We start from the raw sequence: 144,179 nt of genomic DNA, 5'->3' as shown, positions 1-144,179 counted from the left end.
CATGTCGTATAGCCTTGGCACACAATAAGAGGGTACATCAAATCAAATGTTATTTATTACATCCGCCAAATACAACAGATGTAGACCTTACAGTGAAATGCTTTCATACAAGCCCTTAACCAACAATGCTGTTCAGAAAATTTGTGTTTAGAAAGTCTTTACTAAAATACAATGAAGTAAAAGAAAAATAAATTACAAAAATAACAAATAATTAAAGAGCAACGATAAAATAATGGTAGCGAGGCTATATAAAGGGGGGTACTGAGTCAATGTGCGGGGAAACCGGCTAGTTGAGGTAATGAGGTAATATGTACATGTAGGTAGAGGTAAAGTAACTAAGCATAGACAATAAACAGAGAGTAGCAGCAGCATAAAAATGGGGGGGGGGGGGTCGACAATGCAAATAGCCATTTGATTAGCTGTTCAGGAGTCTTATGGCTTGGGGGTAGAAGCTGTTAAGACGCCTTTTGGACCTAGACTTGGAGCTCCGGTACTGCTTGCCGTGTGGTAGCAGAGAGAACAGTCTATGACTTCGGTGTCTGGAGAACATTTTTAGGGCCTTCCTCTGACACCGCCTGGTATAGAGGCCCAGGATTTTTATTTGACCCTGCTGGTCATCTATGAACATTTGAACATCTTGGCCATGTTCTGTTATAATCTCCACCCAGCACAGCCAGAAGAGGAGTGGCCACTGCTCATAGCCTGGTTCCTCTCTTGGTTTCTTCCTAGGTTCAGGCCTTTCTAGGGAGTTTTTCCTAGCCACCATGCTTCTCCACCTGCATTTGCTTGCTGTTTGGGGTTTTAGGCTGGGTTTCTGTTACAGCACTTTGTGACATCAGCTGATGTAAGAAGGGCTTTATAAATACATTTGATTAATTGATTGATTGGATGGCAGCAAGCTTGGTCCCAGTAATATACTGGGCCGTATGCACTACCTTCTGTAGTGTCTTGCGGTCAGAGGTAGAGCAGTTGCCTTACCAGGCGGTGATGCAACCAGTCAGGTTGCATGCTCTCGAAGGTGCAGCTATACATGTCGTATAGCCTCGGCACCGATATACAGATCAGCAGCAGGAGGACACATTGTTTTATTATTTTCAACTATTAGCATAATAATAGACATGGGATTCTTCCAAAATGGTCTCCTTTACAGCCACCTCAGATCGGGTTGGTTTTAGGTGGTTAGGGGTGTTTATCAATGTCAAAAGACAAGCAGAGGAGCGTGTGGTGAGACACTTTCAATTGTAGGTAGGCAGCTTCCCTATTGGCCTGTGTTCACAAATATGTTGTATGTTATTATGGAATCATCTGATGTATAATGAGTAAGAAATGATCTATCATATATAATAACCAACACCAGCTGAAAGCTTTATGTACTGGAAATGAAAGAACATGAACACAATTTAACACACTGTATAATTGATATTATCGGCCTACATATAAACATGCTATAACATTTGAGAAAACTTTAGTAATGGGCCATTCATGGTTATGAGTGTATAAGCAGTTTTCTGCTTGCCAACCAACAATTATTATTTCTGTACTTTGGCATTATATTGTGTTCAATCATGAAAAAAAAAACGAAAAAAGTTAATTCACAGCCTTCCTTGTAATCACATTTTTCATTTCGATAGAAAGGTCAGCAAACATAAAAATACAATATGGGAGACATTTCACTTTACCCTGTAGAACTAGGCAGTGGGAAAGTAAATGCTGTTGCTCGCTGGATTGTCTAATAATACACAGTCTCAGCCAGTTCAAGCTGGAATAGGCAACACAAAGCAATACGTGGGCTACTTTCTCCCCAGCAATGCGTTAGAAAATTACAGACAGAGAGCTGCAAAGTGCTTATGTCTACTCCAGCAAATGGAGAGAATGGGAGGCTCAATTTGAGTGCTCCGCTCAGACCCTCAAATCGCTGCCAAGATATACCACCGACTTCTCAAGCTGCTCTTACTTTCACCAGCCCACTGTTGCAGAGCGGAGAGGGGTGAATGGGTAGTTTTTTTTTTTTTTGTGCCCGTGTATTGCTACGTAAGATACAAATCCTTTGTTTCAGACCCCCCCCCCCCGATTTTAACACTCTGTTTTTTTTTTTTATGGACCCATATTACGTTCATTCATACATTTGAGGAAAGTCATAACCGCCATGGTAGAGATTGCACCTACACTACACCATCTAAAGAAGATGTAAAAATATTTTTTTTTAAATAGATGTATTGAACAGAAGCATAACACCGACTTCTCCAATCTTCCTGGCCAGGTCAAACCTTGAGTGCCAGTTACAGTGATTTCCTCAGACTATATCCATTTGGAGATTTTGGATAGAATATATGACAAATAATTTCCCCTTTACTACTGCAAGTTGACTTGTTGGTTTGTACATTTAAAGAAATGGTGATAATGGAATTATGGCTCTATGTGAGGAAATAACAAATAATTTTACGGAAGAGTGCTTAGAACACTGTAGTGTCAGTCAAAGTCTTCACTTTTTAATGAGAAGTGTGGCACTCTGTATTTTGATTGTGAAGAGTGTTGTCTCCTATAACTATGCAGTCAGTTGCCTGCCTGTCTGGCTGCCTGCCTGTGTGTGCGTGCATGTGTGTTCCACAATTCACTTCCCCAGTCTGTGAAGCAGGGGATAATTAGCTGTCTTATCAGCCTGGGACACGGGCAGACCCCTCTCCAGTGACAGGTCATGGAGCCCGGACCAGCAGGAGATAGGAGGGGGGGATGAGAAGACGACAGGGAGAAAGAGATGTGGAGCCAAAGGAGTAGATAAAGATAGAGGGGAAGAGAGATGGAAGAGGGAGGGAGGAGGACAGTTAGGGCCGGTAAGGACAAACCAGCTGCTCTGGCCTATCAGCTCCTCGACGAGACCTTGCTCCTCATTAGCACACATTCGAATGACAAATGTGACCAGCTTAGGCAGAGACTAATTAATTCACGAAGGGGGGGGGGGGGGGAATCACTGGAGTAAGACTCCAAATCCTTCACTGCCTCGTGGATGAACAAGTGTTAAGGAGGAGGTGTAGAGCTAGCTATACCTCTGATGCCGTGCTTCCATTACACTTTCTCAGCACTTGCTTTTTGGTCCGTTTGATTGGTCTGTGTGCGTTATTCTGTGTTGGTGACCTATTAGGCCAAGTCTGCCTGTGTCCGAGAAAGAGGATATGGTACTGCTGTTGGTGTTTTATACGTCACATGAACAGTGTGAGTGTGACTGGAATGGTATAGCTTTTGCTTGTGTGCAACAACTTTTCTTTTTATACAACTGCATCTGGGCACATGTTTTCGTTGTTGAGATATTCGATCGATTGGTGGATTGTGCTCAATGTGTCTCCACACACCGTACTTTATGATCTGATGGAACAATAGCGAGTCAGACTGCTCTGCTCCTCTGCTGTGGACTCGGTGTGTCTGTCTGTCTCTCTCCGAGCCCACAAACACAGTGGGAAAGAATAAGTGCGCCACCTTGTGTTCACTGGATCAGCAATAATAGGGAGCAGAGGAAATGCTTTGGCTCCTCTCATATTTTGGACCGTTGATATCACAAAGGTTGAAATGATTTAACGTAATACCCCAGAAATGCAATTGTTTAAAAAGAAAATGTAAGTCAGTGAAGTCACTCATATTGAGATTAAAGGCATTCTATCCACTATGATATTTCATTTAGAGCCACCAGGTGTTTACCCAACCAAGGGTGCTTGTTTTATTGAAAGTAAGAAAAATACCAACACACACAGAGTTGTCGTGGATAACAACATACAACCTTGCCTCTGGGGGCTCATGCATCTGAGCTCAGAATCTCTGCAGGGCAGGAGAGGGAGAATCCATCACACTCATATTTCTGCCCTTCAAGTACTGCCGGATCAGAACAGAAGTGTCTCCCCGTGCCTCCTTGGTTTGGAATAGAACTAGCCAATGTATGTATCAGCACTGTTAAGGATACTGCTACAGTATGTCAAGCAGGGAGATGAATGTGTTTTTTGGACCGACCAGATGTAATCTGTAGTCCCCTGTCACTACAGGTAGTGCTCTTGTCTTCCCTGTGCCAAGGAAAAAAGCACTCATCCTTTAATACATTGAAACAAGGATGGCTTAATGTCCAATGTTCTTAATTTGTAAGCAGTGCTGTTGATAGTGCTCATTCAACTGGCTTCACTCTTAGACAGTTCACATGCTTAGCCTCTTGCGCATGACAGCCCCAAAAGAAGTCGCCTGTATTGCTCGTGTCAGAGTAAATCCAGCCTTTTGGCAAGTGCCACATGTATGGGGGAGCCTAAATGATCCGTTTGAATAGAATTACCGATACTGTCTGGCTTGTGCCCCAGCTTGTGTTTCCCATCAGCCTCCTTGTTTTTCCATTTAGAACAGGCTTAACTGGCCTGAACATCTGGCCCTCATCAAGTCCAGGTGTTCCCTCACTATACAACACACACTACCATGCTGTCTGCTCTGCGTCCTCTCTCTCTCTGGTGCAAGTGTTCTTACCAAATCCCTCGTAAAAGTATATTCAGCACTTGTTCAAGTGCTCTCTCAACCAAGCTGTTCCTGCACAGCAATTATGCCAAAACAGTTCATGTTGTCCAATGTGATGTATTTATATCGAACACTCAGTTTTCTGTATTTCAGTTCCAAGTAACATCCTACTCAGAGCACCAAGCCATGAGTGAGAGCAGTGTTCTCCAGGTGGCACCCACAGAACGCTACCCACCGACCATTACCTAATACCTCAAGACTACACCTGTGAAACACATTAACTTGGCCCAACACTGAAACTAGGTGGTATTCTTTTTTGTCTTTGTTATTGCTGACAGTGGAGGGACAGCTAAAGCGATTTGAAAACGCTATAACCAGGGAGTTAAAAAGGGATCATTCAAGAAAAGCCACAACTATTATGGACCTACTATTCATATCTTCACACGAAGTCATCAGAATTTCCATACTGTACATGATTCCTCTCCGTTTTAAAAGCTACAGAATAAGGCATTGTTGGGGAGATCTCATATTCTTGCAATGTTCCAGTCTAGACTCAGTCATTTATATTTTTTATTTAATATCATTGCTACCATGATAGCAATGATATTTAATCATGCTAGCACTCTGTCGTTTACCATTTTGATCTCTGCCCCTAACCTGCAGCATCAGAAAATGTGTCTTCAACCAAATAAATGACACCATCGAGGAGACAATTTTATGTGCATTAAGCCTAGTTGTCAATCTGAAAACATCCGGTGCATGGCATCGGTTCCTCCTATTCAATTCCAACGTGCTGCGGTATGTAGATGATGATGGTAAAATAGTAGCCCCGTTGGGGCCATTGGCTGAGCTGATTAATCTAACAGACAGTGTAGTGGGTTAGGAGCCAGGCATGGGGTAGAACAACAGAAGCGAGACCAGCACAAACAGGCCTTGCCAGAGGGGAGCTGCTCAGTGTCTGAGAGAGAAGCCATCTTAGCAGCACTGTACATTGTCACTCTGTGACTCACCATCACACTGAACTATGGCGGCTGGCTTCGCCTTGTGACAAGGAACAATTCACCAAGCTCTTGTGACTCCAGGAGCTTTTATTCCATAAAATGTAGGTTTGACGTGAACGTAGACAGACTGAGGATAAGACTGCATTGATTGATGGTGAATAATAAGATACCCAAGTGAGTGCCAAAGACTTCAATGGATATAGATTCTAAAGCTTTCTGTACTTGAATCCCTGGCCTTTGGCAAAGAGAGGACAAAGCGTTTCCACAGAGGTGAATATTTATAGCAAAATATTGTCTAAGTGTCTACATTTCCATAGTGCATATTAATGTGTTTCATATTGAATATGTTGTTGCGTTATGAGTCGATATTGATCCATTCCACTTTGTCAAAAATAAAGAAGCATCTTAATATCCATAAGACAGAACTTAGTGTAGCTGTAGTCTCCTCTTTGATATAGAGGAGAAAACCTGCCGGGTGTAGATACACTCAACACAGTGCTGCCATGCCCACACACATCGTATCCTTTTGTTGCCCGCGTGACCACCATTGCTGATAGGCTAACCACACACAGGACATCCATATCTCAGATAAAGCTGTAACGTCAAAGAGAGAGAGGGAGAGAAAGAGGCAGGCAGAGGGAGAGAAAGAGAGGGGTATGGTGGGGGGAACGGGTTTCATGGCTGGTCTGACTGTTTGAATGAACGTATCTGAAATGGGCATCGTCTGCTAACGCTCTGACATGGTGTTGCTCTGGCCCCCAGCGTACCCCTTGCGATCCCTCCCCCCACCCCTCCCCCTGTACCATGGCACCCATGATACTCAGGCTATGTACTGTCACACTGATTGAGGGCGGCGAGACTGACATCTGACAATGTGACAGAACCAAGTATGTCACGCTCACATCAAACAAAGAAGCTAAAGAAAGTGATCTACTGTAGCGAGGGAGGTGGATTAAATGTTTTTACTGGCCGAAGTAGGTATGAGTTATTTACTCAACAGAGGCTCATGGGAAGGGCTTGAAAAGTAGAATGCGTGATGAAAATATAAACGCCACAGAGGGTAGTTACAATTGTTTGACCCCGTAAGTCATAAGTGTGTCTGTAGCATCTTGTGTTTTGACTGTAGTTGTGGAATGAGCACTATCCTGCTGAGCCTCGGTTTCTGTCAAGCTATCATTGGGCAGTGGCTCAGCTCTCAGTCTAACCCTGGCCCAGCCTGTCCAGGCCTCTGGACCACACATCAGCCCCTTTACTGTTCCTTCCACTGGGGTAATGGAAACTGCAACGCGGTGTGGAGAGGGAGGGGGGGGGGGGCATGGGCCATGGGCCCCATCGTGGTTGGCATCCTCCCTCCACCGCTACACTGAGAGGGCTGGGCAGGCAAAGCCGCACTGAAAGAATTACAGTGAAAACACTGCAGCGCCCCTGCATCCCTTCAAATGGAAGGAAATCCTGGACATGTAGAGCACACTAGAAAAATACTTTGAGGTTTTAGAGAAGTTGGGATCACCTCGGCTCGGGGTAATGCGATGCTGTTCATTAAAAAATGAAGCTTGGTCCATATGGAAACCATTGCAGACCTCATGCATAAACCAATCAAAGGAGCTGCTCTCCCTGCTAATGAGGGTGACCATGACATTTTTATAATGTTATCCTACTGTGCGGCTTGGTGCTGACTGAATGGCAGGGATATTTTATCCGTGAAAGCGCAGGGGGGGGGGGGGGTCCTGCTGGTATTGTTCCATTTTTAGCCTTTGAATTAATCGGCCCAAGTCGTGGCAGGTACTTTTTATTAGTTGGTTAGCAAACTTGTTCAAAACTCCACTGCAAGCTTGTTTTATGAAGACAAGAATCAGTCATTTTGTCTATTTGGGAACCACACTGTATTTTAACCGAAAACCTAAGACAAGGTTCAATTCAGGCAAACATTTATTTATTTATAAATACAGTATGTTAGGTGCATTTCGAATCGCTGGAATTTTTTATTTGCGCATGAGCACTGACTGACGTTACATATCCATTGTGTATTGTGTGTTTTGAACTGTGTGCTGTGGCCCCAGATTCCACATCCTTGGCTCAATTGCCTTTCGCCAGCTCTACCACGCTCATAAAAAGCTCTGTAGCACTGATAATCACACCTCTATGTCCTATAGCAGGCGATTCCATGCCAACGTAGGCCGGAAATATTTTAGGCAAATCTCACTTAAAAACTTAATTGGGAGGAAGGATGTTTGACATGCTTTTTACATTTGTATCAAACCATTTTTTAGAAAATCATGACCTATCCATGCCTCACATAAGACCGTATAATCCATGAACCGTACATGATACAGACAACATCTTGGTGTCTTTATACTCCTTATAGTGTGCCCTAACATACGGAGCATGTCTAGTCTCTGAAATACACATTGAGAAATTAAATGTATTCAAAATAACAAATATTCATATTTCAAAATTATTGATTTTGTTCATTTTAAGACAATGTTTGGAACAATGAACTCTACTCAATTTTATGAGCACCAACAACACAGTGAATGGGAAATGGATTCAAAGTGACCTCCCTCTGCTGGTGATTTGTTGAATGTGCAATCCTAAAGAAGGGCTGTGATTGGTTAATGACCTATAACATTGCTGTGCATGTAAAAAAAAATGTCATATCATTAAAATGACCAGAGAACCCACTCTGGAAATGTGATGTGTTTGAAGAGAATATTGTTCCAAACAATGTGTAAAAAAAAAAGCTAAATCCAAAAGAGCACTTTGAGCTATTCATATTTATGTTGTAATAAATTAATGAACATTTTATTTCAGAATCTAGATATATTTGAGAGCACACTATAAGGAGTGTAATGACACCGAGACGTCGATATCATGTGTGGTTCATGGATAATAGGGTCCGGGGGGGGGGACAGGGACAGGGACAGGTTGTCTTGCTGTTATCTGTGTGGGTGTGGGTGCTATCGGTCTTGGTCGATATGAAGGTTGGCTCCCTGTGTTTCTGCTGCTTCCCTGTGTAATCAGGGTATTATCTTCTATCATCCCCTCCCACCAAGCCCAAAGCTGCTGTCAAAGTCCGGGTTGGCCTGTCTGTGTGTCTAAACTACAATACATCACCTCACCATGGCTACTATCACTGAACAGTGGTGGAGACAAAAACAGGAAATCCATTCAAAACCTCAGGTGCAACCTATAGAACAGAATTCCTGAAAAAAACGAATTATAAAATAAATGTCATGGGGACACATTTTGGCCCTAATAATGTGGTCAACAACATCTAACAAATATGTGAAATAGTGAGATGTCTTACGGTGAGTCTTATTTCACCCCTGTATAGTCATGACATGTAAAAAACATTTGTCACCAAAGGCCCAGCCTAAGACCGTGTGAGAACACATCGCACATTATCATGACTGGTGTCCCATGGTCCACAATGGCATCAGGCACTGGGTTCTGATGTTTATCCCTCTCAGAGACACTGCCATAGGCATCCCCCCATCAAAGCCTCTTGTGAAATGTGTCTGGCAGGAATATTGCTGCCAAAGGACTCAAGGGTCCTCACCACAGCCGCCCTAAGGGTCTGCGATATCAACTCTGACACACCCCAGGACCTCAAAACAGTTTGCTTGCTAACAATGACCTCAGAGACTGTGGCACTGGCCTGCATGCTTTTCTATGGATAACTGAGGGTTCTATGATAATATGAATGAGATGTATCACATTGGGATTCACTTAGCGGATCACCGACGCCTAGAAGAACCAATCTCACAACATCTGTTGAGACAGACAGGTCGAGTGAGGTGAGCTCCTTTCCTCGTTATAAGTTGCCACATTAGTCATTCTCAATCATGCCTCTTCCTTGCGCTGTGGCGAGCAGCAAAATGCGGTGTGACATCTCACTCATACTATCATACGACCGTGGTTACGTCAGTAACCCTAAGTTCTACGTGGGAAACTTGTTTCGATGTCTCACAATGAGATATGGCCAATTCCCCTACGGCAGACATGCTCTCCGAAGCCATGATAGTCCCAACAGCATCGGCCCTCAGAGGCCTGACACTGAGGACCGTATGCACCATTGAAGGTGCAGTGACATTCAGTCTGTAAAACCTCTTATGTATAAAGGGTGGCCCAACATGCCCCCTCGCAAATAGCTTGTAAAGAAAGAGACGCATTTGAACAGTGCCCAAGAAGTAGCCATACCTCTGGTGGAACGGGCCCTCAGGTTCTCATTCTCAGCCTGAGGTTTCGGCGTGCTGTGCTATGTTAATAAAAAAAATAACTGCATGTCTTCCCAGATTTTAACTAAAATCAAAGTTTATTTGTCACGTGCGCCGAATACAACAGGTGTAATAGACCTTACAGTGAAATGCTTACTTACAGGCTCTATCCAATGGTGCGAGAAAAAAAATGTGTGTGTAGGTAAGTAAAGAAATAAAACAATAGTAAAAAGACATTTGAAAAAAGAGTAGCGAGGCTATATACAGACACCTGTTAGTCAGGCTTATTGAGGTAGTATGTACATGTAGGTATCGTTAAAGTGACTATGCATATGTGATGAAAAGAGCGCAGCAGAAGCGTAAAAAGAGGGGTTGGCGGGTGGTGGGACACAATGCAGATAGCCCGCTTAGCCAATCTGCGGGAGAACTGGTTGGTTGGGCCAATTTAGGTAGTATGTACATGAATGTATAGTTAAAGGGACTATGTATATAAGATAAACAGAGAGTAGCAGCAGCGTAAAGGAGGGGTTTGGGGGGAGACACACAATGCAAATAGTCCTGGTAACCAATTGGTTACCTGTTCAGGAGTCTTATGGCTTGGGGGTAAAAACTGTTGAGGAGCCTTTTTGTCCTAGACTTGGCACTCCGGTACCACTTGCCATGCGGTAGTAGAGAGAACAGTCTATGACTGGGGTGGCTGGGGTCTTTGACAATTTTTAGGGCCTTCCTCTGACACCGCCTGGTGTAGAGTTCCTGGATGGCAGGTAGCTTTGCCCCAGTGATGTATTGGGCCGTACGCACTACCCTCTGAAGTGCCTTGAGGTCGGAGGCCGAGCAATTGCCGTACCAGGCAGTGATGCTACCGGTCTGGATGCTCTCGATGTTGCAGCTGTTGAACCTTTTGAGGATCTCAGGACCCATGCCAAATCTTTTTAGTTTCCCAAGGGGGAATAGGCTTTGTCGTGCCCTCTTCACGACTGTCTTGGTGTGTTTGGACCAATCTAGTTTGTTGTTGATGTGGACACTAAGGAATTTGAAGCTCTCAACCTGCTCCAATACAGCCCCGTCGATGAGAATGGGGACGTGCTTGGTGCTCCTTTTCCTGTAGTCCACAATCATCTCTTTAGTCTTGGTTACGTTGAGGGATAGGTTGTCATTCTGGCACCACCCGGCCAGGTCTCTGACCTCCTCCCTATAGGCTGTATCGCCGTTGTCGGTGATCAGGCCTAGCACTGTTGTGTCATCAGCAAACTTAATGATGGTGTTGGAGTCGTGCCTGGAAATGCAGTCATGGGTGAACAGAGAGTACGGGAGGGAACTGAGCACGCACCCCTGGGGAGCTCCAGTGTTGAGGATCAGCATGGCAGATGTATTGCTACCTACCCTCACCACCTGGGGGCGGCCTGTCAGGAAGTCCAGGATCCAGTTGCAGAGGGAGGTATTTAGTCCCAGGTTCCTTAGCTTGGTGATGAGCGTGCTATGGTGTTGAACACTGAGCTGTAGTCAATGAACAGCATTCTCACATACAGTGCCTTGCGAAAGTATTCGGCCCCTTTGAACTTTGCGACCTTTTGCCACATTTCAGGCTTCAAACATAAAGATATAAAACTGTATTTTTTTGTGAAGAATCAACAACAAGTGGGACACAATCATGAAGTGGAACGACATTTATTGGATATTTCAAACTTTTTTAACAAATCAAAAACTGAAAAATTGGGCGTGCAAAATTATTCAGCGCCACCTTTTGCTGCGATTACAGCTGTAAGTCGCTTGGGGTATGTCTCTATCAGTTTTGCACATCGAGAGACTGACATTTTTTCCCATTCCTCCTTGCAAAACAGCTCGAGCTCAGTGAGGTTGGATGGAGAGCATTTGTGAACAGCAGTTTTCAGTTCTTTCCACAGATTCTCGATTGGATTCAGGTCTGGACTTTGACTTGGCCATTCTAACACCTGGATATGTTTATTTTTGAACCATTCCATTGTAGATTTTGCTTTATGTTTTGGATCATTGTCTTGTTGGAAGACAAATCTCCGTCCCAGTCTCAGGTCTTTTGCAGACTCCATCAGGTTTTCTTCCAGAATGGTCTTGTATTTGGCTCCATCCATCTTCCCATCAATTTTAACCATCTTCCCTGTCCCTGCTGAAGAAAAGCAGGCCCAAACCATGATGCTGCCACCACCATGTTTGACAGTGGGGATGTTGTGTTCAGGGTGATGAGCTGTGTTGCTTTTACGCCAAACATAACGTTTTGCATTGTTGCCAAAAAGTTCAATTTTGGTTTCATCTGACCAGAGCACCTTCTTCCACATGTTTGATGTGTCTCCCAGGTGGCTTGTGGCAAACTTTAAACAACACTTTTTATGGATATCTTTAAGAAATGGCTTTCTTCTTGCCACTCTTCCATAAAGGCCAGATTTGTGCAATATACAACTGATTGTTGTCCTATGGACAGAGTCTCCCACCTCAGCTGTAGATCTCTGCAGTTCATCCAGAGTGATCATGGGCCTCTTGGCTGCATCCCTGATCAGTCTTCTCCTTGTATGAGCTGAAAGTTTAGAGGGACGACCAGGTCTTGGTATATTTGCAGTGGTCTGATACTCCTTCCATTTCAATATTATCGCTTGCACAGTGCTCCTTGGGATGTTTAAAGCTTGGGAAATCTTTTTGTATCCAAATCCGGCTTTAAACTTCTTCACAACAGTATCTCGGACCTGCCTGGTGTGTTCCTTGTTCTTCATGATGCTCTCTGCGCTTTTAACGGACCTCTGAGACTATCACAGTGCAGGTGCATTTATACGGAGACTTGATTACACACAGGTGGATTGTATTTATCATCATTAGTCATTTAGGTCAACATTGGATCATTCAGAGATCCTCACTGAACTTCTGGAGAGAGTTTGCTGCACTGAAAGTAAAGGGGCTGAATAATTTTGCACGCCCAATTTTTCAGTTTTTGATTTGTTAAAAAGGTTAGAAATATCCAATAAATGTCGTTCCACTTCATGATTGTGTCCCACTTGTTGTTGATTCTTCACAAAAAAATACAGTTTTATATCTTTATGTTTGAATCCTGAAATGTGGCAAAAGGTCGCAAAGTTCAAGGGGGCCGAATACTTTCGCAAGGCACTGTAGGTGTTCCTTTTGTCCAGGTGGGAAAGGGCAGTGTGGAGTGCAATAGAGATTGCATCATCTGTGGATCTTCATGGCTATGGACGTGAGTGCTACGGGTCCGTAGTCATTTAGGCAGGTTGTCTTTGTGTTTTTGGGCACAGGGACTTGTGGTCTGCTTGAAGCATGTTGGTATTACAGACTCAATCAGGGACATGTCAAAAATGTCAGTAAAGACACCTGCCAGTTGGTCAGCACATGCCCGGAGCACACGTCCTGGTAATCCGTCTGGCCCCGCAGCCTTGTGTATGTGGTTTCTCTTTCCTTGTGTGTGTGGTTTCACTTTCCTGATAACGTTAAGGGAACATTGAGGGAGTTTGATGAGCAAATGTCTTTAGCCACCAATGGATCACTATCAATGTGTCCATATGGAAAAGGCTGCTGCTTGAGCATTAGTTTAATTTGAACTTTTTAACATTTTAATTCCAATTTTTTTATGATTAACCACATGGAAATCATTTAGAGAAACAAAAACCTTAGAATTAAAATTAAACTGTTCCACGGTTCCACAAAAAGGCGCATATAAAAACAATCATTACTGGCACGAAGATAGGTAGAAATGGTAGGATAAATTGTCAGCTTCCCCAAACTCGAAACTCCTATAATCTTTATTAGCCTGTAACACCAGGAGGTCCCATGAAAAAAAAGGCCCGCCTATAGAAATCAAATGCCCGTCCAACTGATTCATTCTCACGCCGGCCCTGCTCATATGATGTGTAATGACATGAATGAATGATTGATTATTTTTGAAGTAAGTTACGAGGAAGACAGAAAACAGGACACGCTCTCGCAGCTCAGTGGTGGAAAGATTATATCAGGGTACTATGTGAGTCAGAAGCAAAGTAATACACCTGATGTAGGATACATTGCATGCTAAATGTTTCTGACCATTGAAAGATGAACAAATGAATAAATTTGTGAACACCTACACTTAGTTGCCCAGCCAAAGATCAATTAACTACAGACGGAGATTCAGTTAAACAAAATCACATTGATTGATTGATTATCAGACAAGTCACAGGCTTTTGGTAGGGGGTAGGACAGGCTACTCTGCAATTGAATAGCAAAATCCAATTGTTTAAGCTACATAACATTCAGCCCCTTTGAGTTTTGCCACATTTTGTTACATTACATCCTTATTAGAAAATGTATTAAATAAAAACAACCCTCAGCAATCTACACACAATACCCCATAATGTCAAGGAGAAAACATTTTTGCAAATCTATTAAAAAAACAAACAGAAATACCTTATTGACATACTTTAGTTATTCAGACCCTCTGCTTTGAGACTCCAAATTTTGATCAGGTGCATCCTGTTTCCATTGATCATCATTGGAGTCCACCTGTGGTAAATTCAATTATTGGAAATGATTTGGAAAGGCATACCTGTCTATATTAGGTCCCACAGTTGACAGTCAAAGGACTTGTCCGTTGAGCTCCGAGACAGTAGGTGTCGAGGCACAGATCTGGGGAAGGGTACCAAAACATTTATGCCGCATTGAAGGTCCCCAAGAACACAGTGGCCTCCATCATTCTTAAATGTTTGGGACCACCAAGACTCTTCCTAGAGCAGGCCGCCCTGCAAAACTGAGCAATTGGTGGAGAAGGGCCTTGATCAGGGAGGTCACCAAGAACCTGATGGTCACTGACTGAGTGACGAGCGGTCACGACCAGGCATACGAAATTTCCAAATAGTATCCACAAGTTCGAAAAACATGTCAAACGTTTTTTATAATCAATCCTCAGGTTGTTTTTACAAAATATAATCGATAATACTTCAACCGGGACTGTAGCTTCTTCAATAGGAGAGAGAGAGAAAATGTCTGCTCCAAGCTGTTGCGCATGCAAAACGCTGCTGGCACCCAGCCATACAATGACGCAATGTGATCTTTCTCGCTCATTTTTCAAAATAAAAGCCTGAAACTATGTCTAAAGACTGTTCACACCATGGGGAAGGAATATGGTTGATATCCCTTTAAATGGAGTGAAGGCAGGCAATGGAACAGAGAGCTTTCAGGAAAAACAGCACTTCCGGGTATGATTTTCCTCAGGTTTTCACCTGCAATATCAGTTCTGTTATACTCACAGACAATATTTTGACAGTTTTGGAAACTGTGTTTTCTATCCTAATCTGGAATAATACACTATGGACTTTCTCTTGCATTTCAAAGATAATAAAAAATTATGTTTTTTCTTTGTATTATCTTTTACCAGATCTAATGTGTTATATTCTTCTACATACATTTCACATTTCCACAAACTTCAAAGTGTTTCCTTTCAAATGGTATCAAGAATATGCATATCCTTGCTTCAGGTTCTGGGCTACAGGCAGTTAGATTTGGGTTTGTCATTTTATGCAAATATTGAAAAACAAAAGGCAGATCCTAAGAAACCTATTTGACTTTGGTCAACTAAATATGACTGAAAATGTTTACCTGGAATAGATGTCAAAGTCAGGAATGTTGTTTGAGAGGACGACTAAAAACATTTGCTCTCATTATAGTATGCTCTGTAGTTCTATAACCCTAAACATAACCTTACAGAGGTTATACCTAAATTTAACCCTAAAGGTTCTTGCTTCCTAGAAGCAATAGTTTTGTCAAGTTAATTTCATAATTTTGACGAGTGAATGACGGCACTGGCATTGCAGCAGTTTGCAAAGATTTTAATGCATTTCAATATATAAAAAATGCTGACAGATCATGTTGACAGGACGTTTTTGGCCATTTTCAAATTAGTTTGCATTTTGTCTCATCCCTCATCCGCAGTCAATCTGCCGGTCTCTTCAGACAGGGTTGGGCTACGATGACTCTTCGATGTATGAGGAACAATAGGGAGCCCCTGACTAATGTGCCAGTCTTTGTCAAGTTTCCTCAGTCCTCCCAGCTGTATTCCCCCCTCAGAGCCTCCTCACGAATGGAAAAATACTAGCCCAGGGTACGGAGATGAATCCCCGGCTCTCTGTGACATCCAGCCCTCCTAGCATTATTTACTAATTGACAGGCCCTATCAGTCGGCTGCTGGCCACAGCTGACAAGTGTGTGAAAGCTGGTGGTGGGGAAATGACACGCATTGCAGGATTATCAGCACAAAGGCCAACGACATAGCAGTAATCTGATCTGGCTGCAGCTAGTTTGTGGGCCTTGTCTCGGTTTCTGGTGCAGCAGATCACACGCACACACACACGCACACACTCTATACATATGCACGTTGTTTCTTCTCTCACTTTCTCCCTTTTCCTTTGTTTGATCATATCATACTCCACAATGACTTTTAATGATTAATTAGGTGTGCCAGATAGGTGTGAGAATGGCTGAAGACAGATACCGCCCCTTATTGCTCCCCTCCCCCATTTCTTAGTTCCCCAAGGTACTCCACAGCTCTACACAAACACAAGTACACACGTGCATAATTTTTGTATTATGCTAATTAGATTTTTACGGGGCAAGGACATGGACTTTAGGGGTTAAGAAGTTATGTTCAAAACCACAGAAAAACATAACGCCTGAGAGTCAGCAGCCTGGTGTTTCAGACAAGATTTTAATGTCAATGTAGAAACAAGGCCATTAACAACATTGTTCTGCAGAGATGCTTTTCCATGGTCTGTAACCCAATCAGCATTTCTTAACAGCCTGATCACCTTTGAAAAATATTTGGGGGTGGGGGTGCTGCAAATGTTATGTCCAAGGGTGGAGAAAAAACAAACATTCCTCCAGTAAAGGCCCAGTGCAATTCTTTTGTGATTTTCCTTTTTACTGTGCTGCAGAGAGTTACAGTGCCTTGCGAAAGTATTCGGCCCCCTTGAACTTTGCGACCTTTTGCCACATTTCAGGCTTCAAACATAAAGATATAAAACTGTATTTTTTGTGAAGAATCAACAACAAGTGGGACACAATCATGAAGTGGAACGACATTTATTGGATATGTCAAACTTTTTTAACAAATCAAAAACTGAAAAATTGGGCGTGCAAAATTATTCAGCCCCTTTACTTTCAGTGCAGCAAACTCTCTCCAGAAGTTCAGTGAGGATCTCTGAATGATCCAATGTTGACCTAAATGACTAATGATGATAAATACAATCCACCTGTGTGTAATCAAGTCTCCGTATAAATGCACCTGCACTGTGATAGTCTCAGAGGTCCGTTAAAAGCGCAGAGAGCATCATGAAGAACAAGGAACACACCAGGCAGGTCCGAGATACTGTTGTGAAGAAGTTTAAAGCCGGATTTGGATACAAAAAGATTTCCCAATCTTTAAACATCCCAAGGAGCACTGTGCAAGCGATAATATTGAAATGGAAGGAGTATCAGACCACTGTAAATCTACCAAGACCTGGCCGTCCCTCTAAACTTTCAGCTCATACAAGGAGAAGACTGATCAGAGATGCAGCCAAGAGGCCCATGATCACTCTGGATGAACTGCAGAGATCTACAGCTGAGGTGGGAGACTCTGTCCATAGGACAACAATCAGTTGTATATTGCACAAATCTGGCCTTTATGGAAGAATGGCAAGAAGAAAGCCATTTCTTAAAGATATCCATAAAAAGTGTCATTTAAAGTTTGCCACAAGCCACCTGGGAGACACACCAAACATGTGGAAGAAGGTGCTCTGGTCAGATGAAACCAAAATTGAACTTTTTGGCAACAATGCAAAACGTTATGTTTGGCATAAAAGCAACACAGCTCATCACCCTGAACACAACATCCCCACTGTCAAACATGGTGGTGGCAGCATCATGGTTTGGGCCTGCTTTTCTTCAGCAGGGACAGGGAAGATGGTTAAAATTGATGGGAAGATGGATGGAGCCAAATACAGGACCATTCTGGAAGAAAACCTGATGGAGTCTGCAAAAGACCTGAGACTGGGACGGAGATTTGTCTTCCAACAAGACAATGATCCAAAACATAAAGTAAAATCTACAATGGAATGGTTAAAAAACTAAACATATCCAGGTGTTAGAATGGCCAAGTCAAAGTCCAGACCTGAATCCAATCGAATCCACTCTCTCGCGAGGCGCCGACAGAGATGGCCGCCTCGCTTCGCGTTCCTAGGAAACTATGCAGTTTTTTGTTTTTTTACGTGTTATTTCTTACATTAGTACCCCAGGTCATCTTAGGTTTCATTACATACAGTCGAGAAGAACTACTGAATATAAGATCAGCGTCAACTCACCATCAGTACAACCAAGAATATGTTTTTCGCGACGCGGATCCTGTGTTCTGCCTTACAAACAGGACAACGGAGTGGATCCTATGCAGCGACCCAAAAAAACGACTCCGAAAGAGAGGGAAACGAGGCGGTCTTCTGGTTAGACTCCGGAGACGGGCACACCGTGCACCACTCCCTAGCATTCTTCTTGCAAATGTCCAGTCTCTTGACAACAAGGTTGATGAAATCCGAGCAAGGGTAGCATTCCAGAGGGACATCAGAGACTGTAACGTTCTTTGCTTCACGGACAAACATGGCTCACCGGAGAGACGCTATCCGAAGCGGTGCAGCCAACGGGTTTCTCCATGCATCGCGCCGACAGAAACAAACATCTTTCTGGTAAGAAGAGGGGCGGGGGCGTATGCCTTATGGCCAACGTGACATGGTGTGATGAAAGAAACATACAGGAACTCAAATCCTTCTGTTCACCTGATTTAGAATTCCTCACAATCAAATGTAGACCGCATTATCTACCAAGAGAATTCTCTTCGATTATAATCACAGCCGTATATATCCCCCCCCAAGCAGACACATCGATGGCTCTGAACGAACTTTATTTAACTCTGCAAACTGGAAACGATTTATCCGGAGGCTGCATTCATTGTAGCTGGGGATTTTAACAAGGCTAATCTGAAAACAAGACTCCCTAAATTTTATCAGCATATCGATTGCGCAACCAGGGGTGGAAAGACTTTGGATCATTGTTACTCTAACTTCCGCGACGCATATAAGGCCCTGCCCCGCCCCCCTTTCGGAAAAGCTGACCACGACTCCATTTTGTTGATCCCTGCCTACAGACAGAAACTAAAACAAGAGGCTCCCACGCTGAGGTCTGTCCAGCGCTGGTCCGACCAAGCTGACTCCACACTCCAAGACTGCTTCCATCACGTGGACTGGGAGATGTTTCGTATTGCGTCAGATAACAACATTGACGAATATGCTGATTCGGTGTGCGAGTTCATTAGAACGTGCGTTGAAGATGTCGTTCCCACAGCAACGATTAAAACATTCAATAACCAGAAACCGTGGATTGATGGCAGCATTCGTGTGAAACTGAAAGCGCGAACCACTGCTTTTAATCAGGGCAAGGTGTCTGGTAACATGACCGAATACAAACATTGGAGCTATTCCCTCCGCAAGGCTATCAAACAAGCTAAGCGCCAGTACAGAGACAAAGTAGAATCTCAATTCAATGGCTCAGACACAAGAGGCATGTGGCAGGGTCTACAGTCAATCACGGACTACAGGAAGAAATCCAGCCCAGTCACGGACCAGGATGTCTTGCTCCCAGGCAGACTAAATAACTTTTTTGCCCGCTTTGAGGACAATACAGTGCCACTGACACGGCCTGCAACGAAAACATGCGGTCTCTCCTTCACTGCAGCCGAGGTGAGTAAGACATTTAAACGTGTTAACCCTCGCAAGGCTGCAGGCCCAGACGGCATCCCCAGCCGCGCCCTCAGAGCATGCGCAGACCAGCTGGCCGGTGTGTTTACGGACATATTCAATCAATCCCTATACCAGTCTGCTGTTCCCACATGCTTCAAGAGGGCCACCATTGTTCCTGTTCCCAAGAAAGCTAAGGTAACTGAGCTAAACGACTACCGCCCCGTAGCACTCACATCCGTCATCATGAAGTGCTTTGAGAGACTAGTCAAGGACCATATCACCTCCACCCTACCTGACACCCTAGACCCACTCCAATTTGCTTACCGCCCAAATAGGTCCACAGACGATGCAATCTCAACCACACTGCACACTGCCCTAACCCATCTGGACAAGAGGAATACCTATGTGAGAATGCTGTTCATCGACTACAGCTCGGCATTCAACACCATAGTACCCTCCAAGCTCGTCATCAAGCCCGAGACCCTGGGTCTCGACCCCGCCCTGTGCAACTGGGTACTGGACTTCCTGACGGGCCGTCCCCAGGTGGTGAGGGTAGGCAACAACATCTCCTCCCCGCTGATCCTCAACACTGGGGCCCCACAAGGGTGCGTTCTGAGCCCTCTCCTGTACTCCCTGTTCACCCACGACTGCGTGGCCACGCACGCCTCCAACTCAATCATCAAGTTTGCGGACGACACAACAGTGGTAGGCTTGATTACCAACAACGACGAGACGGCCTACAGGGAGGAGGTGAGGGCCCTCGGAGTGTGGTGTCAGGAAAATAACCTCACACTCAACGTCAACAAAACTAAGGAGATGATTGTGGACTTCAGGAAACAGCAGAGGGAACACCCCCCTATCCACATCGATGGAACAGTAGTGGAGAGGGTAGCAAGTTTTAAGTTCCTCGGCATACACATCACAGACAAACTGAATTGGTCCACTCACACAGACAGCATCGTGAAGAAGGCGCAGCATCGCCTCTTCAACCTCAGGAGGCTGAAGAAATTCGGCTTGTCACCAAAAGCACTCACAAACTTCTACAGATGCACAATCGAGAGCATCCTGGCGGGCTGTATCACCGCCTGGTATGGCAACTGCACCGCCCTCAACTGTAAGGCTCTCCAGAGGGTAGTGAGGTCTGCACAACGCATCACCGGGGGCAAACTACCTGCCCTCCAGGACACCTACACCACCCGATGCTACAGGAAGGCCATAAAGATCATCAAGGACATCAACCACCCGAGCCACTGCCTGTTCACCCCGCTGTCATCCAGAAGGCGAGGTCAGTACAGGTGCATCAAAGCTGGGACCGAGAGACTGAAAAACAGCTTCTATCTCAAGGCCATCAGGCTGTTATACAGCCACCACTAACATTGAGTGGCTGCTGCCAACACACTGTCAATGACACTGACTCAACTCCAGCCACTTTAATAATGGGAATTGATGGGAAATGATGTAAATATATCACTAGCCACTTTAAACAATGCTACCTTATATAATGTTACTTACCCTACATTATTCATCTCATATGCATACGTATATACTGTACTCTATATCATCGACTGCATCCTTATGTAATACATGTATCACTAGCCACTTTAACTATGCCACTTTGTTTACATACTCATCTCATATGTTATACTGTACTCGATATCATCTACTGTATCTTGCCTATGCTGCTCTGTACCATCACTCATTCATATATCCTTATGTACATATTCTTTATCCCCTTACACTGTGTATAAGACAGTAGTTTTTTGGAATTGTTAGTTAGATTACTTGTTTGTTATTACTGCATTGTCGGAACTAGAAGCACAAGCATTTCGCTACACTCGCATTAACATCTGCTAACCATGTGTATGTGACAAATAAAATTTGATTAGATTTGATTTGATTTGATTTGAATCTGTGGAAAGAACTGAAAACTGCTGTTCACAAATGCTCTCCATCCAACCTCACTGAACTCGAGCTGTTTTGCAAGGAGGAATGGGAAAACATTCTCAGTCTCTCGATGTGCAAAACTGATAGAGACATACCCCAAGCGACTCACAGCTGTAATCGCAGCAAAAGGTGGCGCTACAAAGTATTAACTTAAGGGGGCTGAATAATTTTGCAGGCCCAATTTTTTTGTTTTTGGTTTGTTAAAAATGTTTGAAATATCCACTAAATGTCGTTCCACTTCATGATTGTGTCCCACTTGTTGTTGATTCTTCACAAAAAAATACAGTTTAATATCTTTATGTTTTGAAGCCTGAAATGTGGCAAAAGGTCGCAAAGTTCAAGGGGGCCGAATACTTTCGCAAGGCACTGTATATCCGTCCACTAATACAGGCTGGCCCGCTCATTAAGCAGGCAGCCGCATATTGCGGCAGATTGAAGAGGGTGGCATTTTCTGAGCTGAACTAAGCAAGAAACACCTCCAACAACACACAAAACCTCACGTAATTCTGCTCAAAAAACAATGACAATTTCTCTCAACCAGCGGCATATGGACTTTTTAGGTGAGCGCTGATGCCGCCCTATGATCAGAGTGCCAACTTTCTTCAACAGCAGGGGAGCAAACTATTTCGCTTTTCCATTCCCATTGCGCCTCTCCAGTTTGCTGATGGAGAGACGCATCGTTGCCAAGCTCCACCAACATTCTGTCAAAAAAATTATCAAACATAAATGAGATAGGCTTATAGTATATGGTAGAACGTGTATGTGTCCTTTTTTGTAGCCTACAGGCTGAAGATAAAATGTTCGACAATGTAATGAGACATACACTTTTACTGGTTTCTCCGATTATCTAGCCTAACCTAAATGGTGCCCAATCCAATAAAACATGTGCTGACATGTTAACAAACAACATATCCTATAAAACAGGAGGTCAATGTAAAATGGACAATATAGAATGGATAATCAGGCCACTCGCAACTGCTGTCCAGGAGTTCCACCCCATGGGCTAAATTGTCATCATCAGTGGTTTCAAGTTTATATCCGTATTTCCCCCTTTTATTCAGAAATTAAATTTAACCTAATTTCAACGTCTTCAAAATAAGTAGTTTAGATGTCTTTTCAAAAAAATTCTTACTGTGACTATTCTAGTTTTGCAGGGGCAGCAATGTTTTTGTCTCAGAATATTCAGCCCTGAATACAGGAGTAGTAAAATCCCGGTGCACTATTTTTGTCAAGAGAAAATTCGGGGCAGGTGGGGCAGAGCCCAGTTTAGCTAAAAAAAAACAATTATATATATATAGTACTTGTCAAAAGTTTATACACACCTACTCATTCCAGGGTTTTTCTTTAATTTTCCAATTTTTTTCATTATAGAGTAATTGTGAAGACATCAAAATGATGATGTAGTAACCAAGAAAGTGTTAAACAAATCAAAATATATATTATATTTGAGATTCTTCAAAGTAGACTTGGTCTTTTACCAAATAGGGCTATGATCTGTATACCAACCCTACCTTGTCACAACACAACTGATTGACTCAAACTAATTAACTTTTAACAAGGCACACCTGTTACTTGAAATGCATTCCATACAACGTCCTCCACACTTTTTTGGTTAATACATTTTCCATGTGTTATTTCATAGTTTTGATGTCTTAACTATTATTCTACAATGAATGGGTAAGTGTGTCCAAACGTTTGACTGGCACTGTATATATTTAAATGTAGCCTATTTTGCATATTATTTTGGCATTAATACGTGTCACCAATAATGTAGAAAAAAAGAGTAAATAAAGGTGCATAAAAACATTCTTGAGTAAGGCAGTTCCAAAATGCAGGTGTTTCAGCCTAGCACAGTGCTTTCAGTGGTGGTGGGAAAGCCATCGGAAAATACGGAGCATAGGGGTTGGTAATGACTTCTAGTTGCGCCGTGATTGGCTCAGTGTTCTGTCACTCATGGGGACCCAACATCACCGCAAAATCTATGGGGAGAACTCGAAAATTCAAACCCCTTGGGTGCTGCCATAGAGTTACATTAGAAGTACCCATCCAAGAAGGCTCAAGGTCATTGGCCACAGATAAAATTGTCAAATCACGTTATATCTACTGTAGCTTTCAAAATCCTAGCTAGCAAGCTAGACAAACAGTCTACATTGAGATTCACATCGACAATCTACAGGTAAATCCTTTTCAATCCTTGTCATATGAAGATAAAACGTATCAGTGCTCATCGGCCAATGGACACAGACATTACACAACCAGTTGGAAATCGCAGTGGTTTGGAAGAAATCAGTGGCTAACTGAAAGCGTTGTAAAGCAATCACTAGCCTGCTATTTAGTGGACTGAGTGTGTGGCAGTGGTGACCTGTGTTTTGAGCCCCACATTATTAGCAAAAATAAATAAATACTGTATATATAAACTGCCGTTCAAAAGTTTGGGGCCACTTAGAAATCTTCTTGTTTTTGAAAGAAAATAATTTGTCTATTAAAATAACATCAAATTGATCAGAAATACAGTGTAGACATTGTTAATGTTGTAAATGACTATTGTAACTGGAAACGGATGATTTTTTTATGGAATATCTACATAGGCGTACAGAGGCCCATTATCAGCAACCATCACTCCTGTGTTAATCCAAGTTTATCATTTTAATAGGCTAATTGATCATTAGAAAACCCTTTTGCAATTATGCTAGCACAGTTGAAACTGTTGTTCTGATTAAAGAAGCAATACATCTGGCCTTCTTCAGACTAGTTGAGTATCTGGAGCACCAGCATTTGTGAGTTTGATTACAGGCTCAAAATGGCCAGAAACAAATAACTTACTTCTGAAACTCGTCAGTCTATTCTTGTTCGGAGAAATTAAGGCTATTCCATGCAAGAAATTGCCAAGAAAGTGAAGATCTCATACAACGTTGTGTACTACTCCCTTCACAGAACACCGCAAACTGGCCCTAACCAGAATAGAAAGAGGAGTGGGAGGCCCCGGTGCACAATTGAGCAAGAGGACAAGTACATTAGAGTGTCTAGTTTGAGAAACAGACGCCTCACAAGTCCTCAACTGGCAGCTTCATTAAATAGTACCCGCAAAATACCAGCCTCAATGTCAACAGTGAAGAGGCGACTCTGGGATGCTGGCCTTCTAGGCAGAGTTGCAAATAAAAAGCCATATCTCAGACTGGCCAATCAAAATAACAATTAAGATGGGCAAAATAACACAGACGCTGGATAGAGGATCTATGCCTAGAAGGCCAGCATCTCTGAGTTGCCTCTTCACTGTTGACTGATGAAATTACGGATTGCCTCTTATCCGCTTGTCATCCCTTTATGCCATAGTTTGTACATCTCAAATGTCAGTAGACATCACATTTGTTTAAGCATGTCAGGATTCACTGATTGGTGCTGAAAAGAAAGCTCTGCTGTTAAGGGCCTAACAGAATGTGGGCACCGTTTGTCACCATTTATAGTGCAATTCATGTCATATTTAGTGGTGTGTAGTGGCTTTGCATGCTAATATCGCCAGTGCTCCAGGAACATCTCAAGCACTGCAACAGCTTCAACCTTCAAATTCTAAATAAAAAAATATATTGGACATTTCACTAATGCCTCATCCCAACAACTTATCTGTCTCTGAGCCTTTTATTTTAATGAAGCATTGTGCATTGGTTCCCTTCCTCTTTGTGTAAATCTCCAATTATTTGTTTGTCTCTCTTAAATATCTGATTGTTTTTTTATTTTATGGTTTTGCTTTATTAACATGAAAGGGGGAATTAATCTCAAGCCCTTCGAGGTTTCTTACCTCTCCTGCAAATGTCATTTTTGTTAACCTTTTAAATCTTCATAAAATGTATTTTCTTGTGTGCAAATAACTAAATAAAAAATAAGACTAATAACCTTTTCCTTGGGAAACAGACAAGTACTCCCCTGGATATAATTGATCATTTCAACCCTTGACCATGTCAAACCTTACCTCTATATTTAAACCAGACTACCAGCACTGCCAAACCTGCTTACTGAACTACCCAAGCAAGTGTATCTTCGACCAAAAAACTATTGAAAGACTTTTGTAGAAATATTAATGTCACATTCAATCGGTTAGTATTAGCCTTGGGGAAAATCTGATTTGAGGAATAGCGTTATTAGTCCTTTTAGCTTTTGGAAATGCAGGATATTCCTTAATAAAAATGTCCTGCCAAAATACATTTTTCTTGCGTTTATCCCCCCAATTCTCTATGCTCCTCCTGTTCTAGTTTTGTCAATGCCACTTTACAAAACCAATGTCTCCCTCTAGAGGTATGCATGTAACATAACAGTCTATGTAAGCCTCACATACAAATAGCACACGGATATTTCAATGAGAGATTCTCAATTGGGCAAAAGTCCTCTGTCGTCCATGACCCAGAAACTAATAAGTGGTTGAGTGGTCAAATTGTTGAACGAAGGAGTCTGCTCCCCTCCTTGATTACCTTCTTTGACAGAAGATGCACAAGAGTTCGCTTGCAGAAGGTAGCTTGGAAGTGTTTTAAAATCTGACAGACCCCCTTTGAATCAGCTGTTTTCTCAAAGGAGAAAAGCATGCACACATCTAAAAACTATACGCTACTGATCTTTATCCTTAAAATGCATTGCCCAACTACAGTTGAAGTCAGAAATGTACATACACTTAGGTTGAAATCATTTCAACCACTCCACAAATGTATTGTTAGTTTTGGCCAGACGGTTGAAACATCTACTTTGTGCATGACAAGTAATTTTTCCAACAATTGTTTGCGAACAGATTATGTCACTTATAATTCACTGTATCACAATTCCAGTGGGTCAGAAGTTTACATATACTAAGTTGACTGTGCCTTTAAACAGCTTGGGAAATTCCAGAAAATTATGTCATGGCATTAGTAGCTTCTGATAGGCTAATTAACATAATTTCAGTCAATATGAGTTGTACCTGTGGATGTATTTCAAGGCCTACCTTCAAACTCAGTGCCTCTTTGCTTGACATCATGGGAAAATCTAAATAAATCAGCCAAGACCTCAGGAAGGAGACACATTGTCTCCTAGAGATGAACGTACAATGATGCGAACAGCACAAATCAATCCCAGATCAACATTAAAGGACCTTGTGAAGATGCTGGAGGAAACAGGTACAAAAGTATCTATATCCACAGTAAAACGAGTCCTATATCGACATAACCTGAAAGGCCGCTCAGCAAGTAAGAAGCCACAGCTCCAAAACCGCCATAAAAAAGCCAGACTACGGTTTGCAACTGCACATGGGGACAAAGATCACACTTTTTGGAGAAATGTCCTCTGGTCTGATGAAACAAACAGAACTGTTTGGCCATAATGAACATCGTTATGTTTGGAGGAAAAAGGGGGAGGCTTGCAAGCCAAAGAACAAATCAAAATCAAATGTATTTATATATCCCTTCGTACATCAGCTGATATCTCAAAGTGCTGTACAGAAACCCAGCCTAAAACCCCAAACAGCAAGCAATGCAGGTGTTGAAGCACGTTGGCTAGGAGAAACTCCCTAGAAAGGCCAAAACCTAGGAGTGAAACCTAGAGAGGAACCAGGGTATGAGGGGTGGCCAGTCCTCTTCTGGCTGTGCCGGATGTAGATTATAACAGAACATGGCCAAGATGTTAAAATTTTCATAAATGACCAGCATGGTCAAATAATAGGTCTGGGACAGGTAGCACGTCCGGTGAACAGGTCAGGATTCCAGAGCCGCAGGCAGAACAGTTGAACCTGGAGCAGCAGCACGGCCAGGTGGACAGCAAGGAGTCATCATGCCAGATAGTCCTGGGGCATGGTCCTACGGCTCAGGTCCTCCGCGAGAGAGAAAGAGAGAGAGCATACTTAAATTCACACAGAACACCGGATAAGACAGGAGAAGTACTCCAGACAACAAACTGACCTTAGCCCCCTGACACAAACTACTGCAGCATAAATACTGGAGGCTGAGACAAGAGGGTTCAGGAGACACTGTGGCCCCATCCGAACACCATCCCAACCGTGAAGCGCAGGGTTGGAAGAATCATGTTGTCGGTTTGTTTTGCTGCAGGAGGGACTGGTACACTTCACACAAAATAGATGGCATCATGAGGAGTGGAAAATTCTGTGGATATATTGAAGCAACATCTCAAGACATCAGACAGGAAGTTAAAGCTTGGTCACAAATGGGTCTTCCAAATGGACAGTGACTCAAAGCATACTTCCAAAGTTGTGGCAAAAATGGCTTAAGGACAACAAAGTCAACGTATTGGAATGGCCATCACAAAGCCGTGACCTCAATCCTATAGAACATTTGTGGGTAGAACTGAAAAGGCGTGTGTGAGCAAGGAGGCCTACAAACCTGACTCAGTTACACCAGCTCTGCCAGGAGGAATGGGCCAAAATTCCTGAAGTCAAATGATCTAGTGACCTCATGGTCACATAGTTTGATAATTAATAAACTAACTTTTTTTTGTGTGCAGAGAATCTATTGTTTCTATGTCAAATGGTTTTGTTAGATTTCAGTTTTCTGTGATGTATATATAAGCGTAATTTTTGAATGCAGACTCAACATCGAATACATTTCAACTCTGTATATGACATGGTATATATAGGTGTCCATAACCATGTGTGTGAGGTATAAACACTGCCTGTAATTATTTTATCATCTTTATGATGCTTCGCTCCGGCAGTGAGCTACCTGAAGGAGCAGAGCCTAACGCTAAGACTATGCATTGTAATATTTTCTAATAAATGCTTGAATGTATATGTGGTGGTGTTTCCTTTCTGAAATATATAAACATAAATATACAGGCTTGAGTCCTCTTAATGGACCGTGAATAGGAACATTGCCACCTTGAATGCTGTTTTCATAAAACATTTTATGTAGCAGAGGAGGAAGAAATGGCCATTTAATGTATTTAATTGAAGAACATGTGTTAGTGTTGTGTTGAAAAATACATACTATATTGATGACTGATGATTTAAAATTATATATCATTGGTGAATTGACATCATGGGTTCATTGGGTTGAATTGGTGCATGGAGGCATTGGAAAATGTGACGTAAGCTATAACTGGCGTAGCCAGTCCAAGTAAACACAACAGTTTGATGCAGTAAGACAGTTGAACTTAGCTCATGAGGCATTTATCATTTATAATCTTCAAGAATCAATGGCTATATCGTTAATATACAAGACCAAAAATGTATGTATCAATCCAAGATTGGCCCCTTAAAATGTCATGTCTAATACATTATGATGAACAAAACAAATACACTAGCCCTGAATGGCTCAGTAAGCATTGATGACGCTAAAATACTAACTAATACATCTGCTTAAAAACAAGGAGGAACTAGATGTAGACTACGATTTGCTGCTATTACTAATTTATTGCCGGTGATTTTGTAAATCTTATTAATCATTGTTCTCTTCTCTTCTGTTATGCATGAAGTGGGTTAGACTTTACATTGCAGTGCCCTTATTACTGTGTAATTGTTCCTGTAATTACAGTGTAACAATTATTGTAATGACCCATTATTACACTTTAACACTGTACTAAGGGCTGGTTAGGGTTAGGGGATTTTTTTACCTTTATTAAACTAGGCAAGTCAGTTAAGAACAAATTCTTATTTACAATGACGGTCTACCCCGGCCAAAAACGGACAACGCTGGGCCAATTGCGTGCCACCCTAAGGGACTCCCAATCACGGCCAGATGTGATACAGCATACGGTTACTGATGTATGCAACAATGTAACAACGAGTAATTACAATGTACATACATCAGTTACACAGTGATAAGAGCTCTGTTAACTAAATGTGTTCACTTCTCATGTACTTTGGAAGTGCTTGGACAATTGCATTACTGCATGTATGTATGCATACTGCATACACCATTTGTGGTGCCAGGTGGTTAGAGCGTTGGGCCAGTAACCGAAAGGTTGCTGGATCGAATCCCCAAGCTGACAAGGTAACAATCTGTCATTCTGCCCCTGATCAAGGCAGTTAACCACTGTTCCCCTCTAGGCTGTAATTGTAAATAAGAAGTTGTTCTTAACTCACTTTCCTAGTTAAATAAAGGTTAAATTACATTTTAAAAAACACCAGAGGGCGGCAGAGGCTTAATGTGCATATTATATCCCTGGGGCCAGTCAGACACTGCAGATAGTCACCTCTGAAGCTCATACTCTAATAAACCATAATTTGAAGATGTACACCATTGCTGCTCTTTGGAAATACCTATACAAAGAAAAAACAACAGCAACATAAAAAAAACACAGCAATACAGAAATGACACATACTGAAAACAAATGTACACTACAAGTTGATTTGTGGATTAGCATCAGTGAAGACTATACTTTATTGCTCCTTCTAGAAGCCAAGTGTTTCATGTCCAACCCCCCTACTACACTCGAAAAAGAAAAGGTTCCTGGAGTATCCTTTAGGGGATCTTCAAATTGAAACTGTGGGGGAACCCCTATAAGTTATTTGAATAACCCTTTATTATAAGGGTTCTTCAAAGAACACCTTTTAATGGATCCTTAAAGAACCTTTTGAAGAACCTTTTGTGGTTTATTTTTTAAATACCCTCCCCTCCCCTATTATTATTATTATTAATAATAATATGTATAACATTAACACAATATTTTAGTTCTGATTTTGCAGTGCATGGTCATCTAACAGGTTTGCTGTTATATTCAGGGGATAGGGGATAGGGAGGGTGAAGTCTGTGAATCCCCAAAATTGTAATTATATAGATAATTAACAAAACATGCCCTCAACAGAATTCATACCTTGGTTATTGTGATGAATGTGTAAGAAAAAACTGTTTTGATAATTGTTTTCTTACACATACCTTGTCCATAATGTAGAGGCCTATGGGATACGTGTATGCCATCTGTAAATGCAAATAAAATTGTTAAATTATGATCCTAGTTGGTTAAGCCACAGAAAAAGGGAGCAACCTTCCCACTAGCCATGATTGGCTGAGATAATGAGTGGGCTGGACATGCCGAGAGAAGAGTTTGGATTGGTCTACCATATAGCACTCGTCTGTCTATTGGAGCTGGTATGTTTAGGTAGTCATGTCGAACACGGCTTTTAAAAAAATGTATCGCTTAGTAAAACTGCATAAACTTAATGTCAACTTAAAGTGTACAGTTAGCTAGCCAACATTAGCTGGCTGGCTCGCTAGCTAACTTTATGTGCATGCTCTCCACTTTCTGGAGGACCGAGTTTTGAAATCAGTGGAATTTAAGTATGATAGCTAAGGAGATGGAGAAAATAGCACTCAGAATTACATCGTCAAACTAAGGCAACCGTGCATGGCATCAGACAGGAGATCCGTCCAACCATGATGTATACTGCTAAGATTTTCAGATATTACACGTTTCTAATTTTGACAGAAAGTGATTTCATTTCAAGTGTACTGTTAGCTGGCTGGGTTGCTAGCTAACGTTATGTGTATGACCTTATTCTCCGTATCTCAGACACATTTGCTTGGCTAGTTATCTCCTTTGGGATAGGGGGCAGCATTTTCACTTTTGGATGAAAAGCGTGCCCAGAGTAAACTGCCTCCTACTCAGTGCCAGATGCTAAAATATGTATATTATTAGTACATTTGGATAGAAAACACTCTAAAGTTTCTAAAACTGTTTCAATGGTGTCTGTGAGTATAACAGAACTCATATGGCAGGTGAAAACCTGAGAAAAATCCAACCAGGACGTAGGAAATCTGAGGTTTGTAGTTTTTTAAAGCTTGGCCTATCGAATACACAGTGTCTATGGGGTCAAATTCCACTTCCTAAGGCTTCCATTAGATGTCAACCGTCTTTAGAAACTTGTTTGAGGCTTCTACTATAAAGGAGGGGGGAAAGAGGGCTCTTTGAGTCAGTGGTCTGGCAGAGTGTCACAGGCTCATGACGCGTGGTCACGAGAGAGTTAGCTCTCGTTCCATGGAATTCTCAGGTTGGAATAATATTTAACATTTATGATTAAAACATCCTAAAGAATGATTCTATACAACGTTTGATATGTTTCTACGACCAGTAATCTAACTTTTTGGAATTTTCTTCCGACCTTTCCCCTGGAAGTTGCACGCGTTTCGATTTCTTTACCAAACGCCCTAACAAAAGGAGGTATATGGACATAAATGATAAACTTTATCGAACAAATCAAACATTTATTGTGGAACTGGGATTCCTTGGAGTGCATTCTGATGAAGATCAGCAAAGGTAAGTGAATATTTATAATGCTATTTCTGACTAATGTTGACTGCGCAACATGGCGGATATTTATTTTGGCTGGTTTGGGCTCTGAGCTCCATACTCAGATTATTGCATGGTATGCTTTTTCCGTAACGTTTTTTTGGAATCTGACACAGCGGTTGCATCAGGAGAAGTGTATATAAAGTTCCATGCATAACACTTGTATTTTCATCAATGATTGATGAGGCTCTCTGCAAAATCACTGCATGTTTTGGAACTACTGAACTACTGACCAGAACACGACAATGTAAAATGAGATGTTTGGATATAAATATGCACTTTATCGAACAAAACATACATGTATTGTGTAACATGAAGTCCTATGAGTATCATCTGATAAAGATCATCAAAGGTTAGTGATTCATTTTATCTCTATTTGTGCATTTTGTGATAACTCTCTTTGGCTGGATAAATGGCAGGGTTTTTCTGGGACTTGGTGGTAACCTAACATAATCGTTTGTGGAGCTTTCGCTGTAAAGCATTTTTGAAATCAGACACTGTGGCTGGATTAACTTCTTTGGGACAGGGGGAAGTATTTTCAAGTCCGGATGAAAAGCCTGTCCAAAGTAAACGGCCTGCTACTTAGAACAAGAAGCTAAGATATGCATATTAGTATTAGATGGATAGAAAACACTTTGAAGTTTCTAAAACTGTTTGAATCATGTCTGTGAATATAACAGAACTTATTTGGCAGGCGAAACCCTGAGGACAAACCGTTCAGATGTTCTTTTTTTTAGGTCACTCTCTTTTCAATGGGAATCCAGATTTCTAATCGACTTTCCTGCAGTGCCTATCGCTTCCACTGGATGTCAACAGTCTTTATAAATTGGTTGATGTTTTTTCCTTTGAGAAATGAAGAAGTAACACTGTTCAGAATGAGGCTCGAGGGAAGTGTACTCTTTGTTAGAGGCGCGTGACCTGAAAGCACGCTCCACTTTGTTTTCCTCCGGTATTGAACACAGTATATCCGGTCTTCAATTTTATCGATTATTTATGTTAAAAAAATACCCGGAGTTGCATTACAAAAGTAGTTTGAAATGTTTGCACAATGTTTTACAGGTAATTTTTGAGAATAAATGGAGATTTTGGATATATATGGACAGAATTAATCGAACAAAAGGAACAATTTTGATGTTTATGGGACATATTGGAGTGCCAACAAAAGAAGCTCGCCAAAGGTAAGGCATGTTTTATATTTTATTTCTGCGTTTTGTGTAGCATATGCTACCCTCTTTGTTTACTGTTGTGCTATCATCAGATAATAGCTTCTTATGCTTTCGCCGAAAAGCCTTTTTAAAATCTGACATGTTGGCTGGATTCACAACGAGTGTATCTTTACTTGAGTATCTTACATGTGTGATTTAATGAAATAAATTTCACCTTTATTTAACCAGGGTTGCTAGTTGAGAACAAGTTCTCATTTGCAACTGCGACCTGGCCAAGATAAAGCTTAGCAGTGTGAACAGACAACACAGAGTTACACATGGAGTAAACAATTAACAAGTCAATAACACAGTAGAAAAAAAGGGAGTCTATATACATTGTGTGCAAAAGGCATGAGGAGGAAGGCGAATAATTACAATTTTGCAGATTAACACTGGAGTGATAAATGATCAGATGGTCATGTACAGGTAGAGATATTGGTGTGCAAAAGAGCAGAAAAGTAAATTAATTAAAACAGTATGGGGATGAGGTAGGTAAAAATGGGTGGGCTATTTACCGATAGACTATGTACAGCTGCAGCGATCGGTTAGCTGCTCAGATAGCAGATGTTTGAAGTTGGTGAGGGAGATAAAAGTCTCCAACTTCAGCGATTTTTGCAATTCCTTCCAGTCACAGGCAGCAGAGAACTGGAACGAAAGGCGGCCAAATGAGGTGTTGGCTTTAGGGATGATCAGTGAGATACACCTTCTGGAGCGCGTGCTACGGGTAGGTGTTGCCATCATGACCAGTGAACTGAGATAAGGCGGAGCTTTACCTAGCATGGACTTGTAGATGACCTGGAGCTATTGGGTCTGGCGACAAATATGTAGCGAGGGCCAGCCGACTAGAGCATACAGGTCGCAGTGGTGGGTGGTATAAGGTGCTTTAGTGACAAAACGGATGGCACTGTGATAAACTGCATCCAGTTTGCTGAGTAGAGTGTTGGAAGCAATTTTGTAGATGACATCGCCGAAGTCGAGGATCGGTAGGATAGTCAGTTTTACTAGGGTAAGTTTGGCGGCGTGAGTGAAGGAGGCTTTGTTGCGGAATAGAAAGCCGACTCTAGATTTGATTTTCGATTGGAGATGTTTGATATGAGTCTGGAAGGAGAGTTTACAGTCTAGCCAGACACCTAGGTACTTATAGATGTCCACATATTCAAGGTCGGAACCATCCAGGGTGGTGATGCTAGTCAGGCGTGCGGGTGCAGGCAGCGAACGGTTGAAAAGCATGCATTTGGTTTTACTAGCGTTTAAGAGCATTTGGAGGCCATGGAAGGAGTGTTGTATGGCCTTGAAGCTCATTTGGAGGTTAGATAGCACAGTGTCCAAGGATGGGCGGGAAGTATATAGAATGGTGTCGTCTGCGTAGAGGTGGATCAGGGAACCGCCCGCAGCAACATCACTGATATATACAGAGAAAAGAGTCGGCCCGAGAATTGAACCCTGTGGCACCCCCATAGAGACTGCCAGAGGACCGGACAGCATGCCCTCCGATTTGACACACTGAACTCTGTCTGCAAAGTAGTTGGTGAACCAGGCAAGGCAGTCATCAGAAAAACCGAGGCTACTGAGTCTGCCGATAAGAATATGGTGATTGACAGAGTCGAAAGCCTTGGCAAGGTCGATGAAGACGGCTGCACAGTACTGTCTTTTATCGATTGTGGTTATGATATCGTTTAGTACCTTGAGCGTGGCTGAGGTGCACCCGTGACCGGCTCGGAAACCAGATTGCACAGCGGAGAAGGTACGGTGGGATTCGAGATGGTCAGTGACCTGTTTGTTGACTTGGCTTTCGAAGAACTTAGAGAGGCAGGGCAGGATGGATATAGGTCTGTAACAGTTTGGGTCCAGGGTGTCTCCCCCTTTGAAGAGGGGGATGACTGCGGCAGCTTTCCAATCCTTGGGGATCTCAGACGATATGAAAGAGAGGTTGAACAGGCTGGTAATAGGGGTTGCGACAATGGCGGCGGATAGTTTCAGAAATAGAGGGTCATTTTTATTTTATTTGCCGCATTGCATTTTCCCTGGCTTTTGGCCAAGTGGGACGCAAGCATCCCCTATACCATAAGAAGTTAAGGTGTCCCTGTTTCCCACCTGTTTTGTGGGATATTGTTTGTGTATGTGTATGTAGCACTACGTTAGTTTACGTTTCGTTTCGTTGCTTGTTTATTGTTTTTGTTTGAAAGTTTCACTTAAATAAAAGATGTGGAACTCAACACACGCTGCGCTTTGGTCCGTCCATTCAAACGAACGTGACAGAATATCCCACCAAACAAGGACCAAGCAGCGTGCAACAAAGAGAAAAGTGAGTTGGACCTGGGAAGAGATCATGGGAGGATGCGAGACCCTTCCTTGGCGGGAATCGTTACTTTCAGTAACCCCAAGATTTTTTTTAGGGGGGGGGGCGGGTGGAGCAGCGGAGGGAAGGGACAGAGACCATCAGGGAGGCGATGGAGATGTTGGGGGAGAGAGAGAGGACAGAGATGTTGGTCAAGTGTGTTCTGCTCAACATTCGACCTGAGGAGCCCGTTAGCAGTCTGGTGAAGTCTGTGCCGGTACCACCTGTACCAGCTCCACGCACCAGGCCTCCAGTCCGCCTCCCCAGTCCGGCACGTCCTGTGCCAGCTCCCCGCACTCGCCCTGAAGTGCGTGTCACCAGTCCAGTGCCACCTGTGCCGGGTCCACGCACCAGGCCACCAGTGCGCCTTCCCAGTCAGGTATGTCCTGTGCCAGCTCCCTTCACTCGCCCTGAAGTGCATGTCAACAGTCCGGTGCCACCTGTGCCAGCTCCACGCACTGGACCTGAGCAGCGTGCCATCAGTCTGGTGCAAGCTGCGCCAGTGCCCAATCCAGGCACGGTGTCCGTCCCGCTCCATGGTAGGAGCCTTCCTCTGCGCCAGTGCCCAGTATAGGCACGGCGTCCAGTCCCTCTCCAAGCCCGGAGCCTTCCTCTGCGCCGGTGACCAGTCCAGGCACGGCGTACAACCCAGCTCCATGGCCGGAGCCCTCCTCTGCTCCGGTGCCCAGTCCAGGCACGGCATCCAGTACCGCTCCAAGGACGGAGCCTTCCTCTGCACCGGTGTCCAGTCCAGGCATGGACCGGAACCGCCACCGACACTAGTCCCCCCTACCCTCCCCATTAGGTTTCAGGTTTTGCGGCCGGAGGAGGGGAGGGGGTACTGTCACGCCCTGACCATAGAGATCCCTTGGTTCTCTATGGTTTTGTAGGTCAGGGCATGACCAGGGGGTGTTCTAGTCTTTTCATTTCTATGTTGGTGCTCTTGGTATGGTTCCCAATTAGAGGCAGCTGATGTTCGTTGTCTCTAATTGGGGATCATACTTAAGGTGTCCCTGTTCCCCCCTGCTTTGTGGGATATTGTTTCAGTTAGTGCCTATGTATGCGCTGTACATTCCCCTACGTTCGTTGGATGTTTTGTTGTTTTTTGTTGTTTCACTGTGAATTCAAATTTAGTGGAACTCAACTAACGCTGTGCCTTGGTCCGCTCATTACGACGATCGTGACATTATGGTCCATTGTTTAGCCAGCTAGCTAGCTATATGTGCTAGGGGTTCCGCTAGCGGAAATGGTAGTGTGCGAAATTCAAAAATATTTTTTGAAATATTTAACTTTCATACATTCACAAGTGCAATACATCCAATTAAAACTTAACTTCTTGTTAATCTAGACATCGTCTCCGATTTCACAAAGGCTTTAAAACGAAGGCACACCATACGATTATGTTAGGTCAGGACCTAGTCACAAAAAAACATACAGCCATTTTCCAGCCAAAGAGAGTCACAAAAAGCAGAAATAGAGAAAATTAATCACTAACCTTTAATCTTCATCAGATGGCACTCATAGGACTTCATGTTACACAATGCATGTATGTTTTGTTCGATAAAGTTAATATTTACAGTGGGGCAAAAAAGTATTTAGTCAGCCACCAATTGTGCAAGTTTTCCCACTTAAAAAGATGAGAGGCCTGTAATTTTAATCATAGGTACACTTCAACGATGACAGACAAAATGAGAGAAAAAAATCCAGAAAATCACATTGTAGGATTTTTAATGAATTTATTTGCAAATTATGGTGGAAAATAAGTATTTGGTCAATAACAAAAGTTTCTCAATACTTTGTTATATACCCTTTGTCTGTAAGTCTTCACAAGGTTTTCACACACTGTTGCTGGTATTTTGACCCATTCCTCCATGTAGATCTCCTCTAGAGCAGTGATGTTTTGGGGCTGTTGCTGGGCAACACAGACTTTCAACTCCCTCCAAAGATTTTCTATGGGGTTGAGATCTGGAGACTGGCTAGGCCACTCCAGGACCTTGAAATGCTTCTTACGAAGCCACGCCTTCGTTGCCCGGGCGGTGTGTTTGGGATCATTGTCATGCTGAAAGACCCAGCCACGTTTCATCTTCAATGCCCTTGCTGATGGAAGGAGGTTTTCACTCAAAATCTCACGATACATGGCCCCATTCATTCTTTCCTTTACACGGATCAGTCGTCCTGGTCCTTTGCAGAAAACCAGCCCCAAAGCATGATGTTTCCACCCCCATGCTTCACAGTAGGTATGGTGTTCTTTGGATGCAACTCAGCATTCTTTGTCCTCCAAACACGACGAGTTGAGTTTTTACCAAAAAGCTCTATTTTGGTTTCATCTGACCATATGGCATTCTCCCAATCTTCTTCTGGATCATCCAAATGCTCTCTAGCAAACTTCAGACGGGCCTGGACATGTACTAGCTTAAGCAGGGGGACATGTCTGGCACTGCAGGATTTGAGTCCCTGGCGGCGTAGTGTGTTACTGATGGTAGGCTTTGTTACTTTGGTCCCAGCTCTCTACAGGTCATTCACTAGGTCCCCCATGTGGTTCTGGGATTTTTGCTCACTGTTCCTGTGATCATTTTGACCCCACGGGGTGAGATCTTGCGTGGAGCCCCAGATCGAGGGAGATTATCAGTGGTCTTGTATGTCTTCCATTTCCTAATAATTGCTCCCACAGTTCATTTCTTCAAACCAAGCTGCTTACCTATTGCAGATTCAGTCTTCCCAGCCTGGTGCAGGTCTACAATTTTGTTTCTGGTGTCCTTTGACAGCTCTTTGGTCTTGGCCATAGTGGAGTTTGCAGTGTGACTGTTTGAGGTTGTGGACAGGTGTCTTTTATACTGATAACAAGTTCAAACAGGTGCCATTAATACAGGTAAAGAGTGGAGGACAGAGGAGCCTCTTAAAGAAGAAGTTACAGGTCTGTGAGAGCCAGAAATGTTGCTTGTTTGTAGGTGACCAAATACTTATTTTCCACCATAATTTGCAAATAAATTCTTTAAAAATCCTATAATGTGATTTTCAGGATTTTCTTTTCTCATTTTGTCTGTCATAGTTGAAGTGAAAATTACAGGCCTCTCTCATCTTTTTAAGTGGGAGAACTTGCACAAATTGTGGCTGACTAAATACTTTTTTTGCCCCACTGAATATCCAAAAATCTCATTTTACATTGGCGAGTTATGTTCAGTAATGTTGTGCACGAAAACATCCGCCGAATTTGCAGAGAGCCACATCAATTTCCAGAAATACTCATAAACTTTGATAAATGATATATGTGTTATGCATAGAATTAAATATATACTTCTTGTTACGGTTTTCTAGGTGTGAAGGAGAGTCGGACCAAAATGCAGCGTGTAGATTGCGATCCATGTTTAATGAATAACGTAAACACGAAGTAACACAAACATTACAAAACAAAGATTGTAAATAACGAAACAAAAACCGAAACAGCCTATACTCGTGAAAACTAACAAAGATAGGAACAAGGACACTAAGGACAATCACCCACGACAAACTCAAAGAATATGGCTGCCTAAATATGGTTCCCAATCAGAGACAACGATAAATACCTGCCTCTGATTGAGAACCACTCCAGACAGCCATAGACTTTGCTAGATAACCCCACTAGCTACAATCCCAATTCATACACACCAAAACCCCAAGACAAAACACACCACAATACAAAAACCCCATGCCACACCCTGGCCTGACCCAATACATGAAGAAAAACACAAAATACTTAGACCAGGGCGTGACACTTCTCCTTAATGCAACTGCTGACTTTTACTGACTCCACAACATTGCAGGTATCTGTATGGCTTTACTGAGAAAGCACACCATACAATAATCTGACTACAGTGCTTAGCCACAAAACAAGCCATACAGATACCTGCAATGTTGTGGAGTCAGTAAAAGTCAGAAATAGCGTTATAAATATTCACTTACCTTTGATGATCTTTATCAGTATGGCACTCACAGGAAACCCAGTTCCACAATAAATGTTTGTTTTGTTCGATAAAGTTAATCTTTATGTCCAAATACCTCCTTTTTGTTAGCACGTTTAGTTCACCAATCAAAATTCACAAGACACAGGCAAGTCCAGATGAAAAGTCCAGACGAAAAGTCAAAAAAGTTATATTACAGTTCGTAGAAACATGTCAAACGATGTATAGAATCAATCATTAGCATGTTTTTATCATAAATCTTCAATAATGTTTCAACCGGACAATTCCCTTGTCTTTAGAAACAGAAAGGCTCTGGAGCAATGAACCACCCTTGCTGTCTCTGCCTGACTGGTTCCCCTCTTTCCACTGGGATTGTCTGCCTCTAACCCTATTACAGGGGCTGAGTCACTGGTGTTCTTTCATGCCGTCCCTAGGAGGGGTACGTCACTTGAGTGGGTTGAGTCACTTATCTGATCTTCCTGTCTGGGTTGGCGCCCCCCCCTTGGGTTGTGCCATGGCGGAGATCTTTGTGGGCTATATTCGGCCTTGTCTCAGGATGGTAAGTTGGTGGTTGAAGATATCCCTCTCGTGGTGTGGGGGCTGTGCTTTGGCAAAGTGGGTGGGGTTATATCCTTCCTGTTTGGCCCTGTCCGGGGGTATCATCGGATGGGGCCACAGTGTCTCCTGACCCCTCCTGACTCAGCCTCCAGTATTTATGCTGCAGTAGTTTGTGTCGGGGGGCTAGAGTCAGTTTATTATATCTGGAGTACTTCTCCTGTCTTATCCAGTTTCCTGTGTGAATTTAAGTATGCTCTCTCTAATTCCCTCTTTCTCTCTTTCTTTCTCTCTCTCGGAGGACCTGAGCCCTACGACCATGCCTCGGGACTACCTGGCATGATGACTCCTTGCTGTCCCCAGTCCACCTGGCCGTGCTGCTGCTCCAGTTTCAACTGTTCTGCCTGCGGCTATGGAATCCTGACCTGTTCACCGGACGTGCTACCTGTCCCAGACATATTATTTGACCATGCTGGTCATTTATGAACATTTGAACATCTTGGCCATGTTTTGTTATAATCTCCACCCGGCACAGCCAGAAGAGGACTGGCCACCCCTCATAGCCTGGTTCCTCTCTTGGTTTCTTCCTAGGTTTTGTCTTTTCTAGGGAGTTTTTCCTAGCCAACGTACTTCAACACCTGCATTGCTTGCTGTTTAGGGTTTTAGGCTGGGTTTCTGTACAGCACTTTGAGATATCAGCTGATGTACGAAGGGCTATATAAATAAATTTGATTTGATTTGAAAAGGAACGCAGCTCGCTCTCACGGACGCGCGTTTGACTTAGCTCATGGCATTCTGACAGACCCCTGAGTCAAACAGCTCTTATTCGCTCCCCCTTCATAGTAGAAGCGTGAAACAAGGTTCTAAAGACTGTTGACATCTAGTGAAAGCTGTAGGAAGTGCAATATGACTCCATTTACACTGTATATTGAATAGAAAAAGACTTGAAAACCTACAAACCTCAGATTTCCCACTTCCTGGTTGGATATTTCTCAGGTTTTTGCCTGCCATGTGAGTTCTGTTATACTCACAGAAATCATTCAAACTGTTTTAGAAACTTCAGAGTGTCATCTACGCTCTGGGCACGCTTTTAATATGCATATTTTAGCTTCTGGGCCTGAGTAGCAGGCTATTTACTTTGGGCACGCTTTTCATCCGAATGTGAAAATACTGCACCCTATCCCAAACAGGTTTTAACAAAAGACTGGACTGTAATTTTGACAAGTAATTTTAATTTCAAGTTAAAGTGTACTGTTAGCTAGCTAGCTAATGTTAGCTGACTGGCTCACAAACTAACGTTACGTCATGTGTTGGGATTCATTGTTCATCTAGCTAGCTATCTAGCTACATTTCTTAACAAAAGACTCTCATCTTAGTGTTCCAGAGAGCATAATAACTGATGCACCCCTTGAATATGCCCGGTGTCAGTAAACATCTGCAACAAAGCATAATTCAATTGTTGCCAGTGTTGGCTCTCGTTGGTGGTAGAATGAGTAGACCAAGGCGCAGCGTGGAAAGTGTTCATGATTTTAATATTCGAAAAACACTTAAACAAAATAACAAACGTGAAAATGAAAGTGCACAGTTCTGTCAGCCACAGACACTAAACAGAAAACAAGATCCCACAAACTCAGGTGGAAAACAGGCTGCCTAAGTATGATTCCCAATCAGACAGCTACCTCTGATTGGGAACCACACTCGGCCAAAAACAAAGAAATAGAAAACATAGAATTTCCCACCCAAGTCACACCCTGACCTAACCAAACATAGAGAATAATAAGGATCTCTAAGGGCAGGCCGTGACAGCCAGCAGCACAGTTACAGTCACCAACGCTTTGGATAAAATGAAAAAAACCTAACCAGCTCTGCTAGGGAGAGTAAAATTGTCAAAGTGGGGTGTGCTCTCATACTGTTAGCCAGTTAGCTTGGGTGCTTGACTGTAGTTGTGAGGTCAGAGCTTTCGGAACAACCGTACTTATTGGCCAGAGCGTCCAGTGTGCACTCTGAATAGAAAAACACAGATAGGGCGAGTAATGTTCAGTGAGCTGTTCTCTCTCTCTCAAATGTCTGGAAGTAGCTGGCAAGTTAGTACAGAATGGTTTGATCAACCCTTAAAGAGATGGGTGGGGCTAAGGCTTTAAGAGGGTATGAAAATTGCTGAATGGGTGTAGGCAAAGAAGGGCACCAACATTAGTACAAAAACATTGAAAGACGGTTTTCTCAAAAGTGAGTTTGCAAGTTAATTAACTTTCAAAGCAGAATTACTTTCCCATTGTTTCCTCAAATGTATGATGCAATGTGTGATATACCCTCTACTTTTATCCAATGTAAAAACAGAAATTCAAATGTTGCTACATAAAACCGAATCTAGGTGGTGAGTCACAAATATGAAAAGATAGATGGTATCATTATAAAACAATATAAGTTTAGATCATACAAGGGACAAACCTGAGGAGATCTTTACATTTGTTAGTTAAGTGCCTGCACCTGCTGCCCATTCAAATCAAAATGTTTCAGTTTGGCAGGAGGTTCCTTGATGAACCCCACCTCCTATGGGGTTCTTGGAAGAACCTTTAGCGGGCCATTTTCAGTGCAAAAAAAAACAAACAAAGAGAAACTGACTGAGGTGAGAGTTTCATGTACAACAGGATACATAATTAATGAGTTAGGCCTGATTATGTTGTTGTTATCACAGAATATGAGAATGGCAGACCCTTCTAAGGCAGGATGATGATGAAGTGATGTCTTTGGTTTGTAGCATAGAGTAGCGACCTGTTATGACTTGACAAGACAGGTGTCCTCGGGGCCATACTGGCAAACATTAGAAAAAGTTGAAGTTGAAGATTAAGCTTAAGCATCAGCCAATTAAAATCGTTGACGTAGTTGCACATGAGCAAAGGCTACATGTTAGCTGTTCCCATTACATTAGCTTGAACATTTAACCCAATGTCAACCTCAGATGATGTACTGTAACAAATTGCCCATCAGCCTACCAAAGATTCTAAACTTTTGCTTGACAAACCAATGGCATTTCTTTAAATAGGTACCTTCGTCTGAAGAGAGATACATTTAATCCTCCATATTAAAGATTTTCTTTTGTGCCCCTTCACTTGGTCTGTCTTTTAACTGTAGAGTGCCAATATTGTATGGATGTAGGATGATAATGAGAGTGCAACCTCTCATCCTACTGTTTTACACTTTGAAATGCTGGTCCACGAGACAAAAAAACTAATATGTGACAAAGTAGATGATTATAAAATGTTGTTGGCATATATTTATGTGTGCTCTTCCATGTAATTTAGCCTATGCAATTATATTATTAGGCCAAAGCAGTGTATTTGTCTCCAAAACTGAAGCTCCTTATTAAATAAATTCTAAATCTTAGTGTTCAAGCTGTTGGCTGTAGGCTAAAATATATTCATGTCACCAAATAATTGATTAAAATACACTGTTTTGCAATGAAAGTCTATAGTAGCCTCAACAGCACTCTATAGGGTAGCAACATAGTGTAGCCAGAGGACAGCTAGCTTCCATCCTCCTCTGGGTATACTGACTACTATATAAAACATAGTAGGCTCATGGTTCTCACCCCCTTCCATAGACTTACACAGTAACTATGAAAACTTCCAGAGGGCGTCCTCCAACCTACAAGAGGTATTTTAGCATGAACTGACATGATGTCCACCAAATCAAAGGATCTAGTAAGACAGCATAAGCTACAGCTAGCAATGCAGTGCCTCAAAAGAGAGAGAAAGACAATAATTGGAACGACACAATAATTGGAAATAGACAATAGCCACCCTCAAAGCATCGTTACCCATAGCTCCAGAAAAGCCACGGCTCTCGCAGAGCAAGGCAAACAACCACTTCAAGGTCTCAGAGTGAGTGACGTCACTATTTGCAACACTATTACCACGCAACCCACTAACTAGCTAGCCATTTCACACCGGTTACACAATTGAAAAAAAAAAATATGCACAGTGAGATATTTGGCGAAATAGACCGGCATGCCTCTCAATTAGGAAAACAATGGGGACTGCTCAGCATTCCAAGGGCAAAAGTATTTTGGGGGTAGCATTTGATGACACCCGAGCTAGCTGCCCAGGCTTAAATAATTAGAAAGAGGAGATTCTCATGATTAAAATTACATCTGACTTGAAAAAAATGAAAATATACACATTGCGAGATACTTGGCGAAATAGACAGACATGCCTATATTTCCCCCATTTGAAACAATGGGATGACCGCAGTTCCACTATAATTTTTGTTGTTTACATTTTAACTATAAAACAACGTGAGCATGCCTCATTGCCAACAATAGCAAAGCAGGCATTGTGACGTTGAACAATAAGCTGGGAATAGAACGTTCGGAAGGCAAGTTGGTGCCAAGGTGCTCAATAGAACTAATAGGAGCTGGCTGGATGAAAAATGCACTAAAACAAGGCCCGTTTTATCGCGAATACTTCAAAACGGCAAGCTGCAGGGAAGTATGGTCATATTACGAAACTGGGCTCCACGGCGGATGCAAATGAACTAGTTTTTTATCAGATAAAAAGGTGTTAAAAATGTAATGTGTCCAGCTTACTATCTACACAGACTTCAGAGCACTCTCGTCTGAGTGTACGAGAGCACAGAATAATATTTTTACGAGCACTAAACACCCGTTGAATATGGCCGGTGTCAGTAAACGTAGGGAAAAAAGCTAAATTAAATTGTTTCCAGCTGCACATTTACAGTCAAATTACTATGGGAATAAATATCACTGATTTACAGAAATTTTGGAACAAAGTTGTCTAATGAAGGCAAACCATGTAGAATCCTCCAATCCTGTAGCCAATCCCGCCAATCCCGTTGTACAGCGCCATATTTTCCATTCCTTCCTAATGGAAACGCTTAGGATTTTGTTTTTCTCTGAATGAAAACACCATAATAGTAATCAAATGAATTATGCCAAATTTCTTAAAATGAATCCCATATACTGTTATTGCAAAAAAAGTTTTAAATACAGAATACTATCAAATGCTTCTCAAAGATACCCTCTGGTGGTCAAACTAGCAATAACTTGCAGTAACAGAAGAAATGGCTGAGAAATTAATTACGTGCCACAGAATGCTGCAGCAGCACGCAGGGTGTGCTGCAGTATGATGCAACTTTTAAAGGAGGAACCACTGTATGTAACCATTTGGGCTACTAATATGACCCCACCGTTTTGCTCTATGACCACCACAAGTGTCACTGGACTTGTCTGTAGGTAACCAGGTACTCTCCCCCCCAACAGCTTCGACATTTAGTTTTAGAAAAGGGAAATTTCTCAGGCAAGAATTAGGACTGTCTGGGACTGGTCTGAGAGGGGAGGGGAAAATAGAAAATTAGCAGAGGTTTGGAAATCTATTTCTTATTGATCTATCAGCTTCTTATGGTATAGGGGACACTTGCAGCAAATTCAAATAAAATGATATAAAAATCTAACTTTCATTAAATCACACATGTAAGAATACTAAATTAAAGCTACATTCGTTGTGAATCATCCAGCCAACATGTCAGATTTTAAAAAGGCTTTTCGGTGAAAGCATAAGAAGCTATTATCTGATGATAGCACAACAGTAAACAAAGAGAGTAGCATATTTCAACCCTGCAGGCGCTACACAAAACGCAGAAATAAAATATAAAACATGCCTTACCTTTGACAAGCTTCTTTTGTTGGCATTCCAATATGTCCCATAAACATCACAATTGGTCCTTTTGTTTGATTAATTCCGTCCATATATATCCAAAATGTCCATTTACTTGGCGCGTTTGATCCAGAAAATAACAGCTTCCAAATTACGCAACGTCACTACAAAATATCTCAAAAGTTGCCTGTAAACTTTGCCAAAACATTTCAAACTACTTTTGTAATACAACTTTGGGTATTTCTAAACGTTAATAATCGATCCAATTGAAGACGGGTCTATCTGTTTTCAATAGAGGACGAGAGGAAACTAACGCTACTTTTCAAGTCTTACGCAACTCTCAACAGTGTTACCCATTTCCTAAATGGCCGTACTTCTTCATTGCACAAAGGAATAACCTCAACAAAATTCCAAAGACTGGTGACATCCAGTGGAAGCGGTCGGAACTGGAAGTAAGTGCCTAAGAAATATCGTTTCCCAATGAGAATTCACTGAACAGACAGAGACCTACTTTTTTTATTCTGAACGGTTAGTCCTCTGGGTTTTGCCTACTACATAAGTTCTGTTATACTCACAGACATGATTCAAACAGTTTTAGAAACTTCAGAGTGTTTTCTATCCCAATCTACTAATAATATGCATATCTTATATTCTTGGCAAGAGTAGCAGGAAGTTGAAATTGGGCATGCTATTTATCCAAAAGTGAAAATGCTGCCCCCTATACCTTAAGAAGTTAAAGGGATACATCGGGATTCTGTCAATAAAGCACTTTATCTACTTTAGCATGAGATGAACTCATGGATACCATTTGTATGTCTCTGCATCCAGTATAAGGGAAGTTATAGTTAGTTTCACGAGCCAATGTTTACAAGCGTTAGTGCAATGACTGGAAGCCTACGATATCTACTAGCATGCTAGCAGTTACCATAGACTTCCAGTCATTGCACAAACGCTAGTTAGCAATTGCGGTAACGCTATTTATCAACTTCCTTCAAACTGCACGCAAAGATAAAAAATGTATCCATGAGTTCGTCTCACTCTGAGGAAGTAGATAAAGGGTTTCATTGCAAAAATCCTGAAGTATCTCTTTAAACCCCTAGAATCGAATTCCGCACCCTGGTGGAAATCAAATTAGCATAAACAAAAATATTTAGTTTTTTCAGTTTAAGCTAGAGATGTGTTTTTTTGGCTCAATCCACCGCATCAGCCGATGTCGCACTTCCACATCTCCCGTGAAAGGTGACAGAGCTAGAGCGGTGTTTGTCAGACCAAACGTCTAAAGTCGCTACAGCCGATCTTCCAAAATAAAATAAAATAAAACACATGTTTTTTTACTGATCTTTCATAAATCTCTCAGATATAGGAGAGACACTTCAGAACAAACTTCATTTTGATATTTTGGGGGGACTATGTTTTGTTCCATGTAGTGAAAATGTAATTCAATGCGTTTGTAATAGCAGTAAGGCCCAAAATTATTTATCATCAAATAATGTAACTTTTTTTATACTTCAAGGCGTCTTAAAATTCCAAATCAAATAGCTAAATGATACTTGGTATGATACTTAGAATAATTACATATAGCTTAGTAGAACCCCTCCCCCGCCCCCTTCCCCGACTTAGACAGGGCTTAGACTGTGATGGGTTAAGGGAGCAATCTGGGATTTGTACATAGAGGTCTACATCAAAAGTCAAACATTTTGTTAGGAGGACCTGGAATGTATCACTTAGCTGAGTAGTATTCATAAATCTGGTTAAAAAAAATACTTGAATGGTTGAATTTATAGAGGGAATTGGTACGTTCCAATATCTATTTTCACTACTTCCCACAAGCATTGGATAGGTGGAAGCAAGGTCTAGTGGCCTGTCCACCATATTTCTTTCAAATCAGTAAAAGGAAGTGAACAAGTGCACACTTTGGGAGGAAGTTGATAATATCAATGGAACATAGCCCTTGTCAACAACCACAGGAAGTGGCATCAGATTTGAGGAGCAGTTAGAAACCACAATGCCTGAGTGACAGTGTTTCACCTCACATCTTCGTCTCTGCTCCAACTGAACACAATTATTTTCAGGTTCAATAGAAGACACATCAGAATCATCATAGAAATGTCTCTAGGCTCTGTTGTCATTCTTTACTCACTTTATTTAAGTAAGTGTTTGTCCATCACATACAATTTTTAAAAAGTGTACAGTGCACCCTGGTCATTGAGCAACTGGAAATGGCTGGAGGAAAGTAGTGTCTCTGTCTGAATTTAAATCTATGATTGATGCAAATATTGTGGACACGTAATTTCTTTTAACTTCTGCTAATGTATTTTTGTCTCAGTGTGTTGTTGTTGCCATTTTGTCATTGCAGTGTCAGTGGCAGGACAGAAATTGGACACTAAGATAACATTGATTAGGAAACAGGGACAGCCTGTCATCTTCAGCTGCCAAAACATTGATCAGAATTGCAATTATGTCTACTGGTACCAGAAGAAGGAGGGAGAACCTTTCATTCTGATCCTCCGCATACAAAGTGGTTACTGCACTGTCTATTCAGATTACAACCATCCTCAAAAAGGTGAATTCTCAGCCATGAGACAAAGTAAGAACTGTAATTTGAAGATCCAGTCAGTTACAGTGTCCCATTCTGCCACCTACTTCTGTACCTGCTGGGACTCGTCATCCCACAGTGAGAACTGATCCGCACAGCCTGTTCAAAAACTCTGTGGTTTTAATCAAGCTGTGAATTCATGAAGATAAAATGCACCACTGAAAGTGAAATGATCAGAGGTTAGAGTGGAGTGTCTTCTTCAAATCCAAAGTTAAATGCTATTCTAAAAGGAATCCTAAATATATCAGAGAGATGCCTTGCCAATTAGCAAATACTGTCTAAACTGCATCTTCCTGATGTGTCCCTCATACATCATGTGGAGAGGTTGGGCAGAGGTTTGTGTGCTATCTGGCTATACCGTGAATATAGGACGGCTAAGGGGTTTCCTTAGGCACGGTGGAAACAGAATCGAACGCCCAGTCATAGTTTGGTCCTGGCTGACAATACCCATGGATATGCAATATTGATTGTGTTTCAGGTACTTAACTTATTTGGGATAGGGGGCAGCATTTTCCCTTTTGGATGAATAGCGTGCCCAGAGTAAACTGCCTCCTACTCAGTCCCAGATGCTATTATATGCATATTATTATTAGTATTGGATAGAAAACACTCTGAAGTTTCTAAAACAGTTTGAATGATGTCTGTGAGTATAATGGGTTATGTTGCACTTCCTAAGGCTTCCACTAGATGTCAACTGTCTTTAGAATGTTGTTTCAGGCTTCCACCTGTTTGACTAAGGGGTCTGGCAGCAGCCTCGTTCTCAGTCACGCGCATTCACATGAGAGGTATCTCTTGTTCCATTGCTTTTCTACAGACAATGGATTTCTCCGGTTGGAACATTTATGATAAAAATATCCTAAAGATTGAATTTATACTTAGTTTGACAAGTTTCTTCGACCTGTAATTTAACTTTTAGAACTTTTCGTCCGACTGGACCTGAACGCGGGTTTGGATTTGTTAACCAAACGCCGTAACAAAAGAAGCTATTTGGATATAAATGATGGACGGTTGCATTAAGGAGAAGTGTATCTAAAGTTCCATGCATAACACTTGAATTTTAATCAACATTTATAATGAGTATTTCTGTGAATTCATGTGGCTCTCTGCACAATCACTGCATGTTTTAGAACTAGTGAACGTAACGCGCCAATGTAAAAATGTGTTTTTTTAAATATAAATATGGACTTTATCGAACAAAACATACATGTATTGTGTAACATGAAGTCCTATGAGTGTCATCTGATGAAGATCATCAAAGGTTAGTGATTAATTTTATTTCTATTTGTGCTTTTTGTGACTCTCTCTTTGGCTGGAAAAATGGCTGGGTTTTTCTGTGGCTTGGTGGTGACCTAACATAATTGTTTGTGGAGCTTACGCTGTAAAGCATTTTTTAAATCAGATACTGTGGCTGGATTAATGAGAATTTTATCTTTAAAATGGTGCCTAATACTTGTATGTTTGCGAAATTTGATTTATGAGATTTCTGTTGATTTTTATTTGGCGCCCTGCAAGGGGGGGGATGAGATGTGTTGGGTTTGCGCCACACATAGCGTTTTCCTTGACGGCCAAAAATCACAATTTTAGTCTCATCTAAACAGAGTACCTTCTTCCATATGTTTGGGGAGTCTCCCACATGCCATTTGAACACCAAACATGTTTGCTTATTTCTTTCTATAAGAAATTGCTTTTTTTCTGTCCACTCTTCCGTAAAGCCCAACTTTGTGGAGTGTACGGCTTAAAGTGGTCCTATGGACAGATACTCCAATCTCCGCTGTGGAGCTTTGCAGCTCCTTCGGGGTTATCTTTTGTCTCTTTGTTGCCTATCTGATTAATGCCCTCCTTGCCTGAAACACAGGCTTCCAGGGAGGGCAATTTTAGGGCTTAACCATGTTTCATTGAAATGTACAGCTGTGTATCATCTGCATAGCAGTGAAAGTTAACATTATGTTTCCTAATGATATCACCAAGAGGTAAAATATGTAGTGAACATGTACAGTTGATTTGTCAGAGGACAAACCTAGGAGCATGAGGACAGATGCAGAGCCTTGGTCTGACGACATTAAAAGGTAATTTACCACCTTCACGAGTGCAGTATCAGTGCTATGAGCATTTCATGTACATTGTAAAGACAACGTTGCTCGTTAATCCTGCGCCTTTTCTCTAGAGTGGAAAGTCTTGTGCGCCCCAATTTCATCTGCTCCTCTGAAGGAGAACCAGAGCCGAATTGAGAACTCTGAAGGGGTACAGGACAAGCAGATGCAGCATAAGGCAGTGGAACAAACAAAGAATTGACTCCGAAAGCGGAACCCAAAACAGTGGAAACAACTCGGAACCCCTCAACCGGATGGCCAGAATGGTGATTTCATCCAGAGTGTCAGGGTTGTCCCGGGAAGCTAGTTCCTCCTTGAGAACTTTGCTGACTCCGTTCAGAAAGGCTGAGTGAAGCGCCTCTGTATTCCAACTACTCTTAGCGGCGAGCGTCCGAAAGTCAATGGTGTAATCAGCTATGCTCCGGCTGCCCTGCCGAAGCGCAATGAGTCTTTTAGCAGTGTTCCTGGCACTGAAGGGGTGATCAAAAACCCTCTTCATCTCCTGGGTGAAGCTTTGCCAATTAAGACAAATGTCTGATTGCTGCTCCCATATGGCCGTGGCCCAGGCCAGAGCCCACCCTGAGAGAAGGAGATGACGTATGCCACTCGTGAACCCTCAGTGGGAAACGTTGATGCCTGCAGCTCGAAGGCCAGCAAGCATTGGAGCAGGAACCCACGACACTTCCAGGATGCCCCTCATAGTGCTCCGGTGTCGGGAGATGATGCTCCCGAAGGGAGGAAGACGCTGAGCTGGTAGGGAGTGGAGGATTAGGAACAGCCACAGGTGCAGCTACCGTTGCTTCCGCCTGTCCTGTCTGCAGAGTGCACACAAGAGTTATTAAATCATCCGACAATGTCTGCAGCCGCGCCTCATGGCAACCAATCACAGTTCCATGGTGGGTGAAAGCCGACGGTAAATGGTGGAGTTTGGAATGTCCCTCGGAAGACTTCGAAATCTCTGCTGGGTCCATCATTGGCTTAGGTCTGCTGTAACAATACTGCTAGTACGAACTCACACCCAGGCACAGAGAAACACAGCAAGCAGAGGTAAGGGTAAATCCAGAACATTTACTTAGAGTCACAACAAAAACAAGGCAACCGGACAAGAGCACACAAAAAAACATGAGACCTAAGCAAAGATACAGGCCAAATGAGAAACCTAAATAACAAGGCAACCAGGTGAACAGAGAAGGTAATTAAACCCACGTGAATCCAATAAGTAATAATGAGGGTGACCTGGAAACTAGAAAACAAGGTAAGGGTGCCCTTCAGCGGTAACCTAAGGAAACAACAATCAAATAACACAGAAACTGTGACAGGTAGTGAGTGTTGCAACCGAGGACAGACAATTTTTACACGCTATGCGCTTCAGCACTCAGCAGTCCCGTTCTGTGAGCTTGTGTGGCCTACCACTTCATGGCTGAGCTGTTGTTGCTCCCAGACGTTTCCGCTTCAGAATAACAGCACTTACAGTTGACTGGGGCAGCTCTAGCAGGGCAGAAATTTGATGAACTGACTTTTTGGAAAGGCGGCATTCTCTGAAGGTACCACGTTCCAAGTCAGTGAGCTCTTCAGTAAGGCCATTCTACTGCCAATGTTTGTCCATGGAGATTGCATGGCTGTGTGCTTGATTTTATACACCTGCCAGCAACGGGTGTGACTGAAATTGCAGAAACAATTTGAAGGTGTGTCCACATACTTTTGAATATGTAGTGTATTACTGTGTTGCCCAAACCATTCAGATGCTACATGCAGGAGTAGGCAGAAGTAGGGCAGAAGTAGGCTAAGGGAGGGAATTCAACCCCTTAGAGTCAATGTCCACACCCCCGCGGAATCCAATTAGCATAAAAAAGATCCCCATGAAAATCTGTCAATTTAAGCTACAGAGATTTATTTTGTGTCTCATGTCACATCTGTGGTGGAAGGTGGCTAAGCTACAGCTATGTTTGTAAGACCATGAGACATCCATGAAATCGGTCTTTTCATGAAAACATCCATACAGTTTGGGCTAAACACTAATGATCCCTTCGTGGAAAGGTGAAGACATACATGGAACACATACATGTTGTTTGTTTTGCTCTAGGACACCCACAAGACTTGTCTGAAGGTAGCAGTTAAAACAAATGATGGAAGCACTGTATATAAGGAAGTAGTTGAGTGCCATTTTTTTATATGGGTAAACAATTCTATATAAATAATTTCCTGATCTTTCTAATATCTCACAGATATAGGACACACACACTTTAAAACATTTATTATTTATTAGTATGAATATGTTATTCTTTGCATTTCTCTGGGCTAAAAGCAGTAAGGCCAAATTAAAGATTTCATCAAATTATGTATTTACATATACAGTACCAGACAAATGTTTGAACACACCTACTCAATCAAGGGGTTTTCTTTATTTTTACTATTTTCTACATTGTAGAATAACTATGACAAATAACTACGAAAACTATGAAATAACACATAATCAAATCATGTAGTAACCAAAAGAAGTGTTAAACAAATCCAAATATATTTTAGATTTTTCAAAGTAGCCACCATTTGCCTTGACTACAGCTTTTTCATAGTTTGATGGCTTCACTATTATTCTACAATGCAGAAAGTTGTAAAATTAAAGAAAAACCCTGGAATGAGTAGGTGTGTCCAAACTTTTGACTGGTGCTGTAAATATTTTGGTACCTAAAGAGGCCATACATACCATCTTCCAACAATTCCATATGTTAGCTAAGTTAAACACAAAGGTTAGCCTCTTAAAGCTGCAATATGTAACTTATGGATGACCTGACAAAATGCACATAGAATTGTGAGTTATAGACCAGTAATTCTGATTGAATGCAAGTCTAAGTTGGGGTAGATCTGTTCTATGTGCACCTTTTCTTTGCTTCCCATGCTTACGTTTTCTTTTTGCTTCTTTTACTTTCGGTTTTGTACACCAGCTTCATACAACTGATACAATATTTTTGGTAATGAAAAATATTTTACAGCGGTTTAGATGGAACAATGATTCTCCACACTATACTTGATTTTTTTGTCACATAAACTGAAATTAGGCAAACTTTTAGAATTTTAGTAGCCAGGATATAGCAGAGCAATTTCTGCACAGTGCATCTTTAAGGATTATTAGGGATGATATCCTTGGAACTTATACCTTATTATTATTATACCTTATTATGGGGAAAATTAAATTATCTTAACTGGTCAACCATCGTACAGTTAATTGTCCAGTTAACACAAGCCCTGACAAGACACAATGAGGACTACTTTTTGTCAAGGGAATTTTCACTGTGTATGTACTTTTATTTGGCTCTGGTATAAGACTTCATGTGACAGGTAAGAGATCCATTCCTCTGATTTTTGGCAATAGACATTAATAATGAATAATTAATATGTCTAATCAATTGCCCAAATAATTGAGGGAACATCCTGAAGTATCGCTTCGCAAATATGCACTGTGTGTGATCAACTCACGTTAGAAAATAAAGAAATATATTTTGGAGAGTTTGCAATTACTTTCAATAAAGCCACATGCACAATTTGCAGTATATTGCATGCTATAATCTTAGAGATATACACCCTCAGTTAAATGTGTGATATAAATGTAAAGTAATTTTATATGGGGTATGAATGTTTGACTGTTTACTTAGCTAATAATCGTATTGATTCAGTGATATCGAATTACGATATTCCAGGAAGGACAGTTGATATGAAAAATAGAATGAGTTGGTACATGTAATTTATGTATGTAATTGATTGTTTAATGGAATATAGACAGTAAGCTGGATATACGACAAATGGTGTGGTACATCACAATTCATCTTGACAACAGACTACATCTGAAGTATGAAACCTTGAGTGTGATGTCCATTTCAAGACTGTAAATGTTCTTGTGTCTCTTTAAAATCAGACAATCATGTACAAAAACCAATAGTGACGGTCTACCAAGTGTCCAAACCTGAGCCGAACAGGAAAACCACCCTGCTATGTCTGGCTAGAGACATGTTTCCAGACGTGGTCAAGATTTCATGGAAGATGGTGGATACAAACGTCCGAACAATGGAGGTGCCCAAAGCAGAGATGGAAGAGCTGGTGCAGAGGGAGGAAGGGCGGACGACAAGTATGATCATCATTGATAAAGAGAAGACGTACAAGAACAAATACATCTGTTCTGTGGAGCATAAAGGGGGCCCTCAAGATGTTGACATACCAAAAGGTAAAGCCAGTAATTTAAATAGTTTGACATTAGCATGTGTTATATTTTTCATACATCATTATTCATGTAATATGTATGAATTGAATATATTTATAAGTAAGCTATCATGTATTCAACCATGTAAAAAATGGCATATTACCTTTTCAAAGTAAAGAAGAAAGTCCATACAAATTGGTAATTGCATAGTTTCGCAAGTTAATATCTCAAGTTGAAACAAATCACCTTTTTTGAATAACTATTATCTGTGACATTTAGCCTACATAAATGCTCTGATAAATATGATTTAATGTGATATTTTTCCATGTCATTCTCAGAGGAACCAACTGAAGCTCCTCCAACCACCATGGCTGCACCAACCACTCTGCATGTTACCTGTGGTAAGATTGATGTGTATTTAATGCAGGGTTGGAGTCAATTCAAACACAAAAATAATGTATCCAAAACATTAAGAACACCTGCTCTTTCCACAACATAGACTGACCAGGAGAATCCTATGATCCCTTATTGATGGGACTTGTTAAATCCACTTCAATCAGTGTAGATCAAGGTGAGGAGACAGGTTATTGAAGGATTTTAAGCCTTGAGGCATGGATTTTGTATGTCTGCCATTCATAGGGTGAATGGACAAACAAAAGATGTAAGTGCCTTTGAACTTGGTATGGAAGTAGCTGCTAGGCTCAACGGTTTGTGTCAAGAACTGCAACGCTGCAGGGTTTTTTACACTCCCGTGTGTATCAAGAATGGTCCACCCAAAGGACATCCAGCCAACTTGACAACTGTGGGAAGCATTGGAGTCAACATGGGCTAGAATCCCTGTGGAACACTTTCAACACCTTTTAGAGGGGGGTGTAACTCAATATTATAAAGGTGTTCCTAATGTTTAGTATACTTGTATGTTTATGTGATATATTTACATGAGTATCATGTGTTCAAGCATCTAAAAATGGCATATCACCTTCTCAAAGTAAAACAAATAATGTACATAGTAATGTGGACTTACACTTGTTAATTGCATAGGAATGTTGTGTAGTTGGTTTTGTAATCACCTTTTTTTGCGTAACTATTCTCCCCAACATAATCTCCAACAAAAACGCCAAACCTGGCAATAACTGCAGAAACAGAGATATGTCATGGCTGATATTGTTGTATTAATTATGTCTGACGGTAGATAATTCTCTGATAATGCTTTTTCCATCTCATACTCAGAGGATCCAACTGAAGCTCCTCCGTCCACAAAGGCTGCACCAACTGCTCTGCAGGCTACAAACGGTAAAATTTATGTGGATTTCATGCAGGGTTGGGGTATATTCAAAAACAAAAATTTAAAAAGAAAAAATATATATACATGAGTGGCTGGATCAATGAACAGATTTACAGTGCATTCAGAAAGTATTTTACACATGTTGGGTTATAAAGTGGGATTAAAATTGATTTAATTGTAATTTTTATGTCAAGGATCTACACCAACTAATCTGTAATGTCAAAGTGGAAGAAAATGTTCAACATTGGTCCCAAAAAAATAATGGAACATATGGCACTAATATACCTTGATTAGCATTCAAACCCCTGAGTCAATACAACACCTTTTTTCTGGGTACGTTTCTAAGAGCTTCCCACACTTGGATTGTGCAACATTTGCCCATTATTCTTTTCAAAATTCTTCAAGCTTCATCAAAATTGGTTGTTGATCATTGCCACACAACTATTTTCAGGTATTGCCATAGATTCTTTAAGCAGATTTAAGTCAAAACTGTAACTCGGCCACTCAGGAACATTCACTGTCTTCTATGTAAGCAACCCCAGTGGAGATTTGGAACCATGTTTTAGGTTATTGTCCTGCTGAAAGGCGAATTCATCCAATGTCTGGTCGAAAGCAGACTGAACCAGGTTTTCCTCTAGGATTTTGCCTGTGCATAACTCAACTCCATGTATTTTTTGTTCTGAAAAACTCCTGTCCTTAGCAATTACAAGCATACTTATAACATGATGCAGGTACCACAATGCTTAAAAATATGGAGTGGTACTCAGTAATGTGTTCTATTGGATTTGCCCCAAACATAACACTGTGTATTCGGGATAAAAAGTGAATTGCTTTGCCAATTCTTTTGCAGCTTTACATTAGCAACTTGTTGCAAACACGATGCATGTTTTGGAATATCTTAATTCTGTACATTCTTTCTTTTTACTCTGACAATTGGGTAAGTATTGTGGAGTAACTACAATGTTGCTGATCCATCCTCAGTTCTCTTTAAAGCCATTAAAACTCTGGAACTGTTTTAAAGTCACCATTGGCCTCATGGTGAAATCCCTGAGCGGTTTTCATCCTCTCCGGCGACTGAGTTAGGAAGGACACATCTTTGTTGTAACTGGGTGAATTTATACACCATCCATAGTGTAATTAATAACTACACTTTTTTTTTACCCATTTACCAATAGGTGCCCTTCTTTGCAAGGTATTGGATAAACTCCCTGGTCTTTGTGGTTGAATCTGTTTGAAATTCTTCAGTGATGCAAATTATTAATTATTTAGGCTTTCCACAACAAATGGGTTGAATACATATTGACTCAAGACATTTCAGCTTTTCATTTTTAAATAATTTCAAAGAACATCATTCCTCTTTGACATTATGAAGTCTTGTCTGTAGGCCAGTGGCAACAAACTCAATTTAATCCATTTTAAATTCATGCTATTACTGCCACAAAGGCAGTCATGAGTCATGACCGCAGTAAAGTTTCACATGACCGTTGCGTCACAAAAGCTACTCTTATGCACTCTAGACATGCATTGGCAATACCCAACTCGCTAACTACCATCAGGTCACTAATGGCTGGCTCTATTGCCCCTGTAACCACTCGGACATCAATGCAAATGCAATCGGAAATCACATCAAACACAACATCAAAACAGTATTGTGCTTTTAAAGCTCACCTCACTGTGATGATCCATTTGAAAAATAGAAGTTCGACGATTGGTTGAAACGGAGTGCAAAACATGGCGATTTTGGATGTTGTTTCAAAGCCTATAACAACGAAATGGACAGCGTGTTCTAAGCTGACTATTAATTAAAAACATCCATATGCATTGTAGAGCTTATGCATAAGAATATGCCTATATATATGAGCCTAAGCACCCACAAAAACAACTGAATTGTGTTGTAGTACAATACATAGCCTACTGCACATTATGCACAGCAGAAATATATAAAAACTGATTTAAGATGTCTTTGGTACATAATTGGTCTAGCTCAGGTATTCCCAAACTGGGGTCCGCGTACTGCAATGCCATCAGTGGTACGCCAAATAAAAATGTGATTCACATCGTCGTTTATATTTTACAACGTGGATATACATTTGGGTAAGTGTTTTTTCTCACCTGAGTATCCTCGTTTCACTGCCAAAAATAAAATGTATCCATCTAGTGTACAGCGAAATAAAAACACAATGTCAATGTTACGAATCCCTTTTGGCCCGACAGTCTAGGGGGGATGGTAATGAGACCCGTAACATATCTCATGCAAATTATTATTGTGACAAAGTAAAAGTGTGAACGAAATAACCACGACAACAGAAATCTACCGTCAAACTCCAGGTTTATTTATAAACACACGGTAATGGGGGGGAGCAGGAAAAGGGGCTGAGCTGGACCCAAGGAAAGAAACAAATATACAAAAACACCCCTAAGCTAGACTAGCCTACTTTAACAGCTAACTAACCAAAAATACAGTGGGTGGTCCACCCAGTTCTAACTAGTGTATTTAACAAAGTTCACCTACGGGTAGTGTATGCCCATGGGCGACTTGTCTTGGTTTCCCCTTTTCCCACCAGCAATCAAACACAAACACCATAACCAAAAACAATACTCACAGGTGATGACAAAGTGCTATGAGGTGCTCAAACAAAAGAGAGGTTAAGACACAAAGCGAGAGTGAAACACAGAGACCTACAGACATGGCATTTACAGAGAGATTGAGCTAGCTCTAGAGCAAACAAATGATGGGGTTTTTAAACCATGGGGAAGGAACTGTGATAGGGTAGGAAATAGGTAGAGGTGTGTCTTCTGATTGATGATTGATTGTTGACTGATTGGGGAGTGATGATTTTCACCTGTGAGGGAAGAACGAGAGAAAAGAAACACACACACAGGATACACACACACAGGATAACTGTATCCGTAACAGTCAAAAACATGTAGCCTAGTCAAATAATTAATATCCAATCACATGAACCGTTACTCTCTTGCGGGAATTCCACTAACGGTCTGTATGTAGCCAAACGTAGCTGCTGCTCATTCTGTTTGCTTGAAAATTGATTAATGGTTAAAAAAGTAAGGCCTGCATCCATAGAGACACATAACAGCTCTACTGGTAGTACTGCTACCACCAGCAGTACTACACCTACACCTGTTGACAACACAAGTTGTTCTACTTCCACGGGCACATCCAATGCTAGCATCAGTAATTTTTTGTTAGCCCAGCTAGCATGGACACCGAAAGTTGTGAATCTGATGCAGCCGAAGAGCCACTGCCCCCTTACCTGGGAAAGCACAACAGACAGGGACGTTGGACCATCGAAGAGGCGCAAAAATGATGAGAACTACATTGATGTGGGGTTCACTTATATTGGGAGTAGTGCCTTTCCTCAGCCACAGTGTGTTATATGCAAAAGTACTATCTCACAACTCGATGAAACCTTCACTGTTGCACAGACATTTAGAAACAAAACATGCCAAAAATAAGCCACAGGAGTTTTTTGAGCGAGAATTAAGACGACTTTCGAGTAGTTGGACATGTATAAAAGCAACAGATACCATTCATAAGGGGATAGAAGCGTCTTATATGGTGAGCTACTGAGTGGCTATGACAGGCAAGCCCCATACTATTGTGGAGGATGACGAGTTTCTCACACGACTGGACTATCTGGGTGATGTTTTTCTTTCCTGAATGATCTGAATCTAGGATTACAGGGACTCTCCTCTTTATTCAATGTGCGGGACAAATTTGAGGCTATGATTAAGAAGTTGGAGCTCTTCTCTGTCTGCATTAACAAGGACAACACACAGGTCTTTCCATAATTGTATGATTTTTTGTGTGCAAATGAACTCAAGCTTATGGACAATGACAAATGTGATTTAGCGAAGCACCTCCGTGAGTTGGGTGCTTAATTACGTAGGTACTTTCACAAAACAGATGGAACAAACAACTGGATTTGTTATCTCTTTCATGCACTGCCTCCAGTCCAGTTACCGATATCTGAACAAGAGAGCCTCATCAAAATTGCAACAAGCGGTTCAGTGAAAATTGAATTTAATCAGAAGCCACTGCCAGAATTCTGGATAGGGCTGCAATCAGAGTATCCTGCCTTGGCAAATCGCACTGTTAAGACACTGATGCCCTTTGCAACCACGTACCTATGTGTGAGTGGATTCTCAGCCATCACTAGCATGAAAACAAAATACAAGCACAGAAAATTATTTAAGACTGAGACTCTCTCCAATACAACCCAACATTGCAGAGCAATGTGAATCCTTTCAAGCACACCCTTCTGATTAACCTGTAGTGAGTTATTAATAATTTTCCATAAACAAATGTTTTTTTTACGTAAGATGGCTAAATAAAGAGCAAGATTATTTATTATTATTATATTATTATTTTTGCCCTGGTCCTAAAAGAGCTCTTTGTCACTTCCCACAAGCCGGGTTGTGACAAAAACTCACACTCATTCTTATGTTTAATAAATGCATCATATGGTGTGTATATTTGAGAGTGCACTGACCCTGGTGATAGAGGGGGTACGCAGCTGGAGATTGAATGTTTGAAGGGATACGGGACTGTAAAAAGTTCGGTAAACTGGTCTAGCCTATACTCGAATAATAAACAAATTGTAATTTGTTTGAGTTTCGACTGTATTATTATGTATACTGGATGGACTAATTAACTTATGCTATGCTCCAAACTTTCTATGCATGAGTCTGGGAGAGAAATAGGATTTTGCAGGGCAGCTTATAGAGTTAGCCTACAATTATAGTGAATTAGTATTTTATTTTGAATAGCCGTGTAAAAAAAAAAAAATTCAATGTATTTTCACCATTAATAGGCTGACACATTACCTTTAACTACAGAATATCTCACCACTGAGCTTTTCAATATCCTCCTCTCTGTCCTTCATGCGTTTCTCAAGCGCACAGAGAGAGCGGCTGTCAACAGTTGAATGAAATATGTTCTGTTGTGAAAACATGTTATCATTGATGTTCCAGAACAGATTTCACTTTGGTTCCCAAATTAAGCACTGGTTTGCAGCAGGAACAGGGTTTGAGTGGAATATTACCTGTCATTCAGTGAGAGGCTGCATGCTCAAACAGTGGTTGATGCGTGGAGGGAAAATAGTGTTCTTATAAGCCCAGACATTTCTATATGAAATCCCGTGTAAAAGCAGAGTTTTGAAGGTTGCCACTAAAAAGAAGGAGGATCCCAGCTGCTACTATATTTATTTCTCAGCTGTTCATAATACTCACATGCTCTGCTACAAAACCGGAGTATCCAACCCAGCATGATTGAAAAACAAACCAGTGGAAAGTCATCCTCCACTATTTGAGAAGATGCAGATCACATGTATTTTTCCCCCTGACTCTTTTCCTGACCATTTGATAAAACCATTATAAATCTAAACTAATTGTACATATTAGTAAAGACAAGATTAAATTGAGAATGGTCTGATGGGGTGAAAATATGATCACTTGATGAGAGAACAGCATGTGCAGCCTGAGGCAAGGAACAGAGCACAAGCTTTTTTTCTACTTTCTCAAATGACCAATAGCCTATAGTCGCATCATGCAGCCCATATTATTTTTTTGCTTTCTAAGGTTTGTATCATTCACAACTAAAGTTGCCAAATTACTCTAAAACAGGACCTGTTTCAAACGATCACTTTTACGCTCAACATAGTCACTTCATATGCACGCTTGCTCTGGAATGGGAAAAATATCCTTTCTATTTTATTGAGATAAAATCATGTAGCCTAAAACAAATAATGTCACAGGTCTTATTTGCTAAGTGAACAAACCTCCAGCACATGGCATGGCTCAAAGCCAGATAACATACAGTAGCCTAGGCCAACTCATATTCTGTTCTTCTGAAATACATTTTCTTCATATCATGTTTCTTTAGGCCTGTCTAAAATAAATAATGGATTTATTGTGATGGTATGTTAAATTAAATTGTTATACTTTTTTAACTGTTGATATTCCAAAGGCCTGCATCAGCGGATTGTATGTGGTTTGTATGCGTGGAAGCCTGGAGATCCTTAACATGTTTATGTTAATTACGGTCAATTACCGTGAGACTGGCAGTCTTTTGAATGACAATAAACGGCTGAGAAAATGTCATGATAGTCACAGCCCTGTAACATAACAAATTGTGGAAAAAGTCATGGGGTGTGAATACTTTCCGAAGGCACTGTGTTTATGGTGAAGTTGCATTATTCAACAGTTGCATTATTTACGGTAAATTTGAGGTGTGTAGCAAGAATGTCACTTTGCCAAGCCACATCCAAAGGCAAAGCAAGGAAGTAATATAAAGAGAAAAGTTGAAAATCTCTTGACCTACGGAGAGACAGCGCTGGTAACAAGTCTAGTTAATCTAAAAACCCTCAAAGTTCCATTGTTTGTGGAGACCGTATTCACAGTAAACGCTGCATATGTTGGCTAAATTGTAAATTACATCTTCGTGGCGCATAGTGCAAATGGATCGATTCAAATCGGACCAATATTTTATTGACATTTTCCATTTTTTATACAGAAACAACAGAATACAACACAAACAGAGTAATAGGACTGAGCAAATACCAACAAACTCATGAATAAAAATGGAAAGAAACAAGATGACAGTAAACAAAAAACAAAAGAATACTGGACTATATTAAAATAAAACCATTGGCTAAAATCCCTGCCTATACTATTTTCTATTCCCCAGATTCCTTCCAGTCGACATGCAGTCTCAACCTGGCCTCTCTGGTTTACACAGTGATGATCGTGAAGAGCATGGTGTACTGCTGTGCGCTCTCTCTCCTGCTGCACAACAGGAACCTGGGAAGTAGACCCAGCACCAGTAGACCCATTCACTGAAAGGATATGCCCCAGTATGGATAGAGTTGTAGTGGGCTGGGAACAACAAGGATTTTACACCCCATTGTGGTCTCAGATTTAATTTGTGTTCCTTAAATTTTTTTCCTGCTTTATTTTTTAAATGCTTAAATATTGTGAGCCATAGATTTACACTTCAATAGCTAATTATGACATTAATTGCAGAACATTTAAATTGAGTATATCGTGTTTCCCTCCTTAACATTTAAATTAATATCACATTTTACTTTTGATGATTGTGGGAGCTACACACTGCAGACACTTGAATAAAGATTAAATTAAGGTTTTCAGAAAATTAAGGATAGGACACCTTTAAGGTCGATCATGATGGTTAAAATGTAGATTGTTTAATGAATGTTGCCCTGCATTATCTGTCATAGTGGGAAATTACACAACTGTATTTGATTTACACAAAATATTGAACTAAATATCAAACCTATCAAAATATTTTATTATTAAATATGCATGACCATGAGTTCTAAATATGTATCATTATCCAAAATAATATTTAGTATGTTGTCATGTGTGTAATGAAGCGTAGTATATATATTTTTAAGAAATTAGAGTACGTTTTTTAACATAGTATTTTGTATCTTAATTCAATTATTTAATTAAATTACAATTAATAATAAAATCCAGCTTTTATTTGACTTTAAAGAACTATATTCTGACTGCTTATTGAGCAGACAAAATGCTAAATGAGTGAAATCATTCATTTGTGCTTTTTTACATTTATACAATGTTGTTGTGTTTTTACATTGATAAGGCTTGTTTAAAGAGTGATATTTTCCTTGCGTAAGAGGGCCTATCTAGTGAGCAGTGTTTCTCAAAAGAAGCATATCCTTTCAGATAGGGATGGGTTTAAGAATCGCTGCCTTCGTGGTTCAACTGTACTGTTTTGTATGAGGAAACTGTCACCATAATAGAAAATAAAAAAGTTACTTAAAAACCCTAAAACATTGTATTTCTTTACTATAAGATAATCTATTATTTTTTGTGAAAATGTATTTTATTTAATAATTTAAGAAGCGGAACAATAAGGTCATAAGATCTCTTATTCTCTGTTTTCAACCTGTTTGCTTGAATCTGCATGTTCCGATGCAGGTGTTGAGCCAAGACTCAATGGTAGTGGGAAAATGTGGTTAATGTTTCTTTGGTTTTCTAATGAAAGGTGAAATGGTAGTTACTGGAAACAAGATATAGATGCATAACCACAGCTCGATTGTGTGATGAGATATTTCTAGATGTTTCATTTTTGTTTCATTTTTACACTTAAGTCATTTAGCTGAGGCTCTTATCCATAGCGACTTACAGGAGCATTTAGAGTTAAGTGCCTTGCTCAACGGCACATCAACCAATTTTTCAACTAATCAGCTCGGGTATGCGAACCAGCGACCTTTCAGTTACTTGCCCAACGCTCTTAACCACTGTAGGATACCTGCTGCCCCCCGGGTCCTGTATTACTATTTTTTTTAAACTTTTTTTGCACTTTATATACATTGATACGGCTTGTATGAAGAGTGACATTTTCCTTGCTTAAGACAGCCTATCGAGTGAACAAAGTTGCTCAAAATAAACATATAGTTTCGGATGAGGGTGGGTTTAATGATCGCTGCCTTCTTGAAAGAAAAGTTAGTCCAATAACATTTTGTAAAATAAGAAGAGCACATCTTGAAGGTAGATCCTTATGATAAAAATGTTCACTCTTTTATGAAATTTGCCCTATAATATCTGTCCTAGTGGTAAATTATTTTCATAAAATCTATATTTGATTTAAACAATATTTACCTAATTATTATATCTACCTAAATATTAAATAATTAAATATGTAGGCCCATGAGTTCTAAATATCCAAAATATTCTCAAATTCGAGAATTTGAAAGTGATGGGCAGACAAGACAATTCCATAACGGTAGCTTATTGTTCTTGCATTTGTAGAATAGTAGGCCTACGGGAAAACATATTCTTCAAACTTCTGTTTATCTGAACTTCTTCTTTGAGACAATCAAATGACACATATCTTTACCAGGAAATGAATATGGTTATCTAGAAAAGTAGTAAATACAGTAGAGGTAACATACATTTCCAAGTTATTATAATGGCATCACCCATTTACTCTGTGTTGTGCCTTAAAGTGCTGAAATGTCTAATTATTTGAATGTGTTTCCCTACACTTCCCAAAGAAGACCCTTTAACAATATGTGCAAATGTTAATTTGTATTTAATTCTAATTAAATACAACATATTACTTATATAATACTCTAATTAACAGAAATGAATCATAACTGTTGCACTTTCATCCAAAAAACAAAATAGTAAGATGAGTTCAACCAATAACAAACTCATAATAAGCTAGATAAACGGTATTGCTTCACTGAATTAAGAAGCACTGTAATTATTTTTTTAAATGTGTAAAATAAATGTAACTTCCTAAATGCACACATTCTTGCCACTATACACATTGTACTTGGTGCCTTGAATGGTGGACATTATTAACTTACTGTATTGAATAAGATGGAAGAATGCTCTCTTTAGTGGGGGTTCTATATAAAACAATGAGGCCAGGATTCAATCTGATTGTGCTTTATTGGCTACAAGATTGACAGTTTTTTTAGCTCCAGGATGTTTTTGTCACACATCAACACTTGCTAATGGTGAGGATGGTTGTGGCATTTCTGTGGTTTGATCAGTGACAGATACAAGTTTCCAGTAAAGTAAGGGACGTAATCATCTCCAACATGACTGTCTTGGTACATTTGTCATACTGTACATCTTTGAATTGTTGATTGTTGTGTAAACATGCTTTGACAATATCCAATTCAACCTCTAGTTCATGAAGCACAGTAGTGTGTTACTATATTTGTCTTGTTCAGGGGTGGCAGGTAGCATAGTCGTTAGAGCATTGGGCCAGTAGCCGAAAGGCTGAATCCCCAAGCTGACAAGGTAAAAATCTGTTGTTCTGCCCCTGAACAAGGCAGTTAACCAACTGTTCCCCTGTAGGCCATCATTGTAAATAAGAATGTGTTCTTAACTGACTTGCCTAGTTAAATAAAGGTTAAATAAAATAGGACAAGGATGGATATTTGGCATGGTCATAGGTTTGTTGCTCTTTGCCCGGATCTCCACATCAGAACATTGGTGAACTATAAATCTTGAATTGCATATGAAAATGCTGTAAATGAGTTATAACAGAACATCAGTGATAGCAGATAATCTAATCAAAATCAACTGTTACATTCGTAAGATTGAACAGATATAGCCATTGCTCTATTGTGAACCATTTCTCTATTCAACTTGACTTCTAAAAAATGTTTTAAATGCTTACGTTTTAGCACCATCTTGTGGAGAAAGAGAGGGGAGCAATGTCAGCATTAAAGGAGCAATCTGGGATTGGTACATAGAGGTCTATGTCAAAAGTTTCACATTTAGTAAGGAAGACCTCAAACAAGGATACAGCTGGATTTAATCACTTAGCTGAGTAGTATTGATAATTCAAATTAGTACAGGCTTAACTGAATAACAACAGAAGCAGAATACCATATGGAATTTGATAGAATAGTTTGGGGTAGGCCTTGTCCCAGAGGAATGCTCCTCAGAGCCAGATACTGATGACAGGTTGCAACAAAATCCCACCAGCTGGGAGAACAAGGATCTGATGACTGGCATTTAGGTTATATGCTGGTGATGGATGAAGGTAGTTGGAAGTCTGTTGCTGCAAAACATCAAGTGAGAGACTTGGTTGACAGAAATGGAAGTGATTATTGCACAAGTGAGCCCATATCTTAATCAGCAAGCATGGTGGAAATGCCTTATGAAGTTAACCTTTTGCATGTAGGGGGCAGTATTTTCATTTTTGGCACAAAAAAAATACCCATCAGATTAGGATAGAAAACACTCTAAAGTTTCCAAAACTGTCCAAATGTTGTCTGTGAGTATAACCGAACTGATATTGCAGGCGAAAACCTGAGGAAAATCCAATCAGGAAGTGCCTCTTATTTTGAGACCTCTCTGTTCCTATGCATGCCTATCCTCCATTTAAAGGGATATCAACCAGATTCCTTTTTTATGGCTTCCCTAAGGTGTCAACAGTCTTCACACATAGTTTCAGGCTTTTATTTTGAAAAAGGAGAGAGAAAGATCACATTGTGTATGTGGATAGGTTGGGGCTCTCAGAGTGAGTTTTGCGCAACAGAGTAAAGTGGCCATTATTTCTCCCTGTCCTATTGAAAAACCTACACTCCCGGTTGTTATACTGTATTATCGAATATATATTTTAAAAGCAACCCGAGGATTGATTATAAAAAAAGTTTGAGATGTTTCTGTGGACATTATGGATATTATTTGGAATTTTCGTCTGCGTTGTTGTGACCGCTCTTTCCTGTGGATTTCTGAACATAACGCGACAAACAAACGGAGGTATTTTGGATATAAAAATAATCTTTATGGAACAAAAGGAACATTTGTTGTGTAACTGGGAGTCTCGTGAGTGAAAACATCCAAAGATCATCAAAGGTAAACTATTAATTTGATTGCTTTTCTGATTTTCGTGACCAAGCTACCGGATGCTAAGTGTACTTAATGTTTGTCATGCGATCGATAAACTTACACAAACGCTTGGATTGCTTTCGCTGTAAAGCATAATTTCAAAATCTGAGATGACAGGTGGATTAACAAAAGACTAAGCTGTGTTTTGCAATGTTGCACTTGTGATTTCATGAATATGAATATTTTAAGTAATATTATTTGACTGGTGCGCTATGCTATTCAGAGGTTGCTGATGACAATTATCCCGCTTAAGGGATGGGTAGCGTCAAGAAATTAATATGTGAATGACATAGAGCCCCGCAGAGTAGGTGTCATAATACCCGTAAAAGCTAGCAATCGTTTTTCCACCATACATTTTTCCAATAGGAAATAGTAGAGTTTGGGAAACCCTGGTCCCTCTAATCACCCTTTTTTTTTACCCTATCACTGTTTCTCCCCTGCAGGAGGGCCTGAGGCCCCAGGACCACAGCTGAGGACATCCTGGTCTGATGACTCCTGGACTTGCCAGGGCTGAGCCTGTGCTGTTGACCCTGAGTCCTCTGAGTCCATTATTCAAATGCACTTCATTGGTAATGAGAGATCTGTCACAATACACTTGTTGCAAATCACCATGTGAAAAGATAGAAAATACTCAATAAAGCAATTTATCAATTTATGAAATGTACAGTACTAATAAATACATAAGAATTGAACATACAAATAATAATAATTAAACATACTGTGTATTGGGCTCTACCTGAACTGGAAGATTGTTATTATATAATTTGTCATAACTAGGCCTATTTAAACCTCTAATGACTCCCCATCTCGGATCCGGGAGCGTAATCATCGACTGATACTAATTAGCATAACGCAACGGACATAAATATTCCAAGAAAATATTCCTATTCATGAAAATCACAAGTCAAATATATTGAAACACAGGTTAGCCTTTTGTTAATCACCCTGTCATCTCAGATTTTCAAAATATGCTTTACAGCCAAAGCTAGACAAGCATTTGTGTAAGTTTATCGATAGCCTAGCATAGCATTATGCCTTACTAGCAGCAGGCAACCTGGTCACGAAAATCAGAAAAGCAATCCAATTAAATCGTTTACCTTTGATGAACTTTAGATGTTTTCACTCACGAGACTCCCAGGTAGATAGCCAATTTTCCTTTTTTCCAAAAATATTTTTTTGTAGGCGAAATAGCTCTGTTTGCTCTTCACGTTTGGCTGAGAAATCGACCAGAAATTGACAATGCCGGAAAATATTCCAAATTAGCTCCATAATATCAACAGAAACATGGCAAACGTTGTTTATAATCAATCCTCAAGGTGTTTTCAAATATCTATTCGATAATATATCCACCGGGATAATTGTTTTTTTCAGTAGGACCGATTGGAATAATGGCTACCTCTGTATTTTACGCAAGAATCCCTCTGAGGGACACCAGGTGACCACTTACACAATGTTGGCGCTTACGCTTATTCTTCAACATAAATGCGTAAAACTACGTCACAATGCTGTAGACACCTTGGGGAATACGTAGAAAAAGGAATCTGGTTGATAGCCCATTCACTGCTCAATAGGGACGCATCGGCATGCAGAGCTTTCAAAAGATGAGTCACTTCCGGATTGGATTTTTCTCAGGCTTTCGCCTGTAAACATCAGTTCTGTTATACTCACAGACAATATTTTTACAGTTTTAGAAACTTTAGAGTGTTTTCTATCCTAAGCTGTCAATTATATGCATATTCTAGCATCTTGTTCTGACAAAATATCCCGTTTAATTTGGGAACGTTATTTTAAAAATACTGCCCCCTAGTCACAACAGGTTTATGGGTTACTGCTAGTGCTACATAGCTTGCCATCATGTATACAGTTAATATCAGTAAGTACAGTTATTTTAAAGTAGAATTCCGTCTTAGGGCATATCATTGAAGAGGGGTGCAATATATTCGTATACCTTCTGAGCTAACATACAGATTGTTTTAAGATGGTCAATCCATGGATCATACTTGATTGTGAATTTTAGGATCCCTTTAGTTATCAAAAAAAAAAAAATATTAGATAAAATATTGAATTTGACCTCTTAAAGCTAGGGGGCAGAATTTTCACTTTTGGATAAATAGTGTGCCCAATTTCAATTTCCTGCTACTCATGCCAGGAATATAAGATATGCATATTATTCATAGATTTGGATGGAAAACACTCTGAAGTTTCTAAAACTGTTTGAATCATGTCTGTGAGTATAACAGAACTTATGTAGCAGGCAAAACTCCCAGGACTAACTGTTCAGATTTTTTTTCTTCCCATCTCTGTTCCCTACATTGTCTTTGCCATTGGATATTTAATAGGAACCTATTTTCAGTTCCTACCGCTTCCACACGATGTCGCCAGTCTTTGGAATATGGTTGAGGTTATTCCTTTGTCGTATGAAGAAGTAGGCCAACTCGGAACATGGGGCACTTTTGTGAGTTGCGCAAGACGTGAAGAGCAGAGCTGGTTTCGTTCCGTTCATGTATTGAATACAGATTGCCCCGTCTAGAATTTGATCGATTATTAACGTTTAAAAATACCTAACGCGGTATTACAAAAGTAGTTTGAAATATTTTGGCAAAGTTTATAGGCAACTTTTGAAATATTTTGTAGTGACGTTGTGTTTTTCTGGATCAAACGCGCTTTATAAATGGACATTTTCGATATATGTGGACGGAATTAATCGTACAATAGGACCAATTGTGATGTTTATGGGACATATTGGATTGCCAACATAAGAAGCTTGTCAAAGGTAATGCATATTTTATTTCAGCATTTTGTGTAGCGCCTGCTACGCTAGCTCCTTTGTTTACTGCTGGTGCAGATGGATGCAGGCTATCAGATAATAGCTTCTTATGCTTTCGCGCAAAAGCATTTAAAAAATCTGACATGTTGGCTGGATTCACAACGAGTGTAGCTTTAATTGAGTATCTTACATGTGTGATTTAATGAAAGTTTGAATTTTATAGCATTTTATTTGAATCTGGCGCTCTGCATTTCCCCTGGCAATTGGCCAGTTGAGACCCTAGCGTCTCCCCTATCCATAAGAGGTTTTAATACTATAGCCCATAGAAACGCATTGAATAAATTCACAACAAATTTATAAATGGCGAAAAAGACAGTAAAAAAATGTGTCATAAGGGATAAGATTTTGTTAGTGCATGTCATATATCTAGGAGATATAAGAAAGCTGAAAAAATGGTGCAACCAGGAATACGATTTTCCCAAAGCAGATCCTTTGTTTGCACCTCCCAGGGAAATTGAACTGATTCCAGGGGCCGACCCAAAACAATGCCGGCGGGGGAGACGAAATCGGAGAGGTCTTCCAGTCTGAGGAGGCACTCACACCACCCACCACTTCCAAGTTTTTTTACTCGCTAATATTCAGTCGATGAATAATAAAGTCGACGAGCTAAGGGCGAGGGTTTCTTTCCAGAGAGACATCAGGGATTGTAACATACTCTGTTTCATGGAACCATGGTTCTATCGGGATATACTGTCTGAGTCGGTCCAACCAGTTGGGGTCTCAGTTCATGGCACAGACAGTAACATATTACAATCATGGTGTAATTGTGATAACTTACAGGAACTCATGTCCTGTTGTTCACCCGACCTAGAATACCTCACAATCAAATGCCAACCGTATTGTCGCCGAAGATAATTTTCTTCGGTTATAGTCACGGCCGTGTATATCCCCCCTCAAGCCGATACCACAATGGCCCTCTGTCACGTTCTGACCTTAGTTCCTTCATTTTGTCTTTGACCTTAGTTCCTTTATGGTTCTCAATTAGAGGCAGCTGTCGATCGTTGTCTCTGATTGAGAATCATACTTAGGTAGCCTGTTTTCCCCATTTTAGTTGTGGGTGATTGTTTTCTGTTTAGGTTGTTTCCCTGACAGAACTGTGCGCTTTCGTTTTCTCCGTTTGTCATTTTGTTTGAGTGTTTTTTTGTGAACATTAAATATGAACAATTTCCGCACTTTGGTCTCATTCCAACTACAATCGTTACACCCTCAAATACTTCACAGGACTTTATGCAAACTGGAAACCACATATCATGAGGCTGCAATTATTGTAGCTGGGGATTTAAAGCAAATTTGAGAAAAAGGCTGCCGAAGATCTATCAACATATCGACTGTAGTACTCGCGCTGCTAAAACACTCGACCCCTGTTACTCCAACTTCCGGCATGCCTACAAGGCCCTCCCCCGCTCTCCTTTCGGCAATTCTGACCATGACTCCATTTTGATCCTCCCTTCCTATAGGAATAAACTCTAACAGGAAGTACCTATGCTAAGAACTATTCAACGCTGGTCTGACAAATCGGAATCCACTCTTGTTTTGATCACACAGACTGGGATATGTTCTGGGTAGCTTCCGAAAACGGTGACTGAGTTTATCAGGAAGTGTATAGGAGATGTTGTACCCACTGTGACTTTTAAAACCTACCTTAACCAGAAACCATGGATAGATGGCAGCATTCGCGCAAAACTGAAAGCGGGAACCATCACATTTAACCATGGCAAGGTGACTGGGAATATAGCAGAATACAAACAATGTAGTTATTCCCTCTTCAAGGCAATCAAACAGGCAAAACATCAGTATAGAAACAAAGTTGCAATTCAACGGCTCAGACACAAGACGAAAGGAAAACCAGCCACGTCGTGGACACCAAAGTCTTGATTCCAGACAAGCTAAACACGTTCTTTACCCGTTTTGAGGACGCTGCCCACTACTAAGGACTGTGAGCTCTCCTTCTCCGTGGCCGAGGTGATTAAGACTTTTAAGCGTGTTAGCCCTAGAAAGGCTGCCGGCCCAGACGACATCCCTAGCTGCGTCTTCAGAGCATGTGCAGACCAGCTGGCTTGTGTGTGTACGGACATATTCAATCTCTCCCTATCCCAGTCTGCAGTCTCCACAGGCTTCAAGGTGGCCACCATTGTTCCTGTACCCAAGAAAGCAAAGGTAACTGAACTAAAAGACTTTCGCCCCGTAGCATTCACTTCTGTCATCATGAAGTGCTTTGAGAGACGAGTGAAGAATCCACCTCTACCTTACCTGTCACCCTAGACCCACTTCAATTTGCTTACTGCCCCAATAGCTCCACAGACGATGCAATCGCCATAGTACTGCCACTGCCCTATCCCACCTGGACAAGAGAAATTCCGTTGCAAGAATGCTGTTCATTGACTTTAGCTCAGCATTCAACACCGTAGTACCCTCCAAGCTCATCATTAAGCTAGAAGCCCTGGATCTGATCCCCGCCCCTTGCAACTGGGTCCTGGACTTCCTGATGGGCCGCCCCCAGGTGGTGAAGGTAGAAAACAACACCTCCACTTCGCTGATCCTCAACACTGGGGCTCCACAAGGGTGCTTGCTCAGCCCCCTCCTGTTCACCCATGACTGTGTGGCCAAGCACGCCTCCAACTCAATCATCAAGTTTGCAGACGACCCTGTTGTAGGCTTGATTACCAACCATGATGAGACAGCCTACATGGAGGACATGAGGGCTCTGGGAGTGCGGTGTCAGGAAAATAATCTCTCACTCAACATCAACAAAACAGAGTTAATCATGGACTTCAGGAAACAGCAGAGGGAGCACCCTCCCTATCCACATCGACCGGACCGCGCTGGAGAAGGTGGAAAGCTTCAAGTTCCTCGGCGTACTGATCACTGACAAACTGAAATGGTCCACCCACACAGACAGTGTGGTGAAGAAGGCACAACAGCGCCTCTTTAACCTCAGGAGGCTGAAGAAATTTGGCTTGGCACCTGAAACCCACAAACTTTTACAGATGCACAATTTAGAGCCTCTTTTTGAGCTATTACGGAAACTGCACCGCCAGGCAAACCGTGGCACAGAGGCTGCTGATAACTGTTTAACAGTCTGATGGCCTTGAGATAGAAGCTGTTTTTCAGGCTTTCGGTCCCAGCTTTGATGCATTACGTACCTGTTCTAACTTTGCCTTCTGGATGATAGCGGGGTGAACAGGCAGTGGCTTGGGTGGTTGTTGTCCTTGATTATGCATAAACTTGAAATCACTGGCCACTTTAATAATGTTTACATATCTTACATTACTCATCTCATATCTCACCTCTCATCTTAAATCACTGAAGCTGCAGCCTCTTACCTCTCTCACTAGCTTTAAGCACCAGCTGTCTGAGCAGCTCACAGATCACTGCACCTGTACATGGCCCATCTGTAAATAGCCCATCCAAATAGCTCATCCCCATACTGTATTTATTTATTTATTTAGCGCCTTTGCACCCCTGTAGCTCTACTTGCACATTAATCTTCTGCACATCAATCACTCTAGTGTCTAATTGATATATTGTAATTACTTCGCCAACATGGCCTCCCTTTTCTTACTTCTTTTGCACACACTGTATATAGATTTTATTCGACTGTATTTTGTTTATTCCATGTGTCGAACTGCTTTGCATTTTTTCTTGACCAGGTCGCAGTTGTAAATGAGAACTTGTTCTCAACTTGCCTACCTGGCTAAATAAAGGTGAAATAAATCAAATTAAATAAAAAATATGTATATACTGTATTCTATACTATTATACTGTATCTTAGTCTATGCCGCTCTGACATTGCTAGTCCATGTATTAAATATTCCTTCATTCCTTTACTTCGATTTTTGTGTATTGGGTATATGTTGTGAAATTGTTAGATATTACTGCACTGGAGCTAGAAACACATGCATTTCGCTACATCCACAATAACATCTGCTAAACATGTGTATGTGACCAATACACTTTGATTTGAAGCTCAGGAAATATATATTTAAAAAAAAAATATATATATACATATATATATACACAATTAACCCCTTAGTTTTGAAGGTAATCCGTTTGTATGGGTTACCTTCAGACGATTTCCGTGAAACTTGTGTGGGATGTAGAGAACAATGGAGACACCATTGTGTTTGTTAGAGTCTCATCTTTCCATATTAGTTTGTAGGCCAACTTTACAGATAGTATCATCAGAAGATCGTTTTTTGGGATGTCTCCTGGTCTAACAAACAGCGCTGTAGCTCTGCCACTTAACGCCGCACATGTGGAAGGGTGACATAGTTGAATGTGGTGGATTGAGACGTAGACCAAAACACAGATATCTCAAGCTTAAACTGTCAGATTTACGCAATAGACTCTTAAGTTAACCAAAAATGTGCAAGGTCCTCTTGTTGAAGTCGTTGCATCGCCTGAACTGTATCTGTTAAAGACATGATATATACTGTATACACTGAGTGTACAAATCATTTGGAACACCTGCTCTTTCCATGACATAGACGGACCAGGTGAGTCCAGGCGAAAACTATCCGTTCTTGATGTCACTTGTTAAGTCTGCTTCAATCATTTTAGATGAAGGGGAGGAGACAGGTTAATTTCATTAGGGTAGGGGGCACTATTTTCACCTCTGGATGAAAAGCGTGCCCAAAGTAGACTGCCTGCTACTCAGGACAAGAAGCTAGGATATGCATATAATTGGTATATTTGAATAGAAAACACTCTTAAAGTTTCCAAAACTGTTAAAATAATGTATGTGAGTATAACAGAACTGATCTGGCAGACGAAAACCTGAGAAAAATATATCCAGGAAGTGGAATTTTGTTAACGTTTGTAGTTTTCTATTGAATGCCATTACAGTATCCATTGACTTAGGACTCAAATTGCACTTCCTATGGCTTCCACTAGATGTCAAGGGTCTTTAGAAATGAGGGAGTAAGACCACTTTGGAGGAGTGGACCATTCAGTATCCCAGAGGTTTTTCATGCGCATCAAACTTGTTACTCCTTCAGTCACGAGCTGAGGTGTAACGTTACCAATTTGTCCAGATGCTTATGAATTCTTCAAATCGGGATGTGAAACTCCATAAACCAGCTGCATGTGTTTTCATTGTGAAATGCCAAAATAGATATCAATAAAAATACCCTAAAATGAAAGATGACATTATTTACTGTTTCCACATGTTCATCATTTGTCGGTTTTGTGTGCTCACTCACCATCTAATGACTGACATGGCTGTCTCAGTGGCTAAAGGAAATCCAGAGGTATTTCTTGTTGTTAAATATGTTTAATCATCTTTAGCACTCTGCTTCAAATATTCACATGACAATTATTGTCTCACCATAAACAATAGTAAAAGAGCCACTACATTACCCCCTGCTATCTTCAGCAACTGAGCCCAATCTCTTGTGTTGCCGGGAGGAAGTTGCTGGCCAGGGGTATGTATGCAGTGCCTTGCAAAAGTATTCACCCCTTTGGTGTTTTTCCTATTTTGTTGCATTATAGTATGTAATATAAATTGATTTTTATTTGGATTTCATGTAATGGACATACACAAAACAGTCTAAATTGGTTTAATGAAATGAAAAAAATGACTTATTTCAAAAATAAAAAACACAAAAGTGGTGCATGCATATGTATTCACCCCCTTTGCTATGAAGCCCTGGTGCAACCAATTACCTTCAGAAGTCACATAATGAGTTAAATAATTGCACCTGTGTGCAATCTAAGTGTCTGATGATATCATGATCTGACATGATATCAGTATATATACACCTGTTCTGAAAGGCCTCGGAGTCTGCAACACAAATAAGCAAGGGGCATCACGAAGGAGCTCTCCAAACAGGTCAGGGACAAAGCTGTTGAGAAGTACTGATCAGGGTTGGGTTATAAAAAAAATATCAGAAACTTTGAACATCCCACGGAGCACCATTAAATCCATTATTAAAAAATTGAAAGAATATGGCACCACATCAAACCTGCCAAGAGAGTGCCGCCCACCAAAATTCACGGACCAGGCAAGGGCATTAATCAGAAATAACCCTGAAGGAGCTGCAAAGCTCCACCACGGAGATTGGTGTATCTGTCAATAGGACTACTTTAAGCCGTACACTCCACAGAGCAGGGCTTTATGGAAGAGTGGCCAGAAAAAGCCATTGCTTAGCCTTTTTGGGATAGGGGGCAGCATTTTCACTTTTGGATGAATAGCGTGCCCAGAGAGGACTGCCTCCTACTCTCTCAGATGCTAATATATGCATATTATTATTAGTATATTCCTCTGGCTGTTTTGGGCTCTGAGCGCCGTTCTCAGATTATGCTTTTTCCGTAAAGTTTTTTAAAAATCTGACACAGTGGTTGCATTAAGGAGAAGTCTATCTTTAATTCTGTGAATAACACTTGTATCTTTTATCAATGTTTATTATAAGAATTTCTGCAAAATCACCAGATGTTATGGAATCAAAACATTAATGCACGTAAGGTGCCAATGTAAACTGAGATTTTTCGATATAAATATGCACATTATCGAACAAAACATACATGTATTGTGTAACATGATGTCCTATGAGTGTCATCTGATGAAGGTCATCAAAGGTTAGTGATTCATTTTATCGATATTTCTGCTTTTTGTGACTCCTATCTTTGGCTTGAAAAATTGCTGTTTTTTTCGACTTGGCTATGACCTAACAAATCATATGTTATGCTTTAGCTGTAAAGCATTTTTTTAATTGGACACGATTGGTAGATTATCTTTAATTTGCTGTATTGGACTTGTTAATGTGTGAAAGTTACATATTTAAAAAAAAAATGAATTTCTGCCATGGGAATTTTACAATTCCTATATGTGTTCATTAACCAATTCAATTAACTTCTTGACGCTACCCATCCCTTTAGCGGGATCACTTTCGTCAGCAACCGTTGAATAGCATAGTCAAATTATATTACAAAAAAATATTCATATTCATGAAATCACAAGTGCAATATTGCAAAACACAGTTTAGCCTTTTGTTAATCCACCTGTCATCTCAGATTTTGAAATTATGCTTTACAGTGAAAGCAATCCAAGCATTTGTGTAAGTTTATCGATAGCATAACATAACATTATGTACACTAAGCATTAAGTAGCTAGGTCACGAAAATCAGAAAAGCAATCAAATTAATAGTTTACCTTTGATGATCTTCGTATGTTTTCACTCACGAGACTCCCAGTTACACAACAAATGTTCCTTTTGTTCCATAAAGATTATTTTTATATCCAAAATACATCCGTTTGTTTGTCACGTTATGTTCAGAAATCCACAGGAAAGAGCGGTCATGACAACGCAGACGAAAATTCCAAATAATATCCATAATGTCCACAGAAACATGTCAAACATTTTTTATAATCAATTCTCGGGTTGTTTTTAAAATATAGATTTGATAATATATCAAACAGGTGTGTAGGTTTTTCATAAAACACCGGGAGAAACAATGTCCGCTTTACTCTGTAGCGTAAAACTCACTCTGAGAGCCCCCACATATCCACTTCCGCAATGTGATCTTTCATGCTAATTTTTCAAAATAAAAGCCTGAAACTATGTCTAAAGACTGAAACCATAGGGAAGCCATAGAAAAATGAATCTGGTTGATATCCCTTTAAATGGAGGATAGGCAAGCATAGGAACAGAGATGTCTCAAAATAAGAGGCACTTCCTGATTGGACTTTCCTCAGGTTTTCACCTGCAATATCAGTTCTGTTATACTCACAGACAATGTTTTTGGAAACTTTAGAGTGTTTTCTATCCTGATATGACAATTATATGCATATTCTAGTTTCTGGGGCTGAGAAATAGGCAGTTTCAAATGAGTAAGTTTTTTGCCAAAAAACGAAAATACTGCCCCCTACACGCAAAAGGTTAAAATCACTCTGTCTGTTTCTAAGAAATTGTAAGATCCTTATTTGCATAAAATAGACAGAGACCAGTCTATCAAAAATGAGCCAATAGCATTTATTCTCGGAGCGCGCTGCCCATAGAACCCTGTACAACAGTTTATATATCAAATATGACATCATCGGTTATAAAATGAATCTCCTCCTCTCGACCAGGACAAAGCAGGTTCAAAAGTTCATTCCAACTTTCTAGCGCACACACGGCACACACTATATCTGGATAAACTCCTGAAGTCTCACCATAGTTTATCACTACTTAGCAGACAGTTCCAGATACGGAAAACCTGGAGAGGCTCTCGCTGTCTTATCTGATCGCCACAGAGTTATAGTTGAGTTGGTTCAAACATAGGTTAATGATTCTCTTTGCTTACTTCAGACACAGACACACACATTACTTCCTACACAATGGTTATCATTTCCAATTAACCCTTGTCCATGCTACATAACCTCTTTCTTAGGAACTAACATTATTAATCAGATATTGTAAAACAGGGTAGAGTTTAATTAGTGTTAGTTCTATTGAAATGTCGATATTGTCTAGTCATTATTCATAAAATTCCTATCAATTTCTGCCTTTTCAGCGGAATGTTGTCGAGGGGTTCCCCTGTGCTAGAAAGGTTAAAACAGACAAAACAGATATGCTTGTTCTAGGTTCTAAGAAACAAAGAGATCTGCTGTCAGATCTGAAAATGAATTTTGATGGTTGAACAGTCGTCTCAAATAAAACTGAAGGAACTCAGCGTTACTCTGGACCCTGATCTCTCCTTCGACAAACATAACATAGGACTCAATGTTACACAACACATGTATGTTTTGTTCGATAAAGTTCATATTTATATCCAAAAACCTCAGTTTACAATGTCGCCATGTTCAGAAATGCCTCCAAATCATCCGGTGAAATTGCAGATAGCCACATCGGATAACAGAAATACTCATCATAAACCTTGATGAAAGATACAAGTGTTTTACATAGAATTAAAGATAAACTTGTTCTTAATGCAACCGCTGTGTCAGATTTTAAAAAAGCTTTACGGCGAAAGCACATTATTCAATAATCTGAGTACAGTGCTCAGCCACCAAAGCAAGCCATACAGTTACCCGCCAAGTTGTGGAGCCAACAAAAGTCAGAAATACCATTATAAATCTTCCCTTACCTTTGCTGATCTTCATTTGAATGCACTCCCAGGACTCCCACCTCCACAAGAAATTGTTGTTTTGTTCGATAAAGTCCATCTTTATGTCCAAATACCTCCATTTTGTTTACGCGTTTAGTTCACTATTCCAAAAGCACAATGCGCGAGCGCAAAATCCAGACAAGATGTCAAAAGAGTTCCATTACAGTTCGTAGAAATCTGTCAAACGATGTTTACAATCATCCTTAGGGTCTCTTTATCATAAATCTTCAATAATATTCCCACCGGACAATAGCGTATTCATTACAGAGGAAAAATAAGGAATGGCAGGCCCGCGTGATCGCGCAGTAAACAACTCAGCCTAGTCCACTTGTTGAAACAGCTCTTATTCGACACCCTTCCACAATAGAAGCCTCAAACAACTTTTTAAAGACTGTTGATATGTGCTGGAAGCCTTGGGAAGTGCAATCTGGCCCCATAGACACAGCATATTGGATAGGCAATCACTTAAATGAAACTACAAACCTCAGATTTCCCACTTCCTGGTTGGATTTGTCCCAAGTTTTCACCTGCCATATGATTTCTGCTATACTCACAGACATTACTTTAACAGTTTTGGAAACTTTAGAGTGTTACATGGATCGATTTATTGTAAAAAAAAAAATGGAAATCTATTGACAATGAAAATGACGGGCAAGAGCTGGAGAACAACATGACAGTCTTTGTGATACAGAGTAGGTGAATGGATAATCTCCATATGTGTGATGGTGTGGAGGTGGTTTGCTGGTGACACTGTCAGGGATTTATTTAGAATTCAAGGCACACTTAACCAGCATGACTACTACGGCATTCTGCAGCGATATGCCATCCCATCTGGTTTGCACTTAATGGGACTATAATTTGTTTTTCAACAGGACAATGATCCAAAACACCTCCAGGCTGTGTAAGGGCTATTTGACCAAGAAGGAGAGTGATGGAGTGCTCTATCAGATGACCTGGCCTCCAGAATCACCCGACATCAACCCAATTGAGATGATTTGGGATGAGTTGGACCACAGAGGGAAGGAAAAGCAGACAACAAGTGCTCAGAATGTGGGAACACCTTTAAGTCTATTGGAAAAGCATTCCAGGTGAAGCTGGTTGAGAGAATGCCAAGAGTGTGCATAGCTGTCATCAAGGCAAAGGGTGGCTACTGTGAAGAATCTAAAATCTAAAATATGTTTTGATTTGATTAACACTATTTTGGTTACTACATTATACTTAAGTGTTATTTCATAGTTTGTATGTCTTCACTATTATTCTACAATGTAGAAACATTTTTTTTTAAATAAGAAAAACCCTTTAATGAGTAGTTGTGTCCAAACATTTGACTGGTATTGTATATGGTGGGGCTCAATGATGCGTCGCCACTGTATATATTTATATTCCGGACTCTGACATTTCTCATTGTGACTCTTCTTAATTTCTTTATTGTGTGTATTGTTAGGTATACCTGCACTTTTGGAGCTAGAAACATAAGTATTTCGCTGCACCTGCGATAACATCTGTAAAATATGTGTACATGACCAATACAATTTGATTTGATATCGTGGTATAAAAGTTTATTTTGACATTTATAAAGACAAACTTTTATAAAAAGAATAGTATCTCTCTTGACCACTGCCATGTTAATCTGAGCCTGGCTGTTGGAAGATCATTACATTGTCCAACATTCAGCTGTCGCAGATTCACCTCCCCCTTCACTCGCCAACTTTCGTCTACAGTTGGCTTTGTTAGCTTTACCACTTGAACACAACATCATGGCTTGTTCGATATTGCAGCTGAAAGTGTAGGCAACTTCTGACTGATCTACAAATCACCTTGCATGATAAATAATGACTCATTATTTGTAGATCATTCAGACAGTCATAATTCACCTATGATACAGTTTTGACGCTCTCGAACACGGCTACTGACTCCTACAGTTGGAGAGCGGAGGTCAAAGTTGAGCCACTGAGGCAGTCAAATGACCAACTTCAAAAGCACCACTGGGGTAAAGCCTGAAATCAAACTTGAATGTTTTGAAATTATTTGCCTACATTATAGATTTGCCGACTGTATAAATGTGCCTATGGCCGGTTTTAACATTTACTCAGTGTTGCAGAAGCTGACTGGAAAACCCAGTGATAAAGCATGTGGTAAATTACAGGCATTGTTTTTTTGCGTGGGGTGGCTTGTGGTTGTTGTTAATGTCACAAAATGGCATTACTCCAATAGACCTTCTGTATAGAGTACATGAGGACATTGTCAGTAAGAGATCCATTTTTTTTATTATACTGTGATATTGTAACGAGCAGCCTGGTGACCTAGAGGACGGAGAGGGAGCACACGTGACATAAGGCCATTATGGGTGGTCCGGTGGCTATTAATATTTCTATGGCAGCAGAAAGATTAATTGTGAGTATAACTTACATTTAAAATATGAACATTTGCAAGGATATTATTTAAAACCGCAAACACAACATTTAAATCATAAGTAATAAAGTAGTTTTCTTCAGATGTAGATGGTGTAAGTTCCCTAAGACAACTCTTGTGACTTCCCCAAAAAGCTTAAGACATTCACAGCCTTCACTATCACTTCCTGGTACCTGGTACTTCCTGGTATTCACAGAGTGGTATATCAAAACCAGAATTGAACACTGACTGGTATTGTCTGGTAATATCAAGGACAACATACACTGAACAAAAATATAAATGCAACATGTAAAGTGTTGATCCCATGTTTCATGAGCTGAAATAAAAGATTCCAGAAATGTTCAGTTATCTCAAAAAAATGCATATTTCTCTCAAATTTTGTGGACACAATTTGTATATATCCCTGTTAGTAACCATTTCTCTTTTGTTATAATAATCCATTCACCTGACAGGTGTGGCATATCAAGAAGCTGATTAAACAGCATGGTCATTACAGAGTGGCACCTTGGGCTGGGGACAATTAAAGGCCACTCTATTAATGTGCAGTTTTGTCACACAACACAATGCCACAGATGTCTCAAGTTTAGAGGCAGTGTGCAATTGGCATGCTGACTAATTTAATGTTAATTTCTCTACCATAAGCCGCTTCCAATATTGTTTTAGAGAATTTGGCAGTACATCCAACCGGCCTCACAACCGCAGACCATGTGTATGGCATCGTGTGGGCGAGCAGTTTGCTGATGTCAACGTTGTAAACAGAGTGCCTCATGGTGGCAGTGGGGTTTAGGTACAGCAGGCACAAGCTACGGACAACGAACACAATTGCATTTTATCGATGTCAAATTGAATGCACATGAATACATTGAAGATATCCTGAGGCCCATTTTGAGGCCCATTTTTTTTAAGGTATATGTGACCAAAAGATGCATTTCTGTATTCCCAGTAAGGGAGAATCCATAGATTAGGGCCCAATGAATTTATTTAATTTGACTGATTTTCTCATATGAACTGTAACTCAGTATGATCTTTGAAATGATTGCATGTTGCATTTATATTTTTGTTCATTATATGTGTAATGCTCATTCATGGTAAATGTTTGGACAGCTTTGCATACAGTGTAAATCATACATATTTTGGAGCACTAGCTAAATGTCCCATTCATAAATGAAGTAGCCTTATCGTGACTCATTTAATATTTGTTTATGATTCTTGCCATTGCAAAAGTATGAATTGGATTCAATACTGTATTTTAATTCAAATGGCAGCTTCTTGCGCAATCGTTTTCTGTAATAAGGAATTATTGGCCGATAATAAAATATATTGGGAGTAAGGAGGTGAGAGCATTTACCAGAAGTAGGCTACGGTTCTCCATTATTGTTACAACCGCGCTTACACACAGTTCGAAGAAACAGTTAGAGGAAAGTAGAGGTACAATGAAGGAAGTGACATGCTGATGAACTACACAATCTAGGTCTAGGACACAGACACAGACATTGTTCTATGGATATTGTACAATATAATAATATAGCAATGAAGCAAATTATATGAGGAATGTATTTGTTGTTCTGTTTCAATGATGTCTATGGTGCTTCAAATTAAATGTTAGTTTCAAATTCTGATTTGAGCTACATCATGTCTGACAGCTCTAGGCCTATAGTAATACCCTACTGTACATAAGCATTTTTCAAACCTCTACTCTGGGACCCCCAGCCATTCCATGCATTTGAACTATTTCAGAACTAGGACACCTGATTTAAGATGTTAACTAATAATCAAAACTTTAAGTACTTGAATCAGGTCGGCTAGTTCAGATTTAAATTTGCATTACCTGATTTGACATATCTTTGTTTAATGTATAAGGCCAGATTCAAAAGCCTTTTCGATGATCCCAAGGTCCTAAAATAGAAAATAAAATAGTGTGACAGTCCATGTAATCACTATTTTAAAACAAATATGTGTTAATAGGGCAATTAATATAGTACAGAAAATGCATGTATTTAGTGGAATCTCATTCCAGAGGGTGAGTGCCTTTGAACGGGGTATGTTAGTAGGAAGGTGTTCTTAATGTTTGGTATACTCAGTGTGTATTTTTTGGTGTTCTGTCGCAAACTATCATAAACATAATGCTCCCGGCTACTATTCCATCAATGCCACATTAACATTATCTTCATCGCTGCCAAGGTGGCATAGCAGTTCAGACGTCTTTTGTCCTCGTCTTGTCGTGTCCTGTATATATATATATTTACAACTTTTCACATACATTTTATTTTTATTTTCCATCAACTCATCTTCAAAACACTCTCCTGCAACCCGCCTCACCAATGTATATTTATAAAAAAGTATTATTTACCTCAGATCTGTAATCCTCCAAGAAGCTAGCCAGAAACTCCAAGAAGCTAGCCTGAAACTAGCCAGAAGCTAATCCAGAAGCTAGTTCAGAAGCTAGTTAGCTCCTCTACTGGCAAATCGTTAGTATTCAGCTAACCATGGTTTGTGGTCATCAGCTATCCTTTAGCTCGAAAATCTATCGCCAGTTCTGTACGGTGCAGCGCGGCTCGGAACGGAACATACCGGACCAATTTTTCTCTCCATGTCCCTGGATTTCGACTGCTCTCTGGACATTCATACCCGGATCTCACAGCTAGCTAGCTGCTATCCGTGTGACTATCGGCCTTCGTCGATTCCGGAGCAAACATCAATTATTCCGGAGCTAGCAAGCTCCGTCAATCACTCCTGAGTTCCATCAATCACACCTGGGCTGCAGTCACCTATCCGAACCCGTTTTACTGCCTTCGCGGAGCCCCACCGGGCCTTCACAACTGGACTGCCGACGTTATCTACCCGAAGGAGTTATTCGGCTGGCTCCTCCGTTGCGACGTTACCTGAACGCCCATCTGCGGCCTGCTAGCTGTCTTACCGGCTGCTATCTGAATAGACAATCGGACAATTTTTTTAAAATTATTTTTTATTATTATTATTATTGTTTTCTTCTTGGGCCTCTATAACTATATCTATTGTTTTTATTTTTGTTGTTGTTGTGTGATTTGGATTAATCCCCTCTACCACACTGAAAATGTTGTAGTTTGGGATTAAAATGTCTGAATTTTTGGTGGTCTTCCTAAGCCAGGATTCAGACACCACCAAAAATTCAGACATTTTAATCCCAAACTACAACATTTTCAGACAAGATAGAACTGCCAAAGGGGGCGGTGTTGCAATCTACTGCAAAGATAGCCTGCAGAGTTCTGTCCTACTATCCAGGTCTGTACCCAAACAATTTGAACTTCTACTTTTAAAAATCCACCTCTCTAAAAACAAGTCTATCACCGTTGCCGCCTGCTATAGACCACCCTCTGCCCCCAGCTGTGCTCTGGACACCATATGTGAACTGATTGCCCCCCATCTATCTTCAGAGTTCGTGCTGCTAGGCGACCTAAACTGGAATATGCTTAACACCCCAGCCATCCTACAATCTAAACTTGATGCCCTCAATCTCACACAAATTATCAATGAACCTACCAGGTACCTCCCCAAAGCCCTAAACACGGGCACCCTCATAGATATCATCCTAACCAACTTCCCCTCTAAATACACCTCTGCTGTCTTCAACCAAGATCTCAGCGATCACTGCCTCATTGCCTGCATCCGTAATGGGTCAGCGGTCAAACAACCTCCACTCATCACTGTAAAACGCTCCCTGAAACACTTCTGCGAGCAGGCCTTTCTAATCGACCTGGCCGGGGTATCGTGGAAGGATATTGATCTCATCCCGTCAGTAGAGGATGCCTGGATATTTTTTTTAAATGCCTTCCTAACCATCTTAAATAAACATGCCCCATTCAAGAAATTCAGAACCAGGAACAGATATAGCCCTTGGTTCTCCCCAGACCTGACTGCCCTTAACCAACACAAAAACATCCTATGGCGTTCTGCATTAGCATCGAACAGCCCCCGTGATATGCAGCTGTTCAGGGAAGCTAGAAACCATTATACACAGGCAGTTAGAAAAGCCAAGGCTAGCTTTTTCAAGCAGAAATTTGCTTCCTGCAACACTAACTCAAAAAAGTTCTGGGACACTGTAAAGTCCATGGAGAATAAGAACACCTCCTCCCAGCTGCCCACTGCACTGAAGATAGGAAACACTGTCACCACTGATAAATCCACCATAATTGAGAATTTCAATAAGCATTTTTCTACGGCTGGCCATGCTTTCCACCTGGCTACTCCTACCCCGGACAACAGCACTGCACCCCCAACAGCAACTCGCCCAAGCCTTCCCCATTTCTCCTTCTCCCAAATCCATTCAGCTGATGTTCTGAAAGAGCTGCAAAATCTGGACCCCTACAAATCAGCCGGGCTAGACAATCTGGACCCTTTCTTTCTAAAATGATCTGCCGAAATTGTTGCCACCCCTATTACTAGCCTGTTCAACCTCTCTTTCGTGTCGTCTGAGATTCCCAAAGAATGGAAAGCAGCTGCGGTCATCCCCCTCTTCAAAGGGGGGGACACTCTTGACCCAAACTGCTACAGACCTATATCTATCCTACCGTGCCTTTCTAAGGTCTTCGAAAGCCAAGTCAACAAACAGATTACCGACCATTTCGAATCTCACCATACCTTCTCTGCTATGCAATCTGGTTTCAGAGCTGGTCATGGGTGCACCTCAGCCACGCTCAAGGTCCTAAACGATATCTTAACCGCCATCGATAAGAAACATTACTGTGCAGCCGTATTCATTGATCTGGCCAAGGCTTTCGACTCTGTCAATCACCATATCCTCATCGGCAGACTCGACAGCCTTGGTTTCTCAAATGATTGCCTCGCCTGGTTCACCAACTACTTCTCTGATAGAGTTCAGTGTGTCAAATCGGAGGGTCTGCTGTCCGGACCTCTGGCAGTCTCTATGGGGGTGCCACAGGGTTCAATTCTTGGACCGACTCTCTTCTCTGTATACATCAATGAGGTCGCTCTTGCTGCTGGTGAGTCCCTGATCCACCTCTACGCAGACGACACCATTCTGTATACTTCTGGCCCTTCTTTGGACACTGTGTTAACAACCCTCCAGGCAAGCTTCAATGCCATACAACTCTCCTTCCGTGGCCTCCAATTGCTCTTAAATACAAGTAAAACTAAATGCATGCTCTTAAACCGATCGCTACCTGCACCTACCCGCCTGTCCAACATCACTACTCTGGACGGCTCTGACTTAGAATACGTGGACAACTACAAATACTTAGGTGTCTGGTTAGACTGTAAACTCTCCTTCCAGACCCATATCAAACATCTCCAATCCAAAGTTAAATCTAGAATTGGCTTCCTATTTCGCAAGAAAGCAATCCGACTTTGGCGATGTCATTTACAAAATAGCCTCCAATACCGTACTCAACAAATTGGATGCAGTCTATCACAGTGCAATCCGTTTTATCACCAAAGCCCCATATACTACCCACCATTGTGACCTGTACGCTCTCGTTGGCTGGCCCTCGCTTCATACTCGTCGCCAAACCCACTGGCTCCATGTCATCTACAAGACCCTGCTAGGTAAAGTCCCCCCTTATCTCAGCTCGCTGGTCACCATATCATCTCCCACCTGTAGCACACGCTCCACCAGGTATATCTCTCTAGTCACCCCCAAAACCAATTCTTTCTTTGGCCGCCTCTCCTTCCAGTTCTCTGCTGCCAATGACTGGAACGAACTACAAAAATCTCTGAAACTGGAAACACTTATCTCCCTCACTAGCTTTAAGCACCAACTGTCAGAGCAGCTCACAGATTACTGCACCTGTACATAGCCCACCTATAATTTAGCCCAAACAACTACCTCTTTCCCAACTGTATTTAATTTTTATTTATTTATTTATTTTGCTCCTTTGCACCCCATTATTTTTATTTCTACTTTGCACATTCTTCCATTGCAAAACTACCATTCCAGTATTTTACTTGCTATATTGTATTTACTTTGCCATCATGGCCTTTTTTGCCTTTACCTCCCTTCTCACCTCATTTGCTCACATTGTATATAGACTTGTTTATACTGCATTATTGACTGTATGTTTGTTTTTACTCCATGTGTAACTCTGTGTCGTTTTATCTGTCTAACTGCTTTGCTTTATCTTGGACAGGTCGCAATTGTAAATGAGAACTTGTTCTCAACTTGCCTACCTGGTTAAATAAAGGTAAATAAAAATTATCCCACCCTTGCTTAGTCACTATCGTCTTAAAACTCCAATCTACCAAAATGCATTTTCTGTAATATTGCCCATCTGTCTGTCTGGAATGCGCGTTTGTCTATCACTCTGTATGTAGTGATGCTAATGATAACCGTCTGTGGGTAGATTGAAATACTTTCCCCAAAAACCTTCTCAATTAAATCTTAACTGCGAAGTAGGATTAACTGACGTAACTATAGCATGATTGGGTGGTGATTGTTTTGCAAACTTGTGCTGCAGCAGTAGGCCGACAGTATCAACAGAAAACATCGCTAGACAGACAAGGGGAATTACACCCCCAAAACATTTTTTACCTTAACCTTTTTATTCTGATGTGATTTAAGCATAGAAATGGAGTCAGAACATGATTGTTCATTGTTTATCTATGAATAATTGTAATATTAAATACAATTTAAAAACAATGTGACATCCGCCCAGAAAAACTGAATTCAGATATAAGATATAATTTTATGGGGGCTGCTTAGTTGTTATTGAACCATTCATTTAGCAGGTATATTCACACAAAACACATGTCTTGTACACCAAGAACCTGGGGAAGAGTTGCATGGTAGAAGTAAAGAGAAGAATGTGCCTATTTTGAAATCTGGGATGACCAGTGATGTTCTCTTTATAAGTGTGTGAATTAGACAATTTTCCTGTCCTGCTACGCATTCAAAATTAACTTTTGGGTGTCAGGGAAAATGTATGGAGTAAAAGTACCTTACTGTCTTTAGGAATGTAGTGAAATAAAAGCAAAAGTTGTCAAAAATATAAATAGTACTGTGAAGTATAGATACCCCCAAAACTGACTTAAGTAGTACTTTAAAGTATTTTTACTTGGGTACTTTACACCACAGCCTATGTAGTAGCACATTTCTCCAAATAACCATATCTTTTCAAATTGGGATGGGTTTAATAATCGCTGCCCTTGTGAAAGAAAAGTTACAACCGTGCTGTTTTATATGAGCAAACTGTCACCATAATTAAAAATTAATTATACTTAAAATTGTATTTTATTGAATCACTTCAGAAGCGGAACTTAAACTTATAACATCTCCTATATTGTCTGTTTTCAACCTGTTAGCTCTGATCTGCAAGTTCCGACGCAGGTGTTGAGCTTAGACTCAATGGTGGTGGGAAAATGTGGTTACCATCTTTCTTTGTTGTTTTTTTCCAATGAAAGGTGAAACGGTAGTTACTGGAAACATGCACAGCTCGATAGTGTGATGAGTGTTTGGTTATTCAAAGCTGTTGGATGTTTATTTTTATCTGGGTCCATTTCTACATTTTAGTCATTAAGCAGACTCTTTATCTAGTGCTCAAGGGCACATACCACATACGATTATTCTAGTCGGCTGAGGGATTCGAATCAGTGACATTTCTGTTACCGGCCCATAACCGCTAGGCTATGTGCCACTCCTTGCCATCAAATTCGAGAATATGAGAGTGATCAGAGATCCTCAGACAAGAGGATTCCATAGTGGTAGCTTATTGTTCTTGAATTTGTAGAATTGTAGGTCTGTGGGAATACAACTTCTTCATACTTCTGTTTATGTGTACTTTTACCATGAAACAATCAAAATAAATTAAATCAGGGTTGGAGTGTTGAATTTATTTTACCAGGAAAGTAATAGGGTTATCAAGAGAAGTAGCAAATACAGTAGAAGCTAAGGAAGTTTCCACATTATTATTTTAGTACTCATTCTGTGATGTAAAGTGTTACCGAAATGTCTTAAGATACTTTTTTTCTCCACACTTACCATAGAAGGCCCTTTAACAAAATGTGCAAATGTTAGGCTACATTTTATTTAAATCTAATGGAATGTTAGTAATGTTAGGTTTGGTTTTCCATTAGATTTAAATCAAATGTAGCCTAACATTTGCACATACATATATATATATAAAATACTATAATTAAGATAAATTAATCATATAATTTTCACTTTCATCCAAAAAATGAAATAATTAGAGGAATAAAACCACGTTGAAAATTAACTTGGTGCCTTGAATGGTGAATCTTATTAATAATTTACTCTGTTGAAAAAATAAGAGAATGCTCTCTTTATTGGGTATTCAATATAAAACAATAAGGCTGTGATTTAATCTGATTAACTTTGTCGGGCTACAGTATTGACAGTTTGTTAGATACATGCAGCAGGATGATTTTGTCACACATGAACACTTGCTAAAATGGACAATGGTTGTGGCATTTATGACGTTTGACAGACATTGATGTTGTTTGACAGATATACATTTACAGTAAAATGGGCAACTTAATCTATTCTCCAACATGAGTGTCTTGGTATATTTTTCCAACATCTTTGAATTATTGATTGTTGTGTAAACATGTTCTGACAATCTACAATTCAACCTCTGATGCTAGTTCAAAAAGCACAGTAGTGTGCTAATATTTGTATTAGCCTTGTTAATGTCAAAGACGGATATTTGACATAGGTGTGTAATTCGTTGCTCAGAGCACCACGTCATTACTTGTGACATTGGTGAACTATTCTGCACTACGAAGGCAAAATGCATTAACTACAATTTGGTTAAAACAATTAGTTAAGAAAGAAATCAGGCTTTGTAGTATCTGTTTTATATTCTGACTTAGTGTACTGGTTCAATTATCTTCTGTTTCATAGAAAATTAAGTGTGACATTTGCAGTAACTAGAAAATCCAATTATTTTTTTGTTGTTGAAAACAGCAGTAACTGAAGTTACTACACTTTGGCATTGTTTCACCTTTTAACTGCAGTTACCTGCTCTGCCATACAAAGGCATAGAGCAGTAACTACGCAAACAGTGAAACAGAGAAACATGGCTTGAAAACGTATTTGCTGTCCAGCCAAATATGCTGTAGGTAGATAAATGACAATGCACTGATGTATTATCTTATTATGAAGTACTTTTTTATGCATATCAAGCATGACCACTGATTTTACCTATGACCCCTAAGTCAAATAAATGACCATACAAAGTCAAATAGAAAAACCACAAGAAAGTTGGATAAACAGATTGTAGATACTCACAAAGTCAAACATTTGTTTTATGTATATATCCATCAACCATACTGTACTTTGCCTTTTTATTACCCGTATAGTTGTTTAAGGTCAGGCAAAGGCAGATTGCAGTGTCTGCGTTTTAGGGGTCATAGGAGGTCAAATCCGTGGTCATGGTTGATATGCATAAACATTACTTCATAATATGATGATACATCCATGCATTATCACTACCATCTACCTTCAACATATCTGGCTGGCTATCAAATAAAACTTTAAAGCCATTTTTCTCAGTTTCACAGTTGGGGTAGTTAATGCATTTTGCCTTTGTAGGGCAGTATATACATTTAAAAGGCATATGAAAACGCTATAAATGAATAGTAACAGAACATCAGACTGTTGAGTCAAAATCAATGGTCCCCATTTACAAGACTGAAAAGATATAGCCTTTGGTTTGTAATGTGAACCATTTCTTAATTCAACTTGATTTCTCAAACATGATTCAAAGGCATATGTCTTAGCACCATCTTGTGGAGTAAGACACAGGGGAGAAATGTCAGTATTAAAGGAGTAATCTGGGATTGGTACATCGAGGTCTACATCAACTGTTTTTTTGTTAGGAGGACCTTGAATATGGGTACATCAATAATTAATCTCTTAGCTGAGTAATATTGATAAATCTTGGAATATTTTTTAATTTTTTTTATTCCGACAGTGAATGGGTGTGTCCCAATAGTATCTAATTTCTCCTGAAGTGTTCACTACTTCCCACAAGCATTATATAGGTGGTGGCATGGGCTAGTGCCATTTCCACCATATTTCTTTCAAATCAGTGAAGGGAAGTGAACAACTGCACACTTTAGGAGGAAGGAGAGATAAGTAGATAATATAATTGGAACATACTGTAGCTCTTGTCAACGACCGCAGCAAGTGACATCAGATTGGAGGAGCCGTTTGAAACCACAAGGCCCAAGTGATGGTGTTTCACTCATATCTTTATCTCTGCTCCAACTGAATACAATTATCTTCAGGTTCAATAGAGGACACATCAGAATCATCATAGAAATGTCTCTAGTATCTGTTGTCATTGTTTACTTACTTTATTTAAGTAAGTGTCTGTCCATCACTTACAGTAGTTTTTTTCCTACAATTCAACCTGGTCAAGGAGCAAATGGAAATTACTAGATGGAAATAGTTCCTGTCTGAATTTAAGTCTATGATTGATGCAAATATTGTGGACACGTATTTGCTTTTAAGTTCTGCTAATGTATTTTTGTCTCAGTGTGTTGATGTTGTGATTTTGTCTTTGCAGTGGCAGTGGCGGGGCAGAAATTGGACCAGGAGATATCATGGACTAAGAAAAAGGGAGAGGTTGTCTCCTTCAGCTGCAAAAACAATGATCAGTGTGGAACGTATGTCTTCTGGTACCAGAAGAAGGAGGGAGAACCTTTTACCTTGATTCTCGACATTGAAAAGGATAACTGTGCTGTCGATGCAAGTTACAACCATCCTCAAAAAGATGACTTCTCAGCAACAAGTATGAATAACAACTGTGAACTAAAAATCCAGTCTGTTAAAGTCTCCCATTCTGCCACCTACTACTGTGCCTGCTGGAACCCACAGTGACAACAGATCCATTCACCCTGTACAAAAATTCTGTGGTTTTAGTCCAGCTGTGAATTTATAAAAATTAAAAAACATCAGAGGAACATTTTTAGATGTCTCTCCCAGCTGGTGCTCTCATCTTCATAATGGACTATATGATGAAAACCATACTTCATTAAAGATCTGTATAATAAATTTGACTTTATGTGATCATTTCTTATTCACACTGATATGCTCAATGTTATGTCGAACACGTAGCTTTTCATTTCTTAAGCACATATTCACTGAACCTGGACTGTGGTATAATAATATTCTCTTTTTCTGGGTAAGTGGTTCATCCAACCTGCATCCAACTGGTATCTAATATTTGAATGTAGTAACTCTACTGTGAGCTTTTAGTGATCCACTTCTGTTTCGCAGTGGCTGCTTCAGGACAACAGCTACAACAGGACCTGATATCGGAGACTAGGAGAGAAAGACAGTGTCTCCTTCGGCTGCGAAGTTTCTGGTCAGTGTTTGGGTAACGTAGTCCACTGGTACCAGAAGACAGAGTGTGAATCCTTCACTTGGATTTTATACATTGTTTTTGATGACAATTCCATCACCTCAGATAGCACTCATCCTTAGAGAGCAGATTTCACTGTTGGGAGGGAGTCTGACTCAATAAGCTGAAAATCCAGTCAGTTAAAGTGCCCCGTTCTGCCACCTATTACTGTTCCTGCTGGGCCTTGGGACCCCAGAGGGAGAACTGAAGTGACATAAGAGGTTAGAGTAGATAGAGTGTCTTTCACAAATTCAAAGTTAAATCCGATTCTAAAAGGAATTCTAAATACATAGGCGAGATGTCTCGCCAATGAGCAAACCGTGTCTAAACTGTTTCTTCCTGATGTGTCCTGTATAAATCATGTGCAGAGATTGGGCAGAGGTTTGTGTGCTATCTGGGTATATCGTGAATATAGGATGGCTAAGGGGTGTTCTTAGGCACGGCAGAGTTGAAACGCCCAGTGATAGGTTGGTCCTGGCTGACAATACTCATGGATCAGCAATATTAATTGTGTTTCAGGTACATTACACAGATGATAGGCAGAACCTACCGCAAATCCATAACAGAGTTGTAATTTCTTAGTTGACAAATAAATTAAATAAACACCAATGGACTTTACACAAATACACATTTATCCCACAACCTTTCCCACCCACAGGATCTTCTTACTTAGGTACTTATATTAAAGTGATGATTTTATAGTGTCAAGTGTTAATATTCTCAGATTATGCACCAAGCGGTCGAGAGCTTGCCAGTTCAAATTGAGCTACAGTATTCTCTTGGCTGCTGTTAGGACAGCAAGCCAAATCGTTGCCTGCCTCTGTTAGGTTCATCGAAGAGTCATCATTAAGAAGTAGCACATGAGCCTTCCCTGTGGCGCAGCAGTCTAAGGTACTTTATCGCAGTGCTAAAGGTGTTACTACAGACCAGGGTTCATTCCTGGGCTGTGCCACAACTGGCCATGGCTCGGAGGACGGCGCACAACTGGCCCAGCGTCATCTGGATTAGGGCAGGAATTGGCTAGGGGGGCTTTAAATCACGTAGTGACTCCTCTTTGTGGGCATACAAGATTGATATTGGGGAGAAAAAGTGGGGTAAAAAAAATACAAAAATAAAACATTTTAAATACGTAGAACATTGGGAAGACATTGGATGGATGAAAACAAGTTGCCTGATAATGATGAAGCCACAGATTGCCAAAAGGAGAAGACCTCTGGGCTCCCAGATAGTATGAATGGATGTGCCAGGAGTACCCTGGGGGCGAAGCATACAGACAGGGGTTGAGTTTATGTTAATCTGAAAAAGTTTTGGGGGAGTCATAATTGTTGTGGGTGATTTGGGTTTCTGTTGTGGAATATCTAATCAAAGGGAAGAGAGAGACTGCAGGTTCTTTCAAACAACACTTTATTATAATATTTGCAAAAATGGAGAATCAACTATCCACTCAACAGCGTATAGTTGAAAAGCTCAATGAACAATGCCGGTTCAATGCTTTCATATAATACATACAACCCCTTTTTGTATACGTGGCAGTCAGCAGATAGTGTGTAAAAGGTAATTCATTGTCTGTATAAACATAAGATAGCACAAGGTTGAATGCTAAGTTTACATAATGTTTTGTCGTGCGTTCAATAAAGTTCAATAAACTTACACAAATGTTTGGATTGCTTTCGCTGTCAAGCATAATTTCAAAATCTGACATGACAGGTGGATTAACAAAAGGCTAAGCTGTGTTTTCCTATATTGCACTTGTGATTTCATGAATATAAATATTTGTTGTAATATTCATTGAATGTAGTGCTATGCTATTCAGCGGTTGTTGATGACACTTATCCCGTTAACGGGATTGCAGCCATAACAAGTTAAATCATCAACCAACCATCTCTTGGCTTTCCAGTAAGGGCAATCAAACCACACTAGAAAGTGTTTCTTTCTGTATTAAATTAATTATTTAAAAACAGTCAAACATGTCATACATTTCATATTCCAGGTTACAGTTGCTTCAGTACATTCCTTACCAAAAGAATACACACGTTCAATTAAAGCTCATAAATTCTATTTGTGTACCCCTTTCAAGGTACTTTGGCTATAACTGGTGAAAAACCCACTGAAACCGAATAAAATAACCCCACACAATAAATCAGAAATGGTATTGAAACACTAACTAACATTCTTGATGTAGGTGTCACGATCGTCGTAAGGAGTAGACCAAAGTGCAGTGTGGTGTGTATCCATTATTTTATTGAATGACAAAAAACAAGAAGAACACTTAAACAAAACAACCAAGACGCTATGAAACCATGTGCAGACACAGGCAACTACACATAGACAATCACCCACAACCCACAATGACAAAACAGGCTACCTAAATATGGTTCCCAATCAGAGACAACGACTAACACCTGCCTCTGATTGAGAACCATATCAGACCAAACACAGAAACAGACAAACTAGACATCCAACATAGAATGAGCACTCAGATCACACCCTGACCAAACAAAACATAGAAACATACAAAGCAAACTATGTTCAGGGCATGACAGTAGGGTAAAAACAAACAACATTCCCAGGCCTTATTTAATGTGGGAGTTCCCTTAACATACATGTGGTAGTGGACTTCCATCAGTTCTGGAAGAAAGAATCCTACTCAAAACAGATAATATAGTCACATTACGAGGAATAGACACCTTCCAAAGTAAACAATCCCAGAGCCCCTTTCTGGCAATCATATCCTTTTAACCTATTGGATTGATTTAGTCAAAATATAACATATTTTTTTACAAATCTAGGACCTTCAAAAAGTTGGTGCCATCAGCTCAATATTTATCAGCTCAATATTCAGTGTTAAAACATTCACTTTATATACTTGCCACTGTTCCACATAATGGAAACAGACTTTGTTTTCGTTTTAAATTACATTACCTTCCTGCTCAAATTCACTGGTCTTACTTAATTAAACTACAAAACCGAGCAACAGTAATCAGAAACTGTCAAAGATTGTTTCTGATTCAACTATTCAGACCTACGCTTCAAATGTCCCACTGTGTCCCTTACAGCCTGTTATAGCCCAGCGAGCAAGACTCGCTTTCACCCACGGACTTAAACATGGCGTTATTAGTCTATCCAAAAGCCACTAATAACATATTTCCATTCAGATTATTAGAAGGCATTGTTTTAATTTCATTCCATCCTAACAATATTACTCTATATTTTTAATACAAACTTCTGCTGGGTATTCCCTTTCTTCTTCACACTTATTAAACCTGTATTATTATAAGATGAACATATAATGCACCAAATCCACAAAATACATCAGCCAATTCCTAAGGAAAAAGAGAGTGACCTCAAAAAATAAAACAATTCTAAATGGTTTGTCCTCGGGGTTTCGCCTGCCAAATAAGTTCTGTTACACTCACAGACATCATTCAAACAGTTTTAGAAACTTCCGAGTGTTTTATATCCAAATTCCCTAATAATATGCATATCTTAGGTTCTGGGCCTGAGTAGCAGGCAGTTTACTTTGGACACGCTTTTCATCCAGATGTGAAAATTCTGCCCCCGATCCCAATTAAGTTGAACATATTTAATAATCTCTTACCTAGCTTGATGACTGTGGGCATTTTTGTTTACTTTTTATTGTTCTAAATGGACGGCTAGAAGGGCCATGGGTCATATTAGATTGTGTAGAAATGCAGAAAATGTGCTTGAGATGCCTGCAAAAATGTGAGGACCCCAGACCCCTGCCAAGTTATGTCCCCCTCTGCAAATAGCACTGCTGGGTGATTTAAAAAGTCATAGTAAATTGTTAAATAATATAATAATTCTCGTTGTAAACATTTTTTTACATTTACAATATGGAGAATCTATGAGAATAGAAAGGTTCAGAACTTTGGTGAAGCATCACATTACAGTTGGGGAAAAAAAGGCAAATAGAAATCAAAATTGTATGGTGTTCAAAGATAGATGGGAATGGTTGAGTGGAACTGAAGGATGGGACTAAAAACAAAGAAAATATAACGTATGTAAAATGTTTATAGTATGTGTCACGTAAGTTAGAATGAATGGACCAAGGCGCAGCGTGCGTAGAGTTCCACATGTTTAATTTTAATTTAAGAAACTCACCAAAACAATACAGAAGAAAGGCACGACCGTGAATCAATGCAGTGCTCACACGCAACAATGCATAAACACAAGATCCCACAAACAACAGGTGGGAACAGGCTGCCTAAATATGATTCCCAATCAGAGACAACTATAGACAGCTGCCTCTGATTGGGAACCATACCAGGCCAACATAGAAACGAAAAAAACTAGAACTAGAATGCCCACGCTAATCACACCCTGACCTAACCAAACAGAGAAATAAAAGGATCTCTAAGGTCAGGGCTTGACAGTATGTATGAGCTAGAAGTAGAAGATAAGTGTTGTTGTCCATTAGATTACTCCAAATAGGGGAGGGATGGTAAGGTTAGGGGAAAATAATAAAGATGTATATGGTAATAAAATAATAAAAATGTATATGGTGGATTGGAAATTAGGCAGACAATTACATTGATGGAAGCCACAATCTATCTGCACTATTAAAGCTGATCTACCCTTAAATATATATATACTGTATATGAACTCAGCAAAAAAAGAAACGTCCTCTCACTGTCAACTGTGTTTATTTTCAGCATGTGTAAATATTTGTATGAACATAACAAGATTCAACAGCTTAGACATATACTGTTCCACAGAAATATGTCACGCCCTGACCTTAGTTATCACCGTTTTCTTTATTATTTTGGTTAGGTCAGGGTGTGACGAGGGTGGGTATGCTAGTTTAGCCTTGTCTAGGGTTTTTGTATATCTAGGGGTTTTGTAAGTCTAGGTACAGTGCCTTGCGAAAGTATTCGGCCCCCTTGAACTTTGTGACCTTTTGCCACATTTCAGGCTTCAAACATAAAGATATAAAACTGTATTTTTTTGTGAAGAATCAACAACAAGTGGGACACAATCATGAAGTGGAACGACATTTATTGGATATTTAAAACTTTTTTAACAAATCAAAAATTGAAAAATTGGGCGTGCAAAATTATTCAGCCCCCTTAAGTTAATACTTTGTAGCGCCACCTTATGCCACCGTATGTCTCTATCAGTTTTGCACATCGAGAGACTGAAATTCTTTCCCATTCCTCTTTGCAAAACAGCTCGAGCTCAGTGAGGTTGGATGGAGAGCATTTGTGAACAGCAGTTTTCAGTTCTTTCCACAGACTCTCGATTGGATTCAGCTCTGGACTTTGACTTGGCCATTCTAACACCTGGATATGTTTATTTTTGAACCATTCCATTGTATATTTTGCTTTATGTTTTGGATCATTGTCTTGTTGGAAGACAAATCTCCGTCCCAGTCTCAGGTCTTTTGCAGACTCCATCAGGTTTTCTTCCAGAATGGTCCTGTATTTGGCTCCATCCATCTTCCCTGTCCCTGCTGAAGAAAAGCAGGCCCAAACCATGATGCTGCCACCACCATGTTTGACAGTGGGGATGGTGTGTTCAGGGTGATGAGCTGTGTTGCTTTTATGCCAAACATAACGTTTTGCATTGTTGCCAAAAAGTTCAATTTTGGTTTCATCTGACCAGAGCACCTTCTTCCACATGTTTGGTGTGTCTCCCAGGTGGCTTGTGGCAAACTTTAAACAACACTTTTTTATGGAAATCTTTAAGAAATGGCTTTCTTCTTGCCACTCTTCCATAAAGGCCACTCTTCTCCTTGTATGAGCTGAAAGTTTAGAGGGACAGCCAGGTCTTGGTAGATTTGCAGTGGTCTGATACTCCTTCCATTTCAATATTATCGCTTGCACAGTGCTCCTTGGGATGTTTAAAGCTTGGGAAATATTTTTGTATCCAAATCCGGCTTTAAACTTCTTCACAACAGTATCTCGGACCTGCCTGGTGTGTTCCTTGTTCTTCATGATGCTCTCTGCGCTTTTAACGGACCTCTGAGACTATCGCAGTGCAGGTGCATTTATACGGAGACTTGATTACACACAGGTGGATTGTATTTATCATCATTAGTCATTTAGGTCAACATTGAACCATTCAGAGATCCTCACTGAACTTCTGGAGAGAGTTTGCTGCACTGAAAGTAAAGGGGCTGAATAATTTAGCACGCCCAATTTTTCAGTTTTTGATTTGTTAAAAAAGTTTGAAATATCCAATAAATATCGTTCCACTTCATGATTGTGTCCCACTTGTTGTTGATTCTTCACAAAAAAAATACAGTTTTATATCTTTATGTTTGAAGCCTGAAATGTGGCAAAAGTTCGCAAAGTTCAAGGGGGCCGAATACTTTCGCAAGGCACTGTATATAGTTTGGTTTCAGTTGGTGTGTCCTTACAGTAGCATTTGCTACGAGTTCCAGCTGAAATGCATCCAAAATGACTTCTGGTCCCGAACAGTTGCGCATCAAAACTTCAAAATTACATATTATATGTCGACTAAACTGGTCAAACTAAGCGACACTCACTCTTTTCCCTCCCAAAGGGTCAAAACTCACAGGATTTGCACAATTAAACGCTGTACTGAATGAGGACATCTAGTGGAAGACATAGAAAGTGTCTCCAGATCCATAGCTGGTTGGGAAGGGTGGGGGCGATGACGTCAAAGTTGCCCGAACTTTCATGATTCCAAAACTAGTTTGGGAGATCGCCTGCCCTGTGAGTTCTGCTATACTTACAGACATAATTCAAACGGTTTTAGAAGCTTTAGAGTGTTTTCTATCCAATAATAATTATTATATGCATATATTAGCAATTTTGGACAGATAATTTTTCAGTTTACTATGGGCACGCAATTCATCCAAAGGGGGCAGTATTCTGCCTAGCCCTAACAGGCCCGCTGGTTATTGTGCGGGCTTGTTCTCTGTTTTATGGTGGTGGTTGATTATTGTGATCTCTATTTTTCCAGACAGTTTTAGTCCTGTTTATTTGGACGGGTTGTTTCATGCGCCCTTGTGTTTTGCATGTCTGTTTTTCAGCTGTCATTGGAATAAAAGATCCACATACGGAACTACCTGCTCTCTGCGCTTGACTCCTCCACCCACCATTCATAGAAGTCTTGACAGTGACTCCTTCAGCTGCCAAGACAATGATCAGTGTACTATGTATGTCTACGGGAACTGGAAGAAGGAGGGAGAAACTTCTACCTTAATTCTTGAGCTGTCAATTAATCAAGCTGTGATTTAAATTTAATTTTTTTTAAGTTTTAGCACCACCGGACGTGACATAATCAGAGGAAATGTTTGAGACGACACACCCCAGCTGGATTTCATAATTGACTATATGATACAAATCATACTTCAGTAAAGGTCAGTGAAATCAATTATTTTTTCAGTGATAATTTCTTATTTATATTCATATTGTTCAATGTTATATAGCACATGTAGCTTTTGATTTTCCCAATTCTTAAGCACATATTCACTGAACATGGACTGTGGTATAATAATATTCTCTCTTTTTCTGGGTACGTCATTCATCCAACCTGTATACAAATATTTGAATGTAGTAACTCGGCTGTGATTCTTTTTGTGATCATTTATGTTTTACAGTGGCTGCTTCAGGACAGTTGCTGCAACAGGACCAGATATCAGAGACCAGGTGTGTGTTGGGGTAAACTTGTCTATTAGTACCAGAAGAGAGAGGGTGAACCCTTCACCTGGATTCTATACTTTGATTTTGATTACAATTCCGTCACTTCAGATACTTCTCATCCTCAGAGAGCAGATTTCTGTTTTGAGAGGGAGTCTGACTCCAGTTAACTGAAGATCCAGTCAGTTATAGCGTCCCATTCTGTCACGTACTCTGCCTGCTGGGACACAGGACTCCACAGTGAGAACTGATCCAAACAGCCTGTATAAACACTCTGTGGTTTTAACGAAGCTTTCAATTCATGAGAAGGTTTCTGCACCACAGGATGTGACATAATCAGAGGTTAGAGTGGTGTCTTCTTCAAATCCAAGGTGAAATGCTACCCTAAAAGGAATTCTAAATACATTTGCAAGATGTCTTGCCAATGAGCAAACAGTGTCTAAACTTCGTTCTCCTGATGTGCCCTGTGTGTATGTAAATTGATTTTTGATAATGACTGAGCTTTCGGTCAGTCAACCTTCATCAGAGACCTACACAGGAAAGACTATGAGGGAAAGAGTGTCTCCTTAATTTGTAGTTGTCAGCCAGTGTAGGGCTAACTTCTTCTACTGGTACCTGAAGAGATAGGTGAATGAGACATGGCAGAAATCGGGAGCTGTTTCTCAGATCTGCAAGGAGGAGTAACAGAGGGCCAACTTATTGGAATGAAATGCAGGTCAGGATTCTCGTTTCCTACCATGAGTAAATTATAATTTACTTCATTAATTTTCATTCTTATATTTTGATTCTTAACTTAAAATAATATACATGTATATATTTTTTTATTTGCTGTAGCATGTGACATTGCACAGCTGGAGACCTAAGCTGGTTTGAAAATGGTCAATTTACACAATGTAGAAACCAATTTTTCCACAAATAACTTTGTAATTTCAATAACAGGTATTTCTATCAAACTTTTCACAATAAACAAATATCTTTACAGGGTTACATTTAAGCTTCTAGGGCACAGCATGCGCTTCAGAAGAAGCTATAATTCATATAGGCCCATTATAGATTATATCTCAACCAATGTTATCATATTTTCTGGTACTCCTAATTTGTATGGTGTGCTCCAAACTTTAAATTGGGAGTACCACTCTTACCAAATATTTGTTTAACTAAGTGCTGTTGGCATCATGTTCCAACTCATTCTGTGTGTTTGTGTGTGTGTGTGTGTGTGTGTGTGTGTGTGTGTGTGTGTGTGTGTGTGTGTGTGTGTGTGTGTGTGTGTATGTATGTGTGTGTGTGGTGTGTGTACTTTTACTGCTGTAAAGGGAATTAAGGGACGATTGTTTTGTTGATAACCTTGTAAATTATACATGTAAAAATATATTATGGAGAAAAACATGAAATTCTGTTAATTGGCTAACATTTGCAGAGGCTACGTGACCATAGGAGTCATAGGGGCATGTGTTCCCTCAGATAAGTCCGTTTTATTTTACCTAGATTTTTTTATACATAGGATTTAAGCATAATTATAATTATTATTGCTCTAGATTGCAGGAAAAAGCAAATGCAAAACTCTTCAATTTACGGACAGGGCCCTGCAAAGACACAATGCAGACTACTTTTTGTCAAGGGAATATTCACTGTGTATGGATTTGTATTTGGCTCTGGCACAAGACTTTATGTGACAGGTAAGAGATCCATTCCTCAGATTTTTCAGCAGATAAAGAAAGCAACAGTAATTAATAATGAATCTATATGTCTAATCAGTTTCCAAAATAACTGATAAAACGTCCTGCAGTACAGCTCCACAAATATGAACTATTCAATTAGCCTGTACCCTGTACAATTGATCATTCAGATTTTCAATGAATCCAAATGCACAATTTGCATGTCCTTACTTTTAGAGATATACACAATCAGGTAAATGTGTGATATAAATGTAAAGTAATTTGATATAGGGCAAGAAAGTTGAACTGTATACTGAGCTAAGAATCTTATGTTTAAAAAAATATTGACATTATATTTAAATAAGATATTCCATAAAGGATAGTTATGAAAAAAATAATGAGTTGGTAGATGTGGTTTATTTATTTATGTAATTAATTGTTTACTTGAATATAGACAGTAAAGCTGGATATAAAACTAAACTTCTAAAATCTTGTGTAATGGCCCTTTCAAGCAAACTGTAAATGTTATTGTTTTTCTTGAAAAATCAGACGACAAGCATGTACAAAAACCCAAAGTGACGGTCTACCCAGCGTCCAACCCTGAGCCGAATGGGAAGATCACCCTGCTATGTCTGGCTAGAGACATGTTTCCAGACTTAGTCAAGATCTCATGGAAGATGGAGGATGAATACAGCAGAACAATGGAGGTGGCCAAAGCAGAGAGGGAAGAGCTGGAGCAGAGGGAGGAAGGACAGACGACCAGTATGATCATCATTGATAAAGAGAAGATGTACAGGAACAAATACATCTGTTCTGTGGAGCATGAATGGGGCATTCAAGATGTTGACATACCAAGGGGTAAAGCCAGCTATTTAAATAGTTTTACATTAGTATGTAATGTGCTTTTCATAAATCATTATTCATATATATTTATTCACGTAGCCTAATATATTTATATGAGGAGACTATCATGTAGGACATATTCAACAATGTAAATTCACTTGAATGCCAGAGAGCGCTCAGACTGCCCTCTGGGAGTTCTAAATTCAGAGAGTTGTCAGATTGTCAGTTGGCTCTGGTGGAGGAGTAGGGTTGATCCGAGTGTTCTGACCTCACAACCGCAGTCAAGCACCCAAGCTAACTAGCTAAAGTTAGCTAGCTTGCTAGTTACTCCCAGACTTAAATGAGAGAACACCTCACTCTGACCATTTTACTTGCCCTAATTGAGCTGGTTAGGCTGTTTTCATGTTATCCAGAGCGTTGATGACTGTAACTGTGCTGCAGGCAACACTTTAATTACTCTTTTTTACTGAGGTTTACTGACACCGACGATATTTAATAGGTCTTTGAGCGTTCGTAAATTCATCAGTTATTCTGCGCTCAGACGAGAGTGCTCTGTAATTGGAATAGATAGCCAGAGCGAATTTACAATGGCATATTACCTTTCAGGGCCAGTGTTGTGCCGAAGCTCTCCCCCTGCCAGAATCCCCCCCCCCCCTTCTAATTTCATTAATTTGGTGGCTAGAGTCAAATGCTATCTGTGGCACACATCTGAGTCAAATACTTTCTATAGAACAAACTTCACATCAGGATAGGCAACCAAAATTAATAATTAATGTATGTGTTATATTAAACATAGATGAGGGAGTAAAATGTTGGCAAACAATAAACATTTCACATTAACTATGGCTGAATTATTATCCTTACACTTTCAAAAATACTAGTCGAATAAGACATGGGAGAGATGACGAATTTTGGCAAAGATATTTTTTTATAGACCAATTCAAATCAGTAGCGGATTTAGGTATGGGCAACACCCGCACCCGGGGGAGGGTGCTGAAGGGCGGGGGGGTTCGCCTTGGGTGCCACATAAGCTAGAACCACCACATACACTTGAAACAAAAATCCAAACCAAAAACTGCAGACAGCAATGCTTTCTGCTACTAAGATCAGTGAAATGTAGGATAAACTGACAATGGATTGAAGAGCAGAAATCATAACTAGCAAGCAAGTCCCAGCAATTAAGAATGCGAAGGGATTTTCGGCACAACACCGGCTCCAGGCATATGTGAAATACCGTTCGCTTAGGGCCCCTTAGTCAGCGTCCAAATTTACTGTTGAGAGTTGTACCCTTTTCTTACTTAAGACAGGTTGATAGCGACAACTGATAACCTTTCAGAAAATTGTAAAAAGTCCCGCATCAGAAGCGTCTGTACCTTATCAGACAGTAGAATTCTGCTCCAGCATGGAATGTTCGGTACAGTTTCCCTGACAACAATAAAAGTTGCTGATTGATAGATTACAGTTAAGTGATAATGCCCAAGAAGCTAAAGTTGGCAGAAAAACGTTTTGGTTTGAAAGGTGTAGGCCTAGTCTAGGCAGTTATCTAAACTGGTAGGCCTAATAGCCTAATCATGTCCGAATACCGAACAGGTACACAGGGCATGTACTTGCTCAGTGGCTCTGACTTCCAGGGGGCCCACATTGATTCTGTTAGTTACTCTCACTCAGATATGATTCATGGTAAAATGTGTGGAATTTCTGGGAATTTGCTTTAAAACAGATCAAATGTAGGCCTATCTCTGGCACATGGCAAAATGAGTAGAATTGGACTACATGAAATGTGTAAAATTGCTACATTTTCTCTTTGCCCCATGGAACAAAGGTTTATAACGGCAAAAACTTGCTTTAAAACTGCAACATTTTATCAAAGGCCAATAGATAAATGTGTAGAATTGCATGAAATTAACTTTAAAAATGTACATTAACAGATTAGAGTCTTCTCTTTCCAGCGGGAGCCATTTGGAATCCAACTCATTTTCCCACGATTGTATTTGAAATATTGCGAAAGGCCTGTTTTGTCTGGATGCTGTTCACTGACAGATTTTCCGTTCGTTCCTGACTGTAAACTATGCGTTGTTAATGGTCTAGACACAATCCACAGCTAGGCAATTTTTTAAAAGGAGCTACTGATCCTCTGTGGCTAAATTATAACCATTTTCATGGTGTAGTTAGCTATTCTGAATTATTTCATTTCTTTCTGAAACAGACAGCAGTTATTCTATAACTTTGGCAAATGTTTTTCAATTTATCAGGGGTGCTGCAACTCCTCCAGAACCCTTCACGTAGCTATGATTCTATAAATAAATGATGAAGTGCAACACTGAAGAGATGAGAGTTGCAGGCTCATGTCTATCAGGCAGATAGAGGGAGATCATAGAAAGTTAATCTCATTCTAGATCTGTGAGAGATACAGGCGTGCTACTCACACAGCCAATGGCCACGCATTTTTGTGAGAGGGGGTAAATGGAAGAGGCTACTCAAATAAACTTTGATCGCTTTTATTAGAACTTTTACTTTGCAAAAAGTTACAATTATTTTTCATGCCACGAGAGGTCCTGGATCCGGCCAAATAGGTCCCTGAATTGAACATTCCAAAACGGAGAGGTGCAGATGCTGTTCCGATCAAATTAAGCACTACCTTTCCAAAGTAAAAAATCAAATAGGCCCACATAATAATTGGACTCACACTTGGTGATTACATAGGAATGTTGTGTAGCCTACCTAGTTAGTTTCACTAGTTTCAACAAATCACATTTTCTGGCATACAATTATCAAATTAAATCAGATTGTATTTGTCACATACGCCGAATACAACAGGTGTAGAAGACCTTACATTGAAATGCTTACTTACAAGCCCTTAATCAACAATGCATTTTTCTGAAAAATACCTAAAGAAAAGTAAGAAATAAAAGTAACAAATAATTAAAGAGCAGCAGTAAAATAACAATAATGAGGCTATATAGAGGTGGTACCGGTACAGAGTCAATGCATCGGTTAGTTAAGGTAATTCAGGTAGTATATACATGTAGGTAGACTTATTCAAGTGACTTATGCATAGATAATAACAGAGAGTAGCACCAGCGTAAAAGAGAGAAGGGGGGGGGCAGTGCAAATAGTCTGGGTAGCCATTTGATTAGATGTTCAATAGTCTTATGGCTTGGGGGTAGAAGCTGTTTAGAAGCCTCTTGGACCTAGACTTGGCTCTCCGGTACTGCTTGCCTTGCGGTAGCAGAGAGAACAGTCTATGACCAGGGTGGCTGGAGTCTTTGACAATTTTTAGGTCCTTCCCTTACTCCATGTAGCCTAATGCCTACAGTAGCCTACGAATTACCTCTACATGGCGCATAGCTGACAGAGTGCAATCGGAAATATGGATTCAGATCGGGGTTATAGGTATAGCCTACAGTAGCAGTGATTGGGAAAGCCAATACAATAACAAAGCCATATTACAACATATGTTGTGATATTTGCGTTGTTTGCTCTATAACCCATATGCTACCATGGTATAGCCTACAATAAATAAGGCCATGACAACAAAAAGACAACAGTCACACAGTGGTGGAATAAATTCAACTACACATAGGCCTACATTTGTTTCATCACAACATTGGAGATAACACAATGGTGAAGTACACAAATCAAATATTGCGTAACAAACAGTTATATGACCTGCAGCATGGTCAAGCAAGTTAATGTTTTTAACAATTTACAAAACAACTAGAACCACAGAGTTTCCGCAAGTCAGCACAAAGACAACAGGAGCACAGCCTCTGCTACTTCAGCACCATTTCAACTTCAACATTTAAATATCAAAACAGGCTATATATGCTTAATTTAATACACCGAAAACAAACTTAATGACACCAAAAACAATTTAGTCCAATCAATATGGCTAAATATCATGTGTCTGTCAATGGTAAAAAAATAAAAAAAATGAAAATAAAATAAACAAGACTGGTTATTATTCCATTGGTTACCTCGGGGCTATAATATGGCACTTTTAAGTGTTTAAGTGTGTCTCTTGAATGACCTCACTACTGAGAGCAAAATTGATTGCATGTTTCTCACTGAAACATGGCTGTCTTCAGACTGTAGTGCCGCTCTTATTGAAGCAACCCCCCGGACTACATCTTTATCAGAAACGGGGAAAAGGGTGGGGGGACAGCCTCTATTTTTACTAATGCTCTCAGCTGTAAGGACATTTCATCTGGGTCTTTTGAGCATCATGCTATATTGTTTAAATGTCACCCACCAGTGCTGGCCATAACCCTGTACATTCCACCAAAGCACTGCCCCACTTACTTTAATGATTTATCTGTGTATTGTCCATTATAAAATCATAGTGTTGGTTGATTTTAATATTCATGTTGACAAAGAGACTGACTCTTTTTACGCTAGTGTCCCTTCTGGCCGATATCCGGTGAAATTGCAGAGCGCGAAATACAAATGACAAAATTCATAAGATTAAACATTCATGAAAATACAAGTGTTATACATCGGTTAACCTTTCTAAAGCAGGCGTTTTGCTAGCGGAACCCATCGACAACATTCCGATGAAAAGGCAGCGCTCGAAATTCAAAAATATTTTTTATAAATATGTAACTTTCACACATTAACAAGTCCAATTCAGCAAATGAAAGATAAACTTCTTGTTAATCTACCCATCGATTTCAAAAATGCTTTACAGTGAAAGCACAACATATGATTGTTAGGTCATAGCCAATTCAAAAAAACACAGCCATTTTTCCAGCCAAAGATAGGAGTCACAAAAAGCAGAAATATAGATCAAATTAATCACTAACCTTTGATCAACTTCATCAGATGACACTCATAGGACATCCTGTAACACAATACATGTATGTTTTGTTCGATAATGTGCATATCTATATCCAGCAATCTCAGTTTACATTGACGCGTTACGTGCAGTAATGTTTTGATTCCAAAACATCTGGTGATTTTGCAGATTTAGCAAAATTACTCATAATACACATTGATATAAGATACAAGTGTTATTCACATAATTAAATATAGACTTCTCCTTAATGCAACCGCTGTGTCAGATTTTTTTTAAACGTACGGAAAAAGCATAATCTGAGAACGGCGCTCAGAGCCCAAATCAGCCAGAGAAATATCCGCCATGTTGGAGTCAACAGAAGTTAGAAATAACCCCATAAATATTCACTTACCGTTGATGATCTTCATCAGAAGGCACTCCCAGGAATCCCAGTTCGTCAATAAATGACTGATTTGTTCCAGAAAGTTCCAGAAAGTCCATTTATGTCCAAATAGCCACTTGTTCTTGTGTTCACCCAGTAATCCATCTTCATAAGGCGCGAGCACTTCGTCCAGACAAAATCTCGAAAAGTTCCTTTACAGGTTGTAGAAACAAGTCAAACGATGTATGGAATCAATCTTTAGGATGTTTTTAGCATAAAACATCAATAACGTTCCAACCGGAGAATTTCTATGTCTGAAGAAATGTACTGGAACGAGAGCTAACTCTGTCGGGAGCGCGTGTCACGAGCCTGAGACACTCTGCCAGACCCCTGACTCAAACAGGTCTCATGAGCGCCTCCTTTGTAGCAGAAGCCTGAAACAAGTTTCTAAAGACGGTTGACATCTGGTGGAAGCCGTACGAAGTGCAACTTGACTCCATAGACAGTGTGTATTCAGTAGGCCAAGCTTTGAAAAACTACAAACCTCAGATTTCCCACTTCCTGGTTGGATTTTTCTCAGGTTTTCGCCTGCCATATGAGTTCTGTTATACTCACAGACATCATTCAAACAGTTCTAGAAACTTCAGAGTGTTTTCTATCCAATACTAATAATAATATGCATATATTAGCATCTGGGACAGAGTAGGAGGCAGTTCACTCTGGGCACGCTATTCATCCTAAAGTGAAAATGTTGCCCCCTATCCCAGTGAAGTTAAAAGCTTAACCTCTCATTAATCCAGACGCTTTGTCAGATTTCAAAAAGGCTTTACGGCGAAAGCACACCATGCGATTATCTGAGGACAGCGCCCCGCGTACAAAAGCATTGCATACATTTTCCAACCAAGCAGAGGCGTCACGAAGTCAGAAATAGCGATAAAAGAAATCACTTACCTTTGAAGATCTTCGTCTTTTTGAAATCCAAAGGGTCCCAGTAACACAATGAATGGTCGTTTTGTTTGATAAAGTCCTTCTTTATATCTCAAAAATGTCACTTTATTTGGCGTGTTTGATTCAGAAATCCACCTGTTCCAACATGCCTACAAAGGAATGTAAAAAGTTACCTGTAAACCTCGTCCAAACAATTCAAACAACGTTACTAATACAACCGCAGGTACCCTAATATGTAAATAATCAATCAAATTTTAGACGGAAAAAGCTGTGTTCAACACCGGAGAAAAAGAACGAGGAGCGCACATTCATTCACGCGCGCCACAAGAATAGGACTACTTCTTCATTTTTCAAAATACAACCATGAAACAATTTCTAAAGACTGTTCAGATCTAGTGGAAGCCATAGGAACTGCAATCTGGGTCCTAGTAATTAGACTTTCCCATAGAAAAGCATTGGAAAGTCCAATGACCTCAAAAAACAAATCCTGGATGGATTGTCCTCGGGTTTTCGCCTGACAAATCAGTTCTGTTATACCCATAGACAATAGAACACTTTTAGAAACATCAGAGTGTTGTCTATCCAATGCTACCAATTATATGCATATCCTAGCTTCTGGGCCTGAGTAACAGGCAGTTTACTTCGGGCACGTTTGTAATCCAAACTTCCGAAATACTGTCCCTTAGCCCGAAGAAGATAACTCAGAGAAAATACATATCACATGTGGCATTCCACAAGGTTCAAATTTGGGTCCAGTACTGTTCAGCTTATGCAGCTTATGTTACACCTTGGCAGGATTATCAGAAACCCCAGGATTGATTTTCACTACTACACAGATGATACACAACTTGACATGTCTGTGTCTCCAGATGATTTTAACTTCACAGATAAATTATTAGATTGTATTAGTGATTTAAATAATTGCATGGCTCACAACTTCCTCCAGATAAGACAATACCAAGGTAATTGTTAGAGCCAAAGCACAGAGAGAGAATCTGGCCACACGTTTTAATTCACGCGCAATAAAGATAAAACACCAAGTAAAAAACATAGGTTTTATTTTAGATTCTGAAATCAATTAAGAATCACATTACATAATGACCACACCGCTCAAGTGTGTGCAAGTGTTACAAAATACATTTAAATATACATTATTGAATTATTGCACCCACACTGCTCACTCGCGCCAACGAGCGTCTGCGTTGCCATGGGCTAAAATAGAAATCCAATCTATTTGTGATGCTGACCGTGGTGCAAGTCCTACCTCTCCAATCTCCTCATTGGTTTACAGAAGCAGATACCCACGTGCCATCTCCTCATTGGTTATACCCATGTGGGTGATTAAAAGATGAACTGAGTTCCATCAGTCGTCGTGGTAACTATGAGATGCCTATCACCATATAAAGTCCAAAGAAGAAAAAGGCTGGAAGGTGGAGAGATGACTAGAAATGTTTCAGTTGACCGTTTTATGTGTGGATTAATTGTCAGAGTAGAGGACCTTGTGCATTTCAGGTAAAATAACAACTCAACGTTTATATCCCAGGACAAATTTGTTAGCAACAGCAAGCTAGCTAAATAGGACAAATTAGCTAGCAAATGCAAGCTAGCTAGCTAAATTGCCATAAATGTCCCCAAATTAATATAATTGGTTCAGAGTTTGTTTTGATATTTTAACCTGTGTGTCGTGATCGCGTTTGGTGTGGGAGGACAAAATCAATGTGCGCACGATGGCGCACCATAGCGCACGCTCGCAGCCGGTTTGGGCTAACGATGTTAGGAATGTGACCAAATTAGCTTTTTACCACGCGAGGAACATTGCCAAGGTGCGGACGTTTTTTCTCTCCTGCTGATACAGGGAGACTTTTTTTATTAATTATTTATTGACTACTGTAATGCTCTCCTGTCTGGTCTACCCAAGAAAGCCATTGGTCAACTGCAAAACACACAGAATGCTGCAGCAAGGGTACTGACCAAGACCAGACGGAGAGCATACATTACACCAGTTTTAAGGTCTCTGCACTGGCTGACTGTGAGTTTTAGAATTAATTTTAAGAGTATTCTATTGGTTTTGAAATCAAACCTCGATTGTGCACCCCAATACATCAGCCATGCTTTTAAGTTATGTACCCAGTAGGTCCCTTTGTAGGCAGTGGCCATTTAACTATTCCAAAGCCTAGGACAAGGAGGCATGCAGAGGCAGCCTTTAGTTACTATGCCCCCAGCAGTTGGAATAGCCTGCGAGAGAACCTTGGGGGGAGCTGAAACTGTGGGCATATTTAAAAGAGATTTTTAAACACACCTTTTTAGCTTCTTGTGTGCTTTTTTATTCGTTCAGTTTTATTGTTATTCCTTTGTTTTTTATCCTCTTGTGTCTGTTGTGTAGTAAATATTTGTTTTTCCATGTCTGAAATGTGCTGTATAAATAAAGCCTGATTTGAAGAAGATGACGGCAAACAAAAACTAACTGAAAACAAGACTTATTCAAATAAATTCACTGGTTAAAATCTAAGCCAATATACTCTTTTCTTTTCCCCAGATTCCTTCCCCTTCATGTGCAGTCTGAACCTGGCCTCTCTGGTTTATACAGTGATGATAGTGAAGAGCATGGTGTACTGCTGTGGGCTCTCTCTCCTGCTGCACCATAGGAACATGGGGAAGTGGACACAACACCTGTAGAAAGGATACCCCCCAGTATGGATAAAGATGTAGTAGGCTGGGAATAACATGGATTTTACATCCTATTGAGGTCTAACATCTCAATTGTTGGCCTATTGCCTTAATTTTTTAAACTTTATTTTTCAGATGCTAAAACATTGTGAGCCATAGATTTCCATGTCTTCAGATAACTTAAATTGACAATTATGACATTAATTGCAGAACATTTCATGTAAATTGTGTTTCATTGCTTAAAATAAAAATTAAGCCTAATATTGCATTTTTTTATAACTGTGGGGGCTACCCACTGCAGAACCTTGAATAAAGGTTAAGTTAAGGTTGTCTGAAAAATACTTAAAGCAAAACTTGAAGATAGATCCTGACTATTCAAATGTAGACTGTTTTATGAAGGTTTCCCTTGAGTATCTGTCATATAACTTAAATTATTTTGTACAAAATCTGAAATTGATTTACACAAAAATATTTTACCTAAATATTACCTAAATATTATATTTACCAATACATTATTAAATATGTAGGCTCATGATTTTCAAATATCCTATGTCTCATTAGCCAATATAATATTTCGTAACTTATTGTGTGTAATGAAGTGCATTCCCCCCCCCCCCCCCAATAAATGTGTTCATTTCATATCATAATTCAATTATTTTGTTCATTACATGAGAAATAGAAAATATATATTTTATATATATATATCTATCTTATTAAGCAGAAAAATTGATCCGAGTGAATTTATTATTTGGTGTGTTTTTGGTGTGTTTTTTTAAAATTAATACTATGTTGTTGTTTACATTGATAGGTTTGTATGAAGAGTAACATTTTCCTGCGTAACACATTAATCATGTCCTTTCAGATGGGGAAGGGTTTAATAGTTGCTGCCTTCATGAAAGAAATGTTACAACAAACATTACTCTGCAAAGTATTCTACATACTGTATTGTACAGTATTGGGCTGTTTTGTATGAGGAAATTGTCACCATAACAGAAAAAAATAAAGGTTACTTAAATCCCCCAAAACATTGTATTTCTTTACTATAAGATTATCTATTCGTATTTGTGAACATTTTATTTTATTGAATCTCTTCAGAAGCAGAAACAATAAGATCATAAGATCCCCTTTTCTCTGTTTTCAGTCAGTTTGCTTCCATCTGCATGTTAAGACGCAGATGTTGAGCCTAGACTCAATAGTGATGGGAAAATGTGGTTAATATGTTCATTTGGTTTTCTAATAAGGTGGAAACAAGATATAGCTGCATAACCACAGTTAGATCGTGTGATGAGTTGTTGGTTATAAAAAAAAAAGTGTGTTCATTTTTACGTTTAGCGGAGGGTAATTCTCATTCAGTGTGACTAAAACCAATAAAAACTCCTAAAAAGCTACGCAGTATTGCTTCGTTGCAGTGGCGGTTCTAGCTTGTATGGCTCCCTGGGGGAACCCGCCCCCCGCCGCCAACATAAAAAAAACACCACACTGCACTGTAATTTTAATTCAGACATTGGGAACAACAAAAACAAATAATCATAACATTTAGAACTATATAAAAATATATACAAGAATAAGACTCATAAATATCAAAAAGAAGTAACAAAGACAAGCAGAAACAAATTGTATTATATAAAAAATAAAAAAGATTTGAATTATTACATTATTGCTAACAAAAACACACAAATAAAACTAAATTGTACAAATCCAATATCACAGAAATACACAAATAGAATAACACACTTGTAAAGAAGAGAACCTGATTATTACACTATTGCACTTCAAACAAGAAACACACAAATTAAATTGCACAACCAATTGCATTAGTACTGTACAAAGTTAGTACTGTACAAAGTGATTAAATATAATCACCAACATGAGTATCTTCGTATCTTTTTTCCAACGTCTTTGAATTATTGATTATTGTGTAAACATGCTCTGACCATCTCCAATTCATCCTCTGATGCCAAAGTGGTCTGGTGTGGCTCAGTTGGTTGTGTGTTCGATTCCCACGGGGCTGCATTTTTAAAAAATATGCTGGTAAAATTATTTGAGAGATTTATCCTGAGAAATTCTAAATAAATTATTAGCTATTTAATTACCACAAAATTCCATGAAAAACGCTAGAATAACAAACCAAATAAATGTGTATAGCAGCTTAGAAGTAACCAACTCTGAGTGTGCTGCTGAACTAAGTTAGTTATTAAGTTACAGCATTAAGTTACAAAAGAACGGCGATGTGAACACGCTGGGTACCAAGCTCTTTCCTGGTCCAACAAGCTCTGCGCTCTGTCACGCCCTGACCTTAGAGATCCTTTTTATGTCTCTCTATTTTGGTTTGGTCAGGGCGTGAGTTGGGGTGGACATTCTATGTTTTGTGTTCTATGTTTTCTATTTCTGTGTGTTTGGCCGAGGGTGGTTCTCAATCAGAGGCAGCTGTCTATCGTTGTCTCTGTTTGAGAACCATACTTAGGTAACCTTTTCCCTCCTGTGTTTTGTGGGTAGTTGTTTTCTGTTTTTGTGTCTGATCCAGACAGAACTGTTTCGGTTTCTGTCTTTCTCTCTCTTGTTTTTGTTATTCAGTGGTCAGTTCTATTAATAAATCATAGACACTTACCACACTGCGATTTGGTCCACTTCTTCATGCAACAATGACCGTTACACGCTCACGCTGAGGGGGCCAAATCCGAAATAACAAGAACAGCCACAAACAGTTTGATATTGACTTGGGGCTGTATTATGATGCCCTTTCTTGCCAGATCAAATAGCATAGGCTATAGCATAGTAGGCCTATGTTACTGTTACACCAAAAACAACACATTTTACGAGCTATTAGGATGGTGCTGAAAGTGAATAGTGATCAATGATCAATGGAAACAGGATGCATCTGAGCTCAATTTTGAGTCTCACAGCAAACATGTTGAATACTTATGTAAATAAGGTATTTCAATGTTTTATTTTTTATAAATGATCTAAAATGTCTAAAGCCCTGTTTTTGCCTTGTCATTATGGGGTATTGTGTGTAGATTGCAGAGGGGAAAAAATGAACTGAATCAATTTTAGAGTAAGGCTGCAAAGTAAGACAATTTGGAAAAAGTAAAGGGGTCTGAATACTTTCCGAATGCACTTCACTCTTCCTGGGGTCCAGCAAAATTAAGGCAGTTAAACACTTTTTTAAACAAACAATACATTCACAACCGATTTCACAACACATTAAGTATGTTCCCAAAGGCCCCTACTCTACTACCACATATCTACAAAACAAAATCCATGTAGGACCTGCAATATTGATAGTGTTGTTATGGAGGTAGAGCAGGGCTTTATTATGAACAGACTTCTCGCTATCTTAGCTACTATTGTATCAATATGTTTTGACCGTGACAGTTTACAATCCAGGGTTACTCCAAGTAGTTTAGTCACCTCAACTTGCTCAATTTCGACATTGTTCATTACAAGATTTAGTTGAGTTTTAGGGTTTAGTGAGTGATTTGTTCCAAATACAATGCTTTACATTTTTGAAATATTTAGGACTATCTTCTTCCTTGCCACCCATTCTTAAAACCACATAGTCACTGAACAAGGACTGTTATGTCTGGAGTATTTCTCCTGTCTTATCTGGTGTCCTGTGTGAATTTAAGTATGCTCCCTCTAACTTTCTCTCTCTCTCTCTTTTCTCTTTTCTCTCAGAGGACCTGAGCCCTAGGACCATGCCTCAGGACTACCTGGCCTGATGACTCCTTGCTGTCCCCAGTCCACCTGGTTGTGCTGCTGCTCCAGATTCAACTGTTCTGCCTGCAGCTATGGGAACACTGACCTGTTCACAGGACATGCTACCTTTTCGACTCTCTCTACCGCACCTGCTGTCTCTAACTCTGAATGATCGGCAATAAAAAGCCAACTGACATTTACTCCTGAGGTGCTGACCCTCTACAACCACTGTGATTATTCTTTTTTGACCCTGCTGGTCATCTATGAACGTTTGAACATCTTGGCCATGTACTGTTATAATCTCCACCCGGCACAGCCAGAAAAGGACTGGCCACTCCTCAGAGCCTGGTTCCTCTCTGGTTTCTTCCTAGGTTCCTGCCTTCCTAGGGATTTTTTTCCGAGCCCCCGTGCATCTACATCTATATTGCTTGCTGTTTGGGGTTTTAGGCTGGGTTTATGTGTAGCACTTTGTGATATTGGCTGATGTAAAAAGGGCTTTATAAATTAATTTGATTGATATAACAATATACCTTTTACATTAATTGCAGGACCTTTCATTTTGTACATGGTGCATTTTGTGTTCACTCCTTAAAACTAAAATGAATATCACTTTTTATTTTTGATGATTGTGGGACCTACCCACTGCAGACACCTGAATAAAGGTGTAAGGTTCTGCTTCTCTTTTCTTAGTCAACCTTGTGTTCTTTTTCTTTGTGTTCTTGAAAGTAGCCCTGTTTCTTTGTGTTCTGGAACGTAGCTCTGTCTTTCATTTTTGTTCATTGATTTCACCTGTTTTCGTTTCTCACCTGGTCTCATCAACTCCCTATTTAGTTCATTTATTTCTGTTTGTATGATTGTGAGATATTGTTTTGTTTTTGACTGTCTACCTGTGTTTGACCATTGCCTGCGACTACGATTCCAGCCTTCTGCGAAGGCTTAATAAAGGCTGGTTCATCCTTGGGAGCAATTTCCAAATGCCTGAAGGTACCACATTCATCTGTAGAAACAATAGTACGCAAGTATAAACACTATGGGACCACGCAGCCATCATACCACTCAGGAAGGAGACGCGTTCTGTCCCCTAGAGATGAATGTACTTTGGTGCGAAAAGTGCAACTCAATCCCAAAACAACAGCAAAGGACCTTGTGAAGATGCTGGAGGAAACATTTACAGAAGTATCTATATCCACAGTAAAACGAGTCCTATATCAAAATAACCTGAAAGGCCGCTCAGCAAGGAAGAAGCCACTGCTCCAAAACCACCATAAAAAAGCCAGACTACGGTTTTCAAATACATGGGGACAAATATCATACTTTGTCGAGAAATGTCCTCTGGTCTGATGAAAAAAATAGAACTGTTTGGCCATAATGAGCATCGTTCTGTTTGGAGGAGAAAGGGGGAGGCTTGCAAGTCGAAGAACACCATCCCAACTGTGAAGCACGGGGGTGGCAGCTTCATGTTGTGGGGGTGCTTTGCTGCAGGAGGGACTGGTGCACTTCACAAAATAGATGGCATCATGAGGTAGGACAATAATGTGGATATATTGAAGCAGTCAGAGCGTTATCAAAGTGACAGACAGATAGTGACAAATTCAATACAGCCTTTTTACATTTAATTTTAAAACATACATGCTACCTGCAGCCTACATTCATTACATTCAGTCATCTAGCAGACACTCTCATCCAGAGTGACCCACAGGAGCAACCAGGATCAAGCGCATTTCCACGGGCACAACGACAGATCTCCCACCATATACAGTATCTTTCAACTATGCTGTGATGTTTAACATACAATGTGAATCTATCTAATTGAAAAGAATCCACAGATTGCGAGTTGAAGATAAATACATTTACTAAGAGTATTAATATATTAGCAATTGACTGACCAGGTCTCTCCAAATCTCCCAACAATACAATTTCTAGGGTCAATTTTCGATTCAAGTTTTGCATTTTCAGCCATTGTGGACTTCAGTGCACAGCTGTCTGTGAACAGGTGAAAAAACTTTCCAAGCCAAACCTTCATACCACAACTGCTACACACATCCTACATCATTGTCACCATATTAGCAAACGTCATAGTCAACATACCTATTAGAATTAACGCGTTAGTAAACCTGCTACAATCACACGGTGCACTGTACAGCAAGCAGTTTAGCAGTTACACCAGTGGGCCTCGGTCAAAATAAATAAAACTGAAAGCTTACCTTGACTTGGAACAGTTCCAGTGATGGATCGCCTTAAAACAAGTCAAAATACATGTATTTTTAATCCTCAGGTACCCTAAAATGTTAAACCATAATATTTCATACGGAAAGAAGTATGTTCAATAGGAAAGCGATATTAGCAGGTGTGCGTCCTCTTCATCGCGCACAGACTGTTTTCCAACTCTGTGTTCCTGTATCAGAATTCTTGTTCGTTTTGGAAGAAACAAGCATGAAACCTTGAACTAACACTGTTAACATCTAGTGGAAGTCATGGGAATTGAAATCTGGGAGCTGGATTTAACTTTTTCCCGATACGTTCTAATGGAAGAGCATGGGCTCTCAAAAAACAAGTCTGGTTGGTTTTTCTTTTTCTTTTCTCCCTACCATATCTAATGTGTTATAGTCTCCTACATTATTTTAACATTTCTACAAACTTCAGAGTGTCTCCTTTGCAATGGTACCAAGTCTATGCATATATGGGCCTGAGTAACAGGCAGTTTACTTTGGGCACATCAGTCAGGCGGAAATTCCGAAAAAAGGACCCTAGCCCTAACAAGGTAGAATGGTCTTCCCTTTGAAGGAGACTCAACTGGGTAGTCAACTCCAAAATAGTCAATTCCTCAACTCCTTGACTACCAAGAGTCGGAGTCAACTCCAAAAATCCTGGAGTCGTTTAATGAAAAATAGCCTAGGCAGCGAGGCTGACATAGCCTACTGATTAGCCTTGAATTTGATGGTTAGTAGAGATTGTCGGCAGACTCGACAGCCTTGGTTTCTCAAATGATTGCCTCGCCTGGTTCGCCAACTACTTCTCTGATAGAGTTCAGTGTGTCAAATCGGAGGGTCTGCTGTCCGGACCTCTGGCAGTCTCTATGGGGGTGCCACAGGGTTCAATTCTTGGACCGACTCTCTTCTCTGTATACATCAATGAGGTCGCTCTTGCTGCTGGTGAGTCCCTGATCCACCTCTACGCAGACGACACCATTCTGTATACTTCCGGCCCTTCTTTGGACACTGTGTTAACAACCCTCCAGGCAAGCTTCAGTGCCATACAACTCTCCTTCCGTGGCCTCCAATTGCTCTTAAATACAAGTAAAACTAAATGCATGCTCTTCAACCGATCGCTACCTGCACCTACCCGCCTGTCCAACATCACTACTCTGGACGGCTCTGACTTAGAATACGTGGACAACTACAAATACTTAGGTGTCTGGTTAGACCGTAAACTCTCCTTCCAGACCCATATCAAACATCTCCAATCCAAAGTTAAATCTAGAATTGGCTTCCTATTTCGCAACAAAGCATCCTTCACTCATGCTGCCAAACATACCCTTGTAAAACTGACCATTCTACCAATCCTCGACTTTGGCGATGTCATTTACAAAATAGCCTCCAATACCCTACTCAACAAATTGGATGCAGTCTATCACAGTGCAATCCGTTTTATCACCAAAGCCCCATATACTACCCACCATTGCGACCTGTACGCTCTTGTTGGCTGGCCCTCGCTTCATACTCGTCGCCAAACCCACTGGCTCCATGTCATCTACAAGACCCTGCTAGGTAAAGTCCCCCCTTATCTCAGCTCGCTGATCACCATAGCATCTCCCACCTGTAGCACACGCTCCAGCAGGTATATCTCTCTAGTCACCCCCAAAACCAATTCTTTCTTTGGACGCCTCTCCTTCCAGTTCTCTGCTGCCAATGACTGGAACGAACTACAAAAATCTCTGAAACTGGAAACACTTATCTCCCTCACTAGCTTTAAGCACCAACTGTCAGAGCAGCTCACAGATTACTGCACCTGTACATAGCCAACCTATAATTTAGCCCAAACAACTACCTCTTTCCCAACTGTATTTAATTTGTATTTATTTATTTATTTTGCTCCTTTGCACCCCATTATTTTTATTTCTACTTTGCACATTCTTCCATTGCAAAACTACCATTCCAGTGTTTTACTTGCTATATTGTATTTACTTTGCCATCATGATCTTTACCTCCCTTATCTCACCTCATTGTCATGCCCTGGTCTTAGTATTTTGTGTTTATATATTTATTTTGGTCAGGCCAGGGTGTGACATGGGGTTATTTTGTGTTGTGTTGTGGTATTGGGGGTTTTAGTAGGTATTGGGATGTGGCTGAGTAGGGGTGTCTAGCATAGTCTATGGCTGCCTGAGGTTCTCAATCAGAGTCAGGTGATTCTCGTTGTCTCTGATTGGGAACCATATTTAGGTAGCCTGGGTTTCACTGTGTGTTTGTGGGTGATTGTTCCTGTCTCTGTGTTAGTTATTTCACCAGACAGGCTGTATAGGTTTTCACGTTTCTTGTTTTTTTGTATTGTTTGTGTTTTTTCCTTATTAAAGATGTATCGCACTAACCACGCTGCATTTTGGTCCGACTCTCCTTTCGACGGAAGAAAGCCGTAACACTCATTTGCTCACATCGTATATAGACTTGTTTATACTGTATTATTGACTGTGTTTGTTTTACTCCATGTGTAACTCTGTGTCGTTGTATGTGTCGAACTGCTTTGCTTTATCTTGGCCAGGTCGCAATTGTAAATGAGAACTTGTTCTCAACTTGCCTACCTGGTTAAAGAAAGGTGAAATAAAATAAATTTAAAAAAATAGATTGAAAAGATATCGCCATTGGTTTGTTATGTGAACCATTTCTCTGTTCAACTTTTTCAAACATGATTTATGGGGCTATGTTTTACAACCATCTTGTGGAGAAATGTCTCTAAGCTCTGTGGTCATTCTTTACTCACTTTGTTGAAGTACTGTATCTTTTCTTCTTACAATGCACCCTAGTCGTGGAGCAACTGGAAATGATTGGCAGAAAATAGTGTCTCTGTCTGAATTCAAGTCTGATTGATGCATACATTGTGGACACATGTAATTACTTTTAAGTTTTGCAAATATATTTTTGTCTTAGTGTGTTGTTGTTGTCAATTGTCATTGCAGTGTCAGTGGCAGATATCATGGATTAGGAAAGAGGGACAGGCTGTCTCCTTCAGCTGCAAAGACTATGATCAGTGTACAAAGCATGTCTACTGGTACCAGAAGAATGATGGAGAACATTTTACCTTGATTCTTGAGCTGCGGAAGAATCAAGCTGTGAATTAATGAAGAAGAAAGTGTTTTGCACCACAGGAAGTGACATTGTCAGAGGAACTGTTTGAGACGACACACTCCAGCTGGTTTTTCACCTCTCATCTTCATAATCAACTATATGATCCAAACCATACTTCAGTAAAGATCTGTTAAATCAGTCTCATGTTCAGTGTTTTTTATAACGTGTAGCTTTTCAATTCCCCAAATCTTAATATTCACTGAACATGGACTGTGGTATAATAATATTCTCAATTTTTCTGGGTAAGTGGTTCATCAAACCTGTATCCATATATTTGAATATAGTATCTTTACTGTGACTTTTTTTGTGATCCACTTCTGTTTTACAGTGGCTGCTTCAGGACAGTGGCTACAACAGGACCAGATATCAAAGACTATGAAAGAGAAACAGAGTGTCTCCTTCAGCTGCAAAGTTACTGGTCGGTGTTGGGGTAACCTGGTCCACTGGTACCAGAAGAGAGAGGGTGAACCCTTTACTTGGATTCTATACTTTGATTTTGATGACAATTCTATCAGTCGTGATTCTACTCATCCTCAGAGAGCAGATTTCACTGTTGGGAGGGAGTCTGACACCAGTGAGCTGAAGATCCAGTCAGTTAAAGTGTTCCATTCTGCCACCTACTACTGTGCCTGCTGGGACTCGTCAACCCACAGTGAGAACTGATCCACACAGCCTGTACAAAAACACTGTGGTTTAAATCAAGCTTTGAATTCATGAAAAGGTTTCTATACCACAGTAAGAGGTTAGAGTGTAGTGTCTTCTTCAAATCCAAAGTGAATTGCAATTATAAAAGGAATTGTAAATAAATAAACAAGATGTCTTGCCAATGAGAAAACATTATCTAAACTTCATCTTCTTGATGTGTCCTGTATATGTACATTCTGTGCAGAGGTTGGACAGAGGTTTGTTTGCTTTTTAGGTATATATGGGTATAACGGTCTGAATAACTTGTTTACATAAATATTCCGATCGTTTGCTATGAGACTCAAAATTGAGCTCAGGTGCATCGAGGTTTCCATTGATCATCCTTGAGATGTTTCTACAACTTGATTGGAGTCCACCTGTGCTAAATTCAATTGAATGGACATGATATGGAAAGGCACATCCCTGTCTATATAAGATCCCACAGTTGACAGTGCATGTCAGAGCAAAAGACTAAGCCATGAGGTAGGAGTAATTGTCCGTTGAGCTCTGAGACAGGATTGTTTTGAGGCACAGATCTGGAGAAGGGTACCAAAAATTGTCTGCAGCATTGAATGACCCCAAGAACACAGTGGCCTTCATCATTCTATCATTACATTATTTATATGCATGCGGACGCCTATGTTTTGAAACCATTGGATTCAGTTTTCCATTCAGCAATACGTTTTATTACTGGGGAAAGTTTTAGAACTCCTCATTGTATTCTTTACAAACATTTGGGATGGACCTTTCTGTCTGTAGGAAGAGAGCTGCACAACCTTTTAATGATTTACAATGATTTACAATGCAGTCTCCACATAATTGAGAAAGTCTGCTTTTAGTTTTTTTGCTCCTTGTGTGGTACAAAATGCAGAATTCCTTGCAATTAGATATTCTGGTACCTTTTCAGGCAAATCAAATTATTGATTGGAGACTTTTACGTTACAGAATGCCATTGCTTTTCTTAAATATATTTAATGTTGTGTATTATGTGTTTTATTATAGTGTTTAGTAGGGCTGTTGTGGTTTATGTGTAAATGTATACAGGGCTCTTATGTAAAATAGTTTTACCTCAGTGTGACTCCGTGTTTAAATAAAGGTTAATTCAATTCTTAAATGGAAGAAGTTTGGAGCCATCAAGTCAATGTCCTTGAGTGGCCCAGCAAGAGCCCGGACTTGAACCCATCAAACATCTGCAAAGAAGTAACTCCCCAAATACAGGTGTGCCAACCTTGTAGAATCATACCAAAGAGGACGCTAGGCTGTAATTGATGCCAAAAGTGCTTCAACAAAGTACTGACTAAAGGGTCAGAATACTTAGGTAACAGTGATATTTTTAAAAACAATTTAAAAAATGTCTAAACTTGTTTTTGCTTTGTCATTATGGGGTATTGTGTGTAGATTGATGAGGGAAAAAAACGTTATTTAATCTTAGAATAAGAATGTAACAAAACTACATCTGAAAAAGTCAAGGGGTCTGAATTCACTGTATACATCTGTTGCTCACAGATACCTTTTAAAAAACTGGAGGTGCGTGGATCAGTAAACCAGTCAGTATCTGGTATGACCACCATTTGCCTCATGCAGTGTGACACATCTCCTTCGCATGGAGTTAATCAGGCTGTTAATTGTGGCTGTGGAATATTGTCCTACTCCTCTTGAATGGCTGTGTTAAGTTCCTGGATATTGAAGGAACTGGAACACGCGGTCGTACAGGTCCTTCCAGAGCATCCCACACTTGCTCAATGGGTGACATGTCTGGTGAGTATGCGGGCCATGGAATAACTGGGACATTTTCAGCTTCCAGGAATTGGGTACAGATCATTGCTGAAACATGGGGTGGTTAGTGCGTTGGGCCAGTAGCCGAAAAGTTGTTGGATCGAATCTGTGAGCTGACAAGGTAAAAATCAGTCTTTCTGTGTTCCACGGAAGGCTGTTATTGTAAATAAGAATGTGTTTTTAACTGACTTGCCTAGTTAAAAAAAAGGTTATATTGAGAGAAAAAAAACATGAGGTGATGGTGGCGGATGAATGGCACGACAATGGGCATCAGGATCTCGTCACGGTATCTCTGTGCATTTAAATTGCCATCGATAAATGCAATTATTTAACATAACCTCATTGCCACCGTGGGGCACTCTGTTCACAACGTTGACATCAGCAAACAGCTCGCCCACAAAACACCATACACTCTGTCTTCCATCTGCCCGGTACAGTTGAAACTGGGATTCATCCGTGAAGATGAATCTCTTCTCCAGCCTGCCAGTGCCCATAGAATGTCAGCATTTGCCCACTGAGGTCAGTTTCGACACCGACCTGCAGTCAGGTCATGACCCTGGTGAGGACGACGATCACGCAGATGAGATTCCCTGAGTTTATGACAGGTTTTGCAGAAATGATTCTCTTGTGAAAACCCACAGTTTCATCAGCTGGTCTCTGGTCTCAGGTGACTGGTCTCAGATGATCCTGCAGGTGAAAAAGCCAGATGTGGAAGTTCTGGGCTGGTGTGGTTACACGTAGTTTGTGTGGCTCAGCTGGTAGAGCATGTTGCTTACAATGCCAGGGTTGTGAGTATGAGTCCCACGGTGTCACGGTTCATGAATCCACTGCCTCCCTCCCTCTCTCTTTCTCTTTCTCTTTTTCTCTCTCTCTCTCTCTCTCTCTCTCTCTCTCTCTCTCTCTCTCTCTCTCTCTCTCTCCCCCGTGTTTGTGTGGGCGTGGTTCCCAATCTCGGCCTGATTGTCTGTGCCAGCTGGAATCACTTATCTTCCCTTTATATGGTTCTGTAACCAGTGTTTCTTGTTGTCAGATCGTTGTTACTTCTCTGAGTTTGTGTCGTGTGTCCGTGCTCATCTCTCACCGCCCTTGTGTGGATTATCTGCTGTGCTCCCTCCTACCCATCCGGACACACTCCCCTGGATTTCTCAGCACGCTACCATCGGAAGATGTGCCCTAGTCCCTGGGTCGGATTCCGTCTGAGTACAGTCTGTCTGTCCTGTTGCTGCTGTAAACTGTATTCCTTAAACCATTGTTGCTTGCATCTTGCATCCGCCTCTGTATTGTCACAGAACGATCTGACCAGACCATGGATGCAGCGAGTTCAACGAGTCTGACCGAATTCATTTCCCGCAGTATCACGAGAATGGATCAACAAGAGGAGAACATCTCCAGCACAGGTCGGGCAGTACAAGCCCTTGCGACGCAGGTATCCCAGCTGACCCAACAATTACAACATCTGAGGGGTCTCGCTGCGCCACCTACACCGGCAGTTCAACCCGCTCCGCCAGAGCCGGATTCCCAGCTAGAGCCACGGCTACCGACACCAGAGGGTTATTCAGGTGATCCTGACTATTGCAGAGCTTTTCTTACGAGATGTTCCATGCAATTCTCGTTGCAGCCACGGACCTTCAACCGTGAACAGTCTAAGGTAGCATTCGTACTCACACTGCTATCAGGCAAAGCGGCTCTTTGGGGAACGGCGGTGTGGGCGAACCAGGACCCATGCTGCACCTCTTTCCAGACACTCTCCGAGGAGATGAGAAGGGTCTTCGATCGGGCCGTGGCGGGTAGGGAGGCGGCCAGACTACTCGCTGACCTTCGCCAAGGAGACCGTTCAGTATCGGAATACTCCATCCAATTCCGCACTCTGGCCGCAGAGTGTCAGTGGAACGAGGAGGCGCAGTGGGACATGTTCCTGCATGGGCTGGAGGACCGGATCCAGAAGGAGATTTATGTTCTGGACCTTCCCAGGAATTTAAATGGACTAGTGGAACTAGCCTTGAGGGTCGACGCTCGTCTGAGTCGTATTGGCCGCCGAGCATGCCCTAACAGACCGTATAACGACACGGAGGGCTGGCATGCCAGCGGCGGGAACACGGCCAGTTCAGCCTCCGCTCACGAACCCATGCAGCTGGGGAGAGCTCGCCTCTCCCGGGAAGAGAGGGAGAGGCGGAGATCCCAAGGACTCGGTCTCTACTGTGGTAGAGCGGGCCACTTTATCCACTCCTGCCCGGTAAAAGATCAGGCCCGGTAGTAAGCATGAGGCTACTATCGGGTGGTGTCACCACAGAGAAGACCTCATCATCTACTCTCCTCCCGGTAAGACTAAGATGGGCCACCCACACGCACGACACCCAAGCCTTACTGGACTCAGGAGCAGAGGGTAATTTCATGGACTTCAAGCTCGCTCACACACCTCACCTCACTCTCGCACAAGATATCCGTCAACGCTCTCAATGGTCAAGAACTCCCCAACATTTCTCACACCACTGAACCTATCACACTCATCACTTCTGGCAATCACACTGAGACACTATCATTTCTACTCATGGACTCACCCCTTGCACCATTAGTTCTCGGCCACCCTTGGCTCACCCAACACAACCCCAGAGTTGACTGGGGTCAGAACTCTATATCCATGTGGAGTAACAAGTGCCTTGAGTCCTGTTTGGTGTCTGCTTGTTCGTCTGTGTCTGATTCTGTGTTTCTAGAGGAGGCAGTGGATTTGTCTAACGTGCCCGTTGAATACCTCGACCTGAAGGAGGTGTTCAGTAAGTCCCATGCTGCTTCTCTTCCTCCGCATCGTCCCTATGACTGTGCAATAGAATTATTGCCAGGTGAGTCTCCGCCTAAAGGCAAGTTATATTCACTCTCTGAGTGAAGAGGGAGGGAGGCTATGGAGAGATACATCTCTGATTCTCTGGCATCTGGATTCATTCGTCCTTCCTCTTCTCCAGCGGGGGCGGGGTTCTTCTTTGTGGGGAAGAAGGACGGTTCTCTGCGTCCTTGCATTGATTACCGTGGGTTGAATAACATCACAGTGAAGAATACCTATCCCTTACCGTTGATGTCCTCAGCCTTTGAAAGGTTACAGGGAGCATCCGTGTTCACTAAGTTGGATTTACGGAATGCATATCATTTGGTTCGCATAAGGGGGGGGGACGAATGGAAGACCGCGTTTAACACCCCCAGAGGGCACTTCGAATATTTGGTCATGCCTTCTGGGCTATCCAACTCCCCAGCGGTTTTCCAGGCACTCGTCAATGACGTGCTGAGAGATATGATTCATCAGTTCATATATGTTTACCTGGATGACATACTGATTTTTTCTTCTTCTCTCCAGGAACACGTTCAGCACATCAGACGAGTGCTTCAGAGGTTGTTGGAGAATGGACTTTTTGTCAAGGCGGGGAAATGCATTTTTCATGCACAATCCGTTCCATTCCTAGGTTACATCGTCTCGACTGAAGGTATTCGCATGGATCCTGACAAGGTTAAGGCTGTGGTGGATTGGCCAAGCCCAGATTCCCGTAAGGCCCTACAGAGGTTTCTGGGATTCGCCAATTTCTACCGGCGTTTCGTTTGCAACTTTAGCCAGATAGTCGCTCCTCTTACCGCCTTAACCTCCCCCAGAGTGACGTTCAGGTGGTCCGATACAGCCGAGGCTGCATTCGCCAAACTCGAGCCGCTTTGTTTCGGCTCCCATCCTCATAGCTCCCGATCCCTCGCGTCAGTTCGTGGTGGAGGTGGACGCTTCAGAGGTGGGGGTAGGTGCGGTACTTTCCCAACGTTCCTCTTCTGACGACAAGATGCACCCTTGCGCGTTCCTTTCCCATCGGTTATCACCTGCGGAACGCAACTACGACATTGGCAACAGAGAGTTGTTGGCAGTGAAGTTAGCACTGGAGGAGTGGCGCCATTGGTTAGAGGGTTCGGGGGTACCTTTTATAGTTTGGACCGATCACAAGAATTTAGAATATATCAGAACCGCCAAGCGACTCAACTCCAGGCAGGCGCGGTGGGCACTCTTTTTCGGACGTTTTGACTTCTCTCTCTCGTATCGCCCGGGTTCCAAGAATGTCAAACCCGATTCCCTTTCTCGCATTTTTGACCATTCCGAACGCCCATCCACTCCCGAGTGCATCCTACCCGGGACCCTAGTGGTCTCCACACTCACATGGGAGGTTGAATCGAGGGTCAAAACGGCCTTAGAAGGGGTAACGCCTCCGCCCGGTTGCCCGCCTAATCGGTTGTTTGTGCCGGAGGGGTGTCGGTCCGATGTTATTCGGTGGGGGCATTGCTCCAACGTAGCGTGTCATCCAGGAGTCAGCCGCACTAGCTTTTTGGTTAAGCAACGCTTTTGGTGGCCACTGATGGCTCATGACATTCACAGTTTTGTCTTGGCTTGCTCGGTTTGTGCCACTGGGAAGACTTCTAATCGACCCCCAGATGGGTTACTCCAACCGCTGTCGGTCCCTTCGAGACCCTGGTCCCACATCGCTCTAGATTTTGTTACCGCCCTCCCGCCCTCCCAGGGCAAGACGGTTGGTTTGACCGTGGTGGACCGGTTCTCGAAGGTGGCTCATTTTATTCCCTTGCCTAAATTACCATCTGCCAAGGAGACAGCGGTAACTGTTGTGGATCACGTCTTTCGCTTACATGGCCTGCCGATGGACGTAGTTTCTGACAGGGGGCCCCAATTTGTGTCCAAGTTTTGGCAAGAGTTTTGTAAGTTACTGGGAGCGAGTGTCAGCCTGTCTTCAGGGTTTCATCCCCAGAGCAACGGTCAAACGGAGAGGGCCAACCAAGATTTGGAGAGAGTGTTGCGATGTTTGGTTTCTAAGAATCCCTCTTCCTGGAGTCAACAACTCTCTATGGTTGAGTACGCTCACAATTCGTTGCCAGTGGCAGCCACGGGTCTCTCTCCGTTTGAGTGTAGTTTAGGTTACCAGCCACCTATCTTTCCCAGTACGGAGTCCGAGGTCACTGTTCCCTCCGCTCACGCTTTCATCCAGAGGTGCCGTCACGCATGGAGCAGAGCCCGTGAGACTCTTCTCCGGGTGGGGGCGCGCACCAAGGCTAAGGCCGATCGCCACCGGTCGAAGCCTCCGGTATACGTCGTTGGCCAAAGAGTGTGGCTTTCTACTAAGAACATTCCACTCCGATCCGTTTCGAACAAGCTTGCCCCCAAATTTATCGGCCCGTTCAAAGTCACCAGGATCATTAGTCCGGTGGCGGTCCGGCTCAAGCTTCCTCCGGCGTATAGGAGAATTCATCCTACCTTTCATGTGTCTAAAATAAAACCTGTGTTTCAGGCACGCATTAACCCGCCGGTCCCGGTTCCCCCGCCGCCACGACTTGTTGATGGGGAACCCACCTTTTCTGTCAATCGTATTTTGGACTCTAGAAGGAGGGGACGCGGATTCCAGTACCTGGTGGACTGGGAGGGTTACGGCCCGGAGGAGAGAAGTTGGGTACCTGCTAGGGACATTCTGGATCACTCCCTTATCGATGATTTCAATCGACAGGTAAATTCGCCTGGGAACGCCAAGAGGCGTTCCTAGGGGGGGGGGTATTGTCACGGTTCATGAATCCACTGCCTCCCTCTCTCTTTCTCTCTCTCTCTCTCTCTCTCTCTCCCGTGTTTGTGTGGGCGTGGTTCCCAATCTCGGCCTGATTGTCTGTGCCAGCTGGAATCACTTATCTTCCCTTTATATGTTCTGTAACCAGTGTTTCTTGTTGTCAGATCGTTGTTACTTCTCTGAGTTTGTGTCATGTGTCCGTGCTCATCTCTCACCGCCCTTGTGTGGATTATCTGCTGTGCTCCCTCCTACCCATCCGGACACACTCCCCTGGATTTCTCAGCACGCTACCATCGGAAGATGCACCCTAGTCCCTGGGTCGGATTCCGTCTGAGTACAGTCTGTCTGTCCTGTTGCTGCTGTAAACTGTATTCATTAAACCATCGTTGCTTGCATCTTGCATCCGCCTCTGTATTGTCACACACGGAGGATAAGTACAGAAATGTATGCACAATCCCTCTGGATAAGAGTGCCTGCTAAATGACTAAAATGTAAAAAATGACAATGTCTGCAGTTGTGGGACCGGTTGACATACTGTCAAATTTTCTAAAAGAATGTTAGATTTGGCTTATGGTAGATACATTCTCTGGCAAAAGCTCTGGTGGACATTCCTGCAGTCAGCATGCCAAATGCAGACTGCCTCAAAACTTGTGGCATTTTGTTGTGTGACAAAACTGCACATTTTAGAGTGGCTTTTTATTGTCCCAAGCACAAGGTGCAACTGTGTAATGATCATCCTGTTTAATCAGCTTCTTCAAATCAAATGTTATTAGTCAGGAATACAACACAGTGAAATGCTTACTTACGAGCCCCTAACCAACAATGCAGTTAAAAAAAATAAAAGTAACAAGTAATTAAAGAGCAGCAGGATAATAACAATAGCAAGACTATGTACAGAGGGGTACCAGTACAGAGTTAATGTGAGGGAGCAACGGTTAGTTGAGGTAATATGTATATGTAGGTGGAGTTATTAAAGTGACAATGCATAGATGATAACAACACAGAGAAGCAGCGGTATAAAAGAAGGGGGACCTAGACTTGGCACTCCGGTACCGCTTACTGTGCGGTAGCAGAGAGAACAGTCTATGACTAGGGTGCTGGAGTCTTTGAAACATTTTAGGGCCTTCCTCTGACACCACCTGGTATAGAGGTCCTGGATGGCAGGAGGCTTGGCCACAGTGATGTACAGGGCCGTACGCAGTACCGTTTGTAGTGCCTTGCGGTCAGAGGTCGAGTAGTTGACATACCAGGCAATGTGATGCAACCGGTCAGGATGCTCTCAATGGTGCAGCGGTAGAACCTTCTGAGGATCTGAGGACCCATGCCAATCTCCTGAGGGGAAATAGGTTTTGTCATACCCTCTTCACAACTGTCTTTGTGTGCTTGAACCATGTTAGTTTGATGGTGATGTGGACACCAGGGAACTTGGTCTGCTTGGTCCTCTTTTGGTCCTCTTTTTCCTGTAGTCCACAATCTTCTCCTTTGTATTGATCATGTTGAGGGAGAGGTTGTTGTCCTGGCACCACACGGCCAAGTCGCTGACCTCCTACCCATAGGCTGCCTCGTCGTTGTCAGTGATGAGGCCTACCACTGTTGTTCCTTAGGCAAACGTAATGATGGTGTTGGAGTTGTGCCTGGCCTTGCAGTCATGAGTGAACAGGGAGAACAGGAGGGGGCTGAGCACTCACCAGTGAGGGGCCCCTGTGTTGAGGATAAGTGTGGTGGATGTGTTGTTACCTACCCTTACCACCTAGGGGCGGCCTGTCAGGATCCAGTTGCAGAGGGAGGTGTTTAGTTCCAGGGTCCTTAACTTATTGATAAGCTTTGAGGGCACTACGGTGTTGAATATTGAGCTGTAGTGAATGAATAGCATTCTCACATTGGTGTTCCTTTTGTCCAGGTGGCAAAGGGCAGTGTGGAGTGCAATAGAGAGATTGCATCATCTGTGGATTTGTTAGGGCGGTGTGCAAATTGAAGTGGGTCTATGGTTTCTGGGATGATGGTGTTGATGTGAGCCATGACCAGCCTCAAAGCACTTCATGGCTACAGATGTGAGTGCTACGGGTCGGTAGTAATTTAAACAAGTTACCTTAGTGTTCTTGGGCACAGTCACTATGGTGGTCTGCTTTAAACATGTTGGTATTATAGACTCGGACAGGGAGAGGTTGAAAATGTCAGTGAAGACACTTGCCAGTTGGTCATCGCATACTCGCAGTACACGTCCTGGTAATCTCTCCGGCCCTGCGGCCTTGTGAATGTTGACCTGTTTAAAGGTGTTACTCACATCGGCTGCGGAGAGAGTGATCTCAGTCTTCCAGAACAGCTGGTGCTCTTATGCATGTTTCAGTGTTATTTGCATCAAAGCATGCATAGAAGTAGTTTAGCTCGTCTGGAAGGGGGGCAGCTCTCGGCTGGGCTTCTCTTTGTAGTCTGTAATGGTTTACAAGCCCTGCCAATCCGACGAGCATCAGAGCCGGTGTAGTACGATGCGATCATAGTCCTGTATTGAGGCTTTGCCTGTTTGATGGTTTGTCGTAGGGCATAGCGGGATTTCATATAAGCCTCCGGGTTAGAGTCCCGCTCTTTGAAAGCGGCAGCTCTAGCCTTTAGCCCAGTGCTGCCTGTAATCCATGGCTTCTGGTTGAGCTAATTACGTACGGTCACTGTGGGGACAATTTCATCGATGCACTTATTGATGAAGCCAATGACTGATGTGGTGTACTGACGCCATTGGAGGAATACCGGAACATATTACCGTCTGTGCTAGCAAAACAGTCCTTTCACTTAGCATCTGCAACTTCTGACCACGTTGTCATTGATCGAGTCACTGGTGCTTCCTGCTTTAATTTTTGCTTCTATGCAGGAGTCAGGAGGATATAATTATGGTCAGATTTGCCAAATGGAGGGTGAGGGAGAGCTTTGTATGCGTCTGTGTGTTGACTACAGGTGGTCCAGAATTATCTTTCCTCTGGTTGCACATATAACATGCTGATAGAAATTTGGTAAAACGGATTTAGGTTTCCCTGCATTAAAAGTCCCCGGCTACTAGGAGCGCGGCCTCTGAGTGAGTGTTTTCTTGTTTGCTTATGGCGGAATATAGCTCATACAATGCTGTCTTAGTCCCAGCCTCTGACTGTGGTGGTATGTAAACATCTACGAAGAATACAGATGAAAACTCTCTCGGTAGGTAGTGTGGTCTACAGCTTATCATGAGATAGTATACCTCAGGGGAGCAATAGCTCGAAACTTCCTTAGATATCGTTTACCAGCTGTTATTTATCTATCCTGCCGGTACATCATATAACCAGCCAGCTGTATGTTGATATTGTCGTCTTTCAGCCACAACTCTGTGAAGCATAAGATGTTACAGTTTTTAATGTCCCGTTGATAGTTTAATCTTCCGCATAAGTTGTCGATTTTATTCTCCAAATATTGCACGTTTGCTAGCAGAATGGAGGGAAGTCGGGTTTATTCGATCGCCTCCGAATTCTCAGAAGGCAGCCCGCTCTTCGGCCCCTATTCTCTGCCTCCTTTTCATGTAGATCATGGGGATCGGGGCCTGTTCCCGAGGAAGCAGTATATCCATTGTGTCGGGCTCGTCAGAGTCGCGAAAGGAAAATAAATATTCTGCTAGTCCATGTTGAGAAATTGCAGACCTGATGTCTAGAAGTCATTTTCGGTCATAAGAGACGGTAGAGGCAACTTTATGTACAAAATAAGTTCAAAAATATGTTACAAATAAACAAACTCAATTGGCTGGGGGCACGTCTGCCTTCTACTTCGGCGCCATCTTGGTGTATCAATAGTAACCATTTGCAGGGGAATTTTGTAGACATGTCTTTGTATTGTGTTTTGAGAATCTGAAGAGAAGAAAATGAGGTGGTTGTGTCATTACTGTTGTAGTCATGATTTTATACCTTTATTATCCCTAGCTGGTTTCTGTCCACAATCTTGTTGTGCTCCATAACTGCAAGGTGTGTCAGCTCCCTCATGCTGGTGTACAGAATATTCTCCCACTTTGGGGTATTTTCCAGCAGGGCACTGTGAACTGCCGAACCACAGCAACCTTGTACAGTAATTGGACAATAGAACAAATATGGCTGAGCTTGCTGGTTGCAGGGTGCATCATTATGCACCTGTAATTCAAAAGTTATTTGCAAAGTGTAGGTCATCACTATGCTAAAAATTTAACTACTTTCAGTCACTACTTTGGAATGAAAACGTCTAGGTAGCCTAGCCAGCCAGTGCATTTGTGGCACACATCATACATCAGTGGCAGATGCTGGCTTGGGTCTCTGAGCAAATTTATTTCAAATTTAGTGCACAAATTTGTTTACATCCCTGTTAGTGAGCATTTCTCCTTGGCCAAGATAATCCATCCACCTGACGGGTGTAGCATGTCAATAAGCTGATTAAACAGCATGATCATGATACAGGTGCACCTTGTGCTGAGGACAATAAAATGCCTCTCTAATATATGCAGTTTTGTCACACAACATAATGCCACAGATGTATCAAGTTTTGAGGGAGTGTGCAATTGACATGCTGACTGCAATTGTCATTATGGGGTATTGTGTGTAAAATGCTGAGGATTTTTTTAATACAATCCATTTAAGAGTAAGGCTGTAATGTAACAAAATGTGGAAAAAGTCAAGGTGTCTGAGTACTTTCCAGAGGCACAATAATATATATCGCTGGTATATCTTTGTTCCATTTTGAATAGATTGGTAGTTGGTGAAATGTTGGTTCGATTTAGAATGTAACACTTTGAGAATATGGCCTTACCCTTGCTGTCATTATTTTGTGAATAGAATTGGATACTATATCTGAATCTCAGGGTACTCCATAATCATGTAGAGCAGAACAAAGCTGCTAATGAAAGCAAAATGAAGAACCAGGCAGATAATTTTGCTTTATCAAGTCTTGGAAAGCACGTAGGCTACAACTGTCCACAATATCAGAGAGAGTATGAATTCCCCTCTCACTCCAAGCTGGAAAATATATTTACTGGTCACGCAAGAGGAGACTGTGATTATTAAACAATGTAAAATGGGGGTGATGATTAATAATATAAACAGTATTTGCAATGACTCCCCATTTAACATCATATTGTACGCATGATGACAGGGCTGAAGGTGACCATTGGCTTTTTTTTATAGAAATAATGGAGTCTGTAAGATTAGTGAAGGTGCTGGAGGCAAAATGCAAAGCTGAAAAAGTGGGGAAAAGTTTCTGCACACTTCCAATCAGATGCAAATGTATTTTAATAGTAGCTGAGCTTTCGCCCAGTCAACCTTCATCAGAGCCCAACATAGGAAAGACTAGGAGTGAGGGGAAAGTGTTTCTGCAAGGAGGAGTTAGAGGGCCTGTCACACTGTGATCTGATTCACCTTGTGATTGTCTCCAGCACCTCCCGGTGTCGCTTATTTTCCCCAGTGTATTTATCCATGTGTTTCCTGTCTCTCTGTGCCAGTTTGCCTTGCATGTTTTTCACGTCAACCAGAGTGTTTTCCTGTACTCCTGCTTCTATTCTCTTTTTGCTAGTCCTCCCGGTTTTGACCCTTGCCTGTTTTCTGGACTCCGTACCTGCCTGCCTGACCGTTCTGCTTGCCTGCTGCTCTGTACCTCCTGGACTCTGGTTTGAATCTTTTGCCTGTCCTCGACCATTCTCTTGCCTACCCCTTTTGGATTGTTTAGTAAATATCAAAGATATCTGCCTCCCGTGTCTGCATCTGGGTCTCGCCTTGTGCCTTTATAGGGCCAACCTATTGCAATGAAATGTAAGTCAGAACTCTCTTGTTTCCTCTCAAGTCAGTGATAATTTACATCATACATTTTCATTATCATCACAAATTAACATACAATTAACATTGTTTAATTGTTGGAAATTTGCTGTAGCATGTGACATAGCACAGCAGTAAGCCTAAGCTGGTTTGGGCAGTGTTTTTATGCAATGTAGAAACCTAAGATTCTACTTTTTATAAAAAAACATGTCTTTACAGTTATATTAGTTTCAATGGCACGTGTGCTTCAGAAATAGCTAATACAGGCTACACCTCAATTGATTAAAAACATAATTTCTGGTGCTCCTAATGTTTATGTTGTGCTCTTAACAGCAGTGCTACCAATGGAAAAACGTTGTCAGTAGGCTTCATGTTCCAACTCATTCTGTGTGCGTGCCCCCTCCAGATTTTTTAAAGCTTAAGAGGTATGCTTAGATATGCATAAAAATATACATTTTTTACATACTGTAAAATTAAGCATGTTTTGAGTGCGCCCCCTCAGATATTTGGGGTGCATGAGGCCGTGGAACATTTGTATAGCTAACAAGCTCTGCCAAGACGAAGTGAAGACTACTTTTTGACAAGGGAATTCTCACTGTGTAGGCTTGAATTTGGCTCTGGTACGAGACTTTCTGTGACAGGTACGATATCCATTCCTCTGATTTTCGGGCAGAATCAACTAAGCAGTTGTCATTAATAATTCATCAGTCCAACATAATTGACCAAACATCCTGCAATATTGCTACCCAAATTTGCACAAATTATTTATGATCAACCCATGTTAGAAAAAATAGCTATGAATTTGAACGTTTGTTATTAGCCTGTACAATTGATTATTCAGATTTTCAAGGAAGCCATATGCACAATTTACAGTATATTGCATGTCCTTAATATTAGATATACACCCTCAGTTAAATGTGTGACATGTAAAGTAATCTGATATAGGGAAGAATGTCAAACTGTTTACTGAGCTAAGAATCTGATTTAAATCATTTTGAATGTTATAATTGACTTTATTGAAATATAATATTCCCTAAACGATAGCTAAGAAAAATCAGTTGGTTTATTTATGTAAGTAATTGTTAACTTGACTATAGACCGTAAAGCTGGATATAAAACAAATGGTATGGGACATCATGATTCCTTTTGACAACAGAATACATCTGAAGTCTGAACTTGTGTGTTGGCCCTTTAAAGAAGTCTGTAAATGTTATTATTTCTCTTGAAAACCAGACAATACCGTACAAAAACCCAAAGTGACTGTCTACTCAGAGTCCAACCCTGAGTCGAAGGTGAACACCCTGCTATGTCTGGCTGGAGACATGTTTCCAGACTTGGTCAAGATCTCATGGATGCTGGAGGATGAAAACGGCAAAGCAGTCAAGGTGCCTAAAGCAGAGGGGGAACAGCTGGAGCAGAGGGAGGAAGGACGGACGACCAGTATGATCATCATTGATAATGAGAAGATTTACAGGAACAAATACATCTGTTCTGTGGAGCATGAAGGGGGCCCTCAAGATGTTTACATGCTAAAAGGTAAAGCCAGTCATTGAAATAGGCCTACATACTAATGTAAAACTGTTTTATATACATCATTATTCATTTAATATGTATGTAATATAATTATGAGTAGGTTATTGTGTATTCAACCTTGTAAATTTGACAGGCCTATTACCTTTTCAATGAAAAAAAGAAAGTATACAAAAATTGGACTCATACTTGGTAATTGTATTGGAATGTTGTGTAGTTAGTCTCAAGTTTTGAAACAAAATAGCCTTTTTTTTCTCAACAATTATCCTCGACAGTAGCCTACAGAATGCTCTGGAAAAAATATTATTATGATCATTTTCCATTTCATTCTCAGATAAACCAACTGAAGCTCCGCGAACCACAGGGGCTTCACCAACCTGCCTGTTCAGAAATGACACGCAGCAGTCACAGACTCTACATCTTGCCGACGGTAAAATTTATGTGTATTTCATGCATGGTTCGTTCGGGTCAATTCAAAAATATGGGGGGGAGTGTAAGTGGTTGGATAAATTGACCAATTTAGACAGGTATTAAATTCGATTGCGCTTTGTCACAATTGCACCTTTTGGATGGAGAAGGCATTCATGGCTTATGTCTTCTGAATTGAAAAGTACCTTTTAAAGGGTGCCTTCACATACAGTGCATTCGGGAAGTATTCAGACCACTTGATTTTTTCCAAAATATATTAAATTAAAATGTTCTCTCGGATTAACACAATGAAAACGCAAAAACAGGTTTACATTTCTTTTTTTACAATTTATTTACGTAAGTATTCAGACCATTTGCTATGAGACTCGAAATTGAGCTCAGGTGCATCCTGTTTCCATTGATCATCCTTGAGATGTTTTTACAACTTGGAGTCCAAGTGGTAAATTCAATTGATTGGACATGATTTGGAAAGGCACACACGTCTCTCTATATATGGTCCCACAGTTGAGTGCATATCAGAGCAAAAACCAAGCCATGAGGTCGATGGAATTGTCCGTAGAGCTCCGAAACAGGATTGTGTTGAGGCACAGATCTGGGGAAGGTTACCAAAACATTTCTGCAACCTTAAAGGTCCCCAAGAACATAGTGGCCTCCATTATTCTTAAATGGAAGAAGTTTGGAAACACCAAGACTCTTCCTAAAGCTGGCCTCCCGGCCAAATTGAGCAATTGGGGGAGAAGGGCCTTGGTCAATGAAGTGACCAAGAACCTAATTGGTTAGCCGATTTCAAGTTTTCATAACAATCGGAAATCTATATTTTTGGACCCTGATTTGGCAGATTTTATTTATTTAACAAAAGCACATTTGCAAAAGAAGCACAGTCGTTACATGACTGTACCTAACCATAAACATCAATGCCTTTCTTAAAATCAATACACAGAAGTATATATTTTTAAACCTGCATATTTAGCTATAGGAAATCCAGGTTAGCAGGCAATATCAACCAGGTGAAATTGTGTCACTTCTCTTGCGTTCATTGCACGCAGAGTCAGGGTATATTCAACAGTTTGTGCCGCCTGGCTCATTGCAAACTAATTTGCCAGACTTTTACGTAATTATGACATAACATTGAAGGTTGTGCAATGTAACAGGAATATTTAGACTTATGGATGCCACCCGTTAGATAAAATACGGAACGGAATCGGTCGACCTCTAAACCTAATGGTCACTCTGACAGAGCTCCACAGTTCCTCCTCAGTCAGACACATGACAGCCTCCTTGGAGTTTGCCAAAAGGAACCTAAAGGACTCAGAACATGAGATACAAGATTCTCTGGTCTGATGAAACCAAGATTTAGCTGAGCAGCAACGCTCCCCATCCAACCTGACAGAGCTTAAGAGGATCTGCAGAGAAGAATGGGAGAAACTCCCCAAATACAGGTGTGCGAAGCTTGTAGCGTCATATCCAAGGAGACTCAATGCTGTAATCGCTGCCAAAGGTGCTTCAACAAAGTAAAGGGTCTGAATACTTATGCAAATGTAATATTTCAGTTACATCACAAACCTGTTTTTGCTTTGTCATTATGGGGTGTTGTGTGTAGATGGAGGGAAAAAAGGCTGTAACGTAACAAAATATGAAAAGTCAAGGAGTCTGAATACTTTCCGAATGCGCTGTATCCTCTTATGATCCGGATCCTGGAGTGTTTAGTAGCCTACCCTCATCCGTGCTATAAAGCCAAGTCCCCCCCCCAAAAAAAATTGGGGCTAATAATTGCGTTGTTAGCCCTGTAACCTGTTCATTCATATGCCTTGCAACAGTGATAGAAAGGCCGAGACCATAATAATACATTTAACCACAGCTTTATTTTATTGCAAAACCGTATAGTAACCTCAAAGCAGTCCACAAAGCATTTTGCATGTACAGTAGCAGACAGTTACATGACCTACAGCATGGTCAAGCAAATGAATGTTTCTGAAATTTGCTGACCACTAAAATATTGATTTACAGCAGAACCACAGTTACCACAAGTCGCAAAGAAAACAGGAGCTACCTCTATTCCAGCACCATTTCAACTTCAACAGTTTCAACATCATCAAATCCTCTCTGCTTAGTCTGATACAGTGATCATTAAAAGATACAAAAACAATTTAGTCCAATTAACGTAAGCTAAATATGTGGATGTTCTGATATCTGTGTGCACGTATCCGTGTGTGTGCTCATGCTCGTTCGCGCAAGAAGAAAAACATATTGGCTCACCCTACTTGAACAGAAATGCCCTCTTTTATGTTGAGGAACAGTCTATCACGCTGTCATATACTACATGCTTTATTTTTTTGCTTACTCGCTAGCCTAACTTCCATTCATGGTCAACGTTAGCTAACATAAGTCCAAAACCCTATCTCCATCCATGGCTAATTTAGGAAATAGCCAATTTTAGCTAGCTGGCTAGCTAGCCACAGGAGAACAACACAACAAGATGCAACAATTGAAGTTTTTCTGTCAATGGCATTTGCTCCCAATGGGATTTGAGTGACGCAAATCCAAGCTGGCTTCCCTTAACTTTTTGGGAGGGAATACCAGGACCATTCGCTGAGCTCGATCAGTTTAGCTCAACGGTGCACGCTGGCTTCCCTTGCCTTTAATGCTACAGGCGGCAACAATGTCATGCTCGTTTGGACCAGACCGCATCAGATGGCCCACACTTAGAGACAGAGGGGCGCTGTTTCGCTCACTCCTTTGAAATACATTGTCAGTTGCGGATTGAACATTATGAAACAGACGAAATATATATTTTTATTGGACATTTTTGGGGGAAAGCATGGCTTCCCTTGGCATCTATGAATACATGCCAATGCTGAAACGACTCCTGGACCTGCATGAATAGTGGCTCCAAGATCCAGGACCAGAGTACCAGGTATTGTGATAAAGCAGCGCGAGCCGCATGGAACATTTTTGCCTGTTGTACTCGCAAAATATTATTATTGCTAAAACTCACTAAATGAAGTGGTGCCAACAAAATGCGATTGGGTAGCTAATCTGATCGTGGTGAATAAGCTAAGTGTATTTTAAAGGCCTATTTCCTGTTTGCCGAGATGCCATCCACGGAAAATGTTGCATATGTCGGCTTAAAAGGAGAATGTCTTTAAAAACCGCAATGCCTGTAACCAACAATCATATTGAACCCTGGCCTTACTCTTTTCTCTTCTACAGAATCCTTCCAGTCAACATTTAGTCTGAACCTGGCCTCTCTGGTTTACACAGTGATGATAGTGAAGAGCATGGTGTACTGCTGTGGGCTCTCTATCCTGCTGCACCACAGGAGCTTGGGAAGAGGACCCAGCACCTGTAGACACATTCATTGAAAGGAGACCACCCCCCACGTATGGATAGAATTGTACTGGGCGGTAAACAACATGGACTTTACATCCCATTGAGGTCTAACATTTCATTTGTATTGCTTTTATTTTTCCTGCTTTATTTTTTAGATGCTACAATATTGTGAGTCATAGTTTTCCATGTCTTCTAATAGCTTCAACTGCCAAATATGACAATTGCAGCACATTTAATTTTGTATATGGAGTAATGTTACCCTCCTTATGTGGGAGCTACCCACTGCAGACACATGAATAAAGGTTTTCTGGAAAATAAGCAGAGCAAATCTTGAATGTAAATAAATTATGATTTTAATTTAGACTTTTTTTTGGTAAAGTTGCCCTGCAATATGTCAGAGGTAGGCCTAAATTATACTCACAACCTGTATTTAATTTATACAAAATATGTACCTAAATATGTAGGCCCATGAGTTCTAAATCATTATCAAATATAATATGTTGTAACTTGTCTTCAAGTGTAATTTTTCTCAAGAAATTAGTTTTTCTAACAGTATTTCACATCTTAATTAATGAATAGGAGAATCAATTGTTGCTTTAAATATCTGAATGCTGAGTGCTTATTGAGCATAAAAATTGGGCTATGCAAAATCATTTATTTGTGCTTTTTTACATTTAATACAATGTTTTTTTATGCAGCTTTTATGAAGAGTAACACAGCCTGCTCAAATTAACCAAGTTGCTCAAAATAATAATATCCTTTCAGATGAGGATGGATTTAATAAACGCTGCCTTTGCGAATGAATAGTCACAACAATGGTTCTGCAAATTATTGTAAATAACTTTTTTAAAGTTTCTTGCTGCTTTGTATGAATAAAGGCTACCTAATTCCCCCCCCCCAAAAAAAAAATTATATATAACATAGCATTTCTTTACTATAAGATCATCTATTCATATTTGTGAATGTTATTTGATTGAATCTTATCAGAAGCGAAACAATAAAATTGTAAGATCCCCTATTCTCTGTTTTCAACGTGTTTGCTTCAATGGGCATGTACCAACACAGATGTTGAGCCTAGACTCAATAGTGGTGGGAAAATGTGGTTAATGTATATTTGGTTTTCTGAAGAAATGTGAAACGGTAGTTACTGGAAACAAGATATAGCTAGCTGCATAACCACAGCTTGAGTGTGTGAAGAGATAGTTATCCAAAGCTGCTGGATGATTCATTTTTATCTTGGTCCGTTTTCAGCTCCATTTGTGGGTTCGGCTCCTGCCATCGAATTGAAGAATATGACACCGATGGGAAGACGAGTCCATAATGGTAGCTTATGGTTCCTGCATTTGTAGAATTATAGCCCTATGACAAAACAAGCTCTTACTTCAGTTTGTGTACTTTTTTTTATCCTTGAAACAATCTAATTAAATGAAATCAGGGTTGAGTGTTTAGTTTGTTTTTAACACATCTTTGGAAAGGAAACTAACATTGTTATCCAAAGTAGTAAATAGGGTAGACTTATGTTTCCGTTATATTATTACCATTTATTCTGTTTTAATGTAACGCCCTAACAAAATGTTGTCTTAATTGCTTTCTTTTATCTACACTTCCCAAATAAGATCAATATGTGCAAGTGTTACATTTAATTAAAATCTAAAGAAATACAAACAGAACTTATATACGCCTATAATACTATCAATAACAGAAATTAATCATAGAATTTTAACTTTCACATATACACTTTATTGAATTGACAACCAATGTAATTCATGATCAAATATGGTAGGTAATTGTTAGGCTACATTATAAACACACACAAGCTTGTCACTGAAAATTAACTTGGTGTCTTAAAAGGTCAACTTTATTCATTTACTGTATTGAATAAGAGAGTGCACTGTTTAGTGGCTCTTCAATATAGAACACTAAGGCTAGGATTAAATCTGATCAGGCTTTGACAGCGTGCACCTTTAAAAGGCAACCCAAAAGGTCGCTGTCTGCAACCCCACGGAAATATTACCACAATCAAAAAATCCCCATAACCAGTCAGTTTGAGTTATGAGTTGCATTGAATGCGTCTCAATGCACCGCATCTGTCAATGTTGCACTTCTGCATCTGCGGTGAAAGGTGACAGAGCTAGAGCAGTGTTTGTCAAATCATGAGACGTCCCGGTAATCAGTCTTCTCACAAAAATCGTCTGTTGCGTCCAAACGGTTTGGCCTATACCCTATTATGAACGCTCCATGGAAAGATGACACTCTCACGAACACGATGGTGCTCTGTATTTTGTGGTGTCTGAACAGTTTCGGCTACATACCCCTCTGTGGAAAGGTGAGACTCTCACAGGCCCTATAAAGACTATATATGGTCACTGTTTAGTGCCAAAAATATGTGGCTAAAATGTTTTCTGAACTTTATTACATAACTCAGATAGACATTTCAAAACAAACGTCTTTCGATTTTTTTTGGGGGGGGGCTACGTTGTTCCATGTATTGAATCTGTAATTCAATGACTTTCTATTGGCTAATAGCAGTAAGTCCAAAATATTTTCTCAATTTATTTTGTTGATACTTGAAGGGGTCTTAAAATAAAAAGCTAAAACCTAAATGATCCTTGGTATAACCTCCTTAACCTGGAACCCTAAGCTATATGGAATTATTTTATCTCATGGGGACAGCTTACATTTAATCAATAAGTGGGTGTGGTATATGGCCAAAATACCATGGCCAAGGGCTGCTTACGCACGACGCATCGCAGAGTGCCTTGGCCATATACCACAAACCCCCGAGGTGCCCTATTGCTATTATAAACTGGTTACCAACATAATTAGAGCAGTAAAAATAAATGTCTAGTCAGACCCGTGGTATACGGGATGATATACCACAGCTGTCAGACAATCAGCATTCAGGGCTCGAACAACCCAGTTTATAAGTAGCATTTTATCACGTGTAACTATGACAATGATTTGAATTGGCTGAAGTGCATTTTGATACATTTAAACTCTTTCAAATGTATGCAAGTATTAACCACAGAAGTTTTATTACCATTGACACTTTCATACTCTTGTCATGGTGGATATAAATGGGGGTGGGAGTCATTATATTTAATTCAAACACAGCTTCTGTAAACCACTACAGGTGGCTGTGAGATGCCAGTGTGAACTCCAAAATCAGTTCATAGAAAAAGTATTCCGTCCTGTACAACATGGAAGACATGTTGAATTTGTACATTGATGCAATTTACCAAGCTAAATGCAAAGTTTATCAAGAAGCTTACACACTAATGCCTTTCTTTCAAAATGTCAGTTTAGCAAACGAATAGTATACCACTTCCCAGTGGCTTAATGGTTGTACTGTATGATTACACAATTTGTTCACTTCCTACAATGAAGAGATGGCAGCCTTAAAAATAAAAACATTGTGTCATTGAGTTCCCAAATGCATGCATTTGGACATTTGGACTGTATATAGAGTCCTGGCCAAAGGTTTGGAGAATGACACAAATATTAATTTCCACAGAGTTTGCTGCTTCAGTGTCTATATTTTTTGTCAGATGTTACTATGGAATACTGAAGGATAATAAGCGTCAAATGCTTTTATTGACAATTACAAGAAGTTGATGCAAAGAGTCAATGTTTGCAGGGTTGACTCTTCAATCCACCCTGGCATGCTGTCAATTAACTTCTGGGCGACTGATGGCAGCCCATTTTTGCATTAATCAATGCTTGGAGTTTGACAGACGTTGTGGGTTTTTAATCTTAAGGATTGACCACAAGTTCTCAATGGGATGAAGGTCTGGGTAGTTTCCTGGCCATGGACACAAAATATCCCGATGGACTGTTCGTTTGTCATTTACTTACTGGCAGCAATATCCTTGCCTGTGCAGCCCTTTTTGTGTAAAGCAATGATGACGGCATGTGTTTCCTTGCAGGTAACCATGATTGACAGAGGAAGAACAATGATTCCAAGCACCACCCTCTGGCAGAGGAACTTTGCAATTAATTGCAATTCATCTGATCACCCTTCATAACATTCTGGAGTATATGCAAACTGCCATCATACAAACTGAGGCAGCAGACTTTGTGAAAAGTAATATTTGTGTCATTCTCAAAACTTTTGGCCACGACTGTAGATTATGGATTGAACAGCTGTGTTGGTTATGCAGCCTATTCTATTTTTCTTTTTTTTTTTTCTTGATAGTATTCCAAAGGAGATTACTCTGAACTTATGTTTTATTTATATCTATTTATATCTATTGATATTCAAGTGCCATCATTAAGGACTCAATGGTCATACACTGCCCATGCTGACTTCTCAGTCTTCAACTCTGAACTGATTTTGAAGCCATGGTTTACCAATATAAAGTTACCAATATAAACAAATGCAGTAGTTCTTAACCTGCTACTGCCTCCTCCACTCCACATCAGTGACAGAATGACCGACCCAAGAAAACAGGAAGCAGCAGGACATTCCGCTGTAGGAGCGAAGCTCC

General features: G+C 40.7%; 3 protein-coding genes across 3 annotated transcripts; all 3 read left to right on the top strand.

Annotated features, from left to right (window-relative positions):
- The first annotated feature begins 53,180 nt into the window (after positions 1 to 53,180).
- Positions 53,181 to 63,372, top strand: LOC109895635 (uncharacterized). The gene is made up of 5 exons (XM_031830406.1): positions 53,181 to 53,398; positions 53,973 to 54,278; positions 54,593 to 54,655; positions 55,485 to 55,547; positions 62,246 to 63,372. Exons 2-5 carry the CDS (start codon positions 54,065 to 54,067, stop codon positions 62,395 to 62,397), a joined length of 492 nt encoding a protein of 163 aa, XP_031686266.1. The 5' UTR covers positions 53,181 to 53,398; positions 53,973 to 54,064; the 3' UTR covers positions 62,398 to 63,372.
- Positions 63,373 to 91,345: 27,973 nt separating this feature from the next.
- Positions 91,346 to 112,166, top strand: LOC109894860 (uncharacterized). The gene is made up of 7 exons (XM_031829440.1): positions 91,346 to 91,602; positions 91,807 to 92,116; positions 99,964 to 99,991; positions 100,232 to 100,280; positions 101,807 to 101,947; positions 102,476 to 102,784; positions 111,410 to 112,166. Exons 1-7 carry the CDS (start codon positions 91,560 to 91,562, stop codon positions 111,547 to 111,549), a joined length of 1,020 nt encoding a protein of 339 aa, XP_031685300.1. The 5' UTR covers positions 91,346 to 91,559; the 3' UTR covers positions 111,550 to 112,166.
- Positions 112,167 to 120,609: 8,443 nt separating this feature from the next.
- On the top strand, positions 120,610 to 140,710 carry LOC109895636 (uncharacterized). The gene is made up of 7 exons (XM_031829439.1): positions 120,610 to 120,820; positions 120,907 to 121,238; positions 134,330 to 134,400; positions 135,007 to 135,044; positions 135,637 to 135,939; positions 136,268 to 136,363; positions 139,573 to 140,710. The coding sequence occupies exons 1-7, from the start codon at positions 120,784 to 120,786 to the stop codon at positions 139,722 to 139,724; spliced, it is 1,029 nt and encodes a 342-aa protein (XP_031685299.1). The 5' UTR covers positions 120,610 to 120,783; the 3' UTR covers positions 139,725 to 140,710.
- Positions 140,711 to 144,179: the final 3,469 nt, after the last annotated feature.

Source organism: Oncorhynchus kisutch, linkage group LG8 (assembly GCF_002021735.2).
Source record: "Oncorhynchus kisutch isolate 150728-3 linkage group LG8, Okis_V2, whole genome shotgun sequence".
In the NCBI taxonomy this organism is placed as follows: Eukaryota; Metazoa; Chordata; class Actinopteri; order Salmoniformes; family Salmonidae; genus Oncorhynchus; species Oncorhynchus kisutch.
The sequence above is the reverse complement of the archived record's forward strand: the minus strand, read 5'-3'. Positions and strand labels throughout refer to the sequence as shown.

Bases quoted from the DNA above. Each gene is read 5' to 3' on its own strand.
- LOC109895636 (XM_031829439.1), top strand. From the start codon at position 120,784: ATGGACTGTGGTATAATAATATTCTCAATTTTTCTGG. The intron at 134,401-135,006 runs GTAAGTCAGAAC...CTCACTGTGTAG, and splicing joins CCAACCTATTGCAATGAAAT to GCTTGAATTTGGCTCTGGTA. The intron at 136,364-139,572 runs GTAAAATTTATG...TCTCTTCTACAG, and splicing joins GACTCTACATCTTGCCGACG to AATCCTTCCAGTCAACATTT.
- LOC109895635 (XM_031830406.1), top strand. From the start codon at position 54,065: ATGTTTCCAGACGTGGTCAAGATTTCATGGAAGATGGTGGATACAAAC. The intron at 54,656-55,484 runs GTAAGATTGATG...TCTCATACTCAG, and splicing joins CACTCTGCATGTTACCTGTG to AGGATCCAACTGAAGCTCCT. The intron at 55,548-62,245 runs GTAAAATTTATG...TCTATTCCCCAG, and splicing joins TGCTCTGCAGGCTACAAACG to ATTCCTTCCAGTCGACATGC.
- LOC109894860 (XM_031829440.1), top strand. From the start codon at position 91,560: ATGTCTCTAGTATCTGTTGTCATTGTTTACTTACTTTATTTAA. The intron at 91,603-91,806 runs GTAAGTGTCTGT...TTGTCTTTGCAG, and splicing joins TGTTTACTTACTTTATTTAA to TGGCAGTGGCGGGGCAGAAA. The intron at 99,992-100,231 runs GTCAGTGAAATC...TATGTTTTACAG, and splicing joins CAAATCATACTTCAGTAAAG to TGGCTGCTTCAGGACAGTTG.